At 36.1% G+C, this 126,328-nt stretch overlaps 3 protein-coding genes across 4 annotated transcripts; all 3 read right to left on the bottom strand.

Moving 5' to 3' along the window:
- Positions 1 to 4,920: 4,920 nt before the first annotated feature.
- On the bottom strand, positions 4,921 to 8,843 carry LOC108681681 (monocarboxylate transporter 13-like). The gene is made up of 6 exons (XM_047883604.1): positions 8,628 to 8,843; positions 6,941 to 7,211; positions 6,487 to 6,707; positions 6,057 to 6,198; positions 5,548 to 5,742; positions 4,921 to 5,051 (listed from the first exon to the last, which is right to left on the bottom strand). Exons 1-6 carry the CDS (start codon positions 8,841 to 8,843, stop codon positions 4,921 to 4,923), a joined length of 1,176 nt encoding a protein of 391 aa, XP_047739560.1.
- Positions 8,844 to 11,961: 3,118 nt separating this feature from the next.
- On the bottom strand, positions 11,962 to 34,500 carry LOC108681685 (substance-K receptor). Its single transcript, XM_018170736.2, has 10 exons — positions 34,075 to 34,500; positions 22,434 to 22,594; positions 20,007 to 20,241; positions 19,176 to 19,363; positions 18,744 to 18,913; positions 17,611 to 17,800; positions 16,740 to 16,905; positions 15,954 to 16,068; positions 14,146 to 14,236; positions 11,962 to 13,167 (listed from the first exon to the last, which is right to left on the bottom strand). The coding sequence occupies exons 1-10, from the start codon at positions 34,271 to 34,273 to the stop codon at positions 12,706 to 12,708; spliced, it is 1,977 nt and encodes a 658-aa protein (XP_018026225.1). The 5' UTR covers positions 34,274 to 34,500; the 3' UTR covers positions 11,962 to 12,705.
- A 12,726-nt stretch (positions 34,501 to 47,226) lies between these two features.
- LOC108681697 (protein HEG homolog 1) lies at positions 47,227 to 100,970 on the bottom strand. 2 transcript variants are annotated; one of them, XM_018170757.2, is made up of 15 exons: positions 100,819 to 100,970; positions 99,157 to 99,902; positions 89,467 to 89,967; positions 88,499 to 88,924; positions 88,179 to 88,302; positions 85,622 to 85,740; positions 83,569 to 83,722; positions 76,797 to 76,989; positions 76,002 to 76,261; positions 74,105 to 74,247; positions 55,301 to 55,420; positions 52,672 to 52,780; positions 51,868 to 52,034; positions 50,998 to 51,128; positions 47,227 to 50,633 (listed from the first exon to the last, which is right to left on the bottom strand). In XM_018170757.2, the coding sequence occupies exons 2-15, from the start codon at positions 99,772 to 99,774 to the stop codon at positions 50,489 to 50,491; spliced, it is 3,210 nt and encodes a 1,069-aa protein (XP_018026246.1). In that variant the 5' UTR covers positions 99,775 to 99,902; positions 100,819 to 100,970; the 3' UTR covers positions 47,227 to 50,488. The 2 variants fall into 2 exon arrangements, with proteins under 2 accessions (XP_018026246.1, XP_047739571.1); XM_047883615.1 differs by having other exon boundaries at positions 89,467 to 89,964.
- Positions 100,971 to 126,328: the final 25,358 nt, after the last annotated feature.

The raw sequence follows: 126,328 nt of genomic DNA, 5'->3' as shown, positions 1-126,328 counted from the left end.
TGGCGGAGTCTTGGTCATTCATCAAGAACATAGTTATGTCTGCAGTTGATGCGTGTGTACCTAAAGGCCCGTTTCCACTATGAGACTCTGCGAGACTGACGATTGAAAAACTGGCTTTTTCAGTCCGGACTGAGGCATTCCGGACCATCGAGACTGGAGTGACGGGGAGTCAAGCGCTGTTCAATCTTTTTCTGGCGTCCGTTGAAAAGATTTGATCAAAAGGCCAGTCTGGTCAAGAAAAGTACAAGAATCGGCGACAGGCCTATCCAGGCCTATTCTTCAATGCCGAACATACTATACTATACTATGTCAGACGCGGGAGCGCAGCCCTGCGCCACCAATTTTGTGCACCAATAAGCCCTGAATCGAACGCCTTGGATCTCTCCGGACATCCACCAATCAGCAGTGAACCACTTGGCTTTGTCCTCCTCCGGCCTCGCATAGAACCTGCCGTGCACCACCAGGCCGCGGATCGAATATGACTTCCGGGCATCGTTAAATTACGTAATTTTACGTTCACTGCATCTGAGGTTAGGTTTCAGATAGCATAGTTCTGTGCCAAAATTTATCGACCTTCGACAAATTACCGTTCGACCGAGGTAATTTGTCGAAGTGTTGAGGTAATTACCGAAGTGTTGAAGGCTACGCTCCGGAAGGCAGGAATCATGATGGTCCATTATGTACATCCAGGGCAGTGGTGGTCTTGGGCAGGCGACCCTCATCAGATGCTAGTATTTGAGCGAACCATGACCATCACCCGTTCATGGAATGGTGTCGATGTATGTACACGCGTATGTGTGTTTAGACATATGATGAAACGAAATGTGAATTGAATTTACAATTTTTTTAAGCTTTCGTAGTAGTGTAAGAAATTACCACTCTCTTGCGCATCTCCTTCTTCACTTGCTGCCAGATGACGAGGAGGCGCCCATGTAATTTCATTTAGATTTGAACTGGCAGCCGTGGCAGCAACATCTCCCGTACCAGCCTGATTTCAGATACCTGGCCAAATATCGTCGTAAAACTTCAGGCTCCTAATCCTTGCTAAGTCTTTATTTCTACTGTCTTATAATTTTGTGTGAATGTGGTAATAGCAGGTTTAACTTAATATTTATTTATCTTGTTATAAACTAGGTAGGATTTAACTGAGGCTCACCATAGTTTACGTTGGGGTTAACCTCCATTGGGACGCTAAAGGTGGATTAAACTTTACTTAGATCATTTGATCAGGGGCTAATATAGGTAGATGGTGGTTTAGGGTTTCCTTCTTCTCACCTTTTCCTGAGCATTTGAACCTATTACTGTCCTGCCTGTCCTTACTGGTGAGCCTTCCTCCTACTTTACCCTCCTCTTTGATAGGATTTCATTTCTTAGCCTGACAGCTGTAACCACGGTTACACACTAACTCTCAATAAGATTTAGGTGTGTGCCAATTTCTTGCATTAATTGATAAATAATGATGTATTTCCAAATTATATAACTTTCTGACGCCAGTTTTACGATGCGACTATTCTAACAGTTCTGCCTTGTACAGTATAAAGTACGCCTACGCCCATTACTGCGTCTGCAGCCGGTCCAGTCGATTCGTTCTTCTTGACGAGAGAAGTTACTTGTACGAAGACGTGGGTTTCGCCTACTGTTCCATTCCTACCAAAACTTAATCTCGCACCTGGACTACCTCGTTACTAACGAAGATTAATGAAGAACGGAAATAAAAAGAAAGCTTGAATAAACTTTGCGTATCTTTATTATAATCTTTACTTGACCTATCGTGTAGGAAATTGAAATTCTGCGTCTGCAGCCGGTCCAGTCGATTCGTTCTTCTTGACGCGAGAAGTTACTTGTACGAAGACGTGGGTTTCGCCTCCTGTTCCATTCCTACCAAAACTTAATCTCGCACCTGGACTACCTCGTTACTAACGAAGATTAATGAAGAACGGAAACTAAAAAGAAAGCTTGAATAAACTTCGTGTATCTTAAATATAATCTTTACTTGACCTATCGTGTAGGAAATTGAAATTTCTTGCAGTAGGTAGATAGTAATTTCATTAATTATAGGGCAAAAATATCTTAATTTATTTTGCTATATCTAAAAACCACAGGCTGCTTGAAGGCATGGAAACATGATTTAGGGGTGCAAGAGAAGAAAAATACTTGATATTTACGTGGCAGCAAAAAAATTAATGCTTTCAGCTCCAAGAGATACTAATCTTCAAATCCATATCATAACTTACATAACTAATAAGTAAGCTATTAATTGGCAGAAAAAGCAACAGATGAACTTTCGGTTTTGCATTCAGGGCCTACAAGTATTTTATTTAATGTTCAGGTCGCCATGATTTGGGATGAAACTGCTTGATATTGTGATGACAGTGCATTACCTGATAAAAGGCATTGAATAGTGTTCCTTCAGTTATCCAAACAAGGTCTACAAATTTTCAATATTTTCAGATGAGGTTCACAATTGTATCATGTTGTGGTGCGGTTCATATAATTCCTTCATTGAATTATGATCGTTTTATTCAATGGCGGTTACAGGGCGTTACTTGGCCTGAGTGTCATACATAATGTACATAACTCTGCTCAGGCACCAGACTACTTTTTGAACGAATTAAAAAATAGTTTAATAATTTGTTCAAACAACATCGATGACAAAATTTGGTCAATTCTTTACGGTTATTGTTCCTCATAGTTACTTTATCATGTTCGCAGGGCAAAATTTGTCGCTAGTCTTGTAAAATGTTGGAATATTATTTCTGCTTAACGTGATGCAGCTTGAGTGAGTGAGCCTACACATTCGTTTGCCTTCCCTGCGCCCAGCCCCAGCGCCGGCGGCAGTTCGCTAGTGATACTAGTGATGATCACACGTTGAACGGCGAACGTTGCTTAATTCAATCCTGTAATCGTAGTGGGTAACGTGAACTGTTGAAGTATTAGACTTGAAAATAATTGATTTTAAAGGCTAAACATTAGAAACTAAAAATTTCTTAGTTTTCATGTACATTGGTTCTTAAAGTGGAGTTCACTGAAAAACACGACAGTGACGACACCGATACCGGCACTACGCGTATATATAGTCGGCTTGATGCCAGGATTGCCGGTATTCTAGAATCTAGACAACTCAGTTGTACTTCAAAGATTTTGGAAGATGGCAGCAATGGAAATTTTTAACTTGAGGTATATGCTGACATGATCATGCTATTTTAGCTGCTCGTGTCCATATATTTCAGGTTCTAATTTTTAATTCATCGAGAAAGCTGGATCCATTGTGTGGAAATTCCAGTTCACTCAAGAGTTCGACTGCTTGGTTGGGTTCAGTCTTCGCCAGTCAAGCAGTCACCGAGACGCTGCAAGAGAAACGCTTACAAACAATTAAGGTTACAAATCGTAGCTCAACTCCGTAAGTAATTAAGTAGCTCGTTCTCTGTAATTATAAGCTTGTTTTTCGTTTTATCATTGGGTTTGGTACCAGGGCTAAATCAAAGTATTATGCATTGGCTGATTTTCGAAGAATTACAAATTATTAGAGGATAAATTTCCGAACTTTCCATTGAACTTGACAATTTTAGGATGCATACGTATTACAAATTCTTTCGTGCAACGTGCTACTTGCTATAATGTGTTTAAAACGACATTTTAATCATCGCCTCTTCTGCCTTAGATAGAAGTTGAAATTCAATTCAATTAGAAATTCATGAACGATATTTCAGGTTTCGAATAACGACAACAGGAGGAAAGTGTGCGTTTTTCATCGAAGCCGATATTCTTAAAGCATGTAGATTTTAATCATTACGGACATTTTCGCTTGAAAATCACGAACACAAAACCGAGTTCTTCACCTATACCAACTCATTGACCAGCCGTACTTTCGAAACTTCCAATGACGGTGGCTAGGCTACGGAGCGATATGCTAGAAAATGCGAAAAAAACCGTAAATGTTTTTTTTTTCGTATTGAAATTAATTAAATAACCTGGAATACAGTGAGTTGACAGTTCAATTAAATGTATACATATCAATATTCATAATATTTGAAATTTAAGTAGAAGTACTGGAAGTATGAATATGATCTCATGGGCTACTTGGTGCAATTGCCTTCGTAAGATTCGTCACATGGAACGGATGTGGTTGTTTGCACATTTTTAACACTATTTAACTACCAAAAAAGAGATGTCTTAACATTATGAGAAATTCAATGTGGGAGAACTGTATTGAAGATTTAGTGTGTGAGCGAAAGAGATGAATTTAAAATCCATTTGAGAATTTAGGACGTTTTTATTTATATGATAGAGAGGCTGTTACAACACACAGAGAAGATAAGCAGGTTTGCCCGCGCGGGCAACCTGCTCCAACCTGCCACAAGAATGAACATAGGATAATAATGTAAGTGCTCACAGTGAAAACCTGTACGAATAGGCTTCTGTATTCTATGGTTTCAGGCGCCAGCCTGAGCAGGTAACCAGCACGCTGGCAACCTGCTTTCACTGTGTGCGTACCCTACGGCGCCTGCTTCCTGCAGGCCTGCGTGCTCCGTCGCCCTAGTGAGGCCAGCACGTATACGTCATGAAAAAGTTCCAGATGACTTCAATTACAAACACCAGAGTTTGGAAGAAATCACTCCGAAGGCTGAGAATTGCCCTTCATTGATATGGAACTGTTCTTTCAATTTATATTCATAACTCAAAGTTTGGCTGAGAGATAAATTAAAAGCCATGAAAAACGAAAACGTTCTTATGATAGTATTAGCTCGTGGCCTCTTCCAAACAAGTTGCAGCTGTTTTTATTAATTTTTGCCTTTTATTTTGCAAAGTAAGGGGTTCTCGCTCCAGTTTTCAGCTCAATGCTTAGCAAGCAGTGCCAACAGTAAGTTGATCAACAGTAAGTTGATCATTTTGCTACTTATATTAATTAGGTATCCCAAATCAGTTATTAGAGTTGAGCGATTTCTTCATTCTGACGAAGAGGATGACTAGTAAAATTGCGGCAGAGAATTTCAGCGCAGCGCAGGTACTTAGAACCGCCGAATAGGAGCCGCTGAAGTCCCGGATCACACCTGCAAGTTGAAAATAGAATGCCGAAGATTTACAGTGAAACAGGTTACTAAACATCACTATAATCAACAATCGGTGAATGCTTTTGGAGGAGGATATATTTATAAATTTACTGTAAAATTACACTAAATTTACTCAGATAAATTCATCGCAACAAAGTTCCAGTTCTATCATTGAACTGACAATAAGTTTATTCAGATATACATACATATATCATAATAGATATCTAAGCTCTGGCTGACGGATGTGTCGAAACCCTCATGCAACCCTGACAAAGGATTCGAATGTGGCGAAACCTGTGATGTGATCTAGTACAACTGGTAGTTGGTAGTGAGGCTTGAATAATGATTTAAAAATGATTCGTTCTGCAATTAATTTGCAATACCAGCTTCAATTTACTGTTACTATTAGAGTAATTTTCTTAAAATTAACATAATTTTCGTGTAAATAATATTTGTTATTCCCGCATTTGAGCTAGACAATTGTTGGTTTACTTACCTAAAATTGGAGACATTGAAGTGTCTGTCACGAGCAGGACAATTGCTAAGACAGCAAGGCATTGAGGATAAAGTTCCAGTCCGACGATGTCAATAAGGATGGCATAGAAAATGCTAGAGAACATGCCGACCCCCAAACCGTGCACGACGCTGAGGGCTGTCAATACGTGCTCGTCCCCGTGAGAGAAAATGAACCCTGTGTCAGAAAAATTGTTTTGCACTCCAATGACAGATTTTACTACACTAATTGTAGCCAAAAATGCAACAAACATCTTATTCATTCAAAGAAGTCCTGATATCATCTCGCCCACGCTGTGTGCACTCGAAGCCTTTAGGCTAGGTTAGACGCGATCGTGCTGTGTACACGATCAAAGTTGTAATACTCGTACTAAACTTTCAGCAAATTTTGAATTTTTTATATTATCGTCGACTCGACTCGATTGAGTTTAAGCATTTTTAATTGGCAAGTATTTCAGCAGTTTTAAACATTTCATTTATTGAAACACTTACCTATGTCTAAGACCCCAGCGATTATTGAGGCAACGCATAACGCAGCTTTTCTTGGGAAGCGTTGATGGTTCACTGTCAGGGTGACTACAATGCGAACTAATGTGCCCATCATGGCACTGTTCCCTAAGCATTGAGCTGAAAACTGGGGCGAGAACCCATTACGTTGCAGAATAAAAGGCAAAAACGAATAGAAATTGCTGCAACTTGTTAGGAAGAGGCCACGAGCTAATGCCATCATAAGAACGTTTTCGTTTTTCAAGGTTTCTAATTTAGCTGTCAGCCAAACTTTGAATGTTGAATAGAAATTAAAAGAACAGTTCCATATCAATGAAAGACAATTCTCAGCCTTAGGAGTGATTTCTTCCAAACTCTGGTGTTTGTAATTGATGTCATCAGGAACTTTTTCAGGACGTATTCGTGCTGGCCTCACTAGGACGACGAGCACGCAGGCCTGCAGGAAGCAGGCACCGTAGAGCAGCAAGCCTCCCGAGTAGCCGTAAAAGTCTATGAGGTATCGCACGAGGTGCGGGGAGATCGCACCCGAGGCACACATGGCAACTGTAATGCAGGAAAGTGCAGGTCTTCTGTACTTCTCAAAGTACATCGGCACTATCAGCAGGGTAACGTTGTACAGAAAGCCTCCACTCAGCGCTAATGGGGAGCCAAAGAAAGATTAGGCATATTAGGTGTTAGTGAACTGATGTGTCAGTCGGATGTGTAACTATTCCACATATCTGTCAGGCATTGAAAAGTTCTTCAGGATATGATAATAGATCTTGCAATATACGCTATCATATTTCAACCTATTTGAGCATGGGTGATGAAATGAATTGAAAAGCTAAACATTCTCGAACCTGCAGAGACTTTGAAGTGAGAAGTCTCACCAAGTACTATGCCGTACGAAACGAAGATGACTCCCAGGCCGTCACAGAGCGCCAGCAGGACGAAGGAGAAGAAGGCCGTGACGAGAGCGGCGAAGGTCGTGCTTCTGTGGCCGAGCTTGGAGGCGATGTCCGGGCAAATTAGCGAGCCAAGGTCGAAGAAGAAAATGTGCAACGTGAAAATGCCGCTGCTCAGTGATGATGATGCGGAGAACGAAGCCATTTTTTCGCTGAAGAATACGCCGAAGCATGAAGACAAAAAGCCAACAATGACCTGTAAATTGTACGTGAAAATATAAGTATATCATGTAGTTCGGCGGAAGATTCAACTTAATTACAAATTATCATGATATTCAACTTCTTCAAGTTGGCTCAATTGAGTAATTTCATCGACCTCTTCAATTGTGAGCTACAGTTCTTTAATTTCGAGCTGTTCATTTTACCTACAGAATTTTTAATTTTAGTCTTTGCATGGCTATTTAAAAATTAACTTTCAAGCAGGTTTCATTGAAGACCAGAGAATTTGTTTTATTCGCAATTTTCTTATTAGTTTTTTCAATATATTGAACAATATTTTTAGTTTGAACTGGCAAATCGAAAATCAGGTTACCGATGGACATTTTTATTTCGTTAACGACGTTTCGAATGTTTCTATCATTCATTATCTTGATAGAAACATTCGAAACGTCGTTAACGAAATAAAAATGTCCATCGGTAACCTGATTTTCGATTTGCCAGTTCAAACTAAAAATATTGTTCGATATATTGAAAAAACTAATAAGAAAATTGCGAATAAAACAAATTCTCTGGTCTTCAATGAAACCTGCTTGAAAGAAAAAATTCTGCCAACCTATACTAATTTTAAAAATTAACGTACATAAATTTCAATTGTCATTTATCAGTGTAATGTAGAAATTTAAGTAGGCTGCAGTACAACTGGAAAATAATCAACCCAATAAGTTTGTTAATTAATCTATGTAAAAAAGCAAGCAATTGAAGCAGCTTCCATTGAACGATTAGATGATGTCATCTTGAAAATTGTATTAGTTCAGTCGTGGGTATGAACATCGACAAAGATTAAATTATGATTTCGATAAAACTGATGAAGCGAGACTCAGCTCATCGAAAAAAGTGCTTGCGTAGAGTTGTTCCTTAGTATTTTTTTTTTGTTGTAAATTTTGTAATCCAGGCTCTTTGCGGCCCTATCAGATACCAGAAAAATCAGATTCAAGCAGCTGATTTCTTCCCAACGCACATCATTCATTAGTATTTGCATTGAAGGTTTTTATAAAAATGTTGATAGTGGAGTGTTGAACTGTTAGCATTTTTCCTTATATTTCATCTAGAAAAAAACTAAGACAAAAGGGACGTAAATCTTTAATCTTTTGAAATGAGAAATAGTCACAACATAGCCCGTAAATTATTAATTAGCACTCATTAATAATCGGAAGAGTTTTTATGTGTATAGATTTTTTGCTGTCGAGCCAAATAAATACCAAGGACTTTCATTTCCAGAGCAAGCTGAATGAAAATCAGAGTTGCCAGAAATATAAAACATCTTTGCTTTAGCCAACAAGGATGGGGTCTTCTGCACACGGTAAGGCACATATGAATGATTTTTTTACTCAACAATAATATTTAATTTAAGTTTTCTGGCATAAATAGAAGCGGAGGCAGTCAAATTACTTACTTGAATGTAAAAAGCCATCATGAGGGCCACCCAACTCCATTTTCCATCAAGCAGACTTTGCTGCCACGAAGAACCCTTATAGAGCTTGTTTTCATCATCGTTTGTGCCGTACCCTCGAGATGAAACAAGAGCTTTGAAAGCTTTGTTGCTAAATTTTTTGTGGCAAATTTTGGAATCGGGACTATTTGCAGCTATTTCCGATGCCGGATAAATCATGTTTAACTTGCTGATCCACACGTAAAATATATACTATAATTTTTCATTGTGGGTTTAAGATAGATTTTTTATGTGAATTTGAGCGAACGACCGAAGGGAAAAGTTTTGCCGTACATAAAGCAGCTTATATTTTTTGTGACATAAGTGTCTTTGGTATGTAACGTTTCAGCGTTGCTGTACACCGGCTATGTTCGCGGCACTGTTTCAGACGCAAATGTGCCAGAATACTGTTGATGGCTACCGTAATGAACGTCGCAAGTGCTTTGAGTTTGTGCAACTAATTATTGATTAAGTATTGACAATGTTTCTGCCAGGCCTCATTGAAAATAAGTATTAGTGATACGTGGGTGGTAATTAGCATTCATTTATCGTGGTCAAGGCTGTATAAATCAATTGGACAGCTGTTCCGATCAAAGAAACAAGTGGCTATTGTCCTGCAGCTAACGCATGACGCTTTAAATTAGAAATCGCTTCAAGTAGCATTACTGCTTGATGTGTCTGGTGATAATAAAATTGAAATATAAGTCATTCATGCAATGCACTTTTCACTACTCGATGTAACACATGTTCGAATCTAATTAAACATGTTTAACGTCACGCGATCATTTGTTCCACTTACGTATGATCGAAAGGAGATTTAACTTTTTATCATTTTCAAATCATTTTTGATATTTGAAACTAATTAATAATTTTCAAATCATGAGTTATATAAGATAAAAAAAGACGGTCTATGCTCACTGGTCAAAATATGTCTAACTTGATAAAGTTTTCTCGGTGTGTCGAACAAATTTTATAATATTTCAAGACTTTATTTTTTCCCGGAAGGATTCAATTATTTTATTGATTTCAAATTAAATAATTTGTATTTTTCCAAATTTCTGTGTTTCACTACGATAGTCAATAGAGTTTAGATTAATTTTAGTTTGGTATTTCTTGTTGCAATTTATCAGCAGGAAGCATTTTGTCTACATACACACTTGACCTAATCAATAATTTTCATTTCATGCAGTTTCTCAAACTAACTCTAGCAATCAACGGCTGTTATTGCCCAAGTACTGTAAAGTACTGACACCGACGAGTCTTTCTGAATGTATTCCCTGTACCTTCACCACAGATTTTAATGGCAATATTTTTTCGACAGTTTGTCTTCAATTGAATTATAGTTCATGGACGACCATCGTAAACAATATGATTTTAAACCCCTATAGCTTTAACCCCTTTCAACCTGCCGAAGTGCCTTAACAGAGAATGAGATGAATTTAATGAATAATTAATTCGCGTTTATGCGATGAGTCGAGATTATAACGCTTGAATTCGGCCGTCATAAAAAAACGAACTATCAATATTTCAGTCACAAATTTGAAGTGAAGTGGACGGTGAGTTCATTCGCTCATTCAGCAATACAGCATCGAAATTTTTGTAGACTGGCTACTTTTTTTTCTTACCGATAGTTGGAACACTCGAAGGTTGTTTCTGAGTCGCTGGTAAACGTCATTTAAGGTCGTCTTTACGATGCATTCATCTGGTTTATCAAATTTTCAACGAAGCATCAACAATGTGATGAGTTTTGCTTAACGTCAGGTGTACAGGTCGGCAGGTGTGCTTTTTGTTTGGGATCAACTCAACACTTGCGCGTATTTTATGACTGCCATCGGAGTGACCCGAATGCTAGCATCACAACTAACTAACGCCCGTGCGCTGAGTGTTTAGTGAATTCTTCCAATGCAATATTTTGATGAAGATATGAAATTTTTCCTATTTTCTGAACCACTTTTTACCTTAACGAAGCCAATATCGTTTCGAGAAAATTGCTCATTCTTCGTTTTATCTTCAGCAATAATATGTGCTAATTTGCGGTCGATGTTTCGGCGGAAAACAGTTTTGTTGATCGAGTCCTAATCACGTCCTAATGTTGCGGTTTGCGATTATGCTCAGTAGTTTGAACAACTATCATTACCTCGACGTCAAAACCAATGAAGAATACAACCTATGCGGCATATGCTATTTCGTCTTAAGTGGCCCATTGCTGAGTGCATGTTAAATTCTGTATAGTTCAACAGTAACTACTGCGCTCTCATAACATGCATAAACCTAGAAAGAACTGCTTGAAAGATTCGAATTATTGTTCATGCACTTAATCGAGTTATTATTAATCTACTTGATGTTTACAATTAAAAATCCTTTTAGAGGCGAGAGAATAGAATTTATTAATAATTCTCTTGTTTATTCTTCAAAGTGCTGAACATGCGAAGTATGCCAAGGTATAGCTTAAATCTTAAGTTTGCTTATTAATTAAAAATTAGTGCATGCAGGCTCATCGCCAGACACTATTGCATTTGCTAGCCTGCACTACTGATACGGCTTAATTTTTTTAGCGACTTTAAATGGAGCACACTTTCATTTTTTGAGGAATAAACATATATATGAATGAAAGAAAAAAAACTTTATTTTTATTGAGAGAGCTAAACTTTACTTTATTTTATAAATTTTGAGCAATTTTATTATGCATGGTTCGTTTTAATATATTTCAAAACTCATCATTAAATCCATAACTCAGTGAAATATATTGTTAGCAGGTCAGTGGAAAGAGAGGAGTCAAATCACCCACCTGTTGGAAGTCGAGTAGAGATAAAAGTATTTATGAATCCCATGTTTGAGATGATGTCACCGTGTGTAGCAGTACTTCTATAGAAAAATGTATAATTTCAGCTCAATGAAAAGTTGGACTGTTTCCAGAAAACGACTGCAAAAGAAACAACTTTACTGCAAATTAAGATTTGCAAATTGATGTGTGAGATGTGTGCTGCTTTCAGGTTGCATAAAATTTAGGAATAATCCACTTTCGCTCATGATTCGCGAAAAAGTTACTTTTCTCGGTCCAGAAAAAATAAAAATGTGTATGGGATAGAGTGCCATATTACGGTAGTCATGTTACATATTTTAATTGTTAAGAGGTTTCAAAGAATGCGATACAGATCAAGGTTCAAAATTTAATCAGACGATGACATATACTCAGTGATTAAACTGAACATTTAACAATTATTTGAAACGTAGCATTTCAACATCGACTAATACATATTTTAAGCTCATCAAGTCAAAAAATAACTGAATAATGAAATAAAGAATTTTACAATAAAATTGAGAATATTAGAAACTTAATTGTACGGTTATTAGGAGAACAGCACTCCATATGTTAATCATATGGTACAATATCACGCGGTATACAAAACTGGAAGCTTACGCGATGAGGGATGAATTTTTTCTGGGGTCGAGTAATATTTCAGTCAAAATTATGAATGTTATAAACCACGAAAAATTCATTAATTTTTGATATGAATTTAATTATTTATTTAGTAAAAATGTTTGTATACTTTCACTCTAGAACTGATCATATGAAAGTAAATTAATTCATAAATGCAGCCTTCTTTTCAAATAAAATCTATATAAGTTTACGAAATATAGAAGGAAACATGAATTGATAAATGGTAAATGTTTTTTGTACAATGGTTAGGCTAATCTATGTACAATTATGTGAAATTTTACACAGACTTGGGAATATTTTTATGTTTATAATATCATGAACACACAGAGAACGAATTATCAAGTTACATGAAAAATTGTCGTGTAACTGAAAATTCGGTGCCATATTCTTGATTTGTCGAAAAATTTCTTGTACAGTTCCTTTATTTTCTTCGTGCCTTGCGTTGCTATCGAACACTGTGTTAGGAGCTCTACGATAAATATGTATAACATCGGTATTGAGAATTCCTCATTACGTACTGCAACGATGAAAATAGATAATTCGTTTGATAAAAAATAAATATAATTTGCATCGCATAACAAGCAGCGATAAGCAAATCAATTACATTTTAATGGCGTTTAGGGAGCTGCAAGAAACCGAACTGTTCTTGGATTTGTTTGTAAGCAATTTCATATCACTTCTGGTCAGTATTTCATAACTTAGGCAGGGAATGGTTTCCGATTTGGCAGATTCAACTATTAAACTTTGGCAATGCTCATTTTCGACTTCTGTTCGACAAGCAAGCTTGACGATCTCATTGATATTTTCTTTTTTCAACGCTATGTTAGCAATATTGAAGCTTTCCAACTGCACGTTGGCAATATCAGAAGCAATTTCTCTGGAATGTCGGTTTGGATCATAGGCACGAGATAGCCTTCGTTTGTTGCAGATGTGGCAGCAGCTGCAGTCGCCTGCACTGGAGGTGCTGGAAGATACGGAGAAGCCGCTCGAGTTGCGCTCCAGCTTCTTCTTGCGGTGGCGGGGAGACTCTGCTACTGACACTTCATTCGGCATGCGGCCAACCTTACACGACATAAATGAACACAATCAGTACAGTAATAGTAGAACGCATGGAAAATAAGTCCAAAGAGTAGGTTTCCATAATAAAAAAAAGTAAAAATCAACGTGTATAGATTTTTTTATTTTTCTAGTTTTTTTTTGTAACTGAAAGTGGGAATTACAGAAGCTCTAGAAACTGGTGCAAGATTCAGTAAAAATATTTGTGCAGCCTGGCAGAAGTTGTTCATGAATGCACGTTTTATTATATTTCATAATATAATTATGATTTTACGATATTTCGAATAAGCAACAATCATTATCAAACAGGTAATAATGAATTATAATGAAATGTCCCTTTAAAATCTCATATTTGATCTTTCAAATCCTACCAAAAGCCAAATTCGCCGCATTGAGATAATGAGCGAGAAAATTGTCAATAAGAAATACTCTCTGGTCTTCAAGGAAACTTGTAGTAATTATTCAGGAAAATTAGGCTTTCGAGATACTGATGTTATAAATTGTTTGAAAATTGGCTTATTAGGGGTAAAATACGATATACTGTATATAATTAATATTCAGAGATGAATAATTTAATGCTACAAAGTTATTTGTCAAGTTCGGCTGATTGAGAAAGCTACTGCGACATAGATTCGTGCGACTAAATAAAACATTAATTTAGACATAAGATTATTCAGCATTCTTATCATAAATTTTAACCGAGATCCCTTAACCTCAATAGGGAATCGGACAGTAGAATTTAGTGTAAACAAGTGAAAATATTTGTAAGCAAATTATGCGATAAATCGATCGTTTTCTGAATATCATGTGAATCATTTTCTGAACATTTCTCTTTAATATATATTGTTCATATGAATCTGAAATGAAAAGGTAAAGATGATTGAAAATGTATTGGTATAAAAGTAGAGGAAAATTTAAAAATTATTCCGTGCAAGAAATTTCCTGGTATATGAGCTAGAATTTCGCTACTAAACTCGGACTTACTTTGGTGATGAGCGTCACCGGTTGACCGCCTGATGTGTTGTGGGCTGCAGTCGAGCGTAGCGATCCGGTGGTTTTGCCAGACCGCAACACCCTGGTATCAAGTGCGCTTTTCAACGATTTTTCAGTTAATAATACGAAAGCCGTGGCAGTCTTTCGTTCTTAAAATGATTTAGTGTGTAAATAATGCAATGTAGGCCATTAATTCTTTCATGAGAAGAGTAAAATCTCAAAGTCGTATTGGCATGAAATTTGCAATCCTGAATAAATTCACGCATGCTGACTTTCAACACTTACATTACTTGAAATGCAAATTGAGAATATTTTTAAATTTCTGGCTATAAAACGGCTGAGGCGTAAACAAAAGGGAAAATTTTCGACCAGGAAGTCGGGCCATAGCAGCGTGCAATGATCCTCGTTGATGACGCTATTTTTGAGCAAGCACCGCTGCCCAGGTTGAGATGAGGTACTAACTATGGGGAGTTCTAATGCCAAACGCCTCATTACGACACAAGGTGCCTCATTTCTTCGGCTTACGTCGTGATTACGTAGGGGATCGATGCCTGAAAGGGGCTCAGAAATTGCCTTGCCAATACTGTTGTTATGTGCTGCGAGGCAAGAATAAGCTTTACGCACTTCGGTCTTTTTCTGGTTTTCCGAAATGAACAATAGGAAAATTCCTGATTTCTGAAGGAATTTATTTTAGAATTGCAATTGACAAAAAGAATTTTCTCTATCAAGGCCAACCACGAGTAACATTACTGATACCAATGGAGGGAAAATTTTGAACGCTTGGCTAAATAAATGATTTTACGAGTTTAAACATTCAAAATTTATGAATTTGATTCTTGTTGGCAAGCAGTAAAATATTTTAATATGTTAAAATTGGTCATTGATGAAGACCTAAATACGAGAATTCACGTCAAGATTGTGACGCCAATGAATGAAAAGAAATAAATTAAATTTTTATCTACTTGATTGGCAGTTTTTGTTTAGAAATAATATATTTTTTGCATATGTTATATGGCGCTAATGTAAATTTAACTCATTTTAACTTGACGTCTGTAAAAAGCTGACAAAAATGCTGGAAAAAATAGTTATCTTCAATTACCGCAAAATTTAAAGAGATAAGTATAGCAGAGTATTCAAATTTTATAAGTGTAACAAAAATTAAACTTCAAAACGTTTTAGAAGCTTACAAGAAAATTTTCAATATTATTGAATTTTTCCATGAAGTTGTCAATTAAGTCGCACTTGTAGGTAAAAAAATTAATCAAAAATGTTATTGAATAATTTTCTATAATTTCCACTGCAATTTCTGATTTCTGAATTCGAGAAACTTCTTGTTGTATTGCATTTCATAACTTTTATGTCATGCCTGTCATGACGTGAAATTAATGGTTGTGCTGCAAATTTAATATATTTTCATCGTTTAAAGTTAAGAATGGACCTAGAATTTTTTATTTCCATCGAAAAGATGATGGCGAAAGTGAACTTTTGCTATAGATTTTTATATTTTCTCTTCTATTCTATCATTGATTATAATTAATTACATTGGGTGACTCAGTCTAGTTCTAACTTACTAATTTGAAAAAAATCCAATATTTGTTCGTGCATCAAAGGCAGATGGTGCATGGAAATTCTTATTTTGTCATCCATACGAACACCGAGTTATCGACGACCTCTGTAAATATGGCAACAAAATTGGCTGCCTGCATACTCTCGTAAATATTCACGATAAGTTTCACTCCTGAATTAGGTTTTATGAATCAGATACCTGCATCGACTTGAGTGTTATGGGTCACTCTTACCTAGCATTGGCTCTCTTCATGGAAGGGTTGCCATGACTCAGAACTCCAGGCTCGGCGCCGGAGGCCCCAAATGTGGTCTCTCGCGTGCCGGCCGTCGTGCACCTCCAGTTCGTTCCTGCGAAATCGGGCCAGGTTTCCTATTAAGTAAGATGGTTCCTATTAAGTAAGTTAATTACGCAAGCCCGCTTCACGTGAATGCTATTCGTCCCACGTCTTGGCTTTATCGAGCTAACAATGTTGCAGGATTCACTTCAAGGTTACTCCCATCACTGCGCGTGTAGATCTAAAGAGCTATATTTGCGACGTTCAAATGCACTTGGACATTGGCTTGGACACTAGTCCTTTCTCAATTGTATCTAACATATTTATTTATCGTATATATGACGATAATTATTCCTAGAGAAATTGTTCTTCATATTTTTGAATGAAGAATATGAGTCGTGTTGTTAAGTAATTTTTATAAAGATAATGGGAGCTATATTACAACAGCATGATTGATGTCTCTAAAAAGAGACATTAATTAATGATTAATGGAAATAATGTATCGGTAAAGACTCTTGGACTTATACTGCATTAATTTTCGCATTCAAAAAAATATATGCTGAACGGGATTGAAGTCCTATTTAATTTACTTTGAATTAATCAGATATTTACCTTATTAAAGGATTTACGAGCTTCACTGAAACATACAGAAATGACAATACTACCGAATCCAAAATAATAAAAATATAAATTATATCAATGAACTATAAATAAAATATCTGTATTTTAATTCGTAGAACTCACGTCGCTGATGGAAAGAACTTCGTCGGCTGTGGCTGCAGGTAAGGAGAGCTAGCAGGCCCTGCCTGAGGCTGCTGTTGAAGCTGCAGTAGATGATGGGATTGATGGCGCTGTTGGCGTGCGCGATGAAGTACGATATGTACTCCACCGTCTCGAACCACTCGGGCAGCTACCACAACATGTGAGCAAGTAATTCTTACTTAAAATAAAAGAAAAGCTTATGTTGTGCAATGGGAAACAAATATGTCGTTGGTAATATAAGATGCTTTGCATTACACTGTTCTTCCTTGTCCTTAATTACTTTTCAATTACCTATATTTATGTACTAGATCTTGTCATAATATTGAATTATTGTTGGTTCTGAGATCATAGTGACGAAGAGAGTGAAGGCTTTGAGTTTTCATTCGAAAATTTTTTGTATCTTTTGTTCACCTCATTTGCTCCCACCTCACCTGTACTAATTGTTACAATCCGAAGATTTTCGGTATAAAAACTGAGCATTTAAAAATGAGTAAAATTTACGATGAAAAATTTGTAAGATCTTGTGTAAAATCTAAAGTAAATAACAATAGTGATGATAATTGATTATAATTGATGAAGTTAACTGCGCACCACGAACAACCTTCATAGCTGCTGCACTAGACATTCAATTAAGGGGATTTCAGTGGAAAAATATTTCAAATCAAAGCATACAGTTATTCGCTAAAAACTATGGGGGTATTAACATACTAATCCTTTAAATGAGTTCAATACGGATAAATTAATTAATGACGCACGTACTTTCAGGTAGCAATCTGTTCGATTTGTTATTCAGTATGAAAATAGTAGCCTTGTAATTTTACTAGTGTTTTGCCTACTGAACTGGTTTTCTCACATGAACATCATCTCTTTTGAAGTTAGTGTAGAGGATGAGCGACTGCAACGGTGTCCAGCAGACCACGAAGACGACCACCACCACCGTCACCATCTTCACGACCTTCTTCTTGCTCCTGCTGACGGTGAGACGTGACTCGGCGCACTGCTCTCCTGGGAGCTTAGACGCCCACAGCCGCCACACTACCAGGCTGCAAATTACACAAGAGCAACTTATTTTACACGATAGATCTTAGAAATACTTAAAGAATTTGGTGATCATTCAAGGGTTCCCAATATATGGCCTGTATAATTATCATTAATAATGTGAAACCTCTGATGTTGACTTTAACGTAATCGGAAGTTGACGCAAGATTTTAGTGAATTAGTGTCTCAGAAGTCGACGGAAATTCAGAAGACCGAACAACTGATGCAATATTTCAAATAAATTTACATACAGCTTAATTTGTTTCTTTCACCTGCCGCTAGTTAGCGCAAATGCTTCTTCATTCGGTGTAAGAACATTTCCTGGCTCTGCAGTTTTTTTGAATAGTTTACTTAATTTTAGGTGCTTTGGAAAATTTCATTCGGAAATTGGTTGTTTTGAAACCTCCTGACAGGGTAAAACTTATACTTTCGAAAAACCGGTGTAATCATTTAGTACTTTGTCAAACACCTGGAGTCAGCTCCTAAAATATCGACGTACAAAGCTTCAGTGTTTCCCGTAGTGACGCAGTGAAAAGAGTTATAAGAGAAATAGATAGCTATCCTTCATTCGCCTTGTAATTCGCAAAACAACATTAGGTAAAATCGAACATTTTATTCATACTGAAAAAAGCTTGTTTAGGAAATATATTTCCGAAAAGGGAATCGATTCTCTAGTGACATTTTGTTTCCTGAATAATAATAAACAGTAACAAATGTTAAGGAAGAGCGGATAAAATAATGACTGAATTTTGCAAATTTTGAAATGCAATTCAATGAAAACGTCCAGTTAGACTCAAACAAATCTGGATTGTGTTCCTATAGCGCCACTACGCTGTCTTCTCCTGTTACAATTATCAAATCAACCCAATATTATTTGGGTCAACTATTTATGGCCACCATCTATATATTCAAATGAAAACATAAATTGCTATAACATAAATCGCTTACCTATAGCTTGCCACCATGATTGTGACAGGCATGAAGTAAATAGCAATGATGAAGAAAGTGTAGAAGAGCTTCTTTGGATCGGACGTGACTACGCACTTGTTCAAGTGCTTGTCGTAATGACCTTCCATAGGCCAAAACTCGTCGCATTGCCACAGCCTGAAGTCTTTCCACTGCAACGCAAACAAGTGAACTAGTCAAATATTACAGAGATAGCAGATTAAACAATAATATCACATTTCCAAGTTTACAGCTCTTTGCTGCAGATTTGGCTGCGCATCTCAATAGTGATTTTTCGCTCACCTCAATGATGTAAAGTTGCCAATGATGTCATGCATAATAGTGATGCTCACCTCTATGCTGTAGAGCTGCCTGTACAGCAGAAGGGGTGAGGCCAGCAGAGCAGACGCCAGCCATATGAGCAGGATGCCTCACCTCTATGCTGTAGAGCTGCCTGTACAGCAGAAGGGGAGAGGCCAGCAGAGCAGACGCCAGCCATATGAGCAGGATGACCCTGTAGGCGCGGTCTGGCGAGGTATGCGCGCGTAGAGGGAACATAACCGCCACGAACCTCCCCACGCTGATTGCTGTCAGGGTCAGCACACTGGCTGAGAGCGTCGTCGCTGTAGAATTGGTGTTCAGAGGTTCAGAAAACAAGTGGTATTATTTTTATGGATAGTTTAAAGATTCGCGGTGTGTGAAGCACCGTCTACCCTGATCTCTGTCAAGAGGGGAAACACGTAGTAAAGCAGGATGATTGATGCAATTAAGAATACGTTCATGGGGCAATTTGTGGCTCAAATTTAATATATTGCTTGCCCTAGACGTTTCGTGAAGGTAGGTAAAACAGTTGTAAACAGTTGCGTCAAATGAACGGCGAGAAGTGTTGGTAGAGTAGGGTTAAAAAATATACATACATATAACTTATTCACCCTGCTGTCAGTACGATGAAGATTTAAAAATTAAATTTATAAAATCTAATCAAAACAGTTTTCACATGCACCGGAAATTTCCGGTTCTAAGTTTGTCTGTTTCTTAAATGCGCAGAGTTACATTCTTATGCCCACCTTTCAGGAAACTGTCGAGCTTGCGCAAATCTGTTGATAAAGAGTAACATTCCAATTCTATCTTTTCAGGAAGCTATCGAGCCTGCGTTCATCTGCTAATTTTAACGCAGATTTAAATTTTTTTGCTCACCTTGCTGGAAGCAGATGAGCCTGCGTTCGTCTGTTGATTAAATACGCAGATTTTCTCTGCAATTCTCACCCTGCAGAAAGCTGTCGAGCCTGCAGACGAAGGCAGGCAGGACGTAGTGCGGGGACGCGAGGTGTCGCACCAGATGGACCCAGATGCAGCACAGGGCAACCAGCAGGTCAGCCACCGCCAGGTTCACCAGGTATCGGTTGGTTGAGCTCCACAAGTTAGCGTTGTAGTGGACGACCAGGATGACGAGCAGGTTACCCGTTACAGCAACCAGGAACACCACCACGTACAGGGTTATCTTAGAGGAAAGGGTAAACTTATTTAGCAAAGAACTTCATGAGTGTTGCTGACGACATTTGTTGGAGCGATTTGTACGACAAGCATGCATGAGGAGACTTGTTTTGACGACAAGCACTATATTTATTAATTTCGAATTGATTATAAATTATAAGCAAATTTTTTGTTCCCGGAAATACCGTTGCAAGAAGTGTCATATGTAGAAATTTCAAAGATTTTGAAGCCGGGTTTATATAAGATAGTTTTTACTGGCCGTCTGATTAACTATTTAAAATTCCAAGCTGCATGGATATGGGAGTTTTGAAGTATGCACATTTTGCTCCTTTAGTCAGTACCGTAATCTGTTAAATTTAATCGATGAAGGAATTTTATATTTTAAATAGTTTAACCAAAAGTCAAGTTTTTGAGTGCTATACACGATTTAAACAAATCAGAAGTGACAAATGCAAATGGACTCATTCTAACTATATTTTTCTCCTTTATAACGACTTGCTTCTTTGGTTAATGTTACTTAAACAACGCTTGATATGACGCATGCAAACATTCCTATTTCGAATGCAACGGGAATGTTCTCAGGTGTTAGAGTGCTATGCACTGTGCTTATTCCTATCCACTATTCACCATCGGGTAAATATTAGGTTTTCTGCGGGGTTCGCGTGGCAGCTGCAGCTTCTCCGTCCGTACTTAAAGACAGTTTCTCGTACAGAGAGAGAGAAGGAGAGCTTATAACAGTGTTTTTGATGACTGATTAATCTGTTAACAGCTGAGAGAAGCAGCTGCTTTCATGTGAGTGAGGACAGGCTAGACGTGCTAGCCCGAGGCAAACACGACAGGCCATTCATATTACAAGATATGTACACAAGCAAATAAATTAAGATATCCGGTGTTTATGAGGAGCCCTGCAAGAGCTAAAATTCACGTTAATTTTATTTTTTTAATTTTCACTAATTATGAACCGGGGAAAATTCAAAATTTCATTCACATCAGAGAAATGATTTCTATCATATAAGTTTCATATAATTCACCTGCCACACAGGAAACGTATTAAAGGTGCATAATTGAATTTAAGCCCAAGTTGAAGAATGTCCTTTTTAATCACAATTATATCAATTTCTACGCGGATTCAAGCATTTTCAAGCTCTTCGCAAGGCAAAAAATAATAATTGTCATCACCAACGATTTAATATCGTTCAATAATTTTAATATAAAATTCCTATAATTCTTTTTTTAGAAATCAACTATAGATATCTCTATTTATTTAAGTTCTTTTAAATGAAAATTAAAGTGCAACATTCAAGGCTGCGCAGAACTCCAATGATGCCCAGCATCCTATTCGCTCTATTATTAACAAACGACAATAACAGAAAAGTGACTGTCATGAGGTAAATGCCAATTTTTTAAATGTTTTGCTTCTATAGAGGATTTTTTGAGACGGCTCTGCTCTCGTATTATGAACAATCAGAAAATAATAACAAAAAGAAAGTAATTGCATGTACAAATCCTTACATTACACACAGCAAAAGTAGAAAAAAATTGTAAAACGTGAAATCAGGCAAAGAATTTCCATTGCCGAATATTTCCCCTGTGAGTTGCTAAAATTTTTCGTGCCAAATTTGTCTTTGCAAATAACAAACAGTTAATTATTATTAGCGTATTCTCTGCAATTTGTATTCACAGTGGAATTAATCGGGTTTTGAATAAACAGTGACAATTCATAGTTTCTCCATAAGACAATATATTCACCATAACTGTATAAAGCGAGTCGCATCGTGCCTTACATTCTAGTTACTTCACTCCATTTAAATGTGTGAAATGTGTGAGCAATTCAGGTCTGATCACAAGCTTGTTCTCAGCAAATATTTTTCAGGGCCAGTGGCACCAACAAGAAACCATCCAGAATATACCACGATGCATCATGTCTCACCTTGGAAATTATGCCTCGAAGCTCCACGCCTCACTTCAAAAAATACGACGAATCTAAACACTTCACTTTAAAAAATATACCACGAAGCTCCGCACCACAGTTTAAAAAAATATACCACGAAGCTCCGCACCTCAGTTTAAAATAAATACCACGAAGCTCCGAGTTTCACCTTCAAAAATATATCACGAAACTGTATGTCTCACGTAAAAAAAAAACAGGAAACTATATGTCCCACCTGAAAAGATATACCACGGCGCTCCATGTCTGACCTTAACAGCCTCAGCGGCGGTGATGTTCCTCCAAGTGCTCTTCCTGTACGGGTAGTCGTAAGCAGAGACGCTGAGAGCTCGAGGCTCGAATTTGCATTGCCGTGGCGACGAAGAATTGCCCCAGGCGATCTTGTCGGAGTCTTCGCTGCTATTTGTGTATTCTGAGGGAATATATATCCAATGTTATTGATTCTCTACGACGTCATTCCAAAGTTTCCTGTTAACATTAATATAGAATATAAAATATGTGTTGGGAATTTCGTTCAATCTGTACGTAAGATTTTTTTCAATTGCAACGTAAGATTTTGATGTTCTCGCGCTCTGAGGTGACATTACAACATATACTAAAATGGCTGACGATACACTAAAAAGGGGAAGTTTTCCTTTGACAAACTTCTCAGGAATTTCCAAAGGAGCTGATAGCATCTGTCCCGGGCGTTTCGGTCGTTAAAGTAACAACAGGCCAGCTACTTCTTCAAAAATTTAACAAGAACATGTAATCCAACAGTACCTTTTTGGGTATTAATGCAGAGATTGTGATCTAGTGTCTGAAAATGCAATAATGCCAGCGGTCTGTATGTTGTCAAAGAAAAAAATAGAACAAAAACAATCTAAATAATTTAATAGAATTATAGTTGTTTAATTATAAGTAATAAATAAATTGAAGCACTGCCATCTCAATTATTCAATACAATATAATTAATCTTTTTCTCTAAAAAAATAGCTTAACGGTTTCTACACCCCATACAGATGATTAATGAAACCAATATTTCTCCTTTTATGAACAATTGATGGTTCAGGAGCCGTCATCAATAAGTAACAACAGCCATGCAGTGAAGATGAGGACAGTTCTTGCCACAAGAGATGGCACTCGACCAAGTGGGCCCTCTATCTCGTTATCTTCACAACGTCTCATTAAAATTATAGACGGTGACTTCCACGCTGTGACTCGGTGAACGGTACAGTCGACGGAACACTTTTGCCTTCAATAACGGAATCTTCTATAGTTCACTATTGTCTCCGCTTTGTGGGGAGACGTTGAGATCACGTGAAAAATTTTCCTTTGTATGACTCTGCACTGTTCATAAAACCGTCAGACCGGCGTATTAGTGGCTGGCCGCACCGAGAAATAAAACCGAAAGGATACCAATATTGTGAACCGTGAAATAAAACCGAATAAATATTTTCACGAAAATGAACATATGTAACACATATGTATGTGAAATTCAACCCTCATGGTTGAATTTCACGGATCGGCCGGTCACTATATACGTCAGCCCGACCGTATTTTCAAAGTTTTTCCGAACAGTGTAGCGTCTCGCAAAGGAGGATAATTTTTCACGTTATCTGAGCCTAATTTTCCCCGTCGATGGAGGAATCATAAATAAATCAAAAGTAATGCCATAGCTCTTTAGTTACGGGTACTGAAAGTTCGTGCCGGCCAGTATGCGTGAATAAATAATCTCTCACGTAGCACTGAGTTGGTGTAGTTCAAGTGGTCAGAACCCGGATTTTTTTACTTACTTGGGATAAGCCTTTGTGTCATAGTTACTTCGTTGTTAATCTCATTATCATAAAAGTATTGATTAAAATTTGGCAGTTTTTATTTGCTGCGTATTAGTGGCTGGCCGCACCGAGAAATAAAACCGAAAGAATACGAATATTGTGAAACGTAAAAGAAAACCGAATAAATATTTTTCACGAAAATGAACATATGTAACACATATGTATGTGAAATTCAACCCTCATTGTTGAATGACACGGCACGGCCGGTCACTGTACACGTCAGCCCGACCGTATTTTCAACGTTTTTCCGAACAGTGTAGCGTCTCGCAAAGGATAATTTTTCACGTTATCTGAGCCTAATTTTTCTCTTCGATGGAGGAATAATTGAAAAATTAATCAAAAGTAATGCCATAGCCCTTTAGTTACTGGGACTAAAAGTTCATGCCGGCCAGTACGCGTGAATAATAATAATCCCTTACGTTAAGCACTGAGTTGGTGTAGTTCAAGCGGTCAAAATACGGATTTTTCACACACATGGGATAAGCCTTTATGTCATAGTTACTTCGTTGTTAATTTCATTATTATAAAAGTATTGAATAAAATTTGGAAGTTTTTATTTGCCGTTAGAATTATGTCTATGTTGCAGCTGAACAATGTCAGAATAAAATTCGTTGAGCTCATAGCTTGGGTCAACTCTATAAATTATGTTCCTGTTGTTCATTTATTAGTTTCTTAACATTTCGTGTGAAATTATCCGGTTCCAATAAAATAATCTCCGATATTTCTGGTAGCGCTTCTTTGGCTAAAGCAATCTAGCTACTGGAATAATGCTTTTTATGAGGATTTGTACTAAATTTTATAAAGGAGTTCTTAGAAATGAGCTGAAATAGGAAAAAATTTAGAGAATTTTTCATTACATGCATTGAAAAAAATTTTTGTAACTTAATACGAAATTTGAGACCAGCATTATTTGTAAGAAAACAGAATTCAGAGCAACTGCATTATTGGTCGAATTGGTCAGCATTATTTATAAGAATGCAGATATAAGTTGAAACTTAGTCACATAACATATATTTTGCCATTTAAGCTGCAAATATGACGAGAATTATTCTCTTCAGTTTGATGACAATAGAATATTTCTATTTATTGTGTTCCTCTGTATTTATTGTATTCTTTGTACCTATTTATTTCGTTTCCTTTGCGCTCAAGGATGAGTTGAACAATTTCATGAGATCTATCTTTGAGCTTGCAAGAGAAGAAAAAATACTGTTAAATATTTATATGATAATAATCAGGAAAGTTATATGGTAACGAATACTTTTCATGTGTCACCAGCGATATAAGGTATTCAATGGAAACATCAGCATACAAAAATCCTAGCTTTTTACGGTCCTGTGTGTCGTAAACACAGCTCCTTTGTGCCCGGCGAACAAGGGAGCTTTCAAAAAATGCTATACATATAACACCTATAGATCTTGCCTACTAGAGTAAATAAACGGGGACCACAACGCTGTTTACGCTCCCAACTCAGCCCACAGTACTTAATATATGTCCTATCATACCTCGGTACTGTAGATTTTATTTAAAAACATGGGTATATTTTTGAACAGCGTTTAAAACCCATCAGAGCTAAATACAAAATGTATAACGGTAGAATTCTTACTTATATATCGTTGTAACTTCTGCATAATTAGCGAAATAATTATGTGTCTTTAGTACGCGGTGCACCATATTCTTTTAAAAATGTCCAGCCAGCTTTTGAAACATTTTAGGCTACGTATATTTTGGGCGTCAGAGGCAGGCTGGAAAAAAGACACGTGTCTATTATCAACTCGGGCACGAGGCTCAGATGCCGTCACATCCCTGAAAATATGAGGCATCTTTGCTTTTATCAAGAAAATTAAAAAAACGCGCCCGTTACTCGCTTGATATGAGAGTCTAATGAGCGTGCTGTGAGATCGAGCATCTACTTAATATACCTTAAGGTAGCTGGTACCGTCTGGTATCGTAAAACTTTGATACTGTGGATTATTGTCTGGTAACGTCGATACTTGATCACTACAGTGGATGAATCCACGTGGATGAGAAGCACCACGAGAATTCTTCATTTAAAAGAAATAAAGAATTCGATTTCGAGAAATCGTAAACTTTTTTGAGACCAATTGGTCTCCAAAGAGTTTTGGATGAGGGCCTGTTATATTTGCTGGGCGTTTTTTCGTCGCTTGCCAATTTTTAGAAATAAATAATTCTCTCATACACGTGGTTTCATCGACGGTAGTGATCAAGTATCGACAATACCAGACTATAATCCACATTATCAAAGTAAGACGACACCAGACGGTACCAGCTACCTTAAGTCATTTTAAGTAGATGCTCGATCTCACAGCACGCTCATTAGACTCTCATTACACTCTCATGTCATCAGTTAAAGAATAAAAAAAACCCTCCAGTCAATAGAGAAAAGATTAATTTGGACGAAAGAGTAGAAAACCTAAGTTCAGCGAAAGAAATTCACAAGATAGGAAAATTTAAAGAATAAAAAACTTAAGTAAATAAGAACTCTAAGCGTTATTAGGGCAAGATTCAAAGTTTAGTATATACCGAGAATCCCTGTTTAAAATATGCAGAGAAACCCAGTTTTGAATATGCAGAGATTCTAGGCTTCAAATCAGCAGAGATGACAACTTAAAATGTGCAGAGATTTCATACCTATTGCCTGGGAACATTGCCTTAATGTTCACCTCTGTTATTTTTAGCAAAGCATAATCTTTTATTATTTTTTCTTAACGGTTAAACTATTTGCAAAAAATCGAACTAGTTCTGAATTTATTTTTCTTTGTTTGTTCAGTTTTCTTTAAATTAATTTTAGCCTGGTCCGCTACTTTTTTGGATAGGATCTTGAATAGCTCCTATTACATTCATCGGATTTGTAATATATCCATACACAACGATATTGATATTGTCTGAAGATGTGTTTTGCGGTTTTTATTATAATAATTCATGTATTCGACCGGTGCATTTTAATACATACACAAAAATACACTTTTTGAAGTCCCCAAAGCGTTTGACTTTGTATTTAGGTTGACTTTATCAGCTTTGCTAGGAATTTGCATGTAGATACTACCGCTATAAACGCTTACAGTTCGTATCAAATTGAAATTCTTAATCATTAGGTTATTATGTTAACTGATCAGTTTCTTTGCTACTTATGACTTAATCCCTTTCTTTTAAATTTGTCTTTCCTTTGTTGATTGTGTTTGTATTCTCTAAATTATTGAACTAAATGTCGAAATCGCATTCAAACATTTTCGATGAAGATATTCCGAATTTACTTTGTGTTTGCCTTTCAAATTTTTTATTAAGTTGGCGCTGGAACAAACTAATTATTTAAGTCCTAGCATACGAGCTTCAATATTACATGCACTATGGATTATTTATACCTGCATATCTAGTATATTACATGTACTATAATATTATCTGCACTATGTACACATAGGTTGGTAGGTAATATTTTAGTGGGTCTATACACATGCAGTAGGTCGGTAGATAATATATACAAAGGTCTATGCACTGTAGGTCGGTCGGTAATAGATACATAGGTATGTACACATAGGTCGGTAGGTAATATATACATAGGTCTAAACACAGTAGGTCGGTCGGTAATAGATACATAGGTATGTACACATAGGTCGGTAGGTAATATAAACATAGGTCTATACACAGAAGGTCGGTCGTGGCTGTGCAAGTGGAATGAGTAACGACAATGAATTTCTCGACTGTTCAAAGGATTCATGCAAAGATTTATTATTTTATCTAATGTTCAGTAGGTTATGCATATAAGTCCATACGCCTCATCATATGATGCCGATCATATATGGATTCAGAGTGTATGTAATAACAACAGGTTAGATTAAAATTACAATACATCAAATAACAATATAATGAACAATAGATATGGCGTTATTACCAATTTGTATATGCACGGAATTCGGCTGCGGTAAATTACGATATTGTGTGCAATGGGCACTAGTGAGATGTTTGTCAATGATGCGTGAAGTATGCGATATTGCTGAGCAAGACACTTGCATCTTGTGAGATACATTTAGCCTGCTCATATGGAGATAAATTTATGAACATGCCTCCATCGCCTGATGGGTGACGGCACTATGTATAACAATCAGTAAGGCACATGCAATCAAACAGGAACAAAAGGCATATGAACAAATTCTCACTAGCATTCTGACGGCAGGCACAATAATTTCAATGAGAATGCATATACCAAGAAGAGCTCGTTTACTGCGTAGCTTTATTCATTGCACAGTTTTATTCATTGCATAACTGTATTCATTGCATAGCTTTATTCATTGTCGATGCTGTTGCACCTCCTTTTTGTTTGCCAAACAAACATCGTTATAGAAGCAAACAAACGCTCGCTGGCTGGCTGAATATTGACGTCTGTGATGTGAGAGAACGTCAATCAAACTTGAATTTAAGATTCCGGAAATTATTGAATCGAAAGCTGGTAGATCAATTCGGGATATTTCATCTGTGAAAATTGTGTCGACAATTTTTGCTAAATGAAGAGATTTAGGTTTGAATTTCCGGGAATAATCCCATATCCTTTGAGAACGAAACAATTACGCCTGCAACGGTTCAAGCACTTAATTTAAAAGTGTCCCATCATAATTGTCATCGGTAACATCGGTGCCAGTATGAGAAAATTTATTTTTCAGTCGTGTGTTGTTAATGGGTTAAAGTATCAATATTTTCCATTGACTCAATAAGTCATAGCTATAACTACATCATCACTGAAAAATACTATTTTTAAATACTATATTTACTATAAATACTATATTGTGCAGCATTATTTGAGCATATGTATTGATGCTAACCTTTCCATACCAGGCCTTAAAACGAACTGAATTAGTGAAATTCAACGCCTCCTTAGGCCACAGCCCGTTAAATTATCTTCATACATAAAAGAATTATTAAAAATCATGCGCATCCCAAATTGACGCTCAGGAGTAAATAGCAGCTTCATAAATGTTAGTTTCTTCATGGACGTGCAAAACATTGTAGGCGGCAATGGATGTTCGCATGTCCCTTAGCCACGATCCATCAGCCTGATTGTCGCGTATCGAGTGGCTGCATGCATGGCCCCTATCAGGTCAAAATTGAGAAATTCGGTCTTTTGACGGTCAAACTTTAGTGCTGGAGGATTGTTTGCGGTGCCTGCTCTTAGATATCGACGTTTATGGGAGCATAGAGTTTTAATTCAAGGCTCGCAATGGAAGTTAAATCACGAAAAATTTATTTACGGAAAAGTACCCGAACAAGATTGACCGGATTAGAACATTTTATTACACCGTAGAAGACACTAGAGAGGCCAAAATCAGCAATTGCAGTTCATAAAACTATTCCAACTCTTATCGAAATGGCACTGATTTGAAGGCATGAATTCTTTGCATTTAGTGCGGAGCGCTCGATCGGTGCAGAAATTTAATTTTTTATTAGAAATAGAAAACGCTCCTTCGTAGAGATAACGAAGAAGGTCTTTCAGCAGTCGAACATAGGATAGCCTAAAAAGATGAGTTTGCATTAACAAACGGTCTACCTTTGGAAGTCATGGAACATCCGATACACAACGACTGCGTTAACATACAAATGGTTTGTCCGCGTAAGTTGAGAAGCTATAATTGTCTCGCATCCTAGGGCCTAAGTGCCACTGTACTCCGATGCCTTGCCTGTTGGCCGCTTTTATCCCTGTAACGAACAAATGACGTTGGCCATGTCTAGCCAGCATGCCGAGAACAGCCAGGCCTCTTCTGTGGGCTTGGGTAATCAATCTTCTTGTCCTGCACTTGTTCACTTGTGCTAGCCCTCACAGCGACAGTTGCGAAGCCCAGATGGCTTTTTGGTCTTTCATTCGAGCTGCGTTCATGTCTATGAAAATAGGTTCATTAGTGTTTCAAAATAAAGCTGACGTTCGACAATCAATTAACACTTGAACACAAATTTTTCAATGTGGTAAACAAAAATTGTGTTTCATTTATTTAAAGTACTAAATTACCCTCTGAAAACAATCACAAAATTTGGCAAGTGACCTCAGCCAATGAAAAGTTTATTTAAAACTCAAGAATTTCTCCTACTAGGCTGTTAGAAGCGTTAAATAAATTAGACCGTCGATGTCGGCCGCCTTTGTCTGCTCTATGAAGTATGTACCACGTAATGCTTCAGCACAAATTATAAGCTTCAGCTGAACTTGGTTACTTGGTGAGGAGAGTATAGATAATTCAGACCGCAGGTAATGGAAAATGCAGGTCGTGAGCACATATTGGATGGCCTTGAAAGTTGTTATGGTCCTCGATTTGATTATTGGTTAATCGATAAGTTGTCAGCGTCGTCGGTCGTCATTTTATTTATTAATTAACATGCATATTTGGATGGAACTTGCACAACCTACTGCAAAAAGCTGCATTAATAATAATTTCATAACATTTACACTTCTTAGGAATATTTCTGTGAATTTTGAGTGAGGTTTGATGGTGACCAGAAATTAGAATATTAAAGTTTATTTGAGCGTGAAAATTTACATTGATGTTGTATAAGATTTGTGTGCAGCATATAGAGATTTATGAAATGTACACTTCCTAATATTTATTTATGAGGAGTTTCGTGTTGGAAACATAACCAATTCTTGTTAAACTCGCAAAAATAAAAAAATTCTTGTTAAACTCGCAAAAATAAAAAAAAAATAAATTAATTTTTTGTTATCTAGATTGATTAAGTGTCACAAGTCAAAATCGTGGCTTTCATTACTCATATCGACGAGGAATCAAGTCATAAATTGTGTCTTTTTCCTATTTATATGTCGCTGTAGAACGCGTGCTGGGGAATATTCTGAGGGACATCATTAGCATGCATGATTGTTATCCATTTCCTGCCTTATGCTGGATCTTGGCCGGGATATTGAGGACCACTTGTAGGATTTCAAGGGTGAAACTTGATCGTTTAATTGATGCAACATCTCTCAAGTTAAGCCTTGCATCATTACTGTAGCAAGATCTCTGAAATGATCTTGAAACATGTCCTAAATGATCTAAACATCATGAACAACTGAATTAACCTTGGCCACAACCTAGAATTTGTTTATATTTCACTTGCTCAGGAATACGTCACAAACTTCACAACGTACAAGAGATGAAACTTTGAACACTGCAAACCGGAAAATAGCTAAATTTCAAGAGTAGAATTCATTTCTGAAAGGGCAAGAAATATTTTCACCGAATTTAATTCTATACTAGAAAAAATGAACAATTTGGTTGTGATTCTTTTAATTTGAATAATTTTGTGACGAAAATTTACTTTTCAATTATTTGTAGATAAAAATTATTCTAAGAGTTGATTGCTTTTGAAAAAGTTGAAGCACTGAACTTTTGATGAATTAAATTCATTTTAGTTCAATAAAACCCATTCAATAAAGCAAAGGAAGCAATTGTAGGGAAAATAGGGACGACGACCAAACAGAAATATCTGAAAAGAATCGTGGCATTGACCTAGCTTCTTCTCAAGTATTGACTGGCGACCATTAGCGGCACCGACAATATCCCAGCTCAAGGAACCTGATCATGAGGGCTGCCCTCTAATTGAAAGCAATGAAGCTCAGCCGTAAGACGTTCCCCAGATGCCCTCACCCCTCAGCACCTCTTAAGCTGTCAGTCAGACTTACAGTCAAAGCTGTTACCGCTGCTGTCAGCTTGCACTAGATTTAATTAAAGCGTGTACGAATAGCAACAGTCATCAATCTCTGACACCAATAAATGAAGCGAACAGCAAATGCACTAGCCCATCAAATTGTGTTGTATGGACCATATATCAATTCTTTGAAGCCATCCGCAACTCATGACACTTGAATGAAGTGCCACTTTGTACAATAATAAAGACAGATATTGAACATTGATGTATTTATTTGCGCTACTGAATCATGTTCATTTGGCGAATTCTACATTTTACATGTGTTTTTTTTCATAAAACTTGAAATGCAGTCCTTTTTGGAAGTATCTAACACATTTTTACATACTTTCTATACCTCATGAAATTATACATTTGGATTCAATTATTTTACACAAATACTCATTTTTTCAATGTAACGTACGCAGGTGCGATAAATGAAGCAATCGTTCGAAATTTGTTCTTACATTCCGTGCGAATGCGGCACAAACCACAGTCATAAGCGCCTCGAGCGACGCAGGTTCATCAGAGAATAATTATTTATGTAATCCAAAAACTCAGTTGTGTTTTGGGTATGAATAACACTATGTTGAAAGAACCCGTTGGTTCACTAATATACTATCCATTGCTTTATACAATGGTCCTGCAATTTATGTTTAACGTACGTTTAATTAATGTCTTTCGCTGTAGTTTAGCAGCAGCGAAAAGAATTCACCAGGCAACTAGTATAAATGTGCATCATGAACAGTGAACCGATAATTTCAATCATATTCCGTAGTATTAGAAATTGTACGAACAATATGTTGCATTATGAATGAAGGTACTGTATATGCATATATACGCTTGCAAAAATATAGTGCAAAATTTTAGTGGCAATTTGTGTGGAAAAGCAACTTAGCAATTCAGCTATTAGGGCTGAAAATATGTTGAGGAAAATGTGCTTATAATAATTGGGGAATAACATTTAAATGGATAGAAAATATGGTTCGTTGAGACATTATTCATATTGAGAAAATTTGATGAGGTTAGATATCTAGTTTGAGCTAAAAATATCTTAGGTTTAGCTTTTAAAGTTTTCGTTGAGGAAAAATGCCTAAAAAATAGAGCGATGACGAAATGGCTTAGGAAAAATATGATGGAAGATGCTGAGCTCGAGAAAAGAAATCGTGACTTCAGGCTGCGAATTAAATAAAAAATAATTTGGTCACGAAGCATGTGAAAGGCCCGGTCTTGTTTGGCTCTGCCCTGTAAACTAAACAAACTTGCATCATCGAGTCCATTAACTGCGGCACCATTAATGTGGTCGTCAAGCGTCTTGGTCTGGGCTAAATTACGACCTCGATAAACTCAAGTGAATGATTCGGATTTACATTTGCTTGATTGGATCAATTAAAAAAATAAATAATTCAAAAATCTCACGACAAAATAATTCCAAAAAATATAAGTAAAAAAATAAAATATAAATTTAAAAAAATGTAAGTGGCGAAAGCTAACGGTATCAGTATATATCTTAAAATATTTTTTTCACGTACCAACAAATTTTTTCATAGTTTTTGAGATTGAATAAGGTTTACTTAGTTCAAGATATTGTTAAAAACTGAATTTATGCTTGACCTTGATGGGTTATGGTTTAAAAATGGTCATTATTAATAAAGTTCAGTCACATCATTAATTCATAACTCGAGTCTCTACGCTTGTTGATTATTCATCATAAATTCCATTAAATGTTTCAAATAAACATTTCAGATTTTCTTAACAAAAAGAACTAATCCAAACGAAGCTTGAATTACAGGTAAATTACTGTCGAGCCGGACGACTGCCGCATCAGTCGGGGCGCCGAAATAAAGACCTGTATGATCGTTCTTGCGTTGCTAACTTTCGACTCTATCACTATCATTCGTAAAAGGGCACTTGTAGGCGTTCCAATCAGATAACTTTATTCAAAAACACGGCGACACATGTATACATACATTTTAAGCTCAAATGGGTTCGATGTGGGTATACAGATTTCCATGATAACTGACTCTTAATTCACGAACACTGCAAGATAATAATTTACGCACAGAGGAGCTTTCACATGAGCGGTTAGTCGTACCATCCAGCCTTTACGGCTACCTGGTTCATTCTATCTCTACAAGCTACTCTCCCGGAAAAAGCACGATTCCCGATTACTTGTTTGATCCATAAGAATAAGACTGAACATATGTGTGGAAGTATCTTTCCCACATTACAAACTATTTTCGACATTTTGCTGGGGAACTGTCAACTCCATTTTCCAATTGTTGCTATATTGGCAAACAGTTACACAAAAATACACAACAATAATGCATACAAGCTTCTACTAAAACAACAATACTGAAAAAACACGCAAATAGTAAACTGTTAGTTGGTCTCATGTTCTTACCTTGATCGTATAATTCATCGGTATAATTCGCCTCGAAGTTTGCCAAATTGTCTGTCCACGAAGCGTTGTCCGGAGATGAGGGAACAGCGCTGCTCTGTAGCAGGCTGGCGTTCAGCGCCAACTCTGCCGCGGAGCTCAACCCTGGGGCGGCCCCAGCGAACGAATACAGGTGGGGGGCGAGAGCTACAGACCACTCCATGATGGGGCTTTGTCGTGGAAAATCAAATATATAGCATTTGATTTCTAACGTATTTAGTTAAATATTTAGTTAGAATGCCTGTGTAAGTGTTCCACTGATACATGAATTTGCACTCATAAGGAGATTAGTTTGCATGGCTCCAGCATCAAGGTCTCTGAGAAAATTATGAAGTCGCTTAACTGTTGAGGTAATGCATTTCCTTTGAATCTAATATTCATTTTAGTCGAAAACTCTGGATAGAGAAGTGGAAATCTTAAAAAGTTGCAGAGATGTAAATTCTTAAGATTCGATGAACGATAACACTTTAATAAAATTATTAAAAATAATGCCTGAACAGGTGTTAACTGTTCGTTGCCATTAAGCATGGAATAAACGACTTGGACTCGCTCAATTTGCGAATCAGCACCTTTCTTCTCACTCATCAGTCGTGAACGCATTCTTCGCATGTTGTTAAAAGTCACGTTTTTTTAAACCAACTCGCGACTGGAAGTACAAATGTTTTTATCTCTGGCCTGACACTCCACAAGGAATATTTGGTTCCTATTATCAGATCATTCAGTTGAGGCTCCCGGGAACGAAGGTTGAAGTTCAGGAAGATTCAACCTCCCTATACAGATGCTCGTTTAGCATCTCGATGAAACCCTCAACAAATCCAGAGTTAGATAAAGTCAACATTTGCGATCAAAATTCTTGTTATTAATGGGAAATTTTGAAAGAAGTACAAAAACTTTATACACGATACATTCGTTGGCGTTAAAAATTTCCATTAAGGAATTGATGGAAGCATCCATTGTCTCAGGACCTGATGGGAAAAGTTCTTAGCCATCGGTTTGAACCAAAAGAGAATCGGGGACAAAAGTGTCTTCTCGATACCAAGTTTGAAGGAAAGGCATTCAGTTCTGACGAACAATATATAGTTGCTGATATTTTTTTTTAACTTTTGTAAATTAGAAATTGATTTCTGATGAAATTGTCGTGCGACCTTAAGTCAAGATAAAAAAAATTTCCTTCGTGAAAAGTTAATGATGCAGATAATTCCGATCTCAATTTTGTTATTGTGAATTCAAATAAGTCCACCAATAAGTCCACATCATCCACTTTAATAATTGAATAACTTAGTTGATAAGTGAAACAAAAGGTTCAATTCTGTCTATGTCTAATATATATTGAATTTTTCAAAATTTCAATTCTCCCCATGTCAAGCAGAGTTAAAAACGTTGTTTTTGAGAAGGTGATTGAACTTCGCTCATCAACATAGCATTATATAGTGGCTTAAGAATGCAGCAATAATTAGCTAAACATGCAAATGTCATTAGCACGTGACTTGATAATTGTGGAATCATTGCATATTTTTGAGATTTAACTGATTTTCATCATCATCTTATAGCAATTTGTAGCATATGGGCACAGTTATCATTTTTACCATGTATTTTTAATAAATTCTCATATATTATTTCAATCTGCGTTTTACATTTTCACCTGTAAATTTGGCAGTCATAACTTCTGTCCTTCTGATTGCTGAACTGATGGGGTCAGTTTGGAATGTGCTTTCAATCAAATATATTGAACTTGTATATAAAACGTTCGAACTTTTGGTAAAATTAATCACAAGTTTTTAAGGGATCATACTAATTGAAAACTTAAAATTTAAATCTGCGTAGCTTAATTGAGGCGAGAGGCAAAATAACTTGGAAGCGGTGGTACGCAAACGCGAAAGTAATTATTTATTGAGAAAAGAAAGTGTGCCATGGAATTAATTGAAATTCATTAATACTTAATAGAATTATAGTAATTACGAGTATTTCCGAATGTAATTAAGCTTTCCCTCGCAGCCAATTTTAAAATTTAGATTCGTTTCAATGAATATTTCAACCAGAAACGTTTGTAAAATATATTTTGCATGACCATTTGCATGAATTAAATTCCATCAATTCAGTGATACCTAATAATTGCAGAAAACAAGTGCACCCAATCGCCATTAATTTTTAGATATAGATTAAATTATTAAATTACCAGATCCATTTTGACTATCGTAGGAGAAATTGTGAGGCCTAGTATTAAACGTCAGTATGAAACCGATTTCCCATTTACAATAAAAATTGAGAATTATTACGTAACTTTATTCGTGGCTTGTTCAAGATCGAGTTAAAACATCTAGCGAAATCAAAACCTGCTTCTATTTATGAAATTTACCCACGGCGATCTTAAAAATTTTGCTACAAATTTGGTTCTCTGAGTTTGTCCAAAAAATGTTCATATACGGATTTATACCGCATCGTGCGTTTCATTTTTTCACTTTCATAATTATGAAAGAATCTTTTGAATAAAAAGGTAACTTTCATCAGTATTATATCGAGACGCAATCAGTAAGCGCATATATTTACTTTTTAAACAAAGTTTTCAGTTGCATTGACAGATGTTCACGATGCAGGAGTGTACATCACATACTGATAGTTTCTCGTTCGAATTAATATTCTATGCTACTATTTATTGAAAACATTGCGTTCCTTGTATAAAAGACGCGTTTTGTGGAATGTTGTTTACATTCATTTTATTTCATGCACATCAGTCGTATTTAAAACTGGCATTTTACTCATTGTGAGAGGCATGCAATGCAGAGGATTATTTGGGAATATCATTCATTTTTTGACCATGTTTAGACGGTTGCCGGAGACCAGCAATGATGAAGTCGAGGCCGTTCATTGATGGGTTCTAGACAGTTTATTGACACACCCTACCTCGGCCACATCCAAACGCAGACTGAAGCGCTTACATCTCGTGTACGATCACGTACGATCATCCATCTCAGTCTTGCCGATAAGCTTCATGCATGTTGTTGAATACCAGCTATTGAATTGCCTGTGAGAATTCCTTGCAAATGGGTAACAGAAGGAATCACGAATTAATAAGGCTTCATTTACAAACGTTGTTCGTTTTTCGATGGATAATTTTATTTGGAAATATTACAATATTGTATACTGCTTTTATATCATGTACTTTTAAATCACTCTAATAAATTATTATCATTCGAAAAATCTCCAATGACGTGTTGTCCTCTATTAAAAAAATTAATTGGTACGAAAAGGTACATCAATTCGTACAATGAAGTAACAACTTATCAATTGCCAATGAATTTCGAATTTTTTCCAATGCAAGTTCGTCTATCTAGGGGGAATTCCCTGGAGCTCCCAGCAAAGTGATGAAAGGCTTACTACGGATTACGTGGCTGGACTTTAGCATCGCGGCCGTAATATCTACGCGTCATTGATGAAAAGGAACACGGCCGACAATTCCGGAGGTTGGATTTTCTCGCCCACATTTATAGTGCACTCGAGACAGACCAGAAATTGTGCTTCGTATTTCCAGAACTGCGTAGCAAGTTATCGCCATGTTTGAAGGTACCGAAATTCGTGACCTTTTTACTCATATAGAGATTCAGGCCCTTCAGGCTTGAGGTCGGAGGCAAGTGTTTTATTATTTTAAGAGTGTGAGATACATACATATTTTATTTGCAACATATGCTTTCTATTTTTTCAATTGGGCTTAAACCAGTACCACCGTTGTACTGAAATTTTTGGCATCTATGTTGAAAACCGCCTTGACAAAAAGCATGACATGTTAAAACGGTACATATAATGACATGGGAGGGAGTATAAAATTTGACATAACTTCAAAATCGATGTACGGAAAAATCGGCATTAAAGATATTTTGATAAAATACGTTTTCACGTTTCTCCTATTTCAAAAGTTTCTACAGACACCTCCCAAAGTTTTTATATCGAGAAATATTTGTCTTGACGCTTCCATAAATAAATGTTTACAAGAATGCTTTGTGAAACGTACGTGTTTAAACTATATGTTGACGGTATCTCAAAACATGACTATGATATGATTTCTCGCAAGGTTCCACTTAATTTTTTCTCAACCTTGTCAATTCTGTTCCTTGATATAATTTATGGCTTTACTGTTCTCTGACCTTCGCATCGCTATTCCACGATCTTTTCCAGCAATGCTGAACTTAATTAGAAATGCCGGAGTACTTTTTACTGCCGTCATCGCAAGTTTAGTGGCCAGCAAAATTTGACGGGGACCAGAATTTCCTAATTAGTACCCGGCCAGTACTTCATACACCCATGGGAGACACAAATATTTTTATGATTACTAAAGCAGGAGATGAGGACATGCCGTGGACTGCCAAAGCAAACAGTGAGGAGATAATTAAATCTAGAGGTCCCGTTACTGAAATTTAAAATAAATCAAAAGGTGGTGTAAATTTAGCCGCATGGTCGGATAGAAGGAAGATTGTAGTCTGGGGTTGTTTATTATTCTCCGTATCATATACCTGAAATTTCATTCGCTATCACACAAGAGAAATTTTAAGAATACCTTCGTGTTCATGCTATAAACCCACTTCTGTGCGGGCTATACTTGATTGAAATACATGGAAGTAAAAATGTCTTGAACTAAAATTGTACTAATTTAATCCGGGCGACGGATTCTAAGCAATTTGTGGTTGCATGATCAAATAATTAAAATTGGACCGATTCATCAAATAGGTGGACGCTAATTGACTGTCATTCGTGCAAAATATCATGCTAACCGGAAAGGAAAAGATTTATATCAAATAAGTGCCCACTGCTCACGCATTGCTCTTGGTTTATGCGCGTCAAAAGTGACGTTGATTTCATACATCAATCATACTAAAAATCTGCCGTCACGTCAACTGTGAAGACATGCGTTTAGGGCGCGGCAGTTTGCTTGTCAAGGCTCAATGCTTGCAAGCTGAAGGACCCGACAGCACCTGATAAGGAGGCCGTCATTGAGCGTCCTATATATAGGCGGTCCTTAGTGCCCAGCCCCAATCTCATTTAACATGATCGCTTGTGATGGATACCAGCTCCTAAAGATGAGCAGAACGTGCAAATAATGACGCCAATATATATTTTAACCCTATAATATATTAAAAAATAATATCATTTTTAACAGATGTGACGTGCTAGGAGAAACATTGCCTCAAATACTATTTCTGTACTTTTCGAGTTAAACATCGTACAGTCATGTCACATTATCAAGTTTCCAGGCCATACGTAAACTGTGTGCCATTCTACATATTCACTTTATGTTATAATCTTTGATCTTTAGACTTGATATCCGTATTTGATAAAGGCACCCTAATGATAGATATCAAGAAAATATATAACTTTATCCAGATGTAAAAATTTCGCTCTTTAGCGCTTCAATAACATCCGGTCAATAACATCCTTTAGATGAAGGATTTTCATAGTGATCGCCCGAAGTGATCTACGAGACCTATTCAACAGCGATGCTTTGAGGTGCAGTAAAAGAACGATCACGAGACGGTGATGCCTCTCGATCAGCGACGATACCGTGAAGTTTAGATTACATCGACAGCAATAATGTAATATCCTTGAACTATCCTTCCCATTCATGTAACCGAAGATTACTTGATTTGATTAAAGTTTCCTTCCTGTTTGCCAATCAACGAAAAATATTACTCTGATTCTTTCATGCGTATATACTTTTGAGGCATGATCCTATGAACATTTAAGTTCTGATGAAATACCTTGTTCCTCATTTTAGGTCATGACGTTTTATGTGCCCGATAGCTGAACTCAAACATTTTTTGTTTAAGAAAATCGTATATTTCATAGATGCTCTTTAAGTTAGCAAATTGAAGTGGAGGTTTCTATGCAGGATATAATCAATTTGAAAAATCAATTCAAGAAAGCGACTTGATTCTAGAAACACGGAAATACGAAAAATTTTATTTTAATAGGTAAAAGCTGAACGAGTGCTTTTAAAAAGGGTAGAAGCTGAACGAGTTAGGCAAAATAATATTTTTTTGCCAAATAGGCAAAATTATAATATCATAACTGGGCATATGCATTAAAACACCGAATTTAATGGCAGTATATTTCAGAACAGTTTAAACAGACGTTATGATTAGCAGCATAACATGTCAACCATAACGACAGATAAATAAAATCAAGATAAACACGAAGCAAATGAAATCAAAATCTCTACGGTCCTTTTTTTATGGAAACAAGGAATTTAATTTGAAATCTGGAACAACGTACAGGTCCTCTTCTCAAATTAACGTCACTAACAGGAATGATGACAGCGAAAGGTCTGGAAAAATACGACTATGACTGCTGACATGCAGTGCTGCAATATTACCCGTGACTTATATCACGTGTCTATCAAAAGTTCACAACGAATTATTTCATTGCAAAGAGAACTTCAGTATTATGAGTGCATTGAGGAAATAGGATTTATTTAGTTGATATTCTCAAGTGTTTTTTTTCATTGTAATTGAGAACAATTTACACACAAGGTAGAAAATATTCAAAATTTGATGGCAATTCCATACATAAAAAGCGAAATCACTCAGAAATACCTCGGCAGTTTTCTACGAGCGCTCAAATTAACGTATGCTGTACGAGACTCTGCAATGGCGACCATATGAATGGTCCAGTTATATAAAGCATATATTTCCTTATGTGTAGAAAGCTCCCGGTAATTGAGTTATTACACTCGAAAGTCCACAGAGAATATAGGACGCAATGGAAAACTAGGAAATTCAAAGGTTTTGCAAAGAAAAAATTTGCTCCTTAGATAGATTAGTTTATGGTCAAATTTTAATTAAGTGTTTGAATGAGGAACAAACGGAAAGTGAATTTCTATTTAAAAAAAAGGAGTTAATGCCCCCATTCAATGGAACTGTCGTGTATAAATGTATTTATTTAACACATTTGAAAAATACTTACATGAAACTTATTGCCTTTTTTTTGCTTTATTCATTTGCTCATTAGTGAAAATATTTGAATTTACCGCTTATGTGTAATTAATTATTCATATTACCTTTAGTTACATAAATTGTTATCACAAGTTGTCTAAATTTCCCTGTAAGTTGTGTTAATGCACAACTGGGAAACGAAAATTCACACAATTTTTCGAAAATTCCCTTATAGCAAACTAACATTAGTTTAGCGAAAAGTGATCAACATTGAGCGATAAAATTACAATACTTATTGCCTTAAATCTATAACTGAATTTTTGGTGGCCTCTTTTCATGCAACAGCAAACAAAAATTGTCGCTTGCCAAAGCTCTGCCATTATGCGTCATTACGGTAGCCTCAATTTTAATCATTGAAGCAATTTTCTAGAATTAATAAAGAGCAGCGAAGACTGGAGTAGAATTACATAAACTAAATGGAGCCACTTGAAATTTTTCGTAGGTTAAATTGTAATATTTCATCCAGGAGCGAAGGGGCCTTATTACGTGGCCCATTATTTACAGCAAAGAATCACAACAAAAGGTTTGTAATCGACCACGCTCATGTGAGTGAGAAACGAATTATTTTCTTTAGGGGGTGATAAAAAGTGCTAATTTTGTTAATTTATTCATCTGATATTGTGGATTAGAATTTTTTTGATTTAAATTATTATTGATTCGTTCATTCTACAATCAAGCACATTCTCTTGCTAATTATTTTTCCCTCAGGGAAAATCCAGGGTAAAATTTTCTTAGTTGAAACTTAGTTGGAAAAAGATCTCACTTACTGCTTATTAAATGTTCTCGCCACATTTAATTTTCATTAGCGCTTCATGACATAAAAATTCAAGATGCGTATCGATTGAGAACCGGAAAATTGAGTTATCAAGGATGATTGTATTAAATTATCAGCATTAGTATTAAATAGCAAGGAATATTATTGCTCTAACACATGCTTTACAAAAAGTATCATCAAATATTGAAGGACCATCCATGCATTTGCGTAGTGTTAAAATATCGTTGTAGTTTTACATGAGCTTTGAAGTGTTTGATATAGAAAAAAATTAATAAATTAGTGTTTCAATAAATGTGTTTTATCCTTACAAGGTTCATAGATCATTATTGATATAAAAATTGATTCATAGAAGATTAAAATAAAAATGTACATTGATTTAAATAAAAATTACGCGTTATTAATTGCGCTTCTTCGTCAACGTGAATCGTCGATGAAAAAATTTACATTGCATGCGAAGATGCGTGCATTGCGTCATTGTATGCACACAGCTAAAGATTCGTTCAATACGCGCATCCGCTTGTTCAAGTATTTTCTATATGTAATTAACGTTAATATATTTAATTTCATTTCAAGGAATTTAAAAGCAAAGAAAACGCCAAGAAAATTCACCATATCGATATTGAAAACGTTTCGGAGTCCAGCTCCATCATCAGTTCGACTAAACTAAAAATGAATAAAATCACTTAAAAGTCAAAATTCAAAGACAGACATAAAACCTAAACAAGACCTAACACCTTCTTCTTCTTCTAAGACCTTCTGTCTTTGAATTTTGACTTTTAAGTGATTTTATTCATTTTTAGTTTAGTCGAACTGATGATGGAGCTGGACTCCGAAACGTTTTCAATATCGATATGGTGAATTTTCTTGGCGTTTTCTTTGCTTTTAAATTCCTTGTGAACTTGCGATATAAGCAGACTAATGATATAAGTACTTATAATTTCATTTCGTGATGCTCACTGTCCGTCTTGCAGTGCTTGTTATCTCATGATTTAAACTTAAAATATGGGTCTAATAATAACAAATCTACGAGCAACTACTTAAGGAAGATAACTGATTTAATTGAAAAATAGGTTTGTTTTGGAATGGAATTGAACGTGATTGTAAACAAGATCAATTCATTCATTCAAACATATATAACATAAATACTCACAGATACTAAATAATTTCTATGTGATTTCTGTGATAAACTATATTTATCTTCCATTTGTGGTAAGCGAGCTCCAATGGTATGTTTTATTTCCATTTCTCCAGACAACAGAGCTCCATTGATCTATTGGCAAACGAAGCAATGCGTCTTCTCCGCCGCGAAAAGATCTCAAAAGATCCCCGTCTCCTGAATAACGGAGATAATCATCCGGTCTTAAAAGCAACTGCGATTCGGAAGACGATTATCGGAGCCAGCGAGCGATTATATAAAGTAACGGTTTATGTTTAGGTGAAGGAGAGCGGGCAGAGAAATGAGTTTAATCGGCGTCATTTTCATCAGTATCATTCGGGTTTCGTTGTAACATGTAAGAGAAAGAAAAGCAAAAGTTTAATCTTATTATAAACGGTTTATCAGAACGAATAACTTAGAAAAAAATGTAAATATCTAACGCCTTATTCTAGAATATACATATAAAGAAAGATACTCCTCTAAACCCTGTTCATAATCATAAGCATGGAGCAAATGCAAATTTATTGATTGATGTCGTATTTAAATTTGAATTTATCGAAAAAAGTCAATGAAATTAAACTTCATAGTCAATTCAGTGTCAACACAGGAGCTCCTATAAAATTGAGACTAAGTCTACTGTTGAGGCTTCAAACAAACAACTAAGCAAGCCTATTAAAATATTTAATGTATAGAAGTTTATTTAATGTCCGTTTTTATTTATTTACTTCTACAACTAGGGTGGATGCAAAATAATGACTCGTCAGTATCCTTAACAAATAACCCTGTGTGTTGTATTATTGGTACTGAACAAATTTTCCAGACTCTTCCTTAAAATTGTAGTTCCTGCTATTATCTCAGGATGGAAGAGACTGAGAAAAAGACGGTCACAAATTTTTGTATAACTTCGGTGTGAATTTTGTACAGGTTCGCAGAATTAAAAGTACGATAAGAAGAAAAAGCGCCGACCGAAAAAGAATTTGGTTGGCGCCTTAATTGGAACATCAACGGAGGCTTCACCGCCGGCTTCTTTGTAATGAAATCGGGCATAATTCACCAGGCTCTAAATGAGATGGAAATATAGGAATAAATAGCGGGGCTCAATTTCAGAACAAGCATTTTTATGGTTATGATTTTTGAAAAAACATTTACTAATACGTGTACAATCGGAACAATTTATTAACAAGAAATGTTTGTTTTCATTTATAAATTAGCCTTTCAATTTTTTGTAGCAGAAGGTATACGAACTGCCCTGAAATTATTGAACATTATTACGTTCTATATTATATAGATCATCGGATCTGATGGCCATCATGCAGGTGATTTATAAATAACTGATTGATGAAAACTAATTGTCCTTTAATTAAATGAAAACTCTTCTTTTCGATCGATGCTCTTCTGTCTGAGGACTATACCCAAACTTTAATCAAAACAAGAATTCACAATTTACAAAAATTCACAAAATGTAATTCACAATTTACAATAATTTAATTTCTTAAAAATGTAACTATCTTCCACATTTTTCAACCGCCAAGCCGCTGTTCCTGCTTCGGTCGGAATGATTTCTCACCAAAAGACGCTCGTAAATTCTGGGTCTCGGTCTTCAGTCTGCGTCGCACGGCTGGGCTCCCCTTGGCCCCTGGCGCTCTTTAAGCAAGTGAGGGACGCTGAGTTATAAGCACTGAACCGCTTTCGTTCGTGCCGATGCATGCTATTGAAAATGCATTGAATTTTGCAATGCATGGTCTACGAAGATATGGAAAAACTTGCAATAATAATGCTAATATTAAGATGTTTAGAGAAATAACGAATAGAGTTTGATTTTTGCATCGACAAAACAGTCGTGGCAAAATGAAATCGGCGCGAAAATTATTAATTTTATGCTCCTAAAAACCATTAATGCTTATAATCCTACATTGTGCTTTAAATCGATCCCATTTTATTCACTAATTCAGCTGTCAATAAGAAAACATCTTAATTATTATTTATAATACAATTAGGCATCACTAAACGGGACTACGCTGAAAATTAATTTAAATTATCTGTTTGATTAATAAAATTATATTTATATAATTAAAATAGTGTAATTTTTTGGCGAATTTAAGCTGTCTATTTCGCGTAACTTGAATTAATTGAAATAGAAAGCTAGCTAGAAAATATGATCACATAATTATCGGTTCTCAGCAATTATAATCTGTGCTGAGCAATGCCCTGATCGCATTTTTAACTAAGTGAATAAATGAGTTTGAAAATTTGTTACATTGCAACAAGTTTGCACGAAAATTACAATTCGAGTGTTTTTTTATGCTGATAAGTTTGTACATATAATCTGCATTACAAATATAGCAGCCAAAAGTTTAATTATGCTGGTAATGGTGAAAAAGTTTTAATTATAGACAAACTTTTAATGACTTCTCAGAAGTCCGGTTATTCCTCACAAGTCCGGTTCACAGATTTGACTGCCAACATACGGATGGAAGCACTTATTTTCAATCCACGGTAGCTCAAGGAGTTGTTTCCTTAAATCCTTGAATTAATCAATCTCTTCATTCATGAATAAATACAATTATTTTGACTAAAAATTTAGAATTAACCTCCACTTGTCCTGTTTAGAAGGCTGAAAAATTTTCAGACAGAGCAGCATGTGACAATGGATATTAGTTGGAATAGGACTGTAAATTAAAATATTTATGCCAATTAAAAAACACCCATAAACAAAATTTGTACAAAAAAAATGTTTACATAAAGTTATAGCCGAATTTGAGTGAAAAATTATTTCAGGGTTAAAATTTGTTGATTCAGTAGATAAAAAATTAGCTTGAATAGATAGGTGCACAATAGAGAGAAAATGAACTTTTGACCCTCATGTTGATGGAAATTCAAGTTTTCCATTTGAATGTCGTTGGATGACTCCAACTTTCCTATGAGACATCGGTAGAGGCAATATAGCTCAAATGAAAAGTCTGAACTTCCATCTGTGCGAGGGTCGAGAGCTTTGACCTCTTAATTTGGTAAATCCTTCAAACAAGGAGAAGCTGGTCCGTACAAATCTTGACGATATCCCGACATCCTCTTATGCGAAAAACACTTAAATTTCTTCGCCTGATGAAAAATCAGACTACGAAAAACTTGGCCTTACAAATTTTGACTTCATCTCAAAATCCTCTGGTGCAAAAATGTGCTGACAATTGCTTCAGCAGCACGCGATCCTAAAGCTGATCTTTGTCGGCAAAATTGCAGGAAGTCAAGAACGGATTCTATCCTTAGTCTCAACAATCTGTCTCAAAGCGAATCTATGTCTTTCGACTACGAAGAGGAAGGCGTTAATAGGCAAAAATATAGAGCATACAGCATCGAAGTCCCCAGCATTGTAAGCCACGGTTAACCAAGACCATTTCACGAAATTTTTTGACAGGGCGCTTCTAGCTTAGGCCGGCACCAACGGCCCATGTTTGTGAAAAATTTTCAGCTGCGAGTGATGCAAGGTAGCAAGAAGACTCGGTAACATGAAAGGACTTCAGGAAATGGGAACGGCATGTTACTGCAATAATTATGCGTAAAAATAAAACCGTAAGCAGGAGTAACAGAACCCTCGATTTTTCTGCATTTGTTGGGACTTTTTCATAGTAATTATTAGTAGAATTACGAATGATTTTCCCAAGTAATAGTGAGTAAGGATTTTAATTAATATAATAGGGTGGTCTATTATAAGTCAGGAAGTAGCCACAAAATAACATTTTGGAATATTTCTGAACAGGAATGTAATTTTTTTAAAGATTTATTTCAGCGATATGCAGGCAGCTCCCACTTGCTCCAAAGCATCGGTATATATCTCTGTTACGACGTTCCAGTCAAACTTCAGTTGTCAGTATCCTGGAGCAAAAAAGCTCCCAATATTTCGGTACCTTAACAAACGTTCATGCTTGTCTGATTTTTTTATACTTGTGCGTTTAATTTCGAGCTAATTTCCTATAAAAGTATCAGGAAAATATACAACCAATATTTTTTGTACTCGACCTCTGATGCACGTTAGCCCCAATTAGGAGATGATTCTCTGGTTTAAATGCATTTAATCATCGCTATTACAATGAACATGCAAACAAACCTGTACAATGCACTGGAGTTTCAGTTGATTTTGCCTTTCCAAACAATTTTTCTCGGGGTATGCTATGTAAAAACTGATATATGGATATTTTAAACAAGTTTCCAACTTCAAATGTATTTCTAGCATTTATGGTCTATACATATAATAAATATTATGGAATGACAAAACAATGGACGATTCGAGACTCGATTTAAGGCAAGACATACGAAGTTTTTTGGAAGGAATCCCCCGAAAGCTCACGATTCGAGACGTGCATGACTCCCTATACTGTACATGGGGCATCCAAACGCACATCAAAGCATTGCAGTTGCTTTCATAACTGAAATATCGTAAATGAATTCGGGCTAACATTTTTTATATCGCATATATATATATATAGTAGAGAGATTGGAGAGTCCTCCATGACTGTTTCGTACCCATGTATGTTGCGACTTGGAATAAAGTCCTAGAGTCGACAATGAAATGTCTAAAACTTGCTCATTTAAAAAACTGCAATTTTAGATTCATCCCCAAGTTTTAGCCGTCTTGTATTCAATGATTAAGGTCAGTCACATTTTGGTTTTCTACATGATTTTGACATCTTCATTTCTCTTAGTCAGAGATAACAACATGCGTACATTAAATCTTCACACGTTGAATTCAGTTCAACTAAAATATGTGCTAATTTCACAATCGTACCTAACGACAATAGTGACATGAATTAATGAAAAAAGAAATGAAATTGAAATGAAATTAATTGATGAGTATTTTTTGGCACTAAATGAACGGATACTGTCAATGATACGATAATCATTCACTACTATAAAATTTAAAATGATTTAGTAGAACTTAACTGTGAAAAAATTTTATAATGCTTGGTATCAATAAAAGTTGAGGTCTCCATCTATCGAATCTATTAATGAAAAGTCTAGTAATAGTTAAAAGAAATAAACAGATTCTTCAAAGTCTAATTTATTTGTTAAGAATCATTTGTAGTAAACTTTACCTACAAAGAAGGGACAAACTACCGTACTAATGTAAGCGAGCTAAGCTTGGGTAGTGCGGAAATAACATGACAGAAGCAATTACTACGAGAAGAAAGAGAAGCAAACCTATTCTATCATACATTATTTACAGCATATTTAACCATCTCAGTTATAGTAGTAAATAAAATATAATAAGCTTAATCATAGAGCGCTATACTTGTCTCTGCGCCAGGGAAACTGAGATGCGTGGCTTGACCGCAGAAACTTCAAATAGCCTGCGATTGATCTTTATACTTAAAAACGGAGGCACAAATAAATACTTTCACTAGGAATATTTTGAACAAAGGGGTCAACAAAACTAATGGCCTTTAATTGAAGAAGCTTCTATAACATGTGATAAAAATGTGCTCTATGAAAGCTTGGTAAATATCAGAGCCTTTCTGATTGAAAAAAAACTAATAACGAAAGAATCCATGCTCAATTTTGAACACTTAAACAAATGCTTCATGTTAGCTCAGATTAATAATGTCTATATTCCCGCAATATCCAAAATTTTACTTCATAATTTGACAGGATGGTGAAATTTCAATATTATTCACACAGGCATACACATTTTTTGCAAATGTAGTAATAATTAGAATTTAATAGTTTAGTTTCGGATTTTAAAACCATAATTTCAACACGGAAAACTGAATGTTACTTTATTGCTAAAATACTTTGTTGAGTAAAAATATTGGGTACGAAGACAGTTGATAATATAACCTACTCAAGTACCAAGTTTCCATGCGATTTGTAAATTAGAAAAATCATTTTTTTGCAATCCAATTTTTGCATCAAGGTATTCAAAAAAATAATGGATTAACAATGTCGACTTATACTAGCAATGTTTAGTTATTAGCGACTAGCTAATTATTTACATTTTTCAGAACTCTAATATATGGTCTGGATTGATGACATTAATATGACGAAATCATGATTATAATCATCTTTCTGTAGCGGTGAGAACTATTTATAGTTACCTGGTAATTTTTTATTCAGTATTTTAAACACACAAACTGATAAATTGATTGGACTGAATGAAATGTAGGATAACGAATGGAAGTATTTCACAGGGTATGGCGAGACCTAACCTTTTTAGTATATAAAGAAATACTGTAAAATTCTTCGTCATTTTTCTAAACGCCCTTAAAATTCCAATTCATGCGTTGAATTGTATAAAATTTTCAAAATGTGCTCCTGACATGCCAAAACATGCGTTTGAAACATGAATAGCTTTAACTTTCAGATCAACAAGTCCTACAAAGTACAGTGGATATCTTCTTTGTAAATACAATCAATTATTATTTAAATCATAGATTAGCATTGTACTTGGCAGGCGAGAACAGCCTAATATGAGCGAATATGATAGTTGAAACCATTCAAAGCTGCGAGCATATTTTAGATTTCGAATAGTTGCCAACCTGGTTATACAAAATATATTTATGTTAGAAAATATTCAAATATAAATGGGATTTTCGTTGGGGGAATTTGAAATAAATCAAGACAATGAATCTACGTGGAAACCACTTATGCATAATATGCTGAAATTCTTAATTTTTGAGTTTGTGAAAGAATAAATGTAGTATTTAATTAATGTGTGAGAACTGAATAAATGTATCGACCTAATTTCTGAATGCTCACAGAAATTCATTCAGTTTGAGTAAGCCTGCTGCTGACAGCATGTGAGGACTTTACATTCTTTTTGAATTTATTATGAATTATGATGTGCATTTCCCGTAATTCTTTATGAATTGTGAAGTGACGGGGAAGACAGGCTCACTAATTTTGGCACCTTGATAAGCTTCCGAATAACCGGAAGACTAAATTGAATCCAAAATATAAATGTGGCACATTAATTATCGAAATTATCATCAGAAGCGTCGAAATGGATTCTATGTGCGAATATTTTGAAATTGATTACAGATTGCTGATTGGAAGTTTTTTATGCATTATTAAATGCAACTTTTGTCATATGATGTCAATAGTCCAGAAACATTATTGTTGAGTTCGTTCTTTGTGCCCTGTGAGATTCATGTCCGTCATGATTATCATTTCTTCTTGCACGAATGGAAAGTAACGATAAAATCTTCATTACGATTGAGATTGGAGGAAAAAATTTCTACAGCATTGTGTTGAAAATTGAAGCCAAATAGGTATATGTTTTCATTCAATAATATCAGCCAACTGTATACAAATGAATAATTTAAAAATGGTTGCCATCTGAGTGAAGAAATCGAAAAACCTAATACTGGCTTAGTTTTCTCATTTATTGAAATGTGCATTTCACTTCGATACGCTATGACGTATGCATGAGCAAAAAAGACATAATATAACTTTTTCTCGGTATAAGTAAGGTACCACTTATTTAATAAGCGGCAGCTCTTGGTTGTCACACATATCCATGTTGTAAAATATGTTGTCGGCAGACGAGGCGCCTGGTGATGTCATCGGTAGCGATGAGCCGTCGCAGTCTGCGTCGAGACGTAGCACGCTGTTGCGCTCCCTCCTGTGCAAAGAATTTCAGTGAATTTCACAGTGTGTTGGATTTCAGAGACCAACGTGTGGTTTCGGACCAACATTGGTACTTTGTTGAGCGAGACAGCATTTGACGAAGTAATATAGGATACTTATGTTGAAACCTTCCTGATGAAAATTAATTTAAATTTAAACTCAACGAGCTTGAATACAAGTGATAAGAAATGTATATGATCTAACGCTTGCAGTCTGGATGGTATGGGTGCTATTGAGAAACAAGTGTTCCATTATTCTTCGTATAGATACGAGCACATAAATGATTTTTAATATTAAATTTTTTATTACAATTCATGCATAAATCTTACAACTATTTAATCATTTTACGCTTCTCTAACCTCGCTTTCTCCAGTAGGTTGTTGTGTCTGGCCCTGCGGAGGCTGCAGGGAGTTTGGTCTCGACCGGCACACGGCATTGCAACCAGACACTTGCGGTAGGTTCTGTTAACGCGGCAGTGGCAAGCGCCAACCTGAATACATAAGAAACTTCGAAAAAATTGTGCATCAAATGCTTTTTTAATATCAACTTCAATATTTTGTAAATTTTCATAATTTTTTTTAATTTTGTGAAAGCATAAAACAGATTTCGTTCGCGTAAAAATAGTCATATAAGAATTGTATAGGTCTTGTAAGGAGGAGAAAATCCATTTCAGTCTTTGTAGGCTACTGAGTAGCAAAATGTGAATTTCAATGAAATTTTGGCAATTGCAGAATTAACTGAATGTTCGATTCAATTTCCGTGGACTGTTTTTCTGCTCAGAAAAAACGATGACTGACAAGTTTGTAAAATGTAATTCTTATTTCTGAGGCAGTACGCTTTTGACTATTCAGTTCTACATAACTTTATACCTGTTAAGAATAGATGACTTCCAGTAATTCAATGGAAAGAACTCGGAAATAATTGAATTCATTATGAACCTGGTTAAACCGAGTACATTTTCGGCCTCATTATTTTAGTGTTTCTTTTACCGATATGGTGAAATTTTTAAATCCAGTTCAAAATGTATAAAGCTACAGCTAACTTTTTAATCTAGGTCATGCGTATAGTCTGAAAAACACAGAAAAACTAGAATTGAACAGCAGCCAAAAACAACGTGTAAAACATTCATTATTTACTTAAATAATTTGAACCCGCAAAAACTTGATGCCTATGGACTCGGGAGTCCCGGAATAAAATCAAAACATATTCTGCTGCTCGCATGGCGTTACCACAACAGCGAAGATGAGCAGTGCGCAGGAGAGGACGGTGGCAGCGACGTAGACGTTATGCACGTCACCGAACGGTAGCGTCGACAGCGGAGGAGCAGGCTGGTCGTCGTGCAGCAGCGGAGGGTCTAAGGTGCCCATGCTACCTACGGTCTCCAGCACCTGCAGCTCTAAGGATAATAATATTGTATATATTGCAGCATCTTCTTGTGTAGAGCGTTGAACAATATTTAATATTGGGAATATGAGAATATAATATATATATTGGGAATATTGGGAATATAATATATACTACTGGGAAAATAAGGATGAGTGCCTCAATAATGAGTAACTACAATGCAATACAATTCGCAGAGAAGTGAATTAAAATACAGTTTGATCACGGCAGCTGCAGCACAGATTAGATCTTTAATTGACTCAAAATTTTATTAGAGCAAATAGTATCGGACGATGACAAGACAAATGGAATTGCCGCATGAAATGCGTTGCGGTTATTCATTATTTGTATTATGGTCGTCCTGAGATCATTTGTACCAGTTAAAAGCACTATCATTGTAATCGTTTTCTTACATCTACTTTCCTCCAAGAAGATATAGATAGAGCAACATACAATACGTCCGAGTTCGTGTAAACAATGCCGGGTAAAGTATTGAAAAATACCGTCGCAGCGTTGAACTGAAGGGTATAAATACAACCCGGTTCTCACCAAGAAATGCAAGACAAATTTAGAAATTACACCAAGAAATTACGAAGATTTAGTAATGCAAGACCAATAAACATGATGATGGTGAAGATGTACACCCTCACCCTCACACATGCCGCCCGTGAATCCTGGTCGGCAGGCACAGAAGAAGCTCCATGTCTCTGCCATGCTCCAGCACGTGCCTCCATTTTGACAAGGGTTTGAGTCACAAACCTGCAACATAAAAAACATCAATAACCGATCTGAAATTATTTATGTCTCAGCACATATACCTAATTATATTTTATATAACTGTATCAGTCGTTCAACAGCACAAACTGGTTCGATTATATTTTCTTTTTTCGTCACTAACATTTAGAATGTAGAGTTTTTTATAAATTACATTACTCGCTCACTGGAGAGACAACCAAATGCAGGAGTCTTTAAATTTATGATGAAGTGATGGTGATGTAACTCAATAATGTAAAAATTCAGTTACCGCACAAGGATATTTCATAAATAAAAATGGCATTTATGCGTTACAGTTATTAAAGTCTGTAACACCTTGAATTTGAAATAATCAAGCAGAAAAAATTATGTTACTTTAAGACAGTTGTTTAACCTGCGGAATATACTGTGGATAGTGTGTGGAATATACTAAAAAAGGCATTAGTGCGTCACAGTTATTAAAGTCTGTGTCACATTGAATTTGAATTAATCAAACAGTAAAAATTATATTACTTTAAGACAGTTGTTTAACCTGCGGAATATACTGTGGAATATATGAATCACAAAATAATATATTTGCACAATGTGTGCAAGGACATCGACGAGAATGAAGCTTTCGCCAGCATTGCAGACCATGTGAACGTCACAGATTAAACCAACCAAGCTCCTTATTATGGAAGCCTGTGAATGTCGCCTGAATCAATTAATCTATCAATTCAATATACGGCCACGTCTGCAGTAAATTACTGGCTCCTTTCATCAACGAATCGAAGGGAAACCTAAGGCAGCGATTCTGGTCAGGGAACAGAGATTGTGTTGTGCGCAATGTGATCAGTGTCAGTCGGGCGTCCTAGAGATCCGGCGTCAGTCCAAGTTATCAATTGTTGCATCAGGGGAACAAAATTTGATTTTGAGCTGACCAGCTTCAGTTTCGTAAAATACTGGTGATAAAGGTATGATTCGGCGTGGTCGAGAAAAATGTCCATATATGTTTTGATTTTTGATTGATAAAATATAATACCGGTATAAAATAACTGCAAATGGGTTTGCTGTTGGATAAAGGTATGATTCGGCGTGATCGAGAAAAATGTTCATACATATTTTGACTTTTGATTGATATAATATAATACCGGTGTGAAATAACAGCAAGTGGGTTTGCCGTTCTATTCATGTAAATATTTATTGTTCTTGAATTTTCTTGAAACAATTAGGCTACTCTTTGCATTCAACGAAGAAATCGGTATTTTCGTGATAAATTCTTTAAGGCAAAAACGGAGACAAACTTTTATGCGTGCGAGTCCCGTTATCGTCTTGATTATTTAAACACATCCAGAGAAAAAGAACCCAATTTCATTCATGGTATATATGGTCTATATGGTACTAAAATGGTTTAAAAACTATCCATGACTACGTTATCAAACCTGGAAACATTTTGAAGAATTTTAGATGTTTTCATCTTGTGCTTGAATAATTTTTTTTTCGAACTAGATTCACAAAAATTGCTAACTAAGGCGAACTCGTAATATGTTCGGCCTCATGTTGTGACGCAAGGGAATGTCGTGAAATATCCTTTCAACCATTTTGTTTTATTTGCGACAGGGACAATTATTTTTGACGTAAAATGTTTTCCTTGGGCAGAGTGGGCAAACCTTGCCCTTTCCTTGGGCAAACTTTAGTGCCGAATTTGTCTATCTAGAACAATAGTATCACAGTGCAATGTCCATTTCGCCAAAATTATTGATGAACACATAAAACGGTAGCGTTATTACTGATTCAGACCATCGATGTTGTTAGATTATTGTGATAATTATAAGAAATAATTTTATTTATTGGAATACAATGCCTAGGAGAGGGGATTCTCCTCTCTATTAACCCATTAAAAATCAGAAAGACAAGAATTTATGTGTTAAATTTGCATGTCTAATGTAAACTTAATTTTTTTTTCTAACTTGATAAATATTTTCTCAGAATTTTGCTTGGGCGCGGCAGGGATACGTAAATACTGTATTTTTTTATAAAGCAAACATAATATTCATATTCATAATTCAGCCACAGGTTTACTTCCTGTGCCAAATAAAACTGGACGATTATGATTTTTATGTAATTTTGATTTCATTATTTAAATAAAAATTATGCGGCAAACGTGGAGCGTTAGCTTACTTCACCAATCTTTTATGCGTACCATCCAAATGACGTAGCTTAAGCGTATCATTACAGTTTGTTATAACTGCAGGTATCGTTCGTGCTATAACAAATCACTGAATGATACTTCACCAATCTCTTATGCCTATTAGCCAAGTGACGTAGCTTAGACGTATCATTACAGTTTGTTTTAACTGCAGGTATCGTTCGTACCATAACAAATCACTGAATGATACTTCACCACACTTTTATGCCTATTAGCCATGTGACGTAGCTTAAGCGTATCATTACTGTTTGCTTTAACTGTAGGGATTGTTCGTACCATAACCAATCTCTGAATGATAGTCTGGTAGATCATGCAGTCTGGTAGTCTTTGCTCCGCACCTTTGTATGTGGACCACAGTCGTCTTCAGGCAGCCCAGCAAGGCACTCGCACGAGTAGCTGTTGCCTTTGTCCAGGCACACGCGGCTCTGCGGACATGGGTCAGGACGACACATGTCTACCTGTAGAGAACAAAACGAGATTAAAGTGATGATTATGCTATAAATTAGCGGAATTATTATTATCATGTATAATGTGTGTCTAGATAAAAAATTCTTCCCTGCAACTAACAACAAGGTGGTGAGCGTAAAGAGTAATAGTTATTAATATCATCAGTTACGATATATGGCCTCCAATACCTCATCTAATGGCAGAGGGATCAAGTTGGGGTGTGGTTATCGAAATGCTTGCAGAAATATTTATTCAGAACGAAAATATGGAAAATCTAAAGAAACGAGTGCAAAATGGCCACAGGCCGAGAACCTAGAGATATATTCTAACTGACGTAAAATTATAACCTGGCGTAACAAAAATTATAACCAAGTCTTCGTCATTCAAAATGTAACAAAAAAATATTACTTTGAATTTAATTGTAATGAAGGCTCTTGAATCCGTTAATATTGTCCAAAAAAATCCTTTATAATGTGGCACATATTATATGTAATACATTAATCTCTATCAAGCGTTAATATAATAATAATATAATATACAAATAATATACAAATAAAATTAATTCCTTTTTGTTGGCATGGTGAGTGTGGGAGGCCTTTAAAAGAAAAAAATTTAATATATTGATCCACCATCACGATTTTTGTTATCCATATACACGAAATTTCTCGTTACATTAATAATTATTCCTAAGCCACTAATTATTTAATATTATGCTGCAGAAGTACAACCCTCGGTGAATGTTAAAAAAAAATTAATAACATCAGCGAATAAACAATTTCAAAATATTTACCCAATTTAGGCCTTCCAAAATTTCGTAAATAAGAATATTTTTTAAACAAGGGCTTTGGTGACATATTTGAAAATGACGAAACACGTGGTTGGATTTCGTTCTCTGGTGATCATTAGGCGTATAAGTGATAAACGTCAACACACTCATCGGCCACGTTAACATTCTTTAGGGGAAGTCGGCATCAGAAGTCATTTGTAGCCACTGAGGCACCCGCTGGACGTGTCGTGGAGAGCTCCCTGCAAGGTTGAGCTCCAATTTATAAGCAAATCAGATCTCGTAAAGCGTGTCTGGGTCTACAGCCTTCGGAGCCATCGTCTTATGCAAAGAAGTACGGCCACAGACACGAGTGTGTCGCGAGGACGGCTGATATACGGGCTACAGAAGTGCTACATTCGACACTTTAATTGCTGACACAAAACTGTCCACGTGAGCTACAACAGCGCCGCATATGACACTTGACTGACACAAAAATGAGCTACAGAGCAAAAACAAATAATGAAAAATATTACTGAATATTTAAAAAAATCAATGATCAAATTGTTATTTGACGTAATATTAATTGATCAGTTATAGACATTTTTCAAAGAAAGCGCCTTTCCTCAGATCCAGAATGGAAAATTGACAAACTGATGCTTCGTTATTTCAGACCTCAATAATTGATACGCGTGCGTCAACTTAACAATTAAGTATACGAGCCATAAGATGTAAGTAAATAAAAATTTCAAATACCGCCAGTCAGTCTCAGTGAACGTAAGGCGAGTACCGAAAGTTTGGAAACGACCTACGCAGATCACTCGCTTCAAGTGATTATACTGAATTCAGAGCTGCATACGAAGGGAGTTCCGAATTGAAGCTATTAGATTCGTGCTTAATTGCCGTCGATATTGGACTGCGATGTTACTAATGATGATTAAATAGTGCCAAATGTAGGTGATGACCGTACGTGGATTGTGAAGTGACGTCTCGTGGAGATCGTCTGTGAAGGATCTTAACAATTCACATAGGCAAAAATGTATGCAAAAGAATTGAAAATTTCCGCATCTCCGAAGCACTGGGCAACGGTTTGAGAAAACATAATATAATCCTATAATATTATAATACGATACAATAATATTTGAACAGCAACAAATTCAACAAAATGAATGATTGCTTCACACAATTTTCAGTTCCTTCGACCCATTCCCACCAACTAATTCTACCTGCTATTGTTCTCTTCAGCGCTGCTTCAACAAAACATCCGACATCCCGCTAACCCCATTTGCTGTACTCATGCCAAACTCCATGGCGCGCAACACCAATATATCTCTACAAAGAGAAAGTAAACTCGATGCAATAGTCTGTAGTTCAGCAGAGAAACAGAAGGCGACCTCAATTAGCGACGGCCAAATGCCAATAAAAGTCGCAGAGCCGGAAGTTGTGGTCTTCCAAGGGGCGGACAACATAACAAGAAGAGGGGCGCTCGGCGAGACCTGACACTTGCCCACATATGAAGGAACAAATCATGCCCTCACGTATTTGCTGGTCTATAAAAGAGTGACCGAGGGTAAATCAAATGATGGATGTCGAAAAGATTTTCTTTTGTTTGTGCTGTATCAAACAGCAATAATAAATAAAAACTGAATTCAATTGGCACGACTTTATTGAAAATTTGTTTTCCGCTGTTGCGCGAGTTTGATGACACACGGATAAAAATGTTAACCAATGATTTATCAATAATTTTGAAATAATTAAAGATAAAACTATTTTTGCTCTCACATTTCGAGAAGTAGTAAAGACAATCACCTTGAATTCGCGAAAAATATTAGAAATTCACGAAATTTAATAGAACGATAATATATGAAACGCAAAATTAAATCCTGCAGTTAATGATTCAATTTACAATAGCTAACGCGTTAAGTAAGATAGTAGCTTATTGACACTCGATATTGCATGTGCAAATACAGGATCATATACTCGTAGGAAATTTCTAGATCTAATAAGCCATAATATCATGATAACTGTATTCAGGGATATTCCATCCGTTTGATGGCAGGAAAAACATGGACTATGCCCTGGAGATGTTTGAGCTCAGGGTCGCTGAGGCGACACAAGTGGCCGCTTGAAAAAACTTTGCATTTTCGTTGCCCTGAGCGACTCAGCCACGTGGAGAAGGCAGGAAAGGAAATCGTTCGACCAAATACGAGAAGACGAGTGAAGAGCTCACTCTTCACTTTAATTTCAAGGCAGGCATATTGGTGGCAAGTGGACGGCCGATGGCCGACCACCGAGAATGCTTTAATCTTTTTGATTAGGACGAACTTCAAACGCCTGGCATGTCTATACTGGAAAAAGTGTGCCAGCTCTCCTGCTCATTGCAGTCACAATACAAGTATATCATTTCCTATCTACGTTTGCAACGTACAGCTGCCGAAATTTTCATGAAATTTAAAATTTCGTTTTGTTCCCTAATGTTGAAAATTAATGTGAATGATGCAATTGCTCGGCTATAAGTATTAGTGATAGTCAAATATAATCTTTTTATTCATAAACTACAGGAAGCGAAATCTTAAAACTAATTGTGACTAAGCGTACATTTATTTATGATCGAAATCAAGTGGATTCGGATTCCTGGAATTAAGGTAGATTTAATACAAGAAATTAAATTACTGTAGATTTTTAGATAACGAAATTTTATTGTTGTTTCTTGGAGGCGTTTGAAGCTTAAATTCTAATAGTCTCATAGAAAGACTATGACTATTAAAATGATAGTAGTCTTTCTATGATAGAAGGACTATCTCACTATGAGATAGTCTTAAATTCTAATTGTCTCATAAGACGAGCAGAAGAATAGTAACCAATTTAAAATAGCTGCATTTAAAGTAAGTCGAGAAGCGAGTCATTTAGTCTCCTAAATGGCGACTTAGAAGGAGCAATGGAGAAATAAAGCTCGAGCTCTGAGTCGAAAACGACAGTCAACGTTTGTCGAGATGCTCATAATATCGGTTGTCGATTTTCGATCGCTGGGAATATTGAGAGATCGAAAGCAAAATATCGGCATTGAAACAACTCTTCTTTTCGAACGACGAAAGAGATGCCAGGTTCACGGCAATGAAAAGGCTATACGTGGGACCTGGTTGGGCGACCAATGGTATCGCAAAACAGTCAAGTGATCATATGCGTACAGCAAGTTCTTGAATATTGTGTTTTCACGATCAAGAACTCCTGAATTGCACGATCAAGAATGAAGGGACGTGGGGGGTTAATGGCGAGTTCAATGGGCAATTCGCAAGAATTTTACGATCAGTGAGCAGGCCGAGCGCATCATGCAAATTTAGAGCCGGAGCTTGGAAATAACGAAATGCTACTGACACCTTTAAACACTAAAAATATACAAATTTTAACTTAACTTCAAATTTTAACTATATTTACTTGCGTATTCAAACTTAATTCGTAACTGATCTGCTAAGAAAATTTAAATTTATACCGTATTAATTTGCAAAGACAAGCAAAATGATAGAAACAGTAATATGCTAAATTGATAACAGCGAGTATTTCAGTGACTGTGTAATAATGCCTGTAATAGTGTCAACGGTGAATTCGCAACTATAGAATTTAAATCACACTAGAAAAAGAATTCATTTGCAACAAATGACCTATTAACTTCTGACAATAGCCCTCTTTTTCAATTTTTCAGTTATTATTAATCGTTGTTAACTAATCAATTTACGGAGTGGTTATTTGGTAGTTATTGAAGATATGTATTCGAATAAATTGCAGTTAAGGCCGTGAGGTATCTTCATAAATGGCATTCAGCTCGTATTAAACACAGATATTCGGTATCAAATATCGAACAATCAGTGCCATATAATCGGGCATTGATGCAATGCAGGGAATTTTGACGATAAACTAATGAACGCTTGAAATTTCCAAACATTTTATTTTGAGTGCGGCGCAACTATTCAAGTATTCTCATTAATATTAATTAACGACCTCACCGTCAGTTTGCGTATCCTGATACAAGGATTTATTGGATGGAAATTGTAGCTCGGTATTGAAGCGAGCATAAACGAAGCCTATAATCCCTCCTCGACAACGAGTGCGACAGTTTTACGTCCGATCAATCATCAATAGAGATTCCACAGGAATTTTTCCTGATGAAATGTATATCTTCCTTTTGAGATCGTTCATATAGCTTTAAATGAGGGATGGAAATAAAAACCTAAATGCAACTTTCCGGGCACAGCATCGTTTTATTTTTGTTTGAGGAATAAATGTTCATTTTTTCGTATATTTTATTGAATTTTAAATGAAAATTAATTTTAAATACAATGGGCGAAAGTGCAATTTTTCAGCATACATTGCATAAGCATTTATTTTGTTGATAGTTGATACTATATAATTAGATGGAACTTTGTTAAACTCGTATAACAATTTATATGAAAAGCCAAAAAATCACTTCAGAGAATAATAGAAAGCTTTTCGCTGAATTTTTTTGCAATATATTAACAATAAGAGACATAGCATTAGAGTCGCTTACGTGAAATAAAATTATGCTCATGAAATCTGGTGTATTTTGATCTAAACTAATATTTACAATTTAGCAGATATTTCACAACGTTTTACCACGAATTTAACGGCTTCATGTTTCCAGAAGAATATTTGACGTTTTCTTGGCACGAACTTGGCAAGTGATACACAAGTGAACGAATTTCTTTCGGTAATGCGTGTGATCGAGGTGAGTGAGCAGACCTCGTGTCATATCCAAGCTGTCGCAACACCATATTTTTCCTAGGCAAGATAAAGCAGTGTTTGTGAAGACCGTTCATCTTAGACACAGCTTATCCAAGGTATCGCGGAACCGCGGTCATTTGTCAGCCTGAGGCCGGCGCGTCCCGTTACCAGAATTGCTTCCGTCGGCTCCAAGGAAAATTCTGGTCAAAATTTCCGGGCTTCTGCCATTACGAAATTTCTTACAAATGGAGTACTTTAAAGTTTATCCCAAAAACTTGAGGTGAAAAGTAAAAAAGCTGGAAATTTGAAACACTCCGGGCAAAACGACGCTGTCCTTCATATTTGAGCGACGTTCATGGTTGCAAAGCCTGTGGCAGATGTTGTTTTGATCACACATTGATTTGAATTCATATACCTCTTAATGTATCAATAGCCATAACAAATAGATTGTTGGAATGGTCTTCGAGATGAATTTCTATTTGAGGCTTCCCAAAGATTTGTCAAATGAATTTTCATCGGCGTTAAAATGGCATAATATTGAAGCAATAACTAATTGTTATTGCTTCATAATAATAATAATAACGAAGACAAACCCATGCAAAGCTCCTCAAGATTATTTTGCTCTGGAAATAATGCTTTTATTACAAGTATAATGCTAACGGATAATTTAAGCATCGTGATTGCTGCTGCGGCTTAGTTTTACGAAATACTCGTGAATATTCTCATTCTCGGAGAGTTTTACAAATGCTCGTTAATTGTCTCATTCTCGTAGAGTTTTCCATAATGCTCGTCAATGGTACCTAGCATATAATAATTATAAAACTTGTCCACATTTGTGAAAGTCCATAATACAGCAAAAATCCACTAGGAGAAAAACTAACGACTTGGATGTGGCAGAATTATCTGAGGCAAATTTAAATCCTCATTGTCAGTTTGCCATACTGAGCAGCTCGTCATTACACGCTGATCAAAGATTCTTAGCTGTCTATCGACAACGACCGGTCAGACATCATGCATATATATTGTGAAAAGATACTTTTAAAAGGTAATAAAATTTAATTTTTGAATTTCTAGACAACCTGGGAAAGGTGGACATTTAAACCTTTCAGACGGCATGACTGATGAAATAATTCCAACCTACATTGCATAGAACGGCACGAACTTCTGGAAAGACTGGCGGTGCCGGGTAAGAGTTTATGACATCACGGAGCTAGAGAGCCCTGGTGGGCGAGAGGAAAAATTGGCCCAAGAAGTTGAAGGTCTAACGGCAGAATATTGGACATGTTCTGACATCCCCTGAGGCCCATCCTTCTCAAGCGCAGTAATGCAGTCCAGTATATGACTGGCAGGTATGATGGAGATGCGTGCTTGAGCGAGCGTCGGCGACGGTAAGAAGTCGAGTCGTAATTTACTGAGAGGTAACTGAACCTCGAGGATACAGCAGGATATTTTTTGACGATTTCTTCGTCAGTTAGATTCAGAGAAGGGTTGGAAAGACCACGTTTGCGGTTTAAAGATTTTCTAAGCAAAAGCCATTACTCCAACTTTCTCTATACCTTGGTTATAACTTCCTTTAATATTAACTTAGTCTTAGCTCTGAGATTTTGCATAGCGCTACAAATGACAAGATCTATGGGAACCCGGGAATGAAGGCAAATAAGAGAATTCACTTGTTGTCGGGGCTGAAGGCAACTAAGAGAATTTTTCGCCTTGAAGGCAACAAAGAGAATCGTCAGAATTGATAAATTGCAACAACCTCAGTTTTTTTCGGTCAAACAAATTCAAATTTATTAATAAAAAAAGTAAAAAAAGTTGAAAGTAATGAAGTAATACTTCTACAGAAATGAAAACTAACAGAAATGAAAAAGAACACTTGTCAGTTACATTTCATAGCAGTTTGCTGAATTTCCAAAAATTCTTTTCTGCGAAACATGGACAAGAGGAGCTTCAACAACCGTTTCTAGCAGAAAGGCGACGTCATAGCCGTCAGGCTTAACGGTCTCGGCAGGCGGCCAATTTGGGCAGCGTTAGTGCAAACTACAGCAGCCGAGGCTTAGCCAATCAATCCTGGGGCCTAACAGCCGGCTACGCGGGACATTTTTGTCTCAGTCACCGTTTAGGGTTAAAGTGGACCTGCAATTCGACTGTGAATGCCGTGCTCAGAAACACAATCATTGTCAGTTGAAGACTGTAGTTGAAAAAATTAATTCCAGCAGAATTACATTAGAGTTAGAAGGAAGTATAAGCAAAAACTGAAAACAAATTTCCGCTGAATATCGATTCATGTTAACATAATTTATAGGGATAACCTAAATATTAACGAATGACAAAAGGAATCATTTAGTAATCATACGCTCATTAATTGGCCTAATATTAGCATCTAATTTTTTTAAAGCGAAGAAAAAATTATCTATTTACTCGAATAATATTACTGCTGGATAATTGAAAGTAGAAATAATGAATTTGGTATAGAAAATGCGAAATAAATTTTTATGAACTAAATATAATATTTCATAATTTTCATCACATCTCGCAAACATTTTCATTGCAATAAACTGGAAAAGTGTACTTCAAGTCAAGTCATGAGTGGCTTTTTGATTTCCGCAACAAAGGACGAACATGACATGACATATCATGATCATGGACAAAACTTCTGAGGAGCTTATAAGGACATCATTAATGATTGTATAGAGGCGTTAGAGGTCATTAATGCCTCGCTCGTTTTTAATTCGAGATTAATTTACTAAGGGCAGGAAGCAGGTCAACCAAATCCTAATGGTACTCAGTTAAGGACCAGTGAACGCGACCGTAAATCGAAACCTGAGCGCCAAAAAAGTGTCCTGCTTCATTTCTGCCACGGTCGGCATAACAGCTATAAATGAAGCAATCAGCAACTACAAGGCATCGAGGCTTCATTTTTTGGGAACCGCAACAGGTAAATTTTATTTGATGTGTTTTCAACTACTGATCTCTGATTATTAAAAACCAGCAACCATAACTAGTAAATTACCGGAATTATCTCGACGAAAATTTCAAAAGTGACCAACGAAGATTCAATTGATATAAGTTCACTCATCCACCTATCACAATTACAACTCGAATCACTTTCAGTAATCAAGCGTCAAACAAAAATAATTAAAAACATTTTTCTTAAATGCTGAATCGAACAAATGAAGGAAAATATTTCTTAAGGTTACCTCTGCAAACAGAATGGCTGAGATTCAAGGCGTGTTAATGGTTTCAACTTTAGGTCAAAATGATATATCTGTCAAAATATTTATTGGCATCATCTAGACTGAATAATCAAAAATTGAATAAACGATGAAACTTCATGCATTGAAATGAAATTACTTCATAAATTGCGTAGAGTTCAACAAGCGTATTTTCGTGTTAAATGGCAGTTAAATTCCTGTAATCAAAGCTGGTCATCTGCGCATGAAATTTTATGAAAGCGTGACAAATTGGAGCAGCTCTTTTGGTCAGTGTCTCAAAAATATTAAGACCATAAACTGGAAACCTGAAAAACTTAAATCACGTGCTCAAAATCCAAAATGTACTTGATTATATATATTATTATACAATATACACATATTGAAAAAATCTTTGAGTATTATTCCTATCATCGATTTTATTCCAAAATATTGAATTATTTTTAAAAATCTGAATTATCCCACACTTCGAACTGCCTATACAAAATTTTATATGACATTATTCCAAGCAATATTGAAGGAACCTAAATTCGATGCATCATTTATTAACCACAAATTCTAAATTCGGACACATCTATCGTTCAAACCTGATCCTCTTTACTGAGGACAGTATGACTTTGTTTAGTGAACCAACATTTATAATACTCTTCCCCGTTGAGTACCAAAAACAGCTTTGCCGTTCTAGACTGTTCGGTACACATTAAACCGTAAAATAAGAAGTCTGTATTTTAAGTAGACTGGAGCAAAATCTACAGCGAGACTACCACATGCACTCTCCTGATAATGAGCGCAAAATAAGAAGCTTGACGAGCTCAAAGCAATCAAATTTTGCTGTGCTCAAGGCACATCTGCTTCCGATATTTTCCTGCCTCTGCTGCTCAAATTCAATTAAATTCTAAGCCGCTTGCCAAGCGAATGAAAGGCTGAGCAGGCGTGCAGTTTGTCGGAGCTCTCTTTGGACCTGCCCGAATGGCAGGCTTGAAATGCTGCTGTGATTGTATGAATTTAGGGGTGGAACATAACCTCGTTTCAGGACCCTATTCTCATTTTACTTTCGGTGTTACAATACAAGTAATTATGGCATAAAATTCAGCACAGGGAAATTGATTTCAGAATAATTGTTGCCGGAAATTTGAAAGAATGTTTCTGTTTTGTTTCACATTTAAAGTTCCCTTGATAGTTTACTCAAAATTTACTCAAAATTTACTCAACTCGAGAAGCGCATAAAAATATTTCTGTATATAAATATCGACCTATTAATTTTGCTCATATTATAAATATAATTCCTCACGTAAGGAACTTTTCGAGTCACATTAATTAATTAGTATCATTTGAAGTATAAATAAGACGAAAAAACAGCCCTAATTTGAAAGATTTTGCAAATTTTTAATTGAATTTAATCAATGCTTCCCATGAGGGAAAAAATGAAAAAAACTAAAGAACATTTATCATTGGATTTCACAAACACGTCATGCACTGCGATGCCTTCTTCCCCTGCGAGTGACAGACGTACGCAATCACAGCGATTGCAGAATTGCGCTAACGCAACGCGAGGCAATATCTGAGCGGAAGCTCAACACGCATACGCAATGACGACGAATGAAGTCTCTTCCCAGCGAGCCGCCAGCCTCTATTCACTCTCCTGACAAAATCCCTTCCAAGATGTCAGCTGTATTCTATACAAGCTCTGATGACGTGAAAACCTCTCATCGGATCCCTGTCGGGATTCAGGCCTATAGCCGTGAAGGCGAAGGCCATTAGCAGCTCTTCACATGCACCGTAAAATTACAGTCTGAGCCGGGAGAGAACAAATGGCAGAGGAGACCAGACGGTGGCTACATCAGCACAGGTTTATTCAATAATGTCGCGAACAAGAGAGAAGCATTGCATGAACGAGACACACGTGAAAATGAGCGTAAATAGAACCCGTAATTGCATCTACCGGATGAAAACTGTTAGCGAATAAAGCGAAGGCAAGCAAAATTACTTACAACGATTGTTCCCGTGAAAATTGAAATAGATAAATAATATGAAAGAGTTCTAAACAGCACCACACGTGTGGAACGGATGCTTAAAAAGACTATTATAAATTTTGGTGCAATTAATGCACTTATGACTTACGACGGTGATGCGATAGAGCAATAAATTCTGCAAAGTATGAAGCAGCATAGAGTCATGTGAGTAACAAAGAGAATGTGGGATTTTATCGACATTCACATTGCACTAAAAGAAATTCGCAAAATTTTACCTTCTCTGCTGATGAACTGTTATTCTTCTGTTTCACTTTCAATCTGACTTCAATATTATTTTTAGGGAAAGAGATATGGAATTCCTTAATAAATAATGCTAAAGTTCAGACTTCCGGAAGGCTTCACAGGATGTTATGTCCTCGGATTTTTCAAACGTTGCAAAAATAACATTCCAGACATTGAGCCAGCGTTAAATCTCTCGAGTCTTTGTTTCAAAAACAGAGTAGCAGAGTCTTTTGTTTCAAGGAGCGCAAAATGCGCAGCAGTTGCGGAACAGACTCTATGATTCTGGCATCTAAAGTACCTTCCAAATTAGGGCAGGAAAAAATTTCTGAGTCGTTATGGGGAAGGTGCGTTTTCTTGGCCTGGGGCTCTGGCGATGAGCGGTCGAGTTAACTAGACAGGCTGGGAGCTGTGGGCAGCTGCTACCTTATTTAGGGCTCACGGCGCCTGCTTCTTCGCACTTATTTATGCCAGGATGCGCCAACAACTCCAGTAGCGTTGCCTCCTTAGTTGTAATGAATAACCGCGCCTTCTAGCCTCACGACTTATGACGACAACTTGACTTGTGCACGGCGGCGTCTCTACATCTGCTCTGTATACCAACGATGTCGCTCTCTCCACAAATACTCGTCTATTGATTCAACGTTTTGAGGCCAGCTTACACTTGTTGCGAAAGAACATTAATGACATAAATTATGATGATTTTCCATAATTTTGTGTGTGCAAATGATTAATGATGAACGCTAACAAAGTGAAAGATGAGCAAAACGAAAAAAAATTTTTTTGGCAGCCGAAATGAGTTGGCACTAACTCTGATGATCAAATTTGATGTCCTGAACACCAATGCCCAGACCATGATTTTTTAAAGAATTTAATTTCAACCAACCACACTCCAAAGCCAATTGTTAGATTTTTTCCCCCTAGTTTTTCTGGACATTCATCAATAGGAATGATTTTTTCTCGCTAAAAAATTGGAGTTTTTCGAGTGCCATGTCCGTTCGTCTTGGCTGGCGAGTTTGCGTTCACACATCTTTCGAGATCTGAAGGAATCCTAGCGCACGTCTATTCAGAAAGTTACCGTTGAACAACATTTTTTCCATGACTTATTGCAATTAAGGAACACGAAACAGGAAAAATTCTATCAGGAAATGTGTCGAATGCTAGTTTTTTTTCAAAGAAATATAGCTGCCGAGTTCGGCTATTAAATATTAGAATTATTGTTAGAAGTATTAGAAATAAGAAATAAAAAATGATGTGGAATATTTTGTAAGTCGTTTAACATTGATAAAAGACTAAATTAATTTCAATATGAGATAATGAAGCCAGTTATTTTTTCATAGTTTCGATGAATAACTTTGTCACGAGGAGTCACAATGCTGGAATCTTTCTTTGAACACAAAATAAATTTAATCATGAAAATATTGAAGAATTTTCGTCTCTATCGAGCTTTACCGGAAATAAAGTGTAAACTTGTGAGTGCCTTTGAATGTTTCACGAGCTCGGCGTTAGTTTGATCCCCTAAGACATCACACAATTTATTGGAAAAAAATTTAAATCGGGCATCGCGAGCTCGGGAAAGTCAGGTTGTTGCCAATATGTCGAACTGCCTCGCACCTTTCTGATTTGTGACAGCGGCAGTCTGGCATTATGGGACCCGGACTGCGATGGCAGAGACGACGGAACACGAAACGTCGACCGAAAAAAACTTCAACTGCGAGGTCGAGTTGCCGGTAAGACGAACGGACATCTTGGCATACGTTGGTCGTGTCTGAAAACATTCTTGACACGGGAACTTATACGTGACTTTGCTTGTTATCTGCAATGGTGAAATGAAAATATGCTGATAATTAATTTTTGCGTGGATGCCGGTGTTAACGGAGCATCATGAAATAGCATATTCGATCTTTACCCTTTCTGAATGAGAAGTGCGATATGCTGTCAGATTCAGGAATTTACATTCTTTGATAAATATTGCCTCAAGAAATGCTGCCAATATAAAGAGATGGATTCAGATGCTGCCGAGAAAAAATGTGGAAAATTTCTCTAACACAGCCAGAGAAAATATGGTCTGATGGAATTTGACACCATTCCAAATGTGTATTTATTAATTATGAGGAGTACCTGAAAATGCAGAATAAATTGCAAATCGATTTCACGAGGCAAGATGCTATGCGTTAATTCTTTCAATTCTAACTGTTCCTGAGAGTTTTCAATAATTCTACTTACTGGAAGAGCAGACTTTAAATAGAATAAGGACGTTGATATTTCCTGTTTCCAGGGCAAAATATCACGCTGCTAGGTTGCAAATTACGGACAAACGCCTATATGGAAACGGGCATCCTTCCCTAGCCAATAAAGCCCCTACCTTGACGCGTTAATAGCTGGACATAAATTGCAGTCAGAGCTGTAATTCATAGCTTGCTCAATTTCAGTGAGAGATGCAGCCAGTAACGACTTAGTGAGGCCAAGCACTACGCGCGTCCCAGGTCAGGAGGGACGCGCGTAGATCTACGCGCGTCCCTAAGACCTCAGATGTCACCACCTAACACAAACACATTCACCAGGAATCTCCTCCGAGAACACCGCACTTTATGGTTGGGAAGCGCATCTGATGAGGTGGCTGGGAGGAAGAAATGCTCCCAGGAAGCTTATTTTTGGGCAATTTCATTATGTTGATCTAATATTATATTTTGACTCCGGATACTGGGGTCGTACATTCATACATTGTTAAGTGTTTGTAGCGACTCAACGTTTTGTGCACGTCCGGTAAGTTAGCGTGAATTCCAGATCATTAAGGTAAATAAAGGTAATAAATAAAAAGATATTACAAAGTAAAAAATAAGTACACACCTACTTTAGTTACACTATACGCCTACTTGGTGAGCTGTTTGTGTGTTAAATGCAGTAATATTTCTTAAGATATTTTTGAAACGCAGTCCAAATGATTAACATCAAAATTATGTAATTTTCACAAGATTTGTTCAGCTTCATTCGCTCTAGTTTTGCTCTGTTTTTTTTTTATCTCCTTGCCATCATTTCTTTGATAGCACAAGCGAGGAAACTGTGATTGGTTCTATAGCTTCCCAGCCGCCTGCGAACTACGACAAGAAATGTCATTCGCCGTTGGACACGCCAACGCCACGACTTCTCCTGATTTCACAGTCAATTCCTGTCGCTTGAAGCCGATAAACTTGAAACTTTATGTAACTGCTTACAAAAGTTCGAGTTCACAGGTTTGACCGGGAAAGTTTGCTAATTCATAGCTTGTATCAAGTTAGACTGACTGCGTACGTTGAAACTCGATATAAAACGGTAACTCATTTTGAGGTTTCATGAAGTTGCTAGATCGACATGAACATTATTACATTAGAAATATTATGATGGCGAATTACAGAAAGAAACATACTGAAATTTTTAAGAATAATTAAGAAGGTGTAACAAGAAATAGGAGCAATTGAATTAGAATTTGGCTCAGTGCATTTTGGTAATGAAAAAATAATTAGGGATGAGAATTTTGATGAAAATTTGTGATTATTCTAATTTAGCAAACTTTAATGTTCTATTTAAAATGCGTTTTACCGTTTACCGAAATCTTGTCCCTAACATTCAGAAGTTGTTCATAAAAAAGAAAGTCTCATTCATAGTTTTTTTCGCAATACTTCGCTCGACATGGACATTAGAAGGCTTCTTAAAAGAAGATGTTTTCTCAACACTCATAAATATACAGCAGCTAGATCAATTTTCTACTTAATTTGTTGGCAGACAATGAAGCAATTAATGCAGCGACTCGAACCTTCAAAATATTTTTTTGCCCTAAAACTACCTTTATTGAATCCAGATTTACAAATTGAAGCACCAAGGTGTTCTGAAAGTGAATACGAGAAATTTTATTATATAATATTTTATCAGCTGAAATAATTTGTCATGTGGCATTCTCATCTCAGGTACGAGAGGATTAATTATCTGTGATTATTATTTTTCACATAGTTCCTTTTAAATTGAAATGCATAAAAGCCTTTTATGTGGGCGAAGCCCACGCAAGTTGCTCGATAATCTTGACCAGTTACAGCAGCTCAAACGTAAAAAAATACCTTCAACATCTCTGGGAGCTCGATGGCGACCAAGTGACTCCAGTTCATCTGTTCCAGCAGCAAGCAGGCAAACAAGCACCAAATGCATGGTTTCTACTCCTGAAGCAAGTAGGCAAACAAATAGGGTAACATGAGGCAGGAAGCCCACGTCGGGTCATAGGCCCATAGCGGGTTTCTCGCTAAGTATGGCAGATATTGGTCCGTGTTCTCTACCGCCGGTCGACAGTTTCACTGGGATAAAGTGTACGGATTTACGTTTCGTTAAGTCTTTGCGTTATTAAGTTATTTGCGAATACCTGTTTTTAGCTCAGATAAAATTTTTTTTGCTGCTAAATAAAACTGTTTTCGATTACTGTAGATGAAGCTTTTGAAATTACTGTGAATTATATTTTGAAAGCTATATTTATAGGGATAATTTTGAGAACAAGTTTAGACTATTAGCTTTTAAAATAAAATGTTGACACGATATAAATTGAAATGATACCTAGTGGGGCAACGGGCCCACGCGTGTCACGGGGCAAAGCGCCCATGGTGAAATCTTGTGTTATACATCATTAGATTTGTCTGAATGACCTTTCCAAAACTATGACTAGCTTTTTGAATTACAAATTACACTTAATATTGCATGATTTTTTTATTTGCCGCCAAAAGGCAGCAGGTTTAGTTTATAGTTATGCGTATTTATGACCCCTTATCGAGTTATTGACTCTTGCCTTGCCAAAAGTTTATTTCAGTCAACACCAGTGAGCCAAAAGTTTATGAGTTTTTATGGTGTTGGCTGAAATCACGATTAGGTACGAATTCTCTGCACATAATATCTGTATTATGGACGAAACTGGATCGAAGTTTTTTTTTCTGATCAACTAAATATATTTTTTCTAGTCAAGGATACATTTTTTCATGTCAAGGACGAATCTTTTATCGCAAGGATATATTTTTCAAGTCAATGGTATATATTTTTATGTAAATGAAATACTTTTTTTCACGTCAGTGATAGATTTTTTAAGCCAAAAGTTTATTTTTTTCAAGTTAAGGTTATGATTTTTTGAGTTGTTAGTAAATGAACGAATGTCATATTTTTTATTACATTTTTCTTATTTTTAACTGTAAAGTGTTGTTTTATCATTTCTAAACGAAAAATATACAATTGTGGTAAAGGGACCAGTGGTAGGCGCCTTGCCCCAAGCCCATGGGCCCATTGCCCCAGGGGTGGGGCAATGGGCCATTTTTGACACTTTTTACAAAATAGTTTTTCATTAAAAATTGAATAACTCTATAGGCGTCTAATTCACATCATACATTCCTCATTAGTTGTACCTTTAAACAAAACAAAGAACTTAATCCACATTGGATCCTCATGCGTGGCTTTCAATTAATTCAAAAGCCTGTTGCACACCCGTTAGTCATAAATGTAAGCTACATGGTAAAGCTATCAGTATTGTATAAAACTTGGTGATACAAAGATTAAGGAGATGAATTAAGACGTTCTCATCTGTGGAAGACTTACTGTGCCGTGATTAAAAATTTTGTTGACGAATTTAAAGATTCGAAAAATCAAAATTGGGTTGTCAGTGAACATTTGCGCTATTGAATATAATTTGAAAGCCGTCAACTTTGAGTGAGACAATACACTTGTATTCATGAGCCTCATTGTTCTTTTTACCGACATTGATTGACTCGTCAGTTAATCCAACAGCTCTAATATCCCAAATGCTAAACATGCCAGAAAATAGTGTGCATTATAAATTAAAAAGGAAGAGTGCGAATTCTCCTGGAAATTTTCTTTAGCTAGAAAATTAAGAATTTAGCGAGAAAAATTGTTCCTCTATATATAATGTCATGGTAATGAAGTAAATTTTTTTCAGTGTAGAATAAGAAGAGTTTTGACATTGAAATTTTGTGAACACGTTGAGTTTAAAATTTTCGCCGGTCTAGCGAATACGCGAGTAAAAATGCTGCGTGACAAATAAAGAAATAGTGAATCTTGTAATTATACGGAAAAAGAAAAACGTCTTAGACGAATGAAGCTAAAAATTATCAATGAATAACTTCAGCAGCAGCAGCAGCAGCAGTATGCCCGGTGCATTGCAATAAATATAATGAGCAGCGGCGCCACGTCTCCCAAGAACTCAGCTGGCGCACCGCCAGCTGCTATACAGCTCTGGATCCCTCCACAAGCGCATCTTTCTGCCACTACAGAACTATATGCGGGATTTCGTCGCATAAAATACTTCCAATCTCTAATCCCCGGAACACGAATGCTAATAGCAATAGCTTTCAAATTCGTTGAGTGAGCTTAATAATCAATGAAAAATTAACACTATAACAGTACAATAACACAATAACAGTACAATAACACAATAACAGTACAATAACACTATAGAAATACAATATATTACTTTGCCATTTCTTCATATAATTTTACAAATTTTAACATCTGTGAATGTTAATTTAATAACTATTAATCCATAAAGTTGATTAGTTACTCAAACGTGTCAAGTTTGCTATCTCCAAAGTCATTTCATTTAGCAGAGCACTTTTTGGAACAGCTAGACTCGAATACTCTCTCATGACGCGAAGTTTATGCAAAATATCCATTCAACGCCGGAATTCAATTATCGTGTGCTTGAAAAAAATTGTTCCAAAGGGCATGAGATTTAAAAGCTCTAATTCTTCCTCTAGTCGTTGGGAGTTGTTTGAGCTGCCCATTCCGCATTCATGACTTAGGACATTCGTGCTCTGCTATACGATACCTCAAGTTTTTTATATGAAGAGAGAGTCTCGGTGAAGAGAGAACCTTTAATTTTTTCTAGCATCGAGAACTCAAACCCTAAGTATCCATAGTGGAAAGCGGCTACTCATTTGGCTGCTCATTTCTAACTATTTTTTAAAATGATATTTGTAAAATTCAAGTATTTTTGGATTCTTATTAATAGCCTTAAAACAACATATTGTTAAGGGTAAATTATTTATGCTAACAACATAATAGCCTTAAAAGAAAATTGCTATTGGTTGGTTGGTTGAGGTCAAAAATTTATAAGAAAAATTTTTATCGCCTCTTTTACGTTGCTTTAACAAGGCTTTATCAAATCAAATCATTATCATATAACTTTAGCAAATGCTTAACCGAAGGCGTCGCGAGAAATAGAAAAATAACTACAAGAACGGCTCAAATCTATTTGGCAAAGCACAAGGATCGTCCATACGAAAACTGGGAAACATAATTGAATTAAAGATAGAATTGAAATCCAATTTAGTTAATTCAAAATTCAGTTCTAGGTTTTTTAAAAATATTTCGTCATTTTTCGTTGCTTCAGAAAAATTTTTTCTCCCTGTTCACAGGAATACAAGTGGCCAAGTATGAACCGTAAGTGACGATTTAGGTTTGAGTTAAATCTAAATTAAAATATCAGTGAAAGATTTAAAGTTCTTTATTTACAAATCAAATGAGACATGGAAATTTAAATTTTAAAATTACACAAATAAAGAATCATTCATGGTCTCTATAATAAAATGAACTTTAACAAAATTACTCATAATACCGGAAGGAGGATTCCCGACCAAAAATGTATTTTAACGAACAAGAGTAACCCCTGTAATAGTTGACAATTATTAATCCATCATAGTTTCGGAAGCGACATACCTTAGCTTGGCAGCGATTGCCGTAGTATCCCTGGCTGCAGAGACACTGATAAGTTCCGATGTGGTCGATGCAAGTGCCTCCGTTATAGCACGGGTTAGAGCTGCACTCGTCGTACTCAAACTCGCATCTGTTGCCTCCAAACCCTGGGAAAAGTATAGAGCTGTGCATGAGTGTCCGGAGGAGGGAGGAGGGCTCAAGAATGCTTTTTGTTCTTTAAATGCTGTGCCTGGGGGAGAAGGGCTCTTGAATTTAAGATATAAAATGACTCTGAAGTTGAATTCATATATGTAGCAAGTTTAGCGATTACTTCTCCTTAGAGGATGGAAGGGCGGGAAACCGGTAAAATATTAAGATGTGCATGAAAGTCCAATGAAGTTTTTGTTACATAGAACACGTGCATTAGAATATTAAATTATGAGGTCAACGTGTAGAAGAAATTAAATAACGGCTATATTAAACTATTTACCAAATTTCTTGAATTATATGCTAAATTCATGATATGAGCTAGGTTAATATTAAATAATATTTAATTAGTAATCAAGGTAGTAGTAGTAGTTGGTAATCAAAGTTATAGTTTATATATAGTTGTTATTGATGAAGTCGATGTTTGTTTTTTGAAGCTCTGATTTCAGTATTGTTTAATTGACATAGTAAATAAAACGTGGATTATTTCAACAACGAATCACACAGTTTTGTGAAAATCATCAATTTTGTGGAGCCAATCAGAAATAATATAATTCCATTACTTTAGAGAGATTTATTGATTTAAAAATTAACCGGAATTCTTGTCACATTGCATGTCAGGTATAAAGTTAACTCAATTATCCAATTGATACAACAGAATTGAAACCGACTGATGAAAGTAGGATGAATTTTTTAAACGATGTGAAAGGTTGATTTTGACGTGTAAGGTTCCGAGATTGTGAAACATCTTACAGATTCCGTAATAGGAACTCTTGCATGATAGGCTAAGGAAGATTGAAATAAACCGACTGTACATAGTGCCTCGCAGAACCTCCGCTTCGATAGAATAGTTCTCGCCAGGAATCCAGAGATTCGTCTTCTTCGAGCAGCTCAGGAGGTGACCTCTCAATGGAGTTCTATAGCCTCATACATCGAGGAGCTCAATGGAGTCGCATTGTAAAAAGAGACGGGCAACTTCCTATAAAAATTCCCATCACACTCCTCCATTGGGGAGCTGGCAGCTGGAGGAAAGCTTCTGAGACGCGGGGCTACAAGAAACCAACTGGCCTTCCAATCTGCTGCTCCGCTGCCCTCTATAGAGATGCGCAGCTCAGCAATCTCCGCTAGGAACGCTCAGCGCGATGCTCTCGAGTAATGGCCACGATACCAGCACAACTTTCCGACAACTTTTGCTGCTTGCTTATTTTTCTCTCAATAGACAGACAAGAGAAATGCCAAGTTTGGGCCGCTAGGATGGCTGCAATTGATCCACCCTTAATGCTTTCGGTGAGAGTTCTTTTGTGCTTACTCAACAAGAAAATGAAAGTTCTAGACCGAAAAGGCGACTGAAGTCGAGAAGAGATTTCTGTCAATGAGATTTCTGTCAATGGGGTCGAATGTGTTTCACAAAAGTTATATAAAAACGCCAAATTAAGCTAATATGACTCAAGCACTATATTCTACATGATAAGGAAAAAGAATAGAAGCAAATTCATTAGAAAATGTAAAAATACAAGTATTGACAAAATTCCTTCATGAATGTGAAATTGAATTCTATTACTAAAATTTTCCATGATTTCAACAGAAAAAAAACTAACGAACAAAATAACTATATTAGACAAACAAAATAGATATATACAAAAACCCATCTGACCCATTTTGTATGTAATTGATTAAATAATAAAACAACGTTCATAAGAAAACGAGCACTCACCAGGCTGACAGAAGCATCGGAAAGACTGGGTTGGCGTGTCGATGCAAACTCCATGCACACAAGGCCGCGCCTCGCAGCTCTCGGTCTCCTCTTCGCTGTCGTGGGAACTTTCAAATGTTTCTGAAGACGGAATTTCTGGATGAAGAGAGACGCTCTGTTGCTCCTCGTCAGCCTGAGAGCTTTGAGTCGGAGTCGGACGCTCGAAATCAGGTTCCTGTTCCGGCTGGTTGCCGTAGTCGGGGTGCGGTTTCAAATAAAACCTTCGGAGAAATGAAATATTTACCTCGGCTTAACTTTGTGTTCGAGTTTCCAATTTCAAAAGTGAGTTTACGTGTTGTGTTCGAATTAAATAAGAATAACAGTGCAATAAATAGAGCAAAGTGAGATGCTAATCGTCAAGGATTATTTCAAAAGCTGCAAAAACGTCGTTCAACATCTTAGTTAAATCATATAATAGAAGACAGTTGTTTCAATAAATTATGCAAACGTCTGCATGAGGAAGAATTGATAACATAACATTGGCGCGAGAGTATAATTTAAAATGGAAATGATTGCTTGCCACTAAATTCATTCTATACCTACAACGACTCTTCTATGCATATATAAACTAATGCTGATGCGAAATTCTAGTTGCTGATTAATTCGAGGTTTATCCTGGCGTGTTTTGCACATCGTCAGGAAATCCCTTGCCTGCAAAATGTAGGCAGATTTGCAGAACTCAAAAATATCAAAGATAGAAGTCTCAAATGAAGAAAGGATAAGTCTGCACTAAAACTGAAGTCGGTAATTGAATACCTGTCTTGTTGCTGGAGTTGATCAAGCGTGGCCGCGGCCAGAGTGGGGACAGGTTGGGAGCACTGAGGTCCTGACCAGCCAGGGGAGCAGGAGCAGCTGTAGACCGAGTGGTTGCCCTCACAGGAGCCCCCATTCTTGCAGGGCGCAGACTCGCACAAGTTCGATGGGTGCTCGCAAACTCGGCCTCGGTATCCTGGGAGGAAAACGTTTTTGTTTTGTTTGTTGTATCGAATGTAGAAGGAACTTTTTTAATTCGCCAAACAGGGCATTGGCATCCAGTGAGGAAAACTTCTGTGATTTTGTTTGTTGTATCGAAAGTAGAAGCTTTTTTATGCGCCAAACATGGCCTCTGTATCTAGTGAGGAAAACTTCTCTCATTTTGTTTGTTGTATCGAAAGTAGAAGGAACGTTTTTATAACAACACTTTTCTTTAACTTCACTTCTTGTTTGTCTGCTACCACTCTTATAATCGATATTTAACACACTTCTACCTGTCCAATCGATCTGAAATTTTGCACACTTGCGTAAAGTCGGTGACAATGCATGAATCAATTGATAGAATAAATAATTTAAAAATTTAAATATTTTTTATATATTAAAAAAAATTTAAGAAATATTTTTTTAAATATTCAAAAATAAAGTAAGAAATTCATTGTACATGTGTAACATCGGAGACAATGGTCTCTTTAGAAGTGTTGTCTTAAAAAAGTAATTTTTAAATGCATATTTTTATGCGCTAAATACCGTCTCGGTCTCACGTGTAGAAACCGTCATTGATTCCGCGAGCGATCGTTTTATCGAAAGTAGAAAAAATTTGTATAAGCAAAAATGACCTCGGCATCTTGAGAAAAACCACCAGTGAGTTCGTTATAGAGTTTGATATGAAAAATGCTCATTCCAACAGAAAAATAATCGCGGGGACGCAAAAATGCGATTTCACAATGAATTTGTCCATCAAAATGATAAGTGAATTTTTTTCTAGCAAGCATCACCCCGGCCATCCGTGAACGAATACTATGGACTCCAATAGATATTTTTCAATTCCAAAAGGAAAATTGCAATCTCACGAACATTCTTGAGAACCTATACGCTCATCTTCAACGCAAATTTAATTTATATTAATTAATAACTAATATTATAAAATTAATATTTATTTTGATGTTCCAGCTAGCCGGTCAAAATTAAAGTATGGAACTTATTTTTAAATATTATTTTCTATTTCGAAATATCAGGTGAATGTAAATCTTGAGTTTAATTTTGCCTTTGGCGATTATTCATATTTCAATAGGAAAAAATAATATAAATTAAATAAAATCTCATGCAATCAAAATTTATCCGCTCATGAACGACTTATGATGCTAAAATTAAAAATTTTCTACGGAAAATTAATAATATGATATCTGAATAAGGTCAGCATCTCCGAATTGATCTGGAGCTTGAGACCAACAAGTCGAAGGCTCAACTATGGCCAATGGAAGTTCTCAGTGAGCAGGAAATATCAACGTGACAATGGCACCGGAGTGCCGTTATATAAGACCATCCACATCCCAAATCTACAATATCTCCGGGACACTGCCACGGCTAACCCCCCAGGCACATATTAGCTATCGCAACGAGAAACATGTGAGGAAGAAACCCTTCTTCTCAAACACAACTCATATAAAATTGCTGGAGCTGATCTAAAAATTGTATTATACGCAAAATCATGTCATTTGACTGTTTAAAAACCTAGGAAATATCGAAGGTAGATTAAGAAATTGTCTCTTTTCTTCCATGGTCATGACAATGAAATATGTGCATAAAAAATTACAGATATCGACGATTGATCAATACATTTTATGGTTTTTAAATTAAATTAAGCAATTCTGAAAATTGATCCTTAAAATACCTATCATTATTCAAAATTTATGACTTTCGAAGGCATGCATGAATACTTGAAAATTTTGAAGTCTGATCAAAAAATAACCTGCATCATTCCGTTCATACCATTCAATATAAACCTTAAGAATTTTTAGTATGTATTGAAGGGATGAAATATTTCGTGAAATAATCAGAAATTTGAACTGTGCTGTTCAGCTATGGTTATTGACCTTATGTTCAGTAACTTTGATGCGCCTTTCTTCACAAGTTTGTACTCAAATTTTCCTTCGGAGTGACGAAAAGACTTCGAAATTTTCGCAAGTAATCATTCAGCCCCGAAATTCTCACTTTTTGCGTCTTCAAACTTCTTGGCTCAAAAGTTTTCCCAAGGCAGCCATTATTTTTAATCTTTTTCGTTGGCTTAATTTAGACCCGTGAGCCACTGCCTCATGCGGAAAATTTTTCAAATGAAAAAAGTTAGATGAATTCAAGCATCTTCTTCGATCGAAGGAATATTTTATTGAATGTATGTATAAACTAAATTTTACCGCGATCAGCTACATTATCACACAAATAATCTTTCTTTATAAAATCTCAAAGTTTATTTAATTAGACTTCAGAGAGCATTATTCGTCCCATTGAAGTGTCAACGTTTCAGATTGATAGAATCGTTGGAAAAAAACACCAATTTAGAAGCTACATAAAACAACGGTAAAATAATTCCAGACGGCTTCAATAATTCGCTCTCCTCGGTAGAAAATAATGCAGTGCGAGAAACTGTAATGCGGACAAAATGTTCGACAATGAAAAACTTAACAGTGATGACCATTCACAAGGTGCGAATTAAAACGTGTTCTTTATTAAAATTAAACGGTGCTCAGTCCATGATTGGTGCTCTAGACGAACAGAATGAATAGAATAGTTAAATTGAATAATGGAAGTTTTGAGGCAAAAAGTTATTATTAAATTGAGCAATGAATTGTGGCAGAAAAAAATGAATGATTATAGACATCTAGTCACCCTAATACTAAGTTACGTACATAGGTGTAAAATAATTGTAAAATGTTTCAAAATGCATTGAATGAGCAAAAAAATACGGCAAACCTATATAACCTACATAAAAAAATCTTACTAAAATAAAAATAGATGAGCCGCGTGAATCATTCACATTGAGTAATCATTGAATTTGATCGGTATCAATGATTTTAAACAAATAAAATAGAACAATGGAAATCTTGCAAAAGTTTAGTTGAATAATCGGAACAGCTTGCTTTCACATATAAGAATTCTCTACTAAAACAAAAAGAAATTTTGTAGCATGTGCTGTGGATTCTCAGAAGCATCAATAACAATCGTTAGAATTCCCGCGAAATTTATTTATGAAAATTTTGGAAATGCGTAAAAATCTTTTGACTAGCAAAGGATTATAAATTTTTCTAAAAAAATACTGATAATAGAAAAAATAATAAAATGTTTGGTCATAAAACAGCAGATAAAATCTGTACAGAAATCTATGATTATGACATGAAAAATGTATTCAATTGAAATTACAGCGATGGAGGATTAATCAAATGTTCAGTGTCGAAAATTGCACAGGAACAAATGTCGCACCTGAAACTGAAATTTCGATTAGAATTCATTGAAGGAAAGCAATTAGCTTCGAGAGTCGTGATATCGCAATGAAAATAAAAACAGGGCTATCACATTTATCTGCTAAAAACAATTAGTGTAGACTCTTCCAGTTATTTTGTAGAAATGTTTTTGTCTATTAATTGGAGAGCCGAGAAAATCGACTGAACGATTGTGCTTGGCGAAAATGTTATGGGAATTGTCGAACGAAAACATAAATTGTATGAGGTAACAATCGAAGGAATGCACTTCACTGTTTCTATACTTTATTTTAGTAGAAATATTTTTGATGGCATTAATAATGATGTGCAGCATCTGAAGTGAGAGTTGACCGTTATCTCTAATAATGACACTGAATTATAGCCTGTTATCACCCTTAACTACGCTGCTCCTCTATCTCAGAGCTGGCACCATTCCAGCTTCCTGAGCCTCAGCGGAAAACGAACTGCTTTCCAACTTTGATCTCAAAAGATTCTTTACCCAGCGTATTTGTTAGCAGCACAGGGGATTTGGATACCAAATAAGTTAAATTGTAACTTTGAATTAATGCATAACGAGTCTCAGTTCGTACCTAAAACAGAAGGGGGTCCAGTAAAAGCAGTCATTCATCTCGCCACTCACTTGATTAAAGTCATTCGATACCAAGGGCTAATATTCAGAAGATAATTAGGATAATGCACTATATACAAGAGGAAAACCCTCGAAAATTCATTGAGGAACCATCACTTCAAAGAACAAGGAGGCACTTACGAAAGAATCTTTAGGGGAAAACGTTGAAGGTTGAGTTGGAAAATATGAATGAATTGCCATCACGCTACAATTTCATCAAGAAATGGAATGAATTAGAGAAAGTAAAAAAAAGCTTATATGTTTGCCTTCAGTTGAAAATAACGATGAGATTATCCAGATATACAGTAGACAAGTTTTTCGAACAACATTTCCGTCACTGCGCATGTAATTCTTCAAGCTGCGGTTCGCAGATCGACTTAGAAAAAGCAAGCATAACATCCGCGGCGATAAGCCATTCTTGTCACGTTTATGGCTCCCCCGAGCCCGCAGACCTGTAATTTCATCAGACGAAGCCCCCGCCAGGAGTACTAGCAGATAGCGCAATGACTGCAGGGTCCAGAACTAAACGCGCCACTGACTTAAGCCTGATCTAAAGTTGCTGAGCGCCAACTTGTTCTTAAGCTTTTAGCCTCCTGTGAAATTGGCTCAAGTTTTGAGTCTGTGAAAAGCGGTTCTAAGATTAGCGGATGGTTTTCAAGTTGAACTGCTTCCCTTTTTAACGGTAATTATGTTACGTTCGTTGCTGATAAAACCATTGGGGTGAAAATAATTTTCCATTTACATTGATTATCTAGAATTAACTTGCAGCGAGGAAAATGAATTTTTACAATTAGAAATTCATGGAAACAGACGAAATCTGTAAATGGGAAGGTTTACCCTTTAAATTTGATCATCATGGTTTGGTTATTGAACCCAGTATCTTTCTTGGTATGATCTAATTCCATACCATAAAGTGCTACCTCCTATATATACCCTATTTACCTTAATACCACTATACACTTTCCGTAAATTGTTGTTCAAAGGTACTGAGGAAGCGCTCTACAATATTACTTATTAACGCACAGGTAAGTTTTAAACTGAGTCAAGTAAACAAAAAACTTCGTAACTCATTTTCCTTTCCTAATATGCACACCATCGACACAATTTGAAAATCCTCAGCCGCCAGGTCTGCCCTAGCAAGTCTGATTAAGTCCGCCCGCCACTTGGTCCCCTGAACAAACAATGCCCGGCTTCAATCCACTTGCTTATGCTTACACTCGGGCGTTGTAACAACTACCTGTGTGCCAAACATTAAAAAACTCAGACATAGTCTCAGAACTCATGTTTTGAGAATAATTCAAGGTTTCTGCTGTATCTAAGCTAGTGTGGGAGCCCTGACTGCAGGTAGACGATGGTTTCTTCGTGGGTTAAAACGTTATGTTTTACAGCAGCTTGAAGTGACCTCTTTCTTTTCACCATGATAACGCAAGTAAATGTCTAATATAGCATCAAATCAAGTAAAATTACCGGCATGGTAAGAATTAATAAATAATTGAATGTAAAAACATAGGAAGAATCAATGTCAATGACCAAACCTACAAATCTAAGAATTATTCAAGAAGATAATAGGTTTATTTAATTACCGGGATTACCTTTGCGTGGATGAAATAATGGTGTGAACTAAAAATATGACTATTTATTTATTAAAGTCGAGATTGACAATGTAACATAAATGGCTTGAAACTCTCTTCCAGAAAAACTAAAGTAGATTAAGTAGAAACTAAAATAAAGCGAAAACATGATGGTAAATTTACCATCTCGAATGTTTTGTTTTCCCTTATAGCACAGATTTTTTGTTCGCAGGGATACCTGATGTGTAAATGCATTTATCATTCAAGAAAGTGAATGTGAATCTACAGATCTTCGGAAAAAAGCATACATTTTTAGTAATGACGAAAAAGCTTCGATCTTCAAGTGAAAATTGCCTTCGTCGTTCTCAATGAAGAAAAGTTTAGCGCTCCTCATGCTCCCTTATTGGGAGCCGAACTTCGCCAATTTGGGAAATTTTGCGCAAATTTTAACCTGCTAAAGTATTTCTAGGCTTTCCTAGCTATAATAATTTTTTTAATTTGTATAAAGTGGAATAATTTAGCAACCGTTATTCAAATATAGTTTTCATTTGTATGCAAACTTAATCAATTAATTAATTTCAAGGGTGTTGTTTAGGAGATTTCAAATATGTTCAGATATCAAAATATTGCAAGGTAAACCGGCTACGTTTATGAACAAAGCCCATCCTGAAAATCATTACAGAATAGACAAACCAAACAAAACAGGCAAGAATGTTCGAAGGAATTAGATTAATGTCTGATCTTTCTTTGATGTACTCCTAATGCTATACGAAGAAACGAAATCAACAATTTCACTGCCGTCGTATAATTTACGTTCTGAATGTGATTTTTAAACAATAAAAAAGAGAAAAAAACTAGATACAAAAACAGAGACGTGGCTTGCAATTTGACGTCGTATGAATTTGCATTAAATAATTCAACCCTTTAAATCAGGTTATTCATTAACGTTAGCAATGTTTATCTAGGATTTCTTCGAGACAAGAAGTAGGAAATTAATGATGCAAGCACAAGAACTGAAACTTCTTGCCCGATCGCATCTCCACTATCGCAGAGTCACAGTTGAACCAAAACACAAAATGCAATTAGAATTAACTTGCCCTTACCGTATGGACACAAGCACTGAAATGTGTTTCCGTCGTGTCCCTCTTGTATGTCCACGCAGATGCCGTCATTGAGGCAGGGTTGCGAGTGACAAGCGTCCAGTTCTTCACAGTGCGATCCCATGTAGTCTGGGCAGCACGCACACTGGAAGTGTTCCTGAGGAAGACACTTAACCCTTTAATATCAATACTTATATTATCAGTCTTATAATCAGTAAGTACTGATATTTATATATCAGTAAATAGAACGTTCACAAGGATTATAAATGCAAAGAAACCGACAAGCAAATTTGTCATTTCGATATTGAAAATTTCAGAGTACAGCTCCATCGACAGTTTGACAATCTAAAAAATGAATATCAATATATCAAATATTAATTAAATTACTGATGCTGAAAACACCATGAGTTAGATATAACTATTCTTTCGTTAAGGCTGTACATGCACGAGCTTCCGTTCACAGGCCTGGTCGTTCTTCCGAGCGCATGAAGTGCAAATAATATATTTCGTTCGCACAATGTCAAACCCTAATTGAAGATGTACAATATCATATTGAGTTGGACGATGAAAAGTTTGTGAGGTTAATTGAATGATAAAGGGTTCACACGACAACGATAGGAAAGCCAGCAAAAACGCTGCGTTAAAAATTTTTTTTGAGCACACGAGTTCTTCGACATATCAAGCAATACGTGAAGCCTGGACTTCAATTACAGAACCAAGCACACTGGAAAGCCGTAGAGAATGAAATCACAGAAGTTAGATGATGCGTCATTGAATGTGTTTGAATTTTAAATGCAATAGTAAGGTAATCAAACTCTCTGCATCTAAACAAAAGCGTCATCGAATTCTCAACAAATTTCATTAGGCCCTCTATCAGCGCCAATCGCTCAGGATGTAGAAAAAGCCTCCGCCAATTCACCAAAGAATGCACACAGCTTTTCTTGTTCCTCAATTGCTGTAAAGCAGCTTTCCGGGTTACGATGACCCGATCAAGGAAATTGCACATGCCTGCAGCTGGGGCGATACGGGCTCTCGTGTATCTTGTACGATGTTACGGCCTTGACATGCACTTTCTTCCATGAAAATATGGGCTCTCGAGATCTTCTTGCCATATAAGCTCTCCTGAGGTTATACCGATGCATGGCATTGTCCATGCTACCTTAGCCTCCTTAATGCATTTCCTTGACAGTGTGGTATAGGTATGCTAACTTGGTTCAGACTTGTACTTTGCCGGTAAAATAGAAGTTGATCACTTAGTATTCATCTACTAGTGCAACGGGTAAAAAAATGTTAAATTATTTTATCAGTGTAAAATAGTCAAGCCTACATTATTATTTTGTGACATATTTTTGAGCAAAAATAACCGATTCGGGTATTTTTATCGGCCTGAAGAATTCAGCAGCATTTGACTTAAATTATTTATTCCGACAGATTTTGTTTATTTACTTGTTAGTTTGAAACAGAGTTAATAAAAATTTATTATAAACTGGGATTATGTTCAATTAAAATTTCTTCGTTTATAGAAACAATACAAATTCTTTTCAACGCCAGATACTGAAATAACAAATACAGCCCAATTAATATGAGGTGAGACATTCGTGATATTATTTAAATCTATAATCAGTGTTAAATAAATAATATAATAGTAAGAAAAATCACATTAAATAATTTAAAGCGAATGAGATCTTGCTGTCTTGTCTTTACAACAGGAGGCTTGAATTTAGCTAGCAAACTATTATGTTTAAGTAATTGATTATGTACAGTTTAGTTTCTCGTTGAAATACGTCGGCCAATCGATTTTTTCAAACCCGAAGAAAACAACTATTTTCAATGTTGAAAATGCAAAAAAATTACCAATACGTTAATTTAAATTTGACTAGGATGTCCTTATTTTTTACATATTTTTTGAAAACGTTAGTTCATTAAAAATAGGTTTCCTTGCAGGAGCAGATGAAGCCTTCGCCATACTAGGCGGAACATTCAGCAATAAATTTCTTCCTTATTCATGTTCATTCATCACGTGAATATATTGAATTTAGGTATTAATAGCACTCACCATGGAAGAGTTAGCGTGGCATGTTCCCTTGCCGGAGCAGAGCGAGCCTTCGCCACACTCGGCCGACCGGACCGTAACCTGAAGCTTGAAGCACTCTGAACTTGACCACGACGACCGACCTGGTAATTGTTTCGTATATATAAAGGGCAAACTGGAGGAATTAATGGAATGAGGATATTACAAAAATTAAAATACATTTAGTATGTGAAGTGGAAATTGCTTCTGATGATATTCTGGTTTTAAATTGGTTCTAATTACAGCGGTGCTTCTACGCCTGGCTCAAAAATATTGATTGAAAGCTTCATTAGAAAGATAAAGTTGTCTTGGAGGTTCGTTAGAAAATCAATTGCGAAAGTTTCAAATTCTGAAAGTTCACTTGGCAAAGTGATGTTTATTTACTCAGTCTTTTGAAAACAACATTCCGAATAATACCTTAATGACGAATCGGCAATAAGAAACTAGAAATGTATTTCATATTTCATAATTTTCATTAATATAAAAGGCATGGGCACAAAGAAATAAACCGATAATGAAGTCATCCAAAATAAGTTTGACTGAACTAGTTCCAAAAACCGTTGCTTTTCCGACGGGAACGGCATTTCAGTGAGCTGATAAAACGATCAGAGAGAACTGAAGTCGATTGGAATTTCTGTCAGTAAATCTGTTAGAAAATTTCTTTCGATTTGGATTATTTGGTCTTTTTATAAGGTCGACGTCGAAGATAATTTATTCAAGTCAAAATATTTCCGTGAAGTTCTTAAAAAATTAAAATTAATGAGTTTGCTGCCACCACAAGGAATCAAACTTGAGAAGTTGTCCGAAAAAGAGCGTCGTGTCCTGCCGTGTGGAATGCTAATGATGTTTTAAATGCACGGTAAACTATGAGCGCCAGCGAGAAAGTTTGGGGCTTCTCAAACTTGTGTTCGTCATCTTTAGCAAAGCCCTAACTTCATTTGCAAAGTAGTGGCTTAAGTTGACAGGATTGGAGAAGCCACTTATTCAATCAGCATAGATTTTATGCATGAAGCTCGTAGAAAAAAATTAGGGATGGAGTGGACCGATTTTCTGAGGTGCAATATCGAAGAAAATGACGGAATTATTTGGTGACGATTTTTAGTAGTAGAATTTAACAGATTTCTGAAAATAGGCTAAAGAGTTAACGGATAAATTGCTATTGAAAAATTTCACCGAATTATGCTTTCTCGAGGCCCATTGCATAATTCGAAGGACCAACTGAGTGGATTTTTATTCATCTTCTCTGTCGAAATTATAGTCGAACTCGCGAAAGTATTAAGATTGTACTTCATGTACAATCTAGAAAAAATATTCCTAGTTTGGTTAATGAAGAACTCACCTTGCAGTGGCATGATTAAGATTAATTTCATAAATTAAAAATATAGCGGATTTAATCAAATTTTTCAACGCTGAAATTTTTTCCTGTCCCTAGCAACTGCAATAAAATTAAATGAAATGCTCTGAGGTATCTGAACATGTTAAAGGAAATTACCTCGACAACCAAAGCACGTGCAAAGACCTTCCTAAAATTACATTGCAATTTTAAACCCGTTCCGTGGCACCGTTGAGTTCAGTTGCGGTCTTAGGAGGCACATCAGGTCGCCCAAACGTCGATTGCGTCAGCTCATAGCACCTTCTTTTTGGCCAAAATTTGCGGTGGTCAGCTTTCGTGCAAGTCATGTTCCTCAAGCCTCATTAGGAACTTTATTCTTCACACATTGTGAGTAAAAACTACGTGCAAAAATTTGCCACCGTATGCAGGGAAAGGGTGAGCTTCAAAGTAGACTAAAAAGTCTTCAAGAACTTTTCAGGACTTCGCAGGCAAAATTACGAGGTGAAGTCGACATGTTAATTGTGAAGATTGGGATCGCGCTCGCTCGAGGTCCGTATGTAAAGTGGAAGGCAAGTAGGCTTATTTTTTTTCGGGAAGCATAACGAGACGCATGATATTTCGAACGAATCTCCGTAAAACCAAGTTTTTTAGTACGCGTAACTCAGAGGAAGAGAAATCTAGACGGCATGAAAATCAAGGAAATTCAATGGATATGCCGTTTTTGAAAAGTCGAAGACATGAAAATAGGGAATCAAGCTTGCTGAAGATGATTGCAACAAGAAGAGTGAAACTTGAACCTAACATGTATGTTAATTCAAAACTGCCAAAAACAAAGAATGTTGACTACAACCCCCCCAAAGAAATTAAAATTCGACGATTATGGGATGATGTTAAGAAAATTACGGATGATAAATGAGGATCAAAGAGTATTTTTGAAAATTTAGTTCAACGTGAAGCGATTATAAATTGAATTACAAACCTAGACAGGTTCCTTATTTAGGAGTAAATTTCTACACATTCAAACTGAATTAGTAGCTGATAATCACCAAAGTATAGTGTTCAGATGTAAAAGTTATCTTAGATGAGGAAAATTCACATGGGAGGCAAATACCGATGAAGTACGTGGTGCCAGGCTGCAGGTCACAAGGCAGGCTACTGACCGATGAAGTACGTGGTGCCAGGCTGCAGGTCACAAGGCAGGCTACTGACCGATGAAGTACGTGGTGCCAGGCTGCAGGTCGTGTGGGGTGAGGGTAGCGATGCCCTCAGGTCCGCTCTGGGCGACCTGGCCGCCTTCCCTCGTGCTGCAGGACACCCACTCCGACACGCTCACCTGCGATGTAGGATGGTAGGAGGGCTCAGCACAAGGACTGCGTATGTAAATAAAGGAGCATCAACTGGCATCATTGACCGAGTTTTTGTAAATTTTATATTTTCTAAATATATTATTGTATTTAGAAAATATAAAATATATTATTATATTTTCTAAATATATATTCTTTTCTCGCAAATATTTTTGAGCATCGTACCTTCCAAAGAGTCAACGACGAGATCCTGGGCAGAGCCATCTGTGAGTTTGCAGCGTCAGCTATTTTATCATCAGATTCCGTGTGGGTCATAAGAATCTGTGGAGCCCTCTTTTGTCTGCGGATGAGTGACTCGCTCGACGCTGCGACAGTCTGAAGGCGCACCGGCGTCCGTGTGTCTGGGGAAGTCTCGTTTGCTAAGGCGCCGCTGTTTTTGTTGGGTGAGGGAGCCGACTGAAGAGAGGGAGCCGAGGGCTCGAGGCCAGGAGTCTGTTTGTGGGAGGGGGCAGATATTTTCGAGAACGAGGGAGCGGAAACGCCCAAGGGTTCGTCTCTCCGTCCACTTTTTTCTTCCGAAGTTACGGGCTGGAGCCGAGTCAAAAGTTTAGACGGCTTTCCATCCGGCATGGCAGCTTTTGCTTTATTTGCCTGTCAATGGAAGGCCGTTAATAGATGAGACCAAAAAATTGTTGGAAAGTGAAGGGAACTTTTGGCCGAGTGGCTTATCGACGGATGAAGATTCATTTATGAAATTTTTCTGGCTAAGTTTTTATTTTTTTGTGAGATAAGTGAAAGTGCATCTCATTGATAGTGATGACAAAACTTGTTTCTACATTGATAGAATCATGAATAATAGAAAGACAATATAATTTTAAAAGCACATCTAAACATTCGAATAATGCAGTTGTTTCACACAAAAATTATTTATTTCCCCTTATAAATAAAAAAACGGTCATTTTAATTCATTCGGAGTTGCGAGTGTTCCAAATAACAATAAGTAACTACAATACTGGCAGACATGAAATTTTTAACGGTCTGTTTATAATACGAACGATGAACGACAAACTACTACATAAAAAGGCCACCATGAATATGAATTCACACATTTGAACCACATTAATAATGCAGATTTTGAATTCTTATTTCTACATAAATCTTTACATATCTAAAAATCGAAAATGCCGCCAAACCTGCGAAAGAAGAGCTAATGCCGCCTTTTGTTTCGATGCTCCCGATATTTCATTTTTAAGCTCATCGGTTGTCTCTTCCTCGTCGGCTTTATCTTGAGGCAGTGCTTCTTTCTTTAGCGAGTAATGAACGCTACTTCTTGTGTCAGTCTTATTGTAGTTAAAAGAAGAAGTTATGGTGGAAGGGGTCATCGTAGGCATTAAAACAGTTGTCATACTTTTCAAACTTTCATGCTCTTCATCTGAAGGAGTCAAACGCTGCAAAGGCTGCTGACTTTTAGGTTCTGAACTGCTTTTGGTTGACACGCTCTCATACACCAGGGGGCTGATAAATTGTTCATTTTTTGTTGCTGTTGGTTGTGTCAGATGAGGAGTCAGGTCTGGCGGTTCATCCGTGATCTGGAGCACCACCTGGAGCGTGTCGCCGTCTTGTACAAACACGCGTCTGTGTACGGTCGTGGAGAAGCTGCACTTCACAGGAGGTCGGCAAGATTCGGACGCCTGCTGGGGCACAATGCATGTTCGAGTATGTAAATAATAACTTCAAAATGTGTAAAGCAGTTCTAGCTATATTTTCAGTCATCCGTATTCCATTTTCATTGTTTGCCCAAAAAATGAACAAAAACATTAAAATACTGTGGCTTCCTTCAAAAACAGCGTGATAAAGAAGTTTTGATATGAATTGATGTCGAGAAATCTCAGATCGCTTCGCTTCCTCACCCTTTGTCTTTGTTTCTGCAAATGTTTAGTTTTAGACCAAACCCAAATAAACAGTTCAAAAACAAATACTCATATTATTTATATCGTAAATGTGAGATTTAAAAGGCCTACTAGATTAATAATACACACGATATTCTCCAACAATGAAGAAACTCCATTTTAGTTTTAAAGATACCGTATTCAGCATACTCCATCATCTTGTATTAGCTCTCTTCCCCACTGTTTATTTATTGAGTCTGAATCATTTAGGGTAAAGCAGATTGATGGAGGTTTTTAAAATAAACATACCTTGCCCTGAGGAAATGAAGTATAGTGAATAAATGGTATTTCGCTGTAAAAAAAAACAACCTCTTCTGAAATTAATTTGCGCGGCCTTGTCTCCGAAAAGAGGACCGAGTATAAACTGGAGAACGAAAAGAAAAAGTTTGTGCTCACAAACATTTCTTGGTTGTAAAACTGCCGATTTAATTTGAATGCATTTAAAGTTAGGTATTTTTTAAATTTATAACCGATGTTTTATTTTTGAGTGAACCACCGAAAATTCTCAAGTTAAATTGTATTATTGCATCCTAACTTTTTTTGTTTTAAACTTCCGGCTAGTTATGTTAATCTGGAAATTTGTTACGCTTGTCCTTAACCAGTTGAACAAAAATTGGCCCAGTGCAGGAATCATCGCACTGCGACAACCTCCTCAAAAAAGTCGTATTAAAATTTCAGTGGAAATAGAATTGGTTTTTCTAGCTCATGATATTCAGAGACTACAGAAAGGTCTTGGAATCGCTCCAAATTCTGCGGCTCAGCGCCGGCCGACACACAAGAGACTTTTGAGCAGATAATCTCACTGAGAGATCTCTGTTGTCTTCCGGGGCCTGCGCCTCTCGGGGTCAACCATAGATTTGCCTCCATGAGATTTGCATTTTTCCGGCCATCCTCAAGGCTTTTGTATGGACTCCTGCCTAACGATGATATTTTTCTGTCATTCTATCAGTGTTCATTTTTACAACACTTCTCTTTAATTTCACTTCTTGTTTGTTTGTTTGGTTTGTTTGTCTGACTGCTACAAATCTTATAAGCGATATTTAACACACTTCTACCTCTTTGAGATTTTGCACACTTGTGTAAAGTTGGAGACAATGCATGAATTAATTGCCAGAATAGATAATTTTGAAAAAAATTAATTTTATAATAAAATTAAAAAAATTTACTTTTTAATGTTTCATAATAAAATTAGAAATTCTTTGTACATGTGTAATACCGGAGACACTGGATTCTTTAGAAGTGTTGTCTTCAAAAAATAATTTTTAAACGAATGTTATTAAAACTAAGCCTTCGATTTTTGTGTACGGTAAATGTTTGTTCACTCCACTTTTCCGATCAATCCAAAATTGAATATTAATACCCTGGCCGGTATATGGGAGTGGAAATTTGATGTGGTGGGTTGAAATAATTTACACTTAAATTCTAGTTGCGTATTTCTGCCAAACGACAAATGTTAAGGCATAATAACATTCCATATGTGAGGGAATAATAATATTTTTATATAGACGAGGAAGTGCAAATGTTTTTTATCCAGATAAAACATTTCTTTGAAGCTAAACATATACTTGGCTCAAGGCAATCGCCCATGTTTGCGTCAACAAAAGTATGAACTGGTATTGAGCTAAGAAATATTAAAACAAAAGAAACTTCAGTTAATTTGGAAACTTAAAAACTAAAAAACTTAAAAACTGACTTAAAACAACGTTGAACCGTCACGTCATACTCAAACATTGAAGTTACGTTAAAAACAGCCAACTTTTTATCCGAGACCCAGAATCCGAAGTTGGCCAGATTGATCGTGATCGCACGAACGGGAGGGATGAATACCAATGAGACGCTCCACCATCTCATCGACTCCTGGACGAGAGGGCAAGTGGACGGGCCTAGCCTCTTCACTTTGTGACCGCTTTATAAAAATATTCGTCCAAGTCGATCTGGTAAATATTGATTCAAGCAAGCTACGGCTCGAAGTTCGTCTCAATCAATGATCGAATGATGAAAATAAACTGCAGAAACTAAAGAAGGTTGTTACGCAATGGTTAAATGCAGCAGATCATTAGCACAGAATGCTTTTTTAAGTTTATAAGTGAAATAATGTATAGAGTTTCATGAATAACATTCAAAATTACTTATGCAGCTGGCGCTGGCCTCCGCATCTTCAGATCGTTGACGATATTCTTCGTTGAGCTGCTTCGACAGTAATGAACTGATAATATACTTAAAGAATTAATAAGTTTCTGCAACTGTTAAATTCAAACATAATTCAACTATAAGCAAAAACTTGAGGGTACAGAAGTCTCGTAGCGAATTCTTTTCGTTTTTAAAGAGAACCTTATTCTAAAAAACGGTATTCAATAATAGTTATAGGTTTCACAATGATTACACATAACGGAAAACGATGAATCATCGAAGCATTATTCTTTTATGTTTTTTCTTTTTGAGATACAAACACTGCATTTGGAATATTTCAATGATCAGAGTGAATTTTAGGACCGATAATTTAATAGTCACAATAAAAAACTTTATATATCATAATTTAAAAACATGCGCTGTATATCAACCAGGAATTTCAACGTTAATCCTGCTCCAGAGTTTTGCTTAATTAGAGTATTTAGGCCCTTTATTATTATCATTAGACCATTTAATGGCCCTTTTCTCGCGTTAATCATGTGGAGCGGTCGAATCAATCATTCAATTAAGTGGTAAATTTTCAGTTCGTTAGCGTCGATATCCAATTATCAACGTTTAATTAATTGAGCAAAATAAATATCACGGATTTCATGGTTTTTAGGATAGAAGATTTAAAGTTTAGTGATATGCATAAAAATTATTTGATATATGAAAGTGATTAACTTAAAAGACACTTTCTCATAGAAAGTTCACCTATAGCAAAGATTCTTAGCGCTGATGTTGCTGCTCGTATATGATGTGCGTGCAAAATTTAACTATCATGATCTCATGCGATGCGCCATAATAATTATAAAATCGATCCAAATTTTTGCTCATATTTATCAGCTCATATATTTTTGCTCATATTTATCAGCTTTGATCCATATGATGAAAAATAAAGGTCGCGCTATATTGATCAGTCAAAGAATTACAGATTTTTGAAACATTGTATCTTTAGAGTTAGTAGAGTTAGTAGAGTTTCTCCATACAATAGTATGGAGAAAGATACATTTTTTAACCTCAATGGAATTTCACTTAGACAATACGAATAATTTTCCTTAAAATATGTTAAAATTCAATGATGATAATAAAATATTATAGTTAATAAGATCAATGACGCTCTCTAGTTTACGATAATAATTATATAATTATATCCAATTATTATATTACGGCAATAATAATATTCTTGGATGCGTAGATTTTTTATTCTCGTCAAAGGCTTGGCAAGAAGAGGCTTTGCTTTTCCTCTTCAAGGCAGACGAAGCGGCCATCTGTATTAGGCGAACTCGCCCGTCAATGAGGGCTGTTAAATGTGAAGCCTGCTAACGAATTGGCTGATTTACGACGTTCAATATCAACCAAATAACGCAGGCGAGGGCAAAATTCACAGAACGCATTAATATTTATGAGAAAACCAATGGGTTGTGGCTCGCTGAATTTTAAATTAATGTTTGGCGAGGGTTCTGCCAGAATTATGCAAACCATTTCAGTAAGTCAACCATAAATTTTTTAATGCACCATTTGAATTGCAGCTGGAAAAATATTTTATGCCGAGGTCACATGAATTTAAATGACAAATAAAAGAGATTATTTCGTATCGAAAGTTACGATGGCTTCATTCTAAATTATTTTGACCGATATAACACTCTAAGGATATTGATGGAACAAACTATATTACTTAAAAAATTCACAGGAAGTTATTGAAAAGTTCAATGGAGATTTCAACAGGAGAACCAAATCATATTATATATAAAAAACCAATTTTTATACTCATTGCGAAATGATCGCTTGTTCTAAGATATTTGACGGAAAAGCGCGTTTCACCTGTATGGATTCTACAACTTTTATTGAATATTACATTTAAGAGTTAACATTAATTTGGCCTTAGTTTTTACCGGTTTGCATCCTCATTGATGACACTCAATTAATTCTATCCGCTTGACTAGATGAAAAATACTTATCCAAGCTCACGTGATCGCTAATATAGACTGAGGGTAAATTTGTTCACTGAAAATAATTAAAAATTCTGAAATAACTTCTCTAATCCCTTTTTGGAAATTTTAAACTTAATCTAATCTCAGTAAAAACTGCAATCACCACAACAAGGCTCACTTCGGAGACCATTTGTGCCTAAAGCTTTAAATTTTTATGTGCTGAGTAGATGTGCAAATCAATGTATGTTATTATTATTTATATCAATATATTAAAAAACAGCTTATGCTCCAAAATATCTAAATGAAATCGAAAATAAACGCATCCAAAAGTGGTTGGCAATTGATTTGATGATATGTATTTCATGAGTCAAGGGAAGGAAATTTTGAAATGGAAAATGAGTCAAGCGAAAGGAAAGGAAACTCGCCACACATTTATATATTTAAATAGTAATTGATACCTTCCCTTGATGATTGAAAATTGAACTACGTTATTCAGGTTTTAAATAGACATCTTCGCTGAAGATAGAAAAAATATTACTCAGTACTCAAGCGGTGAGTGGCAGAGAGCGCATTTTCTCGTCGACGAAAACTTGAGGTCACGGACGGATGGACAGACGGACGGACAGACAGACAGACAGACAGACATGGCGAGCACAATAGTGCATTTTTTTCCATAAATGAGAAAATGCGCTAAAAAGACGAATTGATTTTCGCATATCCAAAGGAATTCTAGTTTACTCGGGGATAAATGTAAAAAGAAGGGAGAAGCTCTGAGAATAATTCATTTTAATGGCGTATTTTAATACAAGATTCATTTGATAAAATTATTTTGCTCTCTAGTTTCCCTATTAAATTTATTAATAGAAAGTGACCGTATTTTTAATGAGGAGTTGAGTGACAAGGAACGATGCTTTAAATTTGCGAGATCTTTTTAAATTTTATTGAGCACAAACTATGGGTTTGTGCTCATTAAAATTAAGATTAATTTGTAAGTTAATATAAAAAATCCCTTGAAGAGAAGAATAGAGAAATTTGAAACACATTAAAAATACAAGTACAATTCACAGATGGTCGGCATTTTTCGTCGTTCGTGTAAAAAAAAGCCAGGATTAGCAAAGATAAAACTTTAGATGCAAGAAAAATGAAAACAAACAGAAATTAAAATTAAAGTTTTGCATAATGACGTTTTAAAACAACCAGGACAATTTCCCATAAATCAATATAAATATTAGAAATAACATAGTCACGAAAATCGCTCACACTAGTGTCAAATAACTCAGGATTGCTTACAGCTAGGGGTTCCCTCTATGAAGCCTCTCATCATAGAACGAAATCAAAATGTACGTCTGGAGTTTTCAAAAGAACCGGTTTGGATATTGGTCGTCAATTCAATTCGGTGACGGGTCCAAAATTCACATTCTCTGCACTTATGTCAACATTTTCACCTGTTATGCGTCGTACGTAGAGAGCGTCGTCACATGGGAACAGCTTGAATTTGAATTCATCGCTGAAATGAATTCATTTCCATTGCACCGGTGTCTCAAAAACATGTTTTCCTGCAAACTCCCGACGTGATTTTTGGTTTCTCTTTGGAAGGAGAGACTTTAAAATTGAAACTTTAGCATGCAGTCCTACATTATAAAATATTTGATGAACCTCTTTCTCTTAAATGCAATACTGTGTCTTGACGATATATTTTTTCGGAAGATTGCATAAATGTTTTCGAATGCCAGATTTTTCGAGCTGGTGTAAAAATTGAGAAATTCAAGGTATGTTTTCAGGGGCATGCAGTTTTGGTTCCTGCTTCTATAGTTTTGTTTAAATTTAAGTGATTAATTTTTATGACTTGTGAGATGCTCTCGTTTTTTTTTTATTCATAACTGAAGTTCCGGAAATGTCAATAGAGATTTTAACGTTACAAAATAATAAAAAACTATATTGAATGAAAAGAAAGTTTGGTTGAATTGTCACCAATTGAGAACCATAACTTATTCATTTATAAAAATAACAGATTTTGTTAGACAATTTGTGTTTGATGCAAGCGTGTCTCTGTGATTATATTTTAATAAATATCCTGTAATTGGGTCACCCTAGCCTCCCCACCTCATAATTCTCTTGAATTAAAATAAATTAAAAATTAAAAAATGGTGAGTGCTCGAATTCCCCTGCTCACGATGCCAGAAAATATACTGCTTTTTACTTTAACTAGTTCGGGCATAATCATTCATAATCAATGCAATTAGTTCAATTACTTGAACAGTCATTAATTTTTACTTGTTGCAATTTACAGTCTAAATTGAATTAAATTGTCTGGCGAATCTAAAATTATGGTAGTTTGAAGATGTTCTTAAATGCATGTTGTGAATGCAATAAATGAGTGGTGATTCATGAAAAATGAAAGGATGCAGTCGTTAATTTTTTCGTCAAAAATACAAAGATATATATACAGCATAAATATACGTAACTTGAGTTTCTTGACCGAACCATCTTGCACTGAAACTCTGAGTGACGTTTTCATGACTTGAAAGAAGATATTGAGTTATTTTCTTCCGATTTTTTGACATGTATTTCTGATAGATTTCCATTCAAGTTGAAAATAGAACACTTTCAGCACTTTAAAGCATCAGTAAATGCCTTTTCTAATTTCAATAGGGTGTGTGTGTTACTTCTCTCAGTTTTCATCGAAAATATCATATGAAAATAATTATGCACGATATTGTTTTTAGCCGTTTCCTTCAGTCAACGCATTACAAATAAATTAATTTGAAACAGCCGGGCCAGGCTACATCAAATAAATTAGTTAATACTTTTAATGGAATTCAAGAGGCACTTACGTACACATAAAAATCTCTGTATCCGTCTAAAGTACTCATATATGTACGCGCGATATGACAGTATGACTTACAGTCTCTACAGGTTAACAAATAAAATGAATTTTCTTTGATGAAAATTCCACCGAGGATCACGTCGAATACTAAAAATTGGCAACATTGAAGATTGTTGTCTGCATTCTATGTGAGTTACTGACTATCTGAGCCGATTATCAAATAATATGCGTTTAAAAATTACTTTTTAAAGACAACACCTATAAAGAATCCAGTGTCTCCGAAGTTACACATGTACAACGAATTTCTAATTTTATTATCAAATAATAAAAAAATAATTTTTTCATTTTATTTTTAAAATTTATTTTCAAAATTATTTATTCTGTCAATGGATTCATGCATTGTCTCCGAATTTACGCAAGTGTGCAAAATTTCAGATCGATTAGACAGATAGAAGCGTGTTAAATATCTATTGTAAGTTTTGTAGCAAACAAAAATTTTTTTTCTATTTTTTATATTAAAAATACAATTTTATAAATTTTCAAAATTATTTATTCTGTCAATATTGATTCATGCATTGTCTGCAACTTTACGCAAGTGTGCAAAATTTTGGAGCGATTATAGAGGTAGAATGGTGTTAATTATCTATTATAAGATTCGTAACAGACAAACAAACAAACAAGAAGTGAAGTTAAAGAGAAGTGTTGTAATTATGAAAGTAGAGGTTGGCGTGCTTTTAAGACTTGAACTTAATAACTGTGTGATCTGAAAGGAAACTTATAAACTATCAAATTATCGCGAAACCGACCAGGCCAAAGTTTGCATTTTAGCATTTGCTGATCAACGGAAGATTTAAGGCAATTCTGAAAAATGTTCATGTATCAATACAATAATCACTTCCAGGTTACATAACATAAGGTTGTGAGGTACTGCATTAGTAAATAATCAGCAATCAGGTGTAAAATTAATAATCTATTAGATTGCATTCAGACATTATTTTAGACTTAGAATCAATTTTGAGCTGAGATGGTTGAATAAGAGCAAGTAAATTCAAGGAGCGTCATGAGCTGGACCTCTAGCAGACGCCGGTGAAACTTAACCTCAAAGATCTACTCTAAGCCCGCGGCAAGTGTTCCAGTTAACCAGATTACTTCCTCAACTATGGATCTACCGTGCAGTATGACGAAGCTACCGGATGCTTCGAACTTCTGGAAGCTATTACGAGCTCCCAACTAAGTGCTAGGAAGGATCTTGTTCAACTTCGTCATGCAACTCTCACTTGAAACTGCAGTGTAAGTGCGCCTCCCTTGCCACCTTGCGTGCATAGCGGGATAAATCTACCTTCCACTTCCTTGCACTGCTTCTATATTATTATATGACTACTTTTATATATATCAGGGGTATATATAAAATATAAAAAATATTTGGTTACATACCAAATAATCCTGGTATTTGTTATGTAACCCCTGGTATAACTTCCAATTACAGTTATGACTTTACCTTACTTTTCCTTCACCTACGTGTCGTATCCAACCACTTTCCTTCTTTAACTACATTCATAGGTTGCCAGTGCTGAACTTACCTGCTGTTTTCCTTTTACCTCTCACCAAATTCCTGATTTAAGCTATCATACTCATACCGGTAAATACTTTATCCATAGTGTATGCCGCTTCTTCACTGCAATGCACCTGTCATGCGCATTAACGTATCGCTTCAACGTAAATCTCTTTTTACTTTGACTTGACTTCACATATAGCATATTTCAGTTTCTTTAAAGCTACAAATCCGTATTTACTAGTGCCACAATTACTTTTTTCATTAATGAATAAATCACGAATTCAATTATATATTTATTTATCAAATTATAAACATTTTTTAACTAAACTGCTTGGTGTAAGGTCCAAAGTGCGGCGCTGGTGGCATGCAGGCCTGATGCTCGTATGCTCCTCTCATCACGTCAGTAACCCACGACATAAAAGCAGAGCAATCAGGAAGCGAGCACTTACCAAGTGCGGCAGAGATGCAGTCACGAAGTTGTTTCCTTTCCTCCAGCGCAGATGTCCGGGCTCGAGAGGCGGAGGACAATTTTCTCGCTCGCTATCGAAGGGATTGTCAAAGACGAAAACGGATCTTTGAGTCGAGACATTGTCTCCGTTGAGAGAGGCTTTACTATTGGAGCTACTATCTCCAGCAATCGAAGGTTGTGTCGTAGCAATAGGCTGTTGTTCTCTTGTGGCCGGAGACTCTGAGTGGTTAACAATGGAGGCAGAGTTCGATAACCGTGTTAGCTTCCCTTTATCTGCGGCATTTTGCGGAGCAGGTTTTTTCCTAATGGAGTCGAGAAATATTTTGGATGGAGGATCGATGGCTTTTCGATCTGAACCTTCAAAGGATGGCAAGGACGAATTTTCTTTGCCAGATATTTTGTTTGATTTTAAGTCTTGAATGAGACGCTCAAGGGAAGGAGAAAATGGAGGAGGCTGAGGCCGATACTTAAAATTAGTTGACGAAGGAACAGAGTTTGCAGAAACCACTTCACTTTTTTCAACTAAGAGAAGAAGAACAAAAACCGCTAGAAGTGACATTTTAATAATAGTTTTGGTATTTTGGTGGTTGGGAGTCATGGTTGGATGACTAGCATCTGACCAGATGGGGCCTTGATTCACTTGATACGTAGTTTATTTCTCGTGAATTTAGTCCATTCAGTTGACGGTGTTTGGGGTGAAAACATTTTTTCCCTGGCCCAGGTAATCTGAAAAAAAATAAATTTCATTGAAATTTTCAAGTTATTGCGCAATGTTTAGTAGAAAGTAGTCGTATGTAAGCAAGGTATATAGAAAACCTTTCTTTCTAAGTTTAAGTGATAGCGAATTCGCAACCTTTGAGAGTTACAGAAAATGATACCGAAACGCAAGAACTTACTGTATTAATAATTAAAACAAGGTTGTTTACTAGATAGGCCCAAAATGATGGACTAAATATGCAAAAAGTAACACAGCAAGGAATAAATAAAAAACTTTACGATCAACAAATTATTTTTGTTCATGCAACAAGGAGGTGAATGAGGAAGACCTCAATAGTGTGTGAAATGACACTAAAATGTATGGATGTTACCGCTGCACATTTTGTAAGATTGAATTTGCTACCTTTATATTTTATAGTTGTGGTAAAATATATAATACGTTATTTTATATACTCGTAATCATAAATGATAATTCCATGATGTAATATGTTCCATAATTTCCTTTATATTACGTGTATAATTCTCTTAAACTTTGCTGAAGATTCTGGTAATGACCGGACGCATTAGGCAGAATTACTCGCCTTCCCGCAAACTAAAAGTTTGGATTGAACGATGCAGAGAATATGGCGTCTTAACGACTTTAGTTTAAATTAATTCAAATGCATTTCTCTACGCAAATTTTTGTGCGACTAACGTATGGATTACAAGTTACCAAAGCTTATACCATTAAAGATACAAACTTTTCAGTCTATGTATACATGTAACCGAAATTTTCCCCATCATTAACGTGATGACGTCAAACTTTCGAGGAAAGAAGCAAATTTCAGTGGGGCGTTCGAGTTGCTCGTTTGGGGAACGTTAGGTGACGAGTTAGAAACAACGATCTCATTTTTTGTTCTCTCTCATCTTGAGCTAAGCACCTCACCTCGGTTTCATGCTTTCATGGCAGAGCACTGAAAGTCCCCGGAGGCCTCGCCCAACTTTTCACTCCTGCTACTCGCGTGCAGGCAACTAACAGTGCAGTAGAGAGCAGCACAATTTATCAGAGACACCGAGGTACGGACGCGTGCTGCCTTTAACCACTCACAAACGACACTGGAGACGATGACTGCATGAGGGTCAGAGGTACGGGGCTGGCAAAGCTAAAATGGGGGAGGGGAGGGAACTGAGCACAAGCGGGTCGCAGGGGAAACTATAATGCAAAGTGAGGTCAATGCAAATCGACAGGGACATATAGGAAGAGGACGTGGCTCCCCCTCTCTGTTTTGGGGGTCACTATGAGCTGTTTCCACTTGAACGGTTACACCTTAGAATGCAATCTTTTATTATTTCAAATGTGTTACAAAATAGGGTTTTTAATCGGGAAGACTTTAAAATAGAATTTATGTGTAGATGCAAGTATGGTGCAAATGCAAAATGAATTTGAATGCGGACATTTTCTTCGATTTACATTAAAAATCATTAATATTCGATCATGCCATATTTTTCTCCGACGTCAATAATTAAAGCATAAAAAATAAATTCCAATACTTGAAAAATGTAAAAAAGTTAATTAGGATCAAAATATACGAGAGAATAGTTATGTATGTATGTATGTATGTATAAAGAAAATATAAGTGCAGTCAGTATTTTAAAGTTGTTTGTAATCACTATTTGGAATTCACAGGAAGGGATGCAAAAAAAAGAAAATTTTAATGCAAGATTTTAAGATTACGAGCAACTTTCGAACACGACATTCGTGTTCGTGTGAGATGCCTGGATTACAGAGTAACTATATGATTCTTTCACAGGGTTTCGTGTGTGAAAATAACTGCGAGAAAGAATTTACTGAGAGATAGAAATATTGAAAGCGAGTGGACGATGTGAGAGGGTGGTTCTTACAGAGGAAAACAGAGTGTGAGAGGGAGAGGCGCTAGGAGCGAGAGGAAGAGGCGCTAGGAGCGAGAGGGAGAGGCCCTACGAGCGAGAGGCCATCAGTGAGGGGTAGTGAGGACATGCTGGTAGTGAGAGCGCATGTAAGGGGAAAAGAGAGTGGGTTGTGTCGTGAGGGGAAGGAAGATGAAGGGAATGTGTGCTGTGGTTGAGCATTGCAAAGAGGCGAGCGCTGTTCTGTGCACATTTGAGTGGGCAGGCAGAGAAATGGGCGCTTTGTGCGCGCGAATTCTAATTTGTTTCGTGCATCCGGAGGTTGATGGTGAATATTAATATGAGCTACTCGTACATAAACTGCAGATAGTTAGATGGGTATGGAACCAAATGTTTTTGGGGGATTTCATTCTGGAATTCCCGGTGTAATTCATGTTAAACATACCAAATTAAGTGTCCTTGTTATTAATATTTTACAATGTAATTATTATTCTAATTAATATTTTTGTAACTATATATGGAATTATTATTTATTTCTATTTTTAGTAATTAATATTATACAACCGTAGGAATACGCCCACATAAAAGGAAGAAAGCGCAATAAACGGCAGGGAAATGGACAGTAAAAAGTTGCAGAGAGAGATGCAAAAATTGCATCGATGCCATTAGTTGATTGATGCACAGATCGTTGGAAAAATAAGCTTTTTGTGCTACTCCTGCGTAGGTTATGGCTCGTTATAACTGCACTCGCCTCATGCACAAACTTCCAATTTCTCATGACGTTCTGTTAATGAAATAATATACCTTGCTTACTGCATTTGGTGCGCGATTTATTCAGCACTGTAGGAAGTGACATTCGGTTTCCGTTGTTGCGTGAAATAAAAATTTCAACACGTTTTCAATGATATGAAAAACGTTTAACATTTAGTAACTGACTTCCAGGAAAAACAGAAACAAAGATAAATTTCAAAACTATTATAAAAAATGTCACGAAAGACTCATGCACACACCAACTTTGTCGTTCCATATATGCGACTCAATGAGAACAACTGCATTTATTTGAACTCGCGCTGCTTTTGAATTCATTTGCATTCATAAACAAAAACAAGCGCGCCCCTTCTAAGCCGCAGCACAATGGATCCTCTTCAATGTGATTCCCAGGAGGGAAATAAATAAAAATATCACAGTGTTGACTTGAATGAGAACAATAATTTGTTTGCGCTGCATGTACATGCCTAATGCAAAATTGAGTTGCGAGGTTATTTGCAGAAGTTCTGGATTGGTTAGAATGCTGGCATGAATAATGAATGTTCGTCGAGAACTCGTATAGCATGTTAACTTCTGGTTCAGAATTCGGGTTTTCCTGTGAAATTTCCAGCAGTTTATCAGAATATGAAAGTAAACTATTTTTCAACGGTGGACAAAAGTCATATATTTCTATTGGTTCGCAAGTATACAACGCAATGCAAATGAAATTTGAACGTCACAAACATCAGGACAAAAAATATATTGCGAATATATTTTGGTGTGCGGGTGAGTGGAAAGCGATGCCGAGTCTACGTCGATGCTATTTGCACCTTGACAAATTGAAGGAATTCTTTAGAATCGTCAAGATGTCACGGTAACGACACTGCATGGGTCAGCGATGGAGCTAAAGCGAAGTCTTCAATAGTGGATACCATCCCGTGGAGACTCAACTCTGTCTATAACTCGTCTTGTTTTTGTATAAAATTGTCTTGAAATTAGTCGAAAAAGGGCGACAACGTTTTTTCATCTCTATATAATACATTATGAGGCTTAAATTGTACTCAAATGGAAAATGAAATCATTCTTTTCTTATTTTGCATTGGAGGGTCGAACGAAAAGCACCCATTGTCTACGAAGGGAAGACCAGGCGTTCATTTCTGTCCAGAGTCTTTTTTTATCCTGCACACACCCAAAACCACAACCCGAAATAAAGAAGCTTCTCATACAGAGAGGCTTCAAATTTACATGACTTTTGTATTTGTTGGGAAGAATTTCGTGTATTTTGTGAGCTGTTGAATATGTTAATGAAATATGCTGAATATGAATATGCATTAACATATTCAATATGCTGGATATGAATATTGAATATTATAATGAATATAAATTTTGTGACCTGTTGAAAATGTTGTTAATTTGTATGTTCGAGACGTAGAATATTAAAATTTTGTTAGCGTTGATTGCATAAAAAATTTTAAAAAGTGAAGCTCCCTGTAACGGTTTCCCTCATACAGCCTGATACAGGTTATGAATTCACAAATTCAAAAGCCTCATTTGAATTTTCTTCCTGATCTTGGGTGTCATATCTGAATGCGTCAGTAATAAAACTCACATGTATTTGACAATCCTTCCATCCTAATACGAGCTGGAATTTCATCAACGAGGAAACAATAGGATTAACAACCATGGAAGAGGAGCACAATGAGTTTAATTACGCGCTCTGCTCGCCGCGGTGAACAACTGGAATGCAAATAAAAATCACCACAGAGAAACTTTCATTAAACATTATATAGGAGGAACGACCAATTAACAATTAAATGGAACGGACAAACAATTAACAGTTAAATGGAAGGAGCAATCAATTACCAATTAAATCTGAGGATCAATCAATTAGCAATTAAATGAGATGACCAATCATTTAAAACTTGAAAGGGAGGAATAATCAATTACACTTAAATGGGGAAACAATCAATTAACAATTAAATAGGAGGAGCAATCAATTTACAATTAAATAGAAGGAGCAATCAATCAACAATTAAATGAGAGGACCAATCATTTAACAATTAAATAGGGCAAACAAACAACTAACAATTAAATTGGAGGAGCAATCAATTAACAATTAAATGAAATTACCAATCAATTAACAATTAAATAGACGGAACAATCAATTGACAAATAAATAGGATGAGCAATCAATCAACAATTAAATGAGAGGATCACTCAATTAACAATTAAATGGGAGGAACAATTAATTGACAATTAAATTGGAGGAACAATCAATTTACAATAAATGGGGTGAACAATCAATTAACAATTAAATGTGATGACCAATACATTCACAATTAAATGAGAGGAACAATCAATTGACAAATAAATGGGATGAACAATCAATTAACAATTTAATGAGAGGAACAATCAGTTAACAATAAAATGGCAGTATCAAACTGCGCTTCATGTCCTATGTTGCGCCTCAATGGTGACGGCACGTTATTCAATTATACTAAATAATTCAATTAAATAAATTACGATGAAGTGTTTCTTGCTTGATTTTTATTTTATATTCATATTGTGTTTACAGAATTTTAAAGATTAGGTGGAAATCCGACTAACTAAGATACATTGATAACCAAATCACGTTATAGAATAATAAAGCGCGATGGCATGACTTTTGATAACGAACTGTTACCGAACCAATCAAGACTCTGCATCACGGCGCTCAGCTACGATAGTCGTTTATGGAGTTTCTTAACTATTACTCGGTTCAATAACTCCCCTCTTAAATAAGATACATGTCTGAAATTTAGAATGCTATCCTGACTAATTATTTTCAATATGCAGAAATTAAGATAAATTATGTAAACTTTTTATTGTTAACAAATTGTCAAATTGTTTGTTTATAATTGTAATTGTTTCAATATGTAACTGAATAAGTTAGTCAGGTTCAGCAGGTAAGCTAATATTCTTTACATGTGTTGTTCGAAGAATTATGTTCCGATATTGACGAAAGGAGTATCGATAGCGTCTGTTTCTTTCGAAGCGAGAAGAAATTTTGTCGCGTGGAGAAATTGCAGCGCAATTTTTTTTAGTTTATAGCCGTGGCCCCTGGTGTTGGTTCTTGTTTCAAATTCTAGTAATCCTTCGGGGACCTTGTATAAACCATGAGCATACATGTATACTTCTATGAGGTCCTCACGCAGACGAAATATTTTTGCTTGAAACTTGAGACCCACGACTAATTCTATTCATTGCTTAATCGAAATAATAGCAAAATAATTTTATAGACAGGTAATCTTAAAAAAATTAAATAATACTATTAACTATCGACATGAATAATTCTGTTGTTGAATGCAAATAGTGTTGAATTACTTCCGCATTGTAAACCTGAAAAAAAACTTGAGTGATCAGAATTTGTACGAGCGCCTTGATAGAATATTCTCTTAATGATTAAATTAATACATCAATAACTTATGCAAATATTTAAATGAATATTTGTAGGCATGTATATGAGTGTGACGAAATCTCAATGCCAAATAGACGCTAGGATGAATACGCTGCATCTTTTTGTTTATGTTAGTCCTCAATTGTTTTTTAACTTGGAATATAGAAAACGTTTCTGAAGGCCCACTTAGAATTGTGGTCTCTATGCCATCAACGAAGTTAGCAATTTACCTTGAAAATACACATTGAAAATGTTTGACTTAGTACGATGTAATCTATCAAATATTTTGCTTTGCTTGTTTATGATGCCTTCATATGTGCCCTAATCATTGAAAATCGCGAATTTTAACGATACAAGCACACATGATGTTGCATCTAATGCGCGGTGGTGGAACAGCTCCAGTCTTACGTGATGCTGACATGATCTTTGTTATTCAAGTTGTTGGCATAGAAGCCGTTAAAATTTCAGGCTTTGCAGCTTCATAAAATATCTATAGGTATGTTACAGTGCCAAGGAGAAGTTTCTGGTCAAAGAACAATATAATATTTTTTTAGAAGGTGAGGAATCATCAGATTACTTAAGAATAATTAATGCCCGGGGAAGTCGTTTGATTCAATAAATCATCGAAACCTCAACCATCTCCACGGGTCTTTGAGCGCTGTTAGATGAAAATTTGCGTCTTATTAGATTTTTCATCTGAGACGAGACAATACTAAAAACTTTGTCCCGAATAACACTCAAACCTAGGTAATTTTATTTTTCAGGAGGAAATCAGGCACGAAGCCGAAATGAGGCAAGACTAAATTTTTAACTATAAAATTATCCGAAATTATCCTTTTAGAGGGGATAGAACAGTTTGAAACGAAATACCGGTTAATGCCTGATATAAAATGCAAATAAAAAAATTTTCCACTTATTTTGATACTCTTTGTCAGTTTTTATCTTCTCACAAAATGTCCAGAAGAAAAGTTAGGAAATTCACTCAAACAGTTGCAGACGTGAGATACTCATTACGAAAGAAAAAAGTTAAAACGTGTCGGCGTGCCCAACTCTCCAGAGAATACATCAATGAAGCACAATTTGTGTTCATAGTTTTTTTTAAACTTCTATTGCCGCCGGCATTAGCAGCTTCTGCTGCATAGTTCATAGTTCAACCATTGTTCAAGCTCTTACTTAGGCTAACGATTAGGAACACCGATTGACTCCCCATTGACCCAACTTATGAAAATCCCAGGAAAATTGTGCTTGTCCTGCAAGGCACGTTTTCACTCAACATTCACATTTTCCAAAAATGAAGACTAGGAGGGCAACATGGGCAGCGTCCCCCCCCCCTTTTTTTACACTACATTTTTTATGAAGTTTTCATTGATACGAGGTGGTTCGTTGTTTTGTTTAACGGTACAACTAATGAGGAATGTATGATGTGAATTAGACGCCTATAGAGTTATTCAATATTTAATGAAACACTATTTTGTAAAGTGTCAAAATGGGCCCATTGCCCCACCCCTGGGGCAATGGGCCCATGGGCTTGGGGCAAGGCGCCCACTCTTGGTTCCTTGACCACAATTGCATATTTTTCGTTTAAAAATGATAAAACAAAACTTTACAGTTAAAAAAAAGAAAAATGTAATAAAAAATATGACATTCATTCATGCATTAACAACTCAAAAAATCATATCCTTAACTTAAAAAAAATACTCCTGGCTTAAAAAATCTATCACAGACGTGGAGAAAAATATTTCATTGACATAAAATCTATATCCTTGACTCGAAAAATGTATCCTTGCGATAAAAAATTCGTCCTTGACATGAAAAAATGTTTCCTTGACTAGAAAAAATATATTTAGTTGATAAGAAAAAAACTTCGTTCCAGTTTCGTCCATAATCCAGATATTATGTGCAGAGAATTCGGACCCAATCGTGATTTCAGCCAACACCATAAAAACTCATCAACTTTTGGCTCATTGGTGTTGACTGAAATCAACTTTTGGCAAGGCAAGAGTCAACAACTCGATAAGGGGTCATAAATGCGCATAACTAGAAACTAAACCTGCTGCCTTGAGGCGGCATATAAAAAAATCATGCAATATGAAGTGTAATTTGTAATTCAAAATGCTAGTCATAGTTTTGAAACGGTCATTGAGACAAATCTAATGATGTTTAACACAAGACTTTACCATGGGCGCTTACCCCGTGACACGCATGGGCCCGTTGCCCCACTAATATCATTTCAATTTATATCGTGTCAACATTTTATTTTAAAAGCTAATAGTCGCAAACACTTAGCAAAAACGTAAATCCGTACACTTCATCCCAGTGAACTGTCGACCGGCGGTAGAGAACACGGACCAATATCTGCCATACTTAGCGAGAAACCCGATATGGGCCCATGACCCGCAGTGGGCTCGCTGCCCCATGTTACCCTATTAATTTAAGTATTTTTATTTTTAAACTTCGAAATCAAGTTAATCATAAGACGACATAATAAATATTAAGGTATTAACTTGGTTACGGTGGATGCATGAAGATCGGTTTGTTATCAACTTTGTTCTGTATTTTTATTCTGTATTTCCCGCCCTCTCGACGCTCAAATTTTCGTTCTGTTGCTCATGGCGGCGAGTCCGAAAGGTTGAATTTCATCGCAAGCAGCGAGTTGCGGGTTCGATTACTGCTAGATATGACGATTCTGGTAAAAATGCACAAATCGGTGGACGGAAGTTTGAGATTAGCAAGACTGGAAGAGTTAATTGCGGGTTCAAAGCCTCAGTAATCTGCAAAAATTATGTGGATTCAAGAATCGTTGACAGACGGCCCGTCGCCGATGAATTTCTACAATACGAATTTCCATGAACTTTTCAAGGAGCTCGGCGCAGCAAGTCGCTGTGGGAGCATCACCGTGCGCGAGTGACCAAGCAGGCACCGAGACACTCGTTCAGAGGTCAGTATCAAGTATCAAGCAATATTATAAGATAATATTTGTATATTAATTAACTGATAAAATGTAAAAATGAACTGAATGCAATGTTCAGCCGTATTATCTTGATTAATAAAGAAATTATGAATGGAGACCATTTTTTCTCGAATAATCTTACTCCTACTTTTGCGGTATCACACCTCCAGGATCCATCAACAGAAGGAAGGTCTCAGTTTGCGGTATCGTATCTCCTTGCTCTGTCAACAGGAGGGAGGTCTCAGTTTGCGCTATCGTATCTCCTTGCTCTGTCAACAGAAGGGAGGTCTTTCCTTGCTCTGTCAACAGGAGGGAGGTCTTACTTTGCGGTATCGTATCTCCTTACTCTGTCAACAGGAGGGAGGTCCAAGTATCTGATATACTCGCACACCATCGGCCGGGTGCGATTTCAGCTAAGGATATCGCTACATTCCAGTACACTGTCATTTATCTCAATCAACGTCGGGGTGTCAGGCCAGCGAGATAAGGTCGCCGTGTCGGCAGAGTTCAATAAGAGCCTTTACTTCCAAGCGCATCCGAGCTGGGTTTTCTTCGCTACACGCTCATTTTATAGGCCGTTCGATCTTATTTCCTTAACAGTTACAGTGAAACAATGCCGCATTTAAACTATTTTAATCTACTTGGCTAATAATTATAAATAATCAATGAATTTCCCTTTTACGTTACGCGACACAGATCATAGATATCCAAGAATAATTGATTTTTAAATAAAAATTCAATAGATGATCTCATGATTATCTCATAGAGAACAATAGCTCCAAAAGAAGCTAAGAATATTTAAATTTAAGTTCATCTTGAATTGCCACAAATAAAATTACCCAGCAAGCTGTGCTACCGCAATTTTCAAAGCGCTGAAGTTTAGGTTTGTTGAGAACTCGGGAAGCTTTAATCGAGTCTTGAAGACGGACGTGTTGATCCGAGCTTGAAGGATTTAGTGGACATTAACGCAGACGCTTATTGAGGATACAGGGAAGCTTGGCCTGTGCTGAAGGTGGATAAACACTTGTGCATGGAAGGAGTGGATGTGCATGCAATGGATGGGTGNATCGATAACGGCGTTGAAGCTGACGAAATACAAGCTGACAAAATACGCATATTTACGATGACTTGCAGTTCATATCGATAACGGCGTTGAAGCTGACGGAACACAAGCTAATAAAATACGCATATTTACGATGTCTTGCAGTTCATATCGATAACTTGGCGTTTGGTCCTCGAACGCAAGATGACTACAGACGGCAGGCCAGATCAACTGAAGTCATTCTAACAATGAAGTAATTATGAAGTAATGAATGAAGTAATGTGTGATATTGCGAAATGAATTTTACAATTTCAACCATAGAGCGTTATATATTTTTCCACTCCTCGTGACTATGAAAATTGAGTTAGATAAAATTGGGGAATAGAAAACATTTTCGCTCGGGGCCTAAGCGTTAAATTAAATAAGCGATGATTAAGTATTTTCGATGATAACCTGAAAATCCTGACACGACTGAAATTCTACAATAAAATTCATCAACAAATGCTGAAATAAAACCAAAAACAAATTTGTTCTATCGCATGTTCGTCTCATGCTCAGACTGAAGCAATTAAAAATATTACAGCGGGATGATATAGGAACATCTGTATTTCTCACGCTCAATAAGCAATGTTTGGAGGTAACATCTCCTGGACTTGCTATTGAGTTGATGTCGTTGGGCAGAATGACAAACGGTCTCCCGAGTGCCTGGACGTTGCTGGCGCTCTGTAAAAAATGTGTCCCGCTACGCTCTTGTCGCGAGCTCGTCTGTTGGTTCCTCGTGTAACTTGTAAATGCTACGTTAATTCCTGCACAATTAAGTTGTCTCAAGAGGGACATTTTTATCCGTGTGTTTAATCTGCGTTGTTAATGTCGTCGTTGGAATTCGAGAATGTTGGACACGATAAAAAATTACTTTTAAGGGACATAGTTAAGTGACGCGTCAAGTGTTGGGGCCAGACTACGGTAGATAACCAACATCTCATTCCTTCTTAACTGTATTCTGTGTGTAATATTTAAACTCGCCGGCAGTTGGCTAAATACTTTTTATTTTAATTGTTTGGAAAAGTCATTTCATACTCTACCCGCTTGTTGCTCAGAAAAATTAAAAAAATCATCAAATTTACTTTCAACTGTTGAGTTGATAATTCCAACAGGTTTCCAATAATACATCAACTAATTCATTTAAGAATAACATGCATAGAATTAATTTTGTGTGTATATAATATATAAAATTAATAATACTGTTTTCAAATTAACATCACGTAAATATACAATATAACTCCAGAAATAATTTGAAGCTGTCGTGGGTATAGTGGCAGCCCACAGGTTCGGTACTTAATGAAGCACCGTTGTATTAAAACAGTTTATTGCACAAATTACAGTAAAACATTGCACAAAAAACAATTCACTCTCGCGGACTTATAGTGATATCTGCAAATCGACAATATCTAGTTTCAACATGCCGTCTCACTAGACCCTTGTTGCCGTACTGAAGTCCACTTGCATACTACTCGATCGTTCCTAATCCGCAATCTCTATTCTTGATTTTAACTTTCTCTAAAACATTTGTACAATACTAATTCTAATTTTTTACAAATTTATAATAACTATATATTTAATATATTTCAACAGTAAAATACAATTTACAACAAGCCCTCTACAAAGCAAAACAAATTCTCAATTACATGCTCAGTCAATGAAGTTCTGAAAATAAATAAAATTTTTAACTCTGACTCAGGCAAGATGCCGCTGAGACCGTAAAACTGCCCAAAATCTAGACCGTAAAACTGCCCATGAAAATTCCGCAAATTCACGAGCCGGAGCCTCATGATGGTTGCACGACTTTCGTTCTTTCAGTACGCTGCCCGAAGGAAAAAAATTCTGGAATTTCGTCATTTCGACATCATCCATGGCCTTTCAGAGCCCGAACTTTGTACTTCCCCCAGTGCAGAAAAGAACCTTGCAAAAGCTATGCAAATGAGCCTGGCCAATCGATCAGGTTGACTTAACCGAGCACGGTACTAAAGTACAAAAAAAAATGACACAGAACTTTTGGCATCGTGACACCAGCTTGTTTTCAAGGACTTTTATGGGTGCCATGCATTTGAAGGGCCACGCTTGAAATTTGGAAACATTTTCTGTGAAATCGCTGTCGCTAGGCTCTTCTCCGTTACCAGATATCCATATTTCTTCTTACTTGGTCGGCATTAATTGTGTCCAATATTTTTTTCCTATGTCGTTCCCTCGCAGTTTGCAAAGAAAGGCATATTATGCCTCAAATATTTTTTTACATCTGTCAAGTGAATCGCAAAAAATATTCTCTACTTGCTTGAGTTTGTTTTCAGTTATTTTCTCTCTTCAAACGATGTTTTCACGAGCGCCAAGGCTTTTCGTAAATTATTACAAAACAGCGAGCATGATTTTTCACTTCGTTTTGCGGCAGCTTGGCGGAGCTTAAAGAAACAGAACGGGAACTATATTCAGTTGGTTTGCTTTGAACGTATAATATATCAAATGTTAAACTTTCATTTTTCGGAAACATTTGATTTAAATAATTAAACTTTCTGTCTTTGATCTATTTGATTACTATTTGAGCAAAAATCGAATAGAGCGGCGTTGTTGAACGGTTCCACTTAGACAAATATCACTTGAAGGCAAAAGGTTTTGAATAATTTCGATGACGCAGACGGCTTCGTTCATATGCAAGCACCAGGAAACAGCCTATTTACTCTATTGCAAAACTTTTTCATATTCGAAACCGAATATATAGCGTATTTCAGAATTTATTGAATGTCACAGTAGTCAAAGTGCTGCTACAAATGAAAATGGAATATGCTCCATTTCAACATTCATTCATATGAATACTTTTTTACTTTCTTTTAGATAGGAGAAGAATTGAAACTTAAATGATTATCTTGAAATTAAAATATATTATTCCGAACTATTCTTTCCTCTCTTTGAAAACCTATCTAGATCGAAGCTAGAAGAATTTCGCATAAGGTTATGTCGTAAATCCATAAAAAATCTAGAAGAAGTTAAACGCAATCGCGTAAAATATAAAATAATCCTCGACCTTCTAGCATAATAATTTTAGAGTTTGTTTACGATTGATGCTGGAGTTTTTGTCTGGATCGCGCCATTGGAGCAGCGGCATGTGGAGATCACACGTACGGCAAAGAGCCGCCATCTAATCATAAAATTCACGTTAAAAGCCCATTAAGTTCCCCATAAAGAAGCTCAATAGGACTTTGTGCTGGCAACCGAGGGCGCTAGGTCAAAAAAACATACCATGGAGGCTTATACGAGGAATTTTCAGCAGCCCAAAGTGCGGGAAATATATAGGTGATTTTCCTAGAAATTATTATCGCGATAATAAATTCCTTACACGTTAGAAATTACTTGGTTTAATTATTAGGATCTATATGTTGAGCATAAGAATTCGAAAAATTGCAAGCCTTTTATAAATAAAAGTTAATCACACGTATGTTTAAACTTAAGCGATTGGTATCACGGAAACCATTATTTTGTGCTCCGCGCAGCAGATATCGCAGCACATTTTTTCAACGCTACTTATTAGCATGGAATCTGTGCTACCATGCATTCTAATTGGGACCTTGAACGTGAAAATCAAAGTTACCGACAAATAAAGCTCTTACTTCTCACGCCGCATAAACCTGAAATATGAAACACAGGGTTACTCTACATCATTGCCAAAGACTCCCCGGAAGCAAAAGCCCAACGTGACGAATAACTATATATCAAAACAAATGTAAATAAAGGTTATGTAAATAAAGCATTGTTCAATGAATCAAAAAGCAATTTATTATTTCAGTTACTAGTCGCTCAACACGAGTTAATACGGATAGAAAATGACTGAGATACGGGAATTGCGTTAGCATAAATTCCGGTGATGATTTCTGAACTACAGTAAAATATCGCTGACGAGTAATTGACAGGTAATTTAAATACGTGTTATTTGCTTTAGAAGAACCCTTAGCAGTTGCAAGATTATTCATCGCAAGGTAACATAGCTAAAAATACCGAAGACCTATATACTAATAATATCCAACGAACTGATTGGTATTGTGTGATTTTCCTTTCACTTCTAATGTGGGAGCAATCATCGCAAGAGTTTGAAATACTCAGAACATTCAAGAAGCAAGGAAAGTGTCAAAGGGGCCCGGGACCTCTTATAGATAGAATCTCTGATTTATTTTATTGCGGCACCTCTACGTTGCAAACGTGACGAAAAAAACTACGCGTTATTTTACTTCCGTGTTCACGAAACTCCATTAGCGACGATAGAAAAAATATTGTGAAGTTAAGAGGCGTCGTGTCTGGCGTGAGAGCTTTAGTGACGTGCTAAGCTCACACAAACGGCTCTGATCAGCCTATGGCTATATATTATCTTACATACACCCTATATATTGTCTTATATAAACCTTGTATATTATCTTACACATATACGATATATTATCTTATATAAACATTGTATATTATCTTACATACTGTATATACTATATATTATCTTATATAAACCCCATACAAACCCTATATCATATCTTACAGGTGAGCAAGGATGTTTCAGTGATGTCACTATGGTCGATTAAATACACCAAGCTTAAATCACGTAGAGATGCCTGTGGTATTTATCTAACTTTATTAGTTTAAAGATATTTCCTAAAGCCCAGGAAAGTGCAATGAGGGCTAGAAGCCAAAAAACATAAGTGAAAGAATTTAAAATAATACGTAGCACTTGGCAAAAGGTAAATGCTTTCCGAGTATCGAATTAAATGTCGGCACAGATTGGGAAATCAAATTTTCACGCGTGCAGGTCGCAACTCTTCCAGATGCGGTTTTGTGGTCAGCAGGAGCCCCAGGAGAAGCTGTGACAGCCGCACGCTGCTTCTTCTTTGTCTTTTTTTTACTGCCTCTGAAAAACGCACTCAAGTCGCCTGCAAAGAAAGACGGGAAGTTAATTAAGGTGTCACACATGCCAAACGCTCCGCTGCGCTCTTATGAGGAACCTATCATCCTATTCACGCATTCATGTAGGTTATGAACTGAGTTATTAGATTTTATTTGACTCAAATGGATTTGAATGAGTTATTGCAAAGTTATATATTTAAATCGAAACCCATATTGGAATCTATGCCGTGAATTTGAGTTAAATTGAAAAGCCCTTGAGTCTCACAGTGCTTTTCAAAGTTAATTCGATAATATAGAATTATGATTTTCGTTTTGGAGACGAAACAGTACACATGGACGATCGAACTGAATTTAATTTCCTAAAATTCTTAAAATTCCTGAAGCATGCAGGACCATCGCCATCAAACCCGCAATTCGACAATCACGAGCATCAAACCGAATGATTTGCCTGACTGATGGAAAGGCGATCTATCGATCAACGGGCGCGATGGTCGGGGGCAAACCGTGTATCAATGATACCATTACCACTTCAATCTGTCCACAACGCGAAATTAATTTTGAGCGAACAACGTTCATTAGAGCCCCTGGAACGCGACGGTGCAACGTAATTGTTCGCTTTGAAGAGCTAATCGCATTCTCTTGTTTTGTCGCTCATGCCGGAGCTTGGGGGCGTTTTACATGGCAAAAGCACCAAGAGATTTTATGACAAATTTTATTTAATTAGAACTGATGCATTAGCTAGGACCATGTAATTATGAATGATTAAGCTGGCTTGAAAAATTCGTTTATGTTGTGCTCGTTGATTACTTTTAGTTGCGGAAAAAAACGTTGCTACATGAAGTCATGAATGAGAATGAATAACTCAAGCCGTGCGTCATGCGAAATACTGTATAATTTTAGTTATATTTTGTCTGTTATTTTGTTTTTTGTTATTTTATCTGTTTGTTTGTCTGTTATTTTGTTTTTGTTATTATTTGTCACCAACCATGTCTTTAAAACGAAACCAAACCTAAATAACGTCATGTCTTCTGGTGAATTAAATGCATATTATTATATGAATTAAGTGCAAATATAGCAACTTTAAAAAGTACCTCCATAACGGCAGTCTCAAGTTTGCATTACATATGAACAGAGCGCTCGGATATGAGCAATACTGTGCAGCAGCAGCCGCGTAGCAGCGCAATTCAGGTGTCATTTGTTTGCCCAGGGTTGCGCTGGTAACAAGCAAGGCGAGCTTTCATCACTGCGGTGATTCTTTTACTGATCATTGTTTGGAGTGACCATTGAATCACGTGTCGTAATTTTTATATTAGTTATTTGCACCTTACGCCCTGAATTTCATGAAGCTACTTTCTTTCTCGTTGCACACTAGTTGGTGTTGCGTAGATTTCTGCTGCATTGTGTCTTGGCCTGATTATAAGTGGCGGGTAAGGAAGCTGGCGCATACTCGTAATTTCTGTGGTTGCCACATGTTTACCACCTATGGACATGGCTTCAATTTTGACAATTTGTGTACCTCTCCTCCTTTTAAAATGTATTAGATAAATACTGTAACACATCCTGATAGTGTTGCTCTGTGGCGGTTCTTGTTTGACGTTTAACCCATTTTTTGTATTAGATTATTCCAGATGGACGTGGGCATATGATCACAGTCTTATCTCTTTTGGTTCACATGAAATATAATCGTCTGCGAGTTGGTGCCGGAAGGACTTGGGTTGTATAGGAAATAATCATCTAATTCAAGGTGGATTCGGAAGCTCCCTGATGTGGTAATCGCCTAGGGAACTGATTAGCCTCTACGGTTTACTTGAATCTTTACGAATTGAAAAATGGAAACTTCATGTGACAACAGACGTTCTAGTTGGTAACAGCTAAAGTTCTAATTTTATCAGGTGGAAGGACGGTGGAAAAAATTGATGCTCCCCAGGAATATCAAATTTTGCATTGGTGTCTTGCTAGAATTTTAGTTAGGTTAAACTTTATTTGTTGACCGTATTTTTTAGGCATAATGCTATTTTTATGGTTAGGTTCTGGGCGTTTTCCAAGAAAACTCTATGGCCTGGTTTCCGCTACTTTAATTTAATAATCAGTCGTCTTGCTTCTTCACTATCCCGTTAGGGCAGCTTATACATGTTGGAAGCTCCCCCACAACAACAGCACCGCTTGGTCTGGAGATGCATCTGCACCGAGATTGATGAAGCTATTATGGCGCCCGCCTGGACAAAACGGCGTCGTGTGACAGACTGCTCCCATTGCGCACTCACATGCACGCCTCGCATCAATTAGGGCGCAAAACTGCGCATGTTTGCTCCTGAATGCCGTGTGTCCGCTCCACTCATGTGCATTTGGTGATTTCCAGTATTAGGTATGCGTACTGCGAAGTTTTTCTGAAGTAGTTTCCAAAATAGCTGCGATTGCGGTTACTATCTATAATCATGAATTCAATTTTTTGGCAGAAAGTGAAAATGTTTGAGCCCTGATTCAGTTAAAAAATTTTCATCCGTCAAATATTTAAAGTGGGCTCCCGAAAATAAAGATACTCGCGAGATTTCATTACACTGAATCCAAACTTAGAAAAATTGAACCGGCAGAAATATAACAATAAAAATCATTCCGTGTTTCCCGGCCCTGCGCCTCGCTAGTTTACCAAGCTAACTGCTAAGGTAGCAGAAGACTGTATATACTCCGCATCCCCCTCACATTAACCTGTTGACTCTAATGCCGAGCCATGCTTTCATTAGGCGCTTCTTTGTCAATCCTGCGTCTCATTAAGTCCACCAAAGCGATGCAATCTCTTCTATTTTGGCCATCTCGTTAGCCTATTTGGTTTTCATCATTCGAGATCTCTGGGAATTTGGAAGCCGGAACGTGAATTGGACTCGTCTGTAGAAAAAGTGCAGTAGATTTTAAAAGTATTTGACAAAGTCATGTCCAGAAAAACATGAAACTTGAATGCAGGAAATCGTTGTCATGTGGAAAATTCATTCTGGGGTTTTACCATCAATCGAAGCCCTTACAATATTTCCTGCACATATATTATTTAACCTGTGAAACTTGTATTGTTTGAGAATGCTCTGATTAAGTGCATTTTAGAAGATGCATTGTTACTTTGATAAAATTTCAAATGATTTAATAATATAAAGTCAATGAACCCTAACTACTAATTAAATAAATACAATTAATGTGAAATTATTCATCGGTCTTCAAAAGTAAGCAACATAAAACTGTACAACGGCTTTGCGCCGACGATGAAGCGACCATTGCCATCGTACGCTCTGCGGTGAACGTTCAGCTTCCTTGTGGCAGAGACGAGTAACAGGAATTAGTGTAACTCATCCTTCGCTGACGCATTTCTTTCCAACTGAACTCCTTCATTTTTTTCGGTTAGGCGAACTTCAAATAAATGATAGTTTGCCTGAAGCGTCGTGTATGTATTTCATTGATCAAGCAAAAATGTTATCATTGAAAATTAAATTAATGTGGGTGAGCTTTAATGAGTTTATCAGTGTAGAATTATGCTATGGTTAACGGAATCGTATAAAATCTTGAGATTTCTTTGTGTTTGTAAATACTTCTGTTACAAATTATTTTTGAAAGCAGCTTTAATAAGCTGAGAATAATTATCAAGCAAATACTGCATAGGCAGTCACATTTATCATTGCCTTACAGAATTCGAATTAATAAGCTCTCAGCTTCTGAATCTATGTCTGATTTATAGAGATTGTAATGTGAGTAATTGATAGAGATTGCAATGTGTATTCTGCCACAAGATTATGTCGTCTTAGCATCAAAGATCGATTTATTTCATAATTGACATTTACTCGTAATTTTCATGACAACTTCAATTGGTTTTGAAATTCATGACCACTTAAGGTTGTGAATTTCATTGGATTAGGAAATTTGGTTTCGATTTGATGGTATAATGTTGTAAGAGTTGCGCGCAGATGTCACAGAAGAAGATCGTAGCAATCGAGCTACGCAAGTCAAAACCTAATTTCATGTTTTCTGCTTGCGTCATCAGCGCGAGTTGGATACTAAAACAAAAAGAACAGAAGGATTTATCAGAATGGAAGGAAGTTCCTGGTCGATGTCTATGTAACATACACAGCCGCACTCATAAATTCTGATTTAATTTGCATGTAAGCTAGCTTGGTAGGCATTGATTTTAATTGCAAATGATGCGCCAGCATGACCGATTTTACGTCGTTTATCTAATATCAAGTCATCAATTTAAGTTGTTATTTCACATGTTACTTGAAAAATTACATTTGAATGAATATATATTGTTTAGGCTCGAAGATCTAGAAATTTTTCAGGCTGAACTTGCATGATTATTTTATGATTATCATATTTTTTTTATCATATTTTTTATCATAATACGAATCAAATAAATTCTATGGGTAACATTTCTATTTAATTCCCAGGTTTATGCCAGTCATGCAATAGTGAAATGAATACCATCACTTTTAATAAATCTGAAAAATCATCTCCAGTCTCTTTCTACTCGATCTCGATTTTCGATTTCGATCTGAGATACATATAGGGATCAACGATATTATTATGGGCTACCACAAATTCCGTTACGAGATAAAAAATTTAATTATGTTTTACAAGTTTAAGGACCAAAATTTGGAATTAATCAAATTGACAGCGTGGAATGCTGTAATATCAATATTATTAATAAATGAACATTTTCCCATCGTATAAAGGTACATCGTGGTACATTTCCCATCGTGTAAAAGTACAGCAAATTCGGGATGTTTGAATAGCATTTCACAGAAAAAAATTGAAAACCTGGCTCCACGTGTGCTGCAGGTCAAATTTTCACACTCGTGAATACGTCGCTCAACGGTAAACTGAAGGTTAATTATTGCTTATTTATCATACAAAATTTGATGCCTTGCAACGACAGATTTTTATGTATGGTAATGATCACCTTTTGAGAATGACATATTTATTTGTGATATTAATATTGCAGGTAAATATTTCCAAAAATTATGTCTTATTCTCTCAAAGTCGGATATATTATGCAATAAATAAATTGGGATGCAGAAATAAATATTATGCAAGGAAAAAATAAATTTCCAAAGGCTGATTCATAAGAACTTGTCTCCTATTTAATCATAAATTATTATTAAACATAGTTTAACAAATCATTTATGAAGATAGAATTTAATTTTAAAATATTCTATATTTTTCAATGATTTTGGAAATGCTGAACGACGAATGCGAAAGATTACTTTTAATGATTGATTATTTTAAATGATTATTGATTGAAAGTCTGTTGCTAGAATAAAGTAACGTTGCAAACAGGATTCGAAGGTTTTTGTCGTTCATGCGCCATTAGTTGATGATCTTTAGCCAATTGCCGAGTTTTTATCAGATCTACTGTAAGCCAATTTAAATGTGTCGTACATCATATAACCAGTATGACTAGAACGACTAGAATATCGAATAAAATAACGACTAGAAAATCATGTAACATGAAAAGGTAGCGATCAAATGTCTATGAAGAACGACGCAATGAAATGTTTATTTATAATATGTGAATCCTTAGGGAACGTAGGATGAGATAATTGAACAGAGCTGTCAGTGCTTGCATTCAAAGTGAAGAAGAAATAAAAATGTCATTATGTAAATTACTGAAGAAGCTCAGAGGCGCTATTTGCGGATCAGAAATTGAAACTCGATTCAAAATCGCAATTTAAAAAATTTGAATAATCGCGGCTCAGGTATAAAACTAGTGCGCTTATGATAAAACTAAATTCTACTTTTGTCATTTTGTATTTTACATAATTACATAGAATAATTTTTCTTGGTCGTTAGAGTCGTAGTTCGCATATTACAGTAAATTATCAAGCTGATTTAGAGACTGCGTGACATATGAAGTAAATGATCCTAATCAAATCATTTTTTGCAATAAGAATTTGTGCATAATTTTCGCCTATAAATTTTCAATCAATTGATAAGGATCATTACTGGGAAATATATTTCAAAAGTCACTTTTCATTGGCAATCATTGATTTTTTATTAAGTGTATTGATAATCATTGCACGGACCGATAAATTAATTTAATTGAGTTTGATGAGCTGTGCACGTTGATTAAATTTAATTAAAATCAGTTTTAACATAAACCATAAACATAAACTGCATGAATTATCGTCTATTGTATCCGGCTAAAATTTTAATTTATTTTCGAAATAAAGCACCCGAGAACAGCTTATTAAAGTGAACAGCCTTTTGTATAAACAGTCTTATAGAAAGAATCGCTGGGGTTATTTTCGACTATGGAGGTCATTGGAAGCCCCGTTGCATTTATCTTCAATACTGCACGTACAGGTTGAATTCAGTAGCTATACTATCGCGGTTGTAGAAAAATCGATTAATTTAACAGAAAAATGTATTAAAAATTAATTTGATATTTAAAAAATTAAATTTAAATTAAATAAAATTTTTGTGTTTAAATTAAATAGAATTTTTATATATATATTAGAATTAATTTAATATTTAAAATTAGTAATTTTATTTATCACAGTATTTTGTTTTTGCCGTTTCAAAAGTCGGTGAACTAAATATGAATACACACTCACAGTATTGTTCGAACTTGGGCGTCGTTGATGATTTGGATCAGCTAGGAAATCTCAAATCAATAGAACGAGTGCGTCAAAGAACAATGAATGCCAATAAGTAATCGTCAGGAACGAAAAAAATTCTCGCAAAACACACCATATTTTTCTCAACATTGAAAGATGTAAGTACTACGTCATGAACTGCGAAGCTAAAAATCCAGCATTAATTTGTAAGTTAACTTATTTAAGCATTTTCGCATAATTACATGCATAATGGATAGACCAGAGAGTCAAAGTTTGGATCCCGCAAATATCTCCACAAGATCCTACTGATGAAAGTCGCTTTTCATCAGTGAGGGGAGTTAATGACCACGACGCTTGCATTTGTCTTAGTGAAAAGCCAAAAATAACCGAGAAACCATCCCTGTCGAGCGCTAATGGCTTTGTGTGAAGAAGCTGACCTAACTTTCTCAAGCTTATACGCTTACTGGGCACTCATTATTCTAAATTTGCAACAAAATAAACGCGAACTGATTTACAAAGGCAACAGAACTCTAAAAAAATCAGTTTTCGAGGTGCGTTTCGAGGTGCAGGTGAAAAAAGTTAGGGGAAGACGAGCAAAAATTTACAGGAAAAAATTAGTTTTATTAAAATAATCAGTGCCACAAGGGCAGTTTTATTACGAGTCGGTTATTCATTGTGCGGAACTTTGAAGCCAAGGTGTTCCGGACATGACATAATCTTTAATTCACCCTGATATTACTAATTTTTGGATTTCATAATTTCAATTTTAAACAAGCACAGGACAAATAACATACGTTTAAAAATTACTTTTTAAAGACAACACTTCTAAAGAATCCAGTGTCTCTAATGTTACGTATGTACAATAAATTTCTAATTTTATTTTCAAATATTAAAAAATTAATTTTTCAATTTTTTGTAATAAATAAATTTTTTTTCGAAATTATTTATTCTGTCAATTGATTCATGCATTGCCTCCGACTTCACACAAGTATGCAAAATTTCAGATCAATTGGACAGGTAAAAGTGTGTCAAATATCAATTATAAGATTTGTAGCTGACAAAATGATTTTTTCAATTTTTTAATATTGAAAAAATGTTTTACTTTTTAAGATTATTCGTTTTGTTAATTGATTCATACATTGTCTCCAACTTTACACAAGTGTGCCAAATTTCAGATTGATAGGATAAGTAGAAGTGTGTTAAATTTTGATTATAAGATTTGTGGCAGACAAACAAACAAGAAGTGAAGATAAAGAGAAGTGTTGTAAAAATGGCTCCCTAACGGATGTTTGTTGAACTCCACCCGATAAAGCAATCGTTCAAAATAGTTTCGGCTTAAGCGGGAAGTAATTTTTGTCATTTTAGTCCTGATGGAAACTCATAAGCGTCCTCCACCGACGCTGTCCTGCCGAACAAAAGAAAACTTGTTACGCCAGAAGTTGTTGCTCTGATGCCCACACCTTCAAGGGAAGGATGTCTGCGCTGCCACAAATATTTTCAGCTGAAAATGTTGAGGTGTAGTTTCAGTGTTCAGCTACTTTGATATCGTTTTACGAAAATAAGAGTAATGTATCCTCCTATATATTCCTCATCAAATTGAAGGAATCTAACTATGATTCCAATGGGAAATGAAATTATGGTTATAATATTGTTTACATTACTTAATGAATCATTTGAATTCAGTTCAAAAATTGCATGCTGATATGTAACATTTTCTCTATATTTATTTTCAATAGTGTTACATAAATAAGTATTATATCACTTTTATTTTCACCCAGCAGATGGCTTCAAAGCGATCCAGAGAGTTTCTCTGTTTATAATTGAATAACTTTGAAATTTGGCGAGGGTTCTTTTGATGGAGGCCTTTCTGCCTTTTAGCGCCTGTCGTGCTCCATTGAAAAACTGTCCTGTGGTTTGAATTAAAGAGGAGGTCAAAATCCAGGACAAAATCCAGGCTTGATATTTATAGGATTTCCGTCAACTGCTCGAGAAAAATATCAGCAGATCTTTTTTCATAGGAGAAGCTCGGAAATAATTCATACTTTTAAATTAATTATGACGGACGCGATGGCATCATAGCTGGCAATGCTCTGGCCTTGCAGAGAAATATACATGAGAAGTTATTTTCCTCTGATTAATTTTCATCACAAATTGACTCAAAAAAAAAAGACATCGTCGACAAAAGGAATTATACATGACAAATTTTCCAAACGTGTAAAATATTTAAGAAACTTTTTGAACATATAAGTTAAAACCCTGTCTCCCAAACAAGTACTTCTCCACGATCCGCACAACGTTTCAAACACCAGAATCATCCACTTAATTAATTTTTAGGAGGGTAATTAATACAGCCTTTAATTAATCATTGCCTTTAATTGGATTCCAAACTTAGAATGTTCCAAATTCTAACGATCAAAGTTAAAGCCGATGCCAAGCCTTATGTATGAAGAGAGATTCGGAATATTCTATTTATAATAATAATTGAATTTTAAAAGGTTTGTTATAGAGAGATTCAATATGTTAAAGATATTAAATAATATGAATTTAATATCTTGAAGCTCCAAGGGTGCGATTTCTCAACTGTGTGGCTTTAATTCTTTTGCTGGTGGAAACTGCAGCATAACCGAACCGGATAAAAAGCACTTTATATTACGAAATTATAAAAAAATATATAATTTGATTTAGAGTTGATCTCGATTGGGATCAAAGTGAATACTCCATTTTTAACTCGATCAATTTTTAGCTTGAATAATTTTTCGCTTGTGGATTCTGGCAAACACATCCAATTGTTATTGGCATTGATTCTGCAGCTAAGAAAGACTCCATTGATACTATTTTTCCCATAAATGAGTAACTTCAAGCAAACGGTATTTCCAAACTCAACTGGCGGAAATCCATTGATTCTTTCGTTTCATATCGGAGCAAAATTATCGGATCAAATCAATGTACAAAGTGGAATCTATACGTTGGTTGTTCCCTATAGAACGCTGATCTACATTACATGAAATCTTGTTGAAAAATCTAGGCCTATTCATTATACTGTATGTTAGTCTGCATGCACTTGTTTGCCATTATATGTTACTGTACTTCTGTAAATTTGTAATTGCTGTATACCATTCCAATTGGACTATATTCAAATTACCTCATGGTAAATTAAATTTAATGCTTGGTCAATTTTAAATTTTTTATTGGTCAGAGACTCCGAATTAAGGATCATATACATAACATGACCGATTAATGTAGAAAACGAAAGGCTTACGTGGAATAAATAAAATTTGAATAATTTTCAAGTGTGAAAATTACAAAAATAGTTTGAAAAATTTTAAATCTGTGATGCTTGTATGCACTGCCAAAAGTTATATATCATCTATGGATTGCAGCAGATTTTTCAGATGCAGTCTATCAAGTCGCGTAGGTGATATTCTATAGACGCTAGCTCACCGAACGAGTCGTTCATCAAAGCGCTTCCCTCTCGTTGGGGTTATAAATCCAAAGAGAATTTTCCTTTAAGGAAATAAATTGATGTCCCAGGCTTGCTTGTTCGGTCTTCACGCTAAGCTGCCTCTTTTAAATTTATTGCTACTCCGATCTGATCTTGAGCCTTGGTGTGATGGTCGCACTTACTCACTCCTAGCATCTTTATCTTCTCTCTATTCAGTCTCAACTTGTATACACTAAACGACGTGAAACATACAATAAATCAGCGTGTGAACGCGGACAAAAAAGTAAATAAAAGGTAGATGAGAGATAATTACATTTCTAATACCAAATTGAAATAATAAAAAAAAACTCGCAGTCATTATCTGAACTAATTTTAGATTCGCGTGTATCGAAAATATGTAATTATTAGTATGAGAAAAGTTTATAGCTGCGGCATTCATAATACCACACATAAAAATAATAATATAACAGTCGTGGACGGCAACACAATCCATCATCTTAAAATGGTTGCGATGCTATCAACTATAATATAAAATATCGTAGCCGGTTAATTATTTACTACACGAATATTAATATTATTATTATGTGACAGAATTTGCTTGTAAATACAAGCGCGATTTATGACCAGTAAATTCATTGATTTAAATTTCCAGGGGTATTTTAATTTAATGTGGGCATTAGGCATGGGTGTGGGAGGGAGAGTAAATAGCGGTCGTTTTAAAGCCTACAATCATCTTTAGAATGTTTGTCGAGAATTCAACCAAGGTCTTAAGAGGTTGTACTTTACTTGCCATCGTTCCTCCGAACTTCGGTCTCTTACTCGCAATAAACCAAAACTTTATGAAAAAAGCCTCGCGAAGGGAGTTTCTTTCAGAAATTTCGCACTTAATTGGAGTCATGAGGGATGATTTTGCTCGGAAAATCCAGCACTTATTGGTCGTATTTTGAACAGAAACTTATGGGATGATAGCAAATTTCAACAAATTCGCGATTAACGAGAGCGACCTTTTCTACGGGAGATCTTCTTGTGAAGAAGATGATACAGTTTTAATGAGCGGATGAAGCGATATTTTCCCGATAGACGTTATAAAAATTCGGGCTTAGTGAGAGCTCAATTTTTTTTGACATAACTACGGATTTAATATAAAAAAATGACAAAGTCAAGCGGATGCTAATTTAGATACTTGCTATTGTTGAGTGAATTTTTGCAATTCATTATTGATTAGTTACAATGCAATTAGTTTCTATTTATAAAATTAATTATTTTTATTATGTGGACTTATTCTCTTTATTATCACCTTGGGTAATGGCCCACAATATTTAATGAATTCGCGTTCAATGTTTTTAAATATTGAATATATTAGACGCCAAAAAATAAAAATAAACTGAGGTCACTTGGCAAGGCTAAAATCTCAAACGGCGTTGAATGTG

The sequence above is a fragment of the Hyalella azteca genome, unplaced genomic scaffold (genome assembly GCF_000764305.2).
Source record: "Hyalella azteca isolate HAZT.00-mixed unplaced genomic scaffold, Hazt_2.0.2 contig13331, whole genome shotgun sequence".
Taxonomy (NCBI): Eukaryota; Metazoa; Arthropoda; class Malacostraca; order Amphipoda; family Hyalellidae; genus Hyalella; species Hyalella azteca.
The sequence above is the reverse complement of the archived record's forward strand: the minus strand, read 5'-3'. Positions and strand labels throughout refer to the sequence as shown.

What these genes read in the sequence shown, in the direction of transcription:
- LOC108681681 (XM_047883604.1), bottom strand. Translation starts at nt 8,843, where the DNA reads ATGATTTATCCGGCATCGGAAATAGCTGCAAATAGTCCCGATTCCAAA. An exon ending in TGATGGCTTTTTACATTCAA is followed by an intron (nt 7,212 to 8,627) that starts GTAAGTAATTTG and finishes TACAATTTACAG; the next exon opens with GTCATTGTTGGCTTTTTGTC. An exon ending in CGCTGGGGTCTTAGACATAG is followed by an intron (nt 5,743 to 6,056) that starts GTAAGTGTTTCA and finishes TTTCTGACACAG; the next exon opens with GGTTCATTTTCTCTCACGGG.
- LOC108681685 (XM_018170736.2), bottom strand. Translation starts at nt 34,273, where the DNA reads ATGGAGTGGTCTGTAGCTCTCGCCCCCCACCTGTATTCGTTCGCTGGG. An exon ending in GGCAGCTCTACAGCATAGAG is followed by an intron (nt 18,914 to 19,175) that starts GTGAGGCATCCT and finishes TTTGCGTTGCAG; the next exon opens with TGGAAAGACTTCAGGCTGTG. An exon ending in ATGAAGAGAGCCAATGCTAG is followed by an intron (nt 14,237 to 15,953) that starts GTAAGAGTGACC and finishes ACTTGATACCAG; the next exon opens with GGTGTTGCGGTCTGGCAAAA.
- LOC108681697 (XM_018170757.2), bottom strand. Translation starts at nt 99,774, where the DNA reads ATGACTCCCAACCACCAAAATACCAAAACTATTATTAAAATGTCACTT. An exon ending in ACTGTGGTCCACATACAAAG is followed by an intron (nt 52,781 to 55,300) that starts GTGCGGAGCAAA and finishes TTTATGTTGCAG; the next exon opens with GTTTGTGACTCAAACCCTTG. An exon ending in AACCTACTGGAGAAAGCGAG is followed by an intron (nt 50,634 to 50,997) that starts GTTAGAGAAGCG and finishes TTCTTTGCACAG; the next exon opens with GAGGGAGCGCAACAGCGTGC.